The sequence below is a fragment of the Wolffia australiana genome, chromosome 15 (assembly GCF_029677425.1).
Source record: "Wolffia australiana isolate 7733 chromosome 15, ASM2967742v1".
In the NCBI taxonomy this organism is placed as follows: Eukaryota; Viridiplantae; Streptophyta; class Magnoliopsida; order Alismatales; family Araceae; genus Wolffia; species Wolffia australiana.
In genome coordinates, this window is record NC_135849.1 from 9492366 (window position 1) to 9636544 (window position 144179).

General features: G+C 40.5%; 9 protein-coding genes across 15 annotated transcripts; 5 read left to right on the forward strand and 4 right to left on the reverse strand.

Annotated features, from left to right (window-relative positions):
- Window positions 1–14384: 14384 nt before the first annotated feature.
- On the reverse strand, window positions 14385–16922 carry AQI (Peptidase M20/M25/M40 family protein). The gene is made up of 4 exons (XM_078587336.1): window positions 15986–16922; window positions 15343–15480; window positions 14667–14906; window positions 14385–14578 (listed from the first exon to the last, which is right to left on the reverse strand). Exons 1-4 carry the CDS (start codon window positions 16826–16828, stop codon window positions 14471–14473), a joined length of 1329 nt encoding a protein of 442 aa, XP_078443462.1. The 5' UTR covers window positions 16829–16922; the 3' UTR covers window positions 14385–14470.
- A 3773-nt stretch (window positions 16923–20695) lies between these two features.
- On the forward strand, window positions 20696–21684 carry LOC144712980 (tubulin-tyrosine ligase). Its single transcript, XM_078587424.1, has 2 exons — window positions 20696–21239; window positions 21333–21684. Exons 1-2 carry the CDS (start codon window positions 20860–20862, stop codon window positions 21580–21582), a joined length of 630 nt encoding a protein of 209 aa, XP_078443550.1. The 5' UTR covers window positions 20696–20859; the 3' UTR covers window positions 21583–21684.
- A 1898-nt stretch (window positions 21685–23582) lies between these two features.
- Window positions 23583–27600, forward strand: LOC144713332 (NAD(P)-binding Rossmann-fold superfamily protein). Its single transcript, XM_078587914.1, has 4 exons — window positions 23583–23829; window positions 24939–25281; window positions 26455–26923; window positions 26989–27600. The coding sequence occupies exons 1-4, from the start codon at window positions 23640–23642 to the stop codon at window positions 27424–27426; spliced, it is 1440 nt and encodes a 479-aa protein (XP_078444040.1). The 5' UTR covers window positions 23583–23639; the 3' UTR covers window positions 27427–27600.
- Window positions 27601–27636: 36 nt separating this feature from the next.
- Window positions 27637–28983, forward strand: EXPA20 (expansin A20). Its single transcript, XM_078587918.1, has 3 exons — window positions 27637–27776; window positions 27860–28163; window positions 28590–28983. Exons 1-3 carry the CDS (start codon window positions 27638–27640, stop codon window positions 28897–28899), a joined length of 753 nt encoding a protein of 250 aa, XP_078444044.1. The 5' UTR covers window position 27637; the 3' UTR covers window positions 28900–28983.
- LOC144713333 (AT hook motif DNA-binding family protein) lies at window positions 28886–31965 on the reverse strand. 3 transcript variants are annotated; one of them, XM_078587917.1, is made up of 6 exons: window positions 31863–31965; window positions 30723–31219; window positions 30260–30312; window positions 29548–29679; window positions 29313–29474; window positions 28886–29232 (listed from the first exon to the last, which is right to left on the reverse strand). In XM_078587917.1, the coding sequence occupies exons 2-6, from the start codon at window positions 31165–31167 to the stop codon at window positions 28987–28989; spliced, it is 1038 nt and encodes a 345-aa protein (XP_078444043.1). In that variant the 5' UTR covers window positions 31168–31219; window positions 31863–31965; the 3' UTR covers window positions 28886–28986. The 3 variants fall into 3 exon arrangements, with proteins under 3 accessions (XP_078444043.1, XP_078444042.1, XP_078444041.1); XM_078587916.1 differs by having other exon boundaries at window positions 30723–31184; window positions 31863–31959; XM_078587915.1 differs by lacking the exon at window positions 31863–31965 and adding an exon at window positions 31374–31630 and having other exon boundaries at window positions 30723–31184.
- An 11930-nt stretch (window positions 31966–43895) lies between these two features.
- Window positions 43896–58899, forward strand: HBT (CDC27 family protein). Of its 2 annotated transcripts, none has more exons than XM_078587234.1 (16): window positions 43896–44122; window positions 44552–44624; window positions 44989–45089; window positions 45810–45856; window positions 51605–51702; window positions 51890–52176; window positions 53234–53380; window positions 55038–55281; window positions 55654–55883; window positions 55954–56019; window positions 56475–56594; window positions 56811–56887; window positions 57397–57516; window positions 57582–57801; window positions 58390–58671; window positions 58759–58899. In XM_078587234.1, exons 1-16 carry the CDS (start codon window positions 44018–44020, stop codon window positions 58807–58809), a joined length of 2268 nt encoding a protein of 755 aa, XP_078443360.1. In that variant the 5' UTR covers window positions 43896–44017; the 3' UTR covers window positions 58810–58899. The 2 variants fall into 2 exon arrangements, with proteins under 2 accessions (XP_078443360.1, XP_078443361.1); XM_078587235.1 differs by having other exon boundaries at window positions 43897–44122; window positions 55038–55269.
- A 707-nt stretch (window positions 58900–59606) lies between these two features.
- Window positions 59607–61019, reverse strand: LOC144712652 (uncharacterized; the record flags this gene model as incomplete). Its single annotated transcript, XM_078586921.1, has 2 exons — window positions 59607–59793; window positions 60780–61019. Coding segments are annotated over 2 exons (411 nt in total), but the record flags the coding sequence as incomplete, so codon positions are not given.
- Window positions 61020–61698: 679 nt separating this feature from the next.
- LOC144712868 (cyclin-dependent kinase B2-1-like) lies at window positions 61699–63436 on the reverse strand. Its single transcript, XM_078587236.1, has 8 exons — window positions 63130–63436; window positions 62916–63057; window positions 62783–62844; window positions 62599–62710; window positions 62432–62525; window positions 62279–62348; window positions 62070–62208; window positions 61699–61992 (listed from the first exon to the last, which is right to left on the reverse strand). The coding sequence occupies exons 1-8, from the start codon at window positions 63342–63344 to the stop codon at window positions 61900–61902; spliced, it is 927 nt and encodes a 308-aa protein (XP_078443362.1). The 5' UTR covers window positions 63345–63436; the 3' UTR covers window positions 61699–61899.
- Window positions 63437–73884: 10448 nt separating this feature from the next.
- Window positions 73885–80339, forward strand: LOC144713356 (mediator of RNA polymerase II transcription subunit 15a-like). 4 transcript variants are annotated; one of them, XM_078587945.1, is made up of 12 exons: window positions 73885–74011; window positions 74688–74799; window positions 74918–75032; window positions 75234–76091; window positions 76386–76456; window positions 77006–77080; window positions 77191–78483; window positions 78555–78878; window positions 78956–79144; window positions 79274–79362; window positions 79674–79918; window positions 80008–80339. In XM_078587945.1, the coding sequence occupies exons 1-11, from the start codon at window positions 73929–73931 to the stop codon at window positions 79885–79887; spliced, it is 3423 nt and encodes a 1140-aa protein (XP_078444071.1). In that variant the 5' UTR covers window positions 73885–73928; the 3' UTR covers window positions 79888–79918; window positions 80008–80339. The 4 variants fall into 4 exon arrangements, with proteins under 4 accessions (XP_078444071.1, XP_078444074.1, XP_078444073.1 ...); XM_078587948.1 differs by having other exon boundaries at window positions 78962–79144; XM_078587947.1 differs by having other exon boundaries at window positions 76389–76456.
- Window positions 80340–144179: the final 63840 nt, after the last annotated feature.

Below are 144179 nucleotides of genomic sequence, written 5' to 3' on the forward strand. Positions count from 1 at the left end.
CTGAAATTCTAAATCGCTTGGCTTGAACGGCATGTACAAGCCCTGATTAGGATTTAGAGGAGAATTTGAGGGATTCAACTAAGCATTCAACTGCATTCCAAAGAAAAACTCTAAAAAAATTAGTTTTAATTCTTAGGAGATTAAATTACCCCCATTTCAGTTCTGAATTATCAAAGTTGCAAAAACAAACCAAACTCAAATTAAAAATTCCCTTTTAACCTCTCTAATTGACCTCTTGGATCCTTTTATTAGGATCAAAGAAGCCAATTTAGAGCTCCACATCTCTTCTATTCATCTCAACTCTTCTACCCCCCTTTCTAAATTCTAATCTAATTAGGATGACTTGATCCTCATTGAAGATCAAATTCAGTTTAATCAGAGTGAAACGACCAATACAATCACCAAATCAAATTCCTTACTAGCTTCCCTTGGACGACACTCGTACTTATCACTATACGTCTTAAGTGGAGTTCTTATAAATTTTATTGCATAAGCCAAAATCCACAACGACAAGGGCTAAAAATTGCATAGTTTTTACCCCTATTTTCGGCTTATCAGTAGGCGCCCATATCTGGCTAGCACGGGCACCTAAAATGGGTTTTCCCTTTTTATTTATACTTCTTACGAACTTTTCATAAAAGTATTTATTAAAGGTATAATAACATTTATTGACCAAGCGTATCGATTAAATAAATCAACATATATATTAGTTAATCAATGATTGATTTAACCTTTAAGTAGGTTAAGGTTTTAGCAAGTGGGGCCAAGATATATCTAGGACCCTAGCTGTTATAGAATAGTGTTCAAATTCTCTCATGTAACATTTGATTTCATCGGTTCCATTTATGTATAATTCTTCATAAGTGTGAGACTCTCGATTGACTTATCTATCAGTTAGTACTACTTAGTTAAGGGAATCATCATAAAATGCCTTCTCCAATTTCCTCACCACGGTATGGTATACCAAGTGAAGATGATCCCATTTGGACCAATCAATCACATATATATACTTCTTACTGTATCCTAGCTAAGACATATTTGAATCCCACGATTAGAGACTTTTAAGTTGTAACCGACATATCACGTATACAAATATGACATGAATCGACCTCATTGATGCTTTGCTATAATACCATTAAGGGATTCATACGAATCACTTCAGTGAACTATTTCTCTAAAGAACATCCTACGTTTGTCATTATTATCTCATCACTATTGTCCAAAAGATCATTTTTACTTATCATATAAGTAGGACAATATAGCGATATTCTATCTAAAAAACTTGATGTCCATCTTGAGTATCCATTTAATATGCATTTTTAGAATACACACTTGATGATTAGTGATCATTATAATATGATATCATCATAATTCACTAAGTTATTGAATGTTTTCAGAGACTTCATTATAAGCATCACCTAAGAATAATAACAAATGAATAATCAAAAAATGATTATAATAGTTTTGCCTTGATAAACAAAACCACAAATGTTTTCCCTCGTTATAAATTGGACCCAGTAAAGTAAAATTTCATGAGCATTGATAAGTCCAAACAATGTTATAATGAAGTCTCTAAAAAATTTCGTTGTTTTGATTTAGACTTAACCAACAATGTTTATGAAAAATTTCCACTTAAATACTCTATAATTAATATAGGGCAAGTAATGGGTTGATCCACAGAGACGCAGAAATTTAATTTCAGAATTGTTCTGAAGCTTGGAATGAAGGAAGGGATTTCAAAAGTGAGATATATAATTTCTTAGATTTGTATGGATATTTAGTCAATTTATATAAATTCCTATGATCTAAATTAAATCAGAATTACAAAGAAAAACAATTAAAATATTTAATACTTATTTTAAAAACATTAATTAACACTAGAGATATGAAATAAATATTTTTTGAATTTAATGAACACCAAAAATACTAGAAATATTAAAAACGAGAGTTAAATATTTTTTTGGAATTTTTGTAGATGTTAAAAATACTGAATATTGGTTATATTAAATTTAGGGATTTTTCTGATTTTTTTGGAATTTTTTAAATATATAAAAAAGAAAAATACCTTTCCCGGCTATCATCTGCGGTGGCAGCGGCGGAGCGGTGGCAGAGCGGCACCGACGGTGGTGGACTGGATGAGCCAGTAGTCCTTGTGTGGCCCGTATAGGGCTGGCCTCAGTGGGTCAGCCCACTAAGGTTCAGCCCAATTCAGCTAAGTCAAGCCAAATGGGCTAAGTCCTAATGGGTTTGACCCAATATGGTTAGGACTTAGTCAGTTTGACTAAGTCCTCCACTCTCCACTTTTTTTACCCTAAATGATGGAATTGAAAATTGATTTTTTCTTTTAAAATTTTAAATTAAGAGTGAATTATGGTCTATAGAGAGACTGGAATGGATTTTAGAGAGAGAGAGAAATGGTTTTAAAGAGAGAAAATGACTGAAATGAAGAGATAGAGAGAGAAAATGAAGAGAGAGTGTAGAAGAAGTTTGAGATAGAATTTGAGGGTGAAAAATGAAGGTTACTTTTTATGAAATTTTGAGAGGATGAACTAGGGATATGAATGAAGATATAAAGAGAATGAAGTGATTCTAGAGAGGGAAAGTAGGGAAAATGTATATTTAGAGTGTGAAAATGATAGATTTTAATGGTTAATAGATGGATGATGATGTAAAAATGAAAGTCTAGGTTCCTAAAACCTCAATGCAAGCCTAGTGAGCCCTCAATGCTTCCTCTCAAGTCTGGATCCTTATATTTTTCCAGGATCAGGCATTTTTCAATGCAAACAAGAGACGAGTTTGAATGAAAACTTCAAAAAACTTACATTAAGCAGGTTGAACAACCTGGATTCTGAAATATGCCTTGTCCTACTGGCCAGCCACTTTCTAGAGCATGTCCAGAATGAGGGGAAATGAGGGAGAAAAGAGTATTTATAGATTGGAAGAATTAGTAAAATACCCCTTTGGATATTTTCTATTTTATTTTCTTGTCATTTTTGCCTCTTTTTCTCCATGGGTTGAGAGTTTCCCCTTGTAATCTTCAACTTCTTTCTTTGGAAGGCTTTTGAGAGCCTAATGGACAGGTCAGGTAGTGGCCCATCTTCTTCTGATTTCTCATTTTAAGGCCCCGAACACTTCTTTTTCTCCTTTCAAGCCCCCTTTTGAGAATCACTATACTCTCAAAAATTCTCCAACTCTTGAAGAATTCGATCTTCTTATTCCAGTGAATTTCTACACATGAGAAACTATAGAATACTCATCAGTACTAAAATTGCTTGACTTCAAAGAATTCAAGGAGTTTAGTCAAAAATAACCATAATGTGCAAAAAATAGAATTTATAGCTTATGCATAAATATTTAATTGATTCAAATAATATCATGATAAATTCTGAATTAATGATACCATAATCATTTAAAATGTATCTAAATATCCATTAAGTTATGATGTTATCAAGCATATGAGGGAGTGGATATAAAATCTTATCAGACACCACTTGTCAAGAAAATGGGGCTACCAACTGGCATGCCAACATCAGAAGTAATAAGGACTGGAGCTTCCATAATTGACAGAAGACTGTTTATTAGGGACCAGTAGAACTCGATGGCACACTACAAGCAGATGTGCAATATGTTGATAATCAGCTACAACCATCATTTAGGTGCGATCCAAATAAAATAAGGGTATTTGTTGAAAATATAAATCTGCCAAATATGCCGTGAGAAATCAACTTATCATAGAATCTATCAAATCAGTTGTAAGCTCACAAGTAATCTATTAACCAAAATGTGGGTGCATGGCCAATCATTTGAAATTGGATTTTGGCTGACTTTGTGCTGCAATTTGACGAGCCATGAATCAGAAAAGTGGTTGCAACAGAACTCTATTGGGGATAGATACAAAACAAAAGTAGGCCATAGTAAGATCAAAAGCACATAAAATAGAAACACAAGCAATTCATGTATGGAGTGGCAGACGAGCACGCTCACAACTGTATATGGGTGTCAACTTCATATTGAGACCTCCTAACCATGCTCTGATAATAAACAAAGCACTATACGGGGAATGCTCTTCGTGAGGGGGAGTAGGGTTTGGAAATATGCACTTCAAATTCAGAACTCATAGACCATTGGCTTAAATACTAGTCACATGTGAATGCTCTAGAGGAGTAACTCATTAATGGACTCAAAAAAACAAAGATCACATAAGTTTCTGGTATGGGTATAGTCCCAACAAGTTTTGTTGACAGCTTGGTCCCTCGGCACGGTGGAGGTTCTGTAGCGCGTCATGAGCACCAGGCAAGAAAGAGATTGCGCGGTTGAGCAACAAAAATGAACCAAACTTACTTTTTGGCATAGAAGGGAGAACCAAACTTGTGCCGAGAAGATCTCTAGCTTATTGAGCAGTCCATCCCCTTCCCAAGAGGGCCCGCCAAGGGTTGGAGCTGTCGATGGGGGTGACAGCTGGCTTTCCGTGCGTGTCATTCACCTCGACCTTCAACTTGAACAAAGCACAATGGGCAGGACAAGAGAAAAGTTTAGGGGAATGTTAATATCCAATAGTTAGTTGTGCGAGGGTTTATTGTGTAAAAAAACATTGTCCTTAAGTTGAAATTTAGTTAAGGAGCCTTCTCTTTCTTTTAATGATCAAAAGGAATGTACCCTGATAATAACCAAACGTGATAATTGTTTGTCGGTCTTTTATTTCAAAATTTTATGTTGTTGCAAAATTACTACACAACATGTGGGGCCCACGTGCTAGCCCTCTTCTAAGGTTATTCTAGCCATTGTTAAATGACCGTTGTAATCCATCATGTATCTTGTATGGGTAGCAGAAATAGAAAAATGGGCAAAAATCTTTATTTATTCTTATTTTCACTCCATTACAACAACTTCCCATTCGTAAGATTTCCTCTCACGGCATTAGAGAAAAAACGAAGTTTTTACACAATGATTTAGCCCTAATGACGTAAGCACTCGTGTGCGGTGGTTCACCTTCTTCCTGAGTGTCGTGTTTTGCTCGAAAATCGAGGATTTCTCTTCTATTGCACAAGCATACAAGGAGTTTTATTCTTCTATGACAGCAGAAAAGCTTACACTTGGATTCTCTATTGTTCAAGTGCTTCTTGGATCCTATACTATTTGGAAGCAGATTCTCCAACTTACCAGGGAATCCTATGATGGAAATATATGTGGTCGGCAAGCCAATAACACATTCCACATCTCATTCCATGTTCATTAATACAGCATATTCATTATAATGCACTTGTGATGCTTACAATGAAGTTCATGAATACATGATCGAATTTAGTGAATTATGATGAGATCATAATATGGAGATCACTAGTCTTTAATCATGTGTTCTAAATATTCCTATTCGAAGGATACGCGAGAAGGACATCGAAGTATCCGGATAGAATAGCCCTATCTAGCCTCACTCATATGATGAGTACAGCCGGTCCCGTAGCCATTAGTGTGGAGACACTAAGGATAGATAGTGGGTGCTCTTCAGTGGAAAGAGCTCACTGAATTAATTCGTACGAATCCCTGAATGGTATCATATCGAACTGTCAATCAGGTCGATTCATGTCACGGTTGTCAAAGTGGTCCTTAGACCTGAGACACCAAAGACATCTTATGGATGGACAATTGTACTTTGACTATGGCCAACGAGTCTCTAATCATGAGATTCTAAACAGTCTTAGTTCGGGCAAATCAAGAAGTTCACGAAGATGATTGAGTGGTCAAGATGGGATCGCCCACCCCCGATATAAGAGGTGACATCTCAAGGAAGACAATGCGATGAAGTCATTGGCCAAGGCAGTGAAATATCAAAGAAGAGTTCTCTGATGATTTCTGAATGCATCAGTACTAACTCGGATGATCGATTAGGGTTTGATAGTTGACCATACCCTAAGTCGTCCAAGGAGCGTCAAGTGGATGAGGGATTATACATACACGGTAACCGATGACGAACAGATTCCATGAGTGAGTCGATACACACTCCTTTGTATCTTCTAGAACACGAGGTGTAGCTTGACCTATAGGTTGGGTTAAATCGATCTGACATTAATTAATCTATATAATGATATAGTTAATTAATTTGGAAGGCCAATAAAGGTTATTGGGCCATTGGAGTCGTTAACTAGACTGATACATGGGCCTAGAGGGTCACACACAAATGGTCTTTAGGACGTTGGAAGATATACTTAAGTTTTGGGACTTTATGAGAAATACCCACTTAATATAAATAGGGGAAGGCCCTAAAAAAAATTCACCCAGGCCAGAATTGTTCAGGGGCCTTCCCTTCTTCTCCACTCTCCCCACACCCCTCTCCATGCCTGATGCGATCAGAACAACGTAACGACAACGTTGGAGGTAGAACGGGGCTCGTCAAGGAGAAGGAGGAGATTCGACCTGTCGAGGATCACGTGGATACATATAGAGGCTGCAGATGTGAGCAGCTAGACTCGTCTTACTCCGGGATCCAAGAAATCACTGATGCGATTCGTGGAAAGGTACATTTTTTCAATGATTTTAATGATGTCGTTTGATTCGTTCAAGTCTTCTGCTGCGAATCAGTTTGAATTGTTCATCAATATCTAGGCCTCTAGAGAACCAAACATCCTACTCATATCTTACGCCTGATTGCTAGCCCGAAAGAGGAACATACAACTTCACATGTGAGATTGTTCCTTTTCTTTGGCTCCTCTCATTTGTTGAAGTGTTTTCTTTGCTATATATCCTTATATTGCTGAATCTTTATCACCTCCTTATATTGTTCCAAGCTTCATATCTGTACACTTCATCTTGTATCTGGTACATTTCTACATAAGAGTTTCCGCTTATAAACTTCTATGTTTGCTTCCCCTATGGCTAAAATGGAAGCCGACATGGGAATATTCCCCTCACTCTAATCAGCGATAAGTGGTATTTGCATCTTCCACAAACCATGCCACAATATCTATTTACCAGTCATAATATTTATCGGTCGACAAAGTACATGAGATGCAGAATTCATCCTCGTGGCTAGCTATATTATCTAACTGATGATCCTCTTATGGAAAATGATCCACAGTACCTCAAATGGCATTGTGAAGTGGATATAATCTTCACTTGGTTATTGGACTCTATGTTACAAGAAATCAGTGAATCTTCACGAACAATGAGTGTGTCAAAGAAGTATGGGATCTAGTTTTATAGATATTCTCAATGAGGGAAGATGAATCTTGGGTTTCTAATCTTGTACATCTATCTATGGCTTTACTCTAAGAAAATCACATGCATTGGAGTATGCAAATGAACCACATGCCTTGTGGAAGGAAATTGATTTTTACTGTCCACCTACAGCCAATTTAGTGGATAGATGATATGTTTTACATGATCAGGTGTATCGGTATGTAAAGGAATTGCAACCTGAATTTGAAACTGCTCAAGCTTAACTATTCAACAGTGAGCATACATTGAATATTGAAGATAAAAATAGTCATATTCGCAAAGAAGAGAGTCATCTAATCCCACCCACTATTTCTACAATTCAAATTTTGGCTTGAATAATTAAACAACTGCATCATACTAATCAAGCCATCATACCCCCTACATCAACAATATCAGAAGGATCCAAGAAGATACAACCTAATGGGGCACGTGAAGATGGTAAAGACCAGTACGATGTAGTCATTGTTGACGACATTGCCAAAGGTGATAGGTGGACAACAAAAGTGAGCTCTCAAGATTTCAAGACGAACTCAACCTCCTAAGGAATCAACTGAAGGTCACCGAAATTATCAGCTCCACATCCCTTGTTCACTCAGGTGCCTCTTTTCTGTTTTTTAATTCAAAAATTTTTTCCTCACTCACCTGCAACATGGATATTGGATTATGGTGCTATTGACCATATGACCCTCTTGAAATTCCCATTCAAAAAATATGAAATATGTCATAGCACTAAGAAGGTGCAGACTGCTTATGGAACTCTGCTTATTGTTGCTAGTATTGGGAGTATTGAGATTGAACCTCTTAATCTACTTACTAATGTCCCTCAACTCTGCGTTAGTCTTACATTTATACAACGCATAGCACTAATGTCATCCTCTAATGTAATATTTGATGGGGTACATGTATTTCTTTGTGACAAGGTGGTGGGTCTGAAGCGTGGGTTAGCTAGGATATGAGATTGTCTCTATTACTTGTGATCTTCCCAAGATGGTATGTCTTGCTTAGCATTGATGTCAATGTTAGGGAAGATGGTCACGCTTAGCTCCCCCTTGAAAAAGGAAGACCAAATTTGGATTATCCATCGTTAGTTGGGACATCTGTCTTTTCATTTTTTAAATACAATTTTCCAAATCACTTTACTTGGTAGGGTCACGATGTGGCTTTACATAAACACAATACATATCCTGCTTTTGATTCCTTTGCTACAAAGGTGTTCAAAATATTTCATGGCTTACATGGCTTACATGGGCACCATCTCCATTGTTGACTTACATGGCTTCATTTGGTTCGTAATTCTTGCAAATGATGTTAGTCGAGTCACTTGGGTTCACATAACGAAGTGTAAATCGGACATTCCAACTGTAATCCACGAATTTGTGGCTATGGTTGATGTAGAATATGATTTACTCATAAAACGATTCCGTACGAACAATGGTCATCAATTCTACCCTTAAACCCTTCTTTAAAGAGAAAGGTATAATCCACAAATCCTCATGTCCACATACATATCAAAAGAATGGTGTGGCTGAATGAAAGCTTGGGCATATCAAGGAAAAAACCAGGGCCTTGACCATTTGGAGTAACACTCTAAATTTTCTTTAGGGAGAAACTTCTACACCTTATGTTGGGTTTCGTACCTTGTTTCGTCCATGAAAAATACGTTCCCATGGATGCGGAAGCGTGTCGATCGATTCACGTTGGATCTTTAAAAGAAAACATTGAATGTGGGGAATTCGTTCCACCCTTGACTTTGTGGCTCTAAGATCGTTCTGAAGTCGTTCACGCGTCCGGCCTCTAGAAGTATCCAGGCGATCACTCGACGCTTGGATCTCCACGTCTTCTTCTTTGATTCTTCTTGAAAATCTAGAAGATCTCCTCACCATGAAGACACTCTCCCTTGGATGAGCGTAGAAGAGAATGGAGAAAGGGAAAGCTCTCAAATGAGGCTTGCACGGGTGCTTAAAATGAGACCCCTTTCCCTCTTAATATTTCACTTTAGGTTTTTCTCAAAAGCCCTACAAAGTAAAATATATCCACCAATGTCCTTATGACTTTGTGCGTGTGACCCTCTAGGCCCATGTATCATTCTAGTTAATAACTTTAGTAGCCCAATAATATTTATTGACCAACCTTATTAATTAACTATATCAACAGATAGATTAATTAAATCAGGATAGATTTAATCCAATTGATAGGTTAAGTTTTCAGTCCGTGGGGTGCCAAGCTACACCTCGTGCTCTAGACGATATTGAGTAGTCTTGAACTCTCTCAAGGAATCTTTACCATCATCGGTTACCATATACATATAATCCCTCATCCACGTAAGACTCTCGAACGACTAAGGGTATGGTTTATCTTCAAACCCTAATCCGTCATTCGATTAGTACTAATGCGTAACATGGATCATTGTAGAACGCCTTATCCAATATCCTCACTACTTTGGCCAGGGATTTTTCTACATCATCTTCCTCGAGTCAATCTCCTCTTATACCAAGGATGGATGATCTTGTCTTGACCACTCAATAATCTCCATAAGCTTCTAACTACATCTAATCTTTAACTTATTTAAATTCCATGATTAGAGGCTTGTCCGTCATAGTCCAAATGTAGTTGTCCACTCACGAAATGTCCTTGGTGTCTCAGGTCAGTGGATCACTATACAACCGTGACTTGAATCAAAATGTAGTCGTCCACTCACAAGATGTCCTTGGTGTCTCAGGTCAGTGGATCACTTATACAACCGTAACATGAATCAACCTGATTGACTTTTAGGTATAATACCATTCAAGGATTCGTACGGATCAATTCAGTGAACTCTTTCTCCAAAGAGCACCTACTATTTGTCCTTAGTATCACCACCTTAATAGCCACATGATCAAATATACTTATTGTATAAGTAGGATCACCTAGTGTTATTCTATCCGGATAATTCGATGTCCATCTCAACTATCCATTAAATAGGAATATTTGGAATACATGTTTAAAGACTAGTGATCAGTGTATTATGATCTCATCATAATTCACTGAGTCATTGTACATATTCATGGACTTCATTATAAACATCACACGGAATAATAATGAACGTAAATATTTTATTCAATGAACTTAAATAAACATGGTAGTTTGCTTGTCTTGACCGCCACATATATCCATCACCTTCCACTTATCTTATTAATTGGCTTCCTACACCATCTGAACCGAAAATCCCCCTTAGAAGCTATCAAAAAACTTTCCCCATTTCTCAACCACATCATGACTTGGAACTTTGCCTCTTTGGGTATGAATGCTATGTTCATCTATATCCCCATCAAACTAATAAATTAACCCCTTGGGCACTCTCCTACGTCTTTTGTTGGCTATTACAATACTCATAAGGCTATAAGTGTTACCATCCCCCCACATGCCGTATCTGGATCGCTAAGGATGTCACTTTCAATGAATGGAAACTTTACAATCCACATCACACCCTAGATACTACAATGCACAACTCTTATCCATTGGCGTCTTCCTCTAGACTATTATTGGAGATTCAATTTTTATTGGGCCTGGTTCTAAATTAGGAATGGAAGGACACACTTCACGGATGTGTTAGTAAGGTCTATGACCCCCATACTCAAAACATTTTGTCTAAACCCGAGTATGGTTGTCGCGTATCCTTACCTCTACTACAGTCAAATATGTTTCAACTACAGTCGAAGCTGGCCCTAACACTACCGCTTGTTTCAATCTTCTCTTAGAGGCATCTAGCATCCCCACTGACATCATCACTACTACATTTCCGTTGAGCAATATTCTCACTTGTTAGAATGCATCTCATGAGTACAAAATATTTTTTATAGATGTGCAGCTAACAAATATTTCTAGAATTGTTCACGAGCCACTTATTCAACCCCTTTGGAAGGCAGTTATGAATATTGAAATGGCAGCATTTTATGCTAAACATACCTGGGAACTAACTAATCTACCTCAGGGTGATGAACCAGAAATCAGGGATAAAAATGGTGTCTAAGACTTTTGGTTTATGCATAAATATTTATAAGTTTCCTTATGAGCACAAGGTGAGAAAGGGTTGAACCCACAATGAACAAGTACTGAATAAGTGAACTTTATCTTTGATTTCTAAATTTTAGGATTTTTATATTTAGTTTAGGAAAAAAAATCTAATAACACTAGGTAGGTCAGGATATATTAATTCTATTTAATCTAAAATATTCAATTTTTATGGAATAATTTGGAAAATTTTATAGAAATTTATAATAGAAAAATACTACTTAATTATAATTAAATACCTTCCCCAGTGCTTCCACAGTGAAGTGTGACAGTTGATGGAGATGAACGGGAGGGGAGTTGAGTAGATCAAAGAGATATCATGTTATTTGCAATGGAAACAATGGTGGATAGGAGCCAACGAAAGACATTGTGGGGGTGTGTGATAATGATTATATCATCGCTGGTGTTATGGAGATGGACGCCGATATATGCAGACAAGTGGAAAAGATGAAGGTGGTGTTTGTGAGATTGGGAACCTAGACTATCGGTGATGATAATCTAGGGAAAAGGACAAATATGTAAGTTGAAAAAAGATGAAGGTCACACTAACCTCGTTGTCACATGCAGAACAGGTTTAGCGGTGCTTTTTCTTCATGCGCCTTAATATAAATGTCACTCATTCAATCCTTCGCCATTGGAGTACAAAGATGAACCCAAACAAGATTTTAAATGATCAAGTCACTCCGTTAATCATAATAAGGATCAAAATCCAAAACTTTTTTAGATTCAAGTTAAAGGATGGATAGATGAGGGAAATTTGGGAGTAACTTGAAATTTACTGCTCAAAATTCCTTTTAGAACATTAGATTTTCTCTCTCATCCTAATTGCATGACACAAACTTCTAGAAGCAAAAAAACAATTAATTCCTAAAAATATTTAAATAAATTGAAATTTATATTTTATGAATTATAAAATTATTTTCCTTGTGAATTTAACTTTAGAAAATTCCATAAAATAGTAAAAACCCCTAAAAAATTTAAAATATCATGCTAAAAATATAATAAACCCATTGAATATTTAGATAATCTAAATGAATATTTACTGAATAGTGAAATTATTTTATTCATGAAGTTAATGTCATAAAATAATGTTAAATAGCATAAAAATAAAGAAAAGTTAGAATTTCAAGGAGAATAAACACATTAAGTGCACAAATTTACAATTAAAATTAGCATGGTCTTTGTGATTATCACATTGTAAATGCCTTATTTATTGTCGGTTGTACATTTTTAAATAGCATGCTGACTGTCAGTTAGAACATTACAAAGCACGTCTAATTTCCCAAGGTGAAACAAAAAAACATGGCATTAATTATATCTAAAACATTTGCACCTTTGGTAAAACGAACACCATACGATTCCTGAATTTTTTAGCATGAAAACAGAACTGGGACCTTTTACATTTTGATATAAAAACTGCATTCCTACATAGTCATCTCAGTGAGGAAGTTTACATGAGGCCACCACCTGGTTATGAGATACCCGAAGGAAAAGTATACTGCTTTCATAAGGTTCTCTATGGACTCAAACATTCTCTTGGTGCATGGTTTGAGTGGTTTGTCGAGGACATGAAACATTTTAAGCATCGACAATCGAATGGTGATCACACCCTTTTCTTTCAGCGATTGTCTCCATACTCTATTAATATTCCTATTGTTGGCGATAGAATTATCAATAGAAACTAATCCCAAGGGATTACTACTTTAATTCAGCAACTTAGAGATCAATTCGAGATTAAAAAAGTATAGGCTCCTCTCAAATACTTCTTAGGCATTGAGTTAAGCCATTCATCAGTTTGTATTACGCTATCTCAGCAAAAATGCATTTATGATCTTCTCAATGAAACTGGTTATCTGTTGTGCCAACCAATCTCAACCCCGATGGAAGCCAATCTAGAAATTAAATAAGACATTAATGAACCAGACAATGATTCTCTGATTTATTAGCATCTCCTTGGCAAACTAATTTATCTGGCTCAAACATGACCCGTCATTTCTTATGTTGTAAATTTTCTTAGCCAATTTATGCATCATCCTTAAATATCTGCTTTGCCAGCTTCCTTCTAGATTATTGGTTACTTGCAGAGAACCATTGGGCTTAGCCTCCTTTTTTCTTGAGGCATGTCCTGGCATCTCTAACTTTATTGACTCCTACTATGCTGGCTTGCAGGTTAATCGCAAGTCTGCAACTGGGTATTGTTATTTCCTGTGCTTCAACTTAGTCACATGGGATAGTAAGGAGTTCATTGTGTCCTTATGTAGTATTGAAGTTGAGTTCCGAGCTCTTAGTGAGGACATTTGTGAAACACTTTGGATTCGTCGCATCCTCCATGAGTTGGGTTTCTTGCCATTGCAACCTACCATCCATCATTACGACAACAAATCTACTATCAACTAGGCCCACGATTGTATTCAACACGATTGCACCAAACATGTGGATATTTAACTAAGACAAACCTGAGTCCTAAGTCATCGACATTTTATGCATCCCTACTAAGCAACAATTGGCCGATATCCCCACCAAAGCCCTTCAAAGAGACCAACATGAAGCCCTGGTGTTCAAGGTAGGAATAAAAGACATCCATTCCTCCACTTGAGGGGAGGTGTTACAGAATTACTGCACCACACGTGGGGCCCACGTGCTGCCCATCTTCTTAGGTTATTATGTTGTTAAACGGCCACTTGTTAAACGTGCTGCCCACCGTTGTAATCTAACATGTATAAAGAATGAGTATAATAAATAGAATAATGAGAAAAAACTTTTTATCTCTTCTCGTTTTCACTTCATTAGGGCAACTTCCCAATCATAAGATTTCCTCTCAAATATCATAAGACATTTAGCTGAATTTCAGTTTAGGGGTCTTCTCCTTATTTGTCAATGATAAAAAGGAATGTACCCTGATTATAGCTGTTTGAGGGGTTTTGTTTAAAAATAATAACATCATAAGACATTAAGCTGACATTTAATATAGGTACCTTCCCCAAATCTTGATGAAAGAAAACTGTGCGAGTGGATTGAGTTTGAAGTGAGGACAGCTATAACTACACTCATTACATGACACCGCTGTGAGTTCATTATCACGTGATGATAACGTGGACCGCCCCATCCCCTACTCATAAAAATCCACTTAAATCAAACACTCATGACACTAATTATTGATAGTACAAAAACTCAAAGATTTTCAGAAGAAAAAAGATCAAATCACTTCCTACAGCTCGTCTTTGATGCGGCCGTCGACCGGAAAGTGTGATCCAAGAGCTCTGATGATGGATGCATAGATTTTAATCCCTTTGAGATACTCGGCTCTGCCCAGATACTGAAGAGAAACATGGTAGATCAGTAGTATCATTTTAAGCAAGGGTTTGATGGAAACAACGAGTTCTTTTGTGGGTTTAAGTACTAACCTCGTTATGATCATGCAGGAGACTGGGGGTGTTCGCTATGGGGGAGAATCCAATCGCTGGCAGCCCAAGTTGACGGAAATAACGAGCATCCGTTGACGCTGGGAAGATCTCTGGCTTGCTAAGTTCTCCACCTGCTTCTTTCACAGCGTTTTCCAAGAGGGCCCACCAAGGGTTGGAGCTGTCGACTGGGGTGATTGCTGGCTTTCCATACATGTCATTCACCGGTACCTTCGACTTAAACTGAACACCATGGGAAGGACAAGAGAAATTCGTAAGGGCATTAAGCATCTGATATATAGATGTTTGAAGACTTTTTCTTTAAACAAACAGTATCATAACGCATCAAGCTGAAATTTTTTTTAGGCGCCTGATTCTAACCCAAAAGAACAGCTGTTTCAGGTTTTCTCTCTTAAAAAGTAGTATCAAAAGTAGTTGACCCTTCTCCCTTTTTGTTAATGATCAAAAGGAAAGTACCCTGATTACAACCCAACAGAGTAGCTGTTCGAGGGGGTTTTGTTTAAGAAAATAACATCATAAGACATTGAGCTGAAATTTATTTTATACCCCCTCTCTTTTTTTGTTAATTATAAAAAGAAATGTACCCTGATTATGACCCAACAGGGAGCAATCATAAATTTGTATCAGAGAAAGTAGAGATATCTGATGTGATTTTTACCTGAAAAGTCATGTTGCGAGAAGAAGGAGCCCACTCCTCCGCGATCCTTCTCAACAAGGCTTCCTCGTCTACGGTTGGGGGAACTCTGATATCAAGGCCTACCTCTGCTTCAGATGGCTGAAGGTTCATTACAAAACCCTGGGAAGCAAGAACAAATAACTTGTTCACGTAGTCTTAATATACAATTGAAGAAACAATATATATTATATACACTGGAACTCTTTTACAATAGACGAGAAATTCAGGGAATCAAATCCATAAGATGAGGAGCGGAGACATGGTTATACTCAAGGCCGATAATTTTTTTTAATCATTATTGGCGATGATCCATGAGAAACAATGACAAGGTTTCATGAATAATAATCCATTGGAGATTTGTTCTTGGCCAAGGACAGAAAAAACCACGAGGTGAGAAAATTGAGTGGTGGAGAGGCCAAACGAGTGGATGATGGTAAACCAAGCCTGCTTGGATTCCAGTGCGTTTGAGGAATGACGTGGAGAAAATTCCAGAAGCTTGAAGTCACCGGGGCCTAAATTTATACACGAAATTCAATAATGCAGTGAAAAACAGAGCGCAATCTGCTCATTGTGCTCATGTTCTAATGAAAAAAAAATAAACCCAAGAAAAGGTTGGTGGACAAACAGTGGGAGTGGGCGTTCCAGCTTTGAGGTGGACCATATTCACTGAAATAACCTCCCCTTCAGCCTTCTCCCCAGCCTTCAACAAGTTAAGCTGCGACGCTCTGAACCTACCAATCACCTCCAAGCTCTTGACAAGGTTCTCCATGGCACTATTATCATATAATTTAGCCCCGTGGCCTGGCGCCCCAGAAGCCTTGATCACAGTCCACCAGGGGCTCCTTTCCCCGTGAAAAACCCTGTAATTCTGCCCATCTGAAGGCAGACCTTCGTCCAGGACAAACCCAACGCCCAAATTCCGAAATTTCTCCGAATTCGAGAACACCCCTGCTCCTTCCGCACCTCCAATCTCCTCGTCTGGCACAAACGACAAGTAAATCGTCCTCTCGGGCTTGAATCCGTCGGCCACCAGCCGGCGGATCGCCTCCAGGTACTGAATTCCGACGGATTTCATGTCCTGAGAGCCGCGAGCGTAGATGCGCTCCGTCTCAGGATCAATGGAAGCGGCGAATGGCGAGAATCCCCACTTGTGAGCCTCCACGGGGACAACATCGGTGTGTGAATTCAGGAGAACGGCTGGCAGAGATTCGTCCTTTCCAGGCCATTTGAGGAGGACGAGCGGCTTTCCAGGGACGAAATTGATGGTCTCTGACTCGAGCTTGAGCTCTCCGGCCTGGGAGAGGATGAAATCAGCTGCAGCGGCGTAATCGGGGGTTGGTTGCGCGGTGTTGATCTGTAGATACTTCTGAAACCTCTCGACCGCCGCGTTGTCTTCTCTGAGCGAAGCAGAGACGACGGCGACGAAGAGGAGGAACCCCAAGCAGTACAGCCGAATACCAATCGCCATGGCTCCCCTTCCTCCCTCCTCTCGCCGCTTTCTCTTCTCCGCTTTTATTCTTCTCTTCTTTGTTCTTTTACTCTTCGCCGCTCTCGTTTTCTTCGTTTTGTTATCTTCTTATTTTTTCTACTCTTCTCCTCATTTTATTCTTCTTATTTCTATCTTCCTTTCTTGTCTTCTTCTTCTCTGCTTCTTTTATTCATTTATTTTTCATCTTCCTTCCTTTTTATTGTTCTCTTCTTCTTTTATTCATCTTATTTTCATTTTCCTTCATTTTTATTGTTCTCTTCTTCTTCTTTTTCTTCTTCTTTTTTTCATCTTCCCTTTTCCTGTTCTTTTTTTTTTTCCTTCCTCTTCTTTTATACTAGAAGAATGTTTTTTTCATGTTCTAGTTGGTTTTGTTGTGGTACTCTTATTTCTTATTATGTTAGTTAATACTCTTGAACTATCTCGTCTTGATTAGTTTTATACTTTCCAAGGTGGACATTCTTATTATGTTAGTTAATACTCTTGAACTATCTCGACTTGTAATGCCGTATTCTTTTTGGAAAAGTTCTTGCCAATTTTTCATCTTGATGTTGATTTTGATTTTGAATAGTCAACATGACAGGATTGGGACCTGACCAGGACTGAACAAGACCGGACCAGAACCAGACTGAACTTCAGGTAAGGTTTAGGTTCATGCCAAAAAAACAGACCGGACCGGGACAGTCAAACCCTAATTTAAGATGTTATTTGTGGATACCAAATTTTCCAAAAATCTGACTCTGTATTTGAAATTATTCTACCTGCTTTTTTGTATTAATAGAGAAATATATTAAGTTAATTAACCTTCATCTTCATCTGTGAATGAATAAGATTGGTTATTATTGAGTTAGTTAACATTATGAATAATAATATTAGTTTGTCGTATCATTAGGTCTATTTGAGAACATCATAACATTACTCAAGTTTTCTAGATACACTGGGATTAACCAGGCAGAATTTAGTAAAATAGAGAGCTACAAACAAACACTTTTTGAACATAACTTTTTTAAAAATGTTATCGTATAATAACTAATAATATTGACTGCGATATTGATGCAGATAGAAACAAAGAAAGAGATGGATAGAGGCAAGCATAGATATAGAGATTGATATATAACTAGATATAGATATATATAGAGATAAGCATATATATGTAGAGAGAGAGAATTAGAGATAGAGATAGAATGGATAGAGGCAAGCATAGATATAGAGATTGATATATAACTAGATATAGATATAGATAGAGATAATCATAGATATATATATACAAATAGAGATAGAGATAGATATAGAATTAAAGTTAAAGATAGGTAGATATATATAATTAGAGATAGAAATAGACAAATATAGGTATAGAACTAGAGATATAGATAGACACATATAGATATAGAATTAGAGATATAGATACAGATACAGATATAGATAAAATTCGAGATTGAATTAGATATAGAGATAGAGATAGACACACATATAGAGATAAAATTAGAGACAGGGGATAGAGATAGGGATAAAGATAGAAATAGAGATAGAGAAAGAGAAAGAGATGGAGATAGAGATAGAGATAGAGATAGCGATAGCGATAGCGATAGCAATAGCGAAAGAGAAAGTGGTAGAGATAGAGATAGAGATAGAGATAGAGATAGAGATAGAGATAGAGATAGAGATAGAGATAGAGATAGAGATAGAGATAGAGATAGAGATAGCTATAGAGATAGAGATAGAGATAGAGATAGAGATAGAGATAGAGATAGAGATAGAGATAGAGATATAGAGAGAAAGACAGAGATAGTGATAGAGATAGGGATAGTGATAGAGATATAGAGAGAGAGACAGAGATAGTGATAGTGATAGAGATAGAGATAGAGATATAGAGAGAAAGACAGAGATAGTGATAGAGATAGGGATAGTGATAGAGATATAGAGAGAGAGACAGAGATAGTGATAGAGATAGTGATAGTGATAGAGATAGAGATAGAGATAGAGATAGAAACAGAGATAGAGATAGAGGCAGAGATAGAGTTTGAGAGATACAGAGAGAGGAAGAGAAAGAGAAAGAGATAGAGATTTGAGATCCTGTTATTGAAATATGATATCCAGTACTGTCATCCGTAAGTGTCCTAACTCCTTCGGCATCCATCTCGATATCCTACACCGTCATCTGAGATCGTCTCGATTTTCTGAGGATATCAGATTAGAGCTGGAGGACGGAAACGAATGACAATTTTGAACGGACGGAACGTATCGGAATGGAATTCTGTTCCGATTTCTGCCTAGAGTGAATTTTTTTGTCATTTTTGTCATTCGTCACCGTTCCGCCGTCTGCAGGATTTCGTCATTTGTTTATTCTGTCATTCGTTTGTTGAAGTAAACGAAACGGAACTGAAGTCCCGGTGACAAAAAATGACCATCCTTGAACTCCCCCCCCCCTTGACGCACCCTTCGTCTGTCGTCTCCCCCCCCACCCCCCCCACCACCACCATTCGTTTGTAAATGCTCTCCCCCTCTTCGGCTGGCTGCTATCGCCTTGCCCCCTCTTAATCTGTCGAGTCCCTCCCCCTCTCCGCATCTCGCCCCTCTCCCTCTCTCTGTCTGTCTCTTCTCTCCCCCTCGAAGCATCTCGCATCTCTCCCTCTCTTTGTCTCTCAGCTCTCTTACTCTTCCTGGGCCTGCGGATCTTGCCGTGTTGAACACCACATTCTTGCAATGCCGGATGAATCCGTGAAGAATAAGTGAATCCGGATGAATCAGGTTGAAGGTTCTCCTGCTATAATAACCAGCCCCAATTAGAAGGGCTGGTTGTGGTGTGAGCAAGAGAGGTGCATCTTCTTCCCAGGAATCATCCGTCGGCACTGAGTCCAAAATCTTGATCGCATTTGATCGTCCTTCTTAGATTATGACATATCGTTCTAGAGATTTTTTCATGTTGCACATTGCCTCGGATTCATGATCCGATAGTGGAGCTAATTTTTCAAAAATCACACAAAATGGTCATCGAGGGATAATAGATCGCACAAGTTTCTTGACTTAATATAAGGTGGAATATTATCATTAACAAACAAAATAACCACGAGGAAAATATAGAAAAAATCAAAACTCTAAGTACCAAGTGACTCTGAGGAAAATAAAAAACCATGCAATCACTTCTCTCAACGACCAAAATATTAAGTTCAAAACAAGAAAGATTACCAAATAAGAACGAGTGGAGCTCAAATCATTGAGAAATTTTAGATCAAAACGTGGATCAAAATAGAATTAGACACATTTTCATGTTTTCTACTAAATATCACACATAGAAAAATCAAGGTGAAAAAAATAGACACATTTTTATGTTTTCTAATAAATACATTAAAATATTTATCATCCAATATAGTCATCCGTCATTTCTGTCATTCATCCGCAATCTTTGTCATCCGTCATTCGTCACGAATGACAGATGACTAATGACGAAAGACGGAAATACGACCTTTCAGTCATCCGTCATTTGCTACGGACGAAGATAGATGATGAAATTTAAATGACGAATCAGATATCCGGTACCGTCATCCGTAATCATCCAGAACCCTTCATCATCCATCTCTATATCCGTCACCGGCATCTGAAACGGTCTAGATCTTTCTGGAACACCATATATCTAAAGGCAAGGGCCGAATTCACACTTTAGCAGCTCTTTAATTAATAATTTCCCGGCTTGACAACAGCTCATAGTCAATTATCTCTTTAATGGCAATTAATTAGCGTTTCGATCCAATTAATTAGCGTCAACCGGAAGATTTCTTCATTTTGAATGGACGGAGGGGCAGAGATGTCATTACCCGGCAAAACCGCTATTAAACCCACGAACCCCGCAAATTTATAAATCTTCATCCCTCCCAAATCCCGACGATCGCTCTATCTTTTCCCCTTCTCTCATCCCTCGTTCAAAAACTTCCTCCGGCGACATGATCCGGCAGATCACGGACTGATCATCGTCTTCTTTGTCGTTCTCGATCCGTCGATCTCGATCTAGCTTTCGAATGGGAGAGAGGACGTTGCAGAAGCTGGCGCTGTGGCACACGAAGACGTTCCGGCCTATCCTCACGCACGACGATCTGGAGCCTCTCATGGCGGTGCTCGGCTTCGTCGCCCTCCCAGCCATTGAAGGAATACGCCTCTCCTGGAAGGAATACGCCTTCCACGTATCGCGGCCCCGTTCCGAGGACGACGACGAGCTCCTCCTCCGTCCCGCGCGCGTCCGCGAACAAACCGAACCGCGTCATCCGCTTCGCCGTCCCGTCCGTCCCCGCCTTCCCTTCCCGAGAATCGATGGACTGCACGTCGTCACCTACAACGCCTTCGTCGACGCCGTCGGCTTCCACATCGGAGTCGCCAAAGTCGCCGATCATTTCCACGTGAGGTGCGGGAAAAAACCCTTGGTTGTCGGCGGATTTACGGGCCTGCCACGGGGTCGGAGCTGATCGGTTTTGTTCGGTGATCGATCGGTTTGCAGGGGGATGGCTGTTCATCGCGAGCACGATCGAGTGTTCGATAAGGTGTTCCGGCGGATGAAGGATGATCGGAGGGGCGGCGATGATCAGAAGGTGGTGGTGTACAGAGAAGGGACGATCGATCGCACGGCGGTGAATGTTAACTTCGGCGGCGGAGGTAAGTCTGCCGGCGGCAGTTCCGCGGCGGCGCCGCCAATGTGTATGGTCTCGCTCAAGGAAATCTTCTCCCCGACGAACCACATCGCCGTTTAATCCGCCATTTTCTTCTTCTTTTTCTTTCTTTGTTTCTAGTCCGAGTGATGATCGTAATTTTGAAATTTTAAATGTATAAAGACTGCATGAGAGTTCCAGTTTTGTTTTATTTTGTATGCGAGGAAATAAGTTTAGAGAATTGTTGGGTCGGCGGCGAAGGGTGTAAAGGTCTTTTACTGTTTGATATTCACAGTACCATATTCATTTTTTAAATTTCTTTAGCGAATAAGACACTAAGTAACTAACTTAGTAAACCATCGTTCGAAGAGTTTTATAATGTCCCCTGCGTTGAAGCATAACTCATGATAACTAAAAATATTAAATTTAAAACTTTCAAGCACTGAAATTACTAAAATTATTTCAGCATGTGTATCTCTATGAATATATTCTCCGCATAATGGTCAGGTTCCAAAGTGAAAAAGGAGCCTCCATAATTAAACGATGGGAAAATAAATATGATGATATAAGGATTGCACGAGTAAAAAATATGACCACAAAATCAAAGCCTATTCGAATTATCATATATGTAAGAGCGTCGGATAACCGAAAATTTTATATTTAAGACTTGTCCTCTGATGCTCTGTGCATTTATAAGTTTAATCCAGTTGGAAAAGAAATAAAATAAACCTAATATATTACCATCGAGGGGACAGGATCAACATCAGTCTGGTGAATACCAGTTATAAACAGGTACATGATGTGGACAAAAAACAAACAATTTAAGATTAGAAATATAGATGAAAATACAACAAAACAATAGGCCGATCTAGGTTTCGTACACAACTCTTTTTAAAGTTAAAATCACCCCTTGGCAGAAGTTTAATTAAATGTTTGGAACAATTTGGTTATGATTTTGAATTATTCACTTTGTATGAATTCATCTAAGGTTTAGTGGGTTACTGTATTCTATAATTATTTTTTAAAGTGAACTGTATTCGTGAATAATATGCTGACATTTATTCATTTGTTATTCAAGTTTTGAACTCTTAAGGATTTAAATTCATGTATTGTCTTGAGATTAAACAGAGACAACATTTTTTTAGGATAATGGACTATCAGATACAGATACCTGATATCTACTTCCCCACTTTATAAAGGTCTTATAAATGTGACGCAGCTAGTCAACTGCAAGAGAATTCTACGCATGTCAAAGAAAAAAAAATAGTGTGATTCCGTTTTTCTGATGGGCTCAAAGGTCATTTACCAGGTGATCTTCCGAATTAGTTATTCCTTAGTCCTCAAAGGTGGAAGTCAACTACCCTAAAGTCAAGGGCTTAGTTTGGATTAAAATTCTGCACATCAAAGAAGGGACTATGGAAAAATGGCCAAAGTATGATTCCGTTTTACATGGGTCAAAGTTTTGTATCCAGAGAAGGTCAAGTCAAGTCCTCAAAAGTCAACGCCCCTATTAGGGACTTAAATTCTGCATATCAAGGAAAATTCTATTGAAAAAGGGCCAAAATTATGATTCTGTTTTAGATGGCTGTGAGTTTTACGGATTCAGAGAAGGGCAAGTCAACCACCCAAAAGTCAATGCCTCAGGTCTGATTAAAATTTGCATATCGAGAAAAAAATACTAGCAAAATGCGCCAAGTATTATTCCGTTCAAGACGGGTCTAAGTTTCGAGTATTTGGAGAAGAGCAGGTCAATTTCCACAAAAGTCAACGACCAAGGACCCAAGAAAGTATAATTCCGTTTTTAGATAGGTCCTAGTTGTCTTTGGAAAGGGGCATAAAGATAATTTTCGTAAATGTTCCGTCTCATCCCGGTCAAATTCAATGCGTGAAGGGTACCAAGGTCATTGACAAGGTGATATCCATTAGCCTAAAGTTTTAGAAAAACATAAACCATGATGACAATACCCACCCAAAGTCAACGTTCACATAATACGATTCCACTTTCAACGGGTCAAAGTTGGGATGGGTCAGCAAGAAGGGGCAAAATTGTCATTTATTGTGTCGTCTTCTAGTGTCGGCAGAGGAACTCCACTCGAAGAGGAAGGTGACTCTAAACGAGAGAGAGAGAGAGAGAGAGAGAGAGAGAGAGAGAGAGAGAGATGCATCTCAGCGAGAACGAGGGCATTGAAGGATGCAAGTTTCTGGTGACGGGAGGGCTAGGGTTCGTCGGATCCGCCCTCTGTCTCGATCTTGTTCGCCGGGGAGCTGCCGAAGTCCGTTCCCTCGACCGTCGCTCCGAATCACCTTGGTCCGCTGATCTGCTAACTTCCGGCGTCCGCTGCATTCAAGGTCGATTTAGATCTTATTTTTCTTCATCATTTCCACCTCTTGACGTTGAATCTGTTGAATTTTTAAGCTTGCAGAGCGAGGGGGTCATCCATTTAGAAATCTGTTGAGGAATTTCATTGTTGATCTTCTTCCTATCTTCATTTCGTCTGGCGACACTATTTTTTTTGATTTTCTTAGTCTTAGAGAGTGATGATATTATACAAATTGACGTCTGTAGAGAAATTCCCTTTTTTTCTGCCTTTATTTGCCCCTTTCGACACTGAGTCTGTTGATTTTTTTAACCTAGAGAGCGAGAAGATCATCCATGTCTACGTCTCTAGAGAAATTCTCAATTTTGTTTTCTCTTTCTGCCTTTATTTACTTTTTAGCCTTGAGAGTGAGAACATCATCCATCTCGGCGTCTGTGGAGAAAGCCTAATTTTTTAGACGTTTATAGCGAGATTTTCTTTTTCTTTCTGCCTTTACTTTCATCTGTCTAGACTGAATTTGTTAATTTTGTAGCCTAGAGAGCGAGAACATGATCCATGTTGACGTCTGTAGAGAAAGTCTTATTTGGATTTTCTCTGTACCTTTATTTGCTTCCGTCGACGCTGAATCTGTTGACTTTTCTGAGCCCAGAGAGCGAGAAAATCGTCCATGTATACGTCTGTAGAGAAATTCTCTCTTTTTTCTTTCTGCCTTTATTTGCTTGTTTCGACCCTCAGTCTGTTGATTTTTTTAGCCTAGAGAGTGAGAACATGATCCATGTTGACGTCTGTGGGGAAAGCCTCATTTTTTATTTTTCTTTCTGCCTTTATTTGCTTCTGTCGGCACTGAATCTGTTGATTTTTTTTGCCAAGAGAGCGAGATCATGATCCATGTCGACGTCTGTACGGAGCCTCATTTTGGAATTTTCTTTCTGCCTTTAATTGCTTCTGTCGACCCAGAATCTGCTGAGTTTTATTTTGCCTAGAGATCTGGGTGGACGTCTATAGAGAGATTCTCATTTTTAATTTTTTTCATTCTGCCTTTCTTTGCCTTGTTCGCCACTGAATCTGTTGATTTTCTCAGCCCAGAGTGTGAGAAGATCATCCATGTCGAGATATGTGAAGGATTTTTCATTGTTGCAGGTGATGTGAGCCGCAAGAAGGATGTGGAGCGTGCTATCAGCGGTGTTGACTGCGTGTTCCATCTTGCATCGTTCGGCATGTCAGGAAAGGAGATGCTCCAGCATGGCCGCACGGATGCGGTGAACATCGATGGAACCTGCAACATTCTAGAGGGATGTCATGAATTTGGTGTGAGCAGGCTCGTCTACGTGAGCACATATAATGTAGTCTTCGGCGGAAGAGAAATTGTGAACGGCAACGAGTCCCTTCCCTACTTCCCAATTGATGATCACGTTGACCCATACGGCCGGAGCAAATCACTAGCAGAGCAGCTCGTGCTGAGGAGCAGCGGTCGCCAGTCCAAGTATGTCGATTCTACTTCCTCCAAACCTTCTGAGAATTAAGTTTTATCTGCAGAAACTTGTGTTAAGATTCAAGTACCTGCCACTTTTCCCGTGCTAAAAGGTACAGCTTATAGAAAGGGCACTACCGAAAAAACTTTTCTCGGTAGGGTGCTGTGGTCAACAATCCCCCTCAAAAACTGCAGCAAGGGCTCAGTGTGTTATGCCAAGGATTTGAACCCTCCCTCAGTCTGGGCTGTGGTACATTATTAAGGTTCAAGCGCCTACCTCTGTGCTAAAAGCTACAGCTTTTTAGCAAGGGCGCTACTTTTTATCTGAAAATTTTTCTGGGATGGGTGTTATCTATAGCATTCCCCCTCAGCAACTGCCGCAAGGGTTTAATGTGTTGTGCATAGGATTCTGAACGGGAATTTGGGGTGTGATACCATATCGAGGTTCAAGTGCTTACCACTTAGCTAAAAGCTTTGGTTTTAAGCAAGGGCACTACTTATCCTCTTAAACTTTAGTTGGTAGAGTCGTCTTCAACACTTCCCCTCAATAGTTGCCACAAGGGCTTAGCGTGTTGTGGGTAGGATTCTGTCAACTTCCTAGCTGATCAATGAGGAGAATGGATCTTCTCCTTGTTGTCTTCTCCACCTGTTCTAACCCTATCTGCCAAGAGGGAGAGGACAATTCGAAAATATGACTTATTTAATGAAAGAGGAGTCAGCCAGTACTTATACTGGATTAGATCTATGAGGTCTATTCAGATCCAATCTGGTGGATCCGACCTCATATGGGTACTTGCACAGTATAGTAAATACGGGGTTTACTTACAAAAAATATATAAAAGAAAGAGAAAAGGGCCTGCTGACAGATTCAAAACGTCAAGCTGGACTGTGATACCATGTTAAGATTCAAGTGCCTACTACCACTTTCCTCAAAGTTATAGCTTTTCCTCTTCAATATTTCCATCAATATCTGCTGCTAAGGCTCGGTGTGATCTCCCTCCCTGATTCAAACTCTCAGCCTGGGCTCTGAGACCATTTTAATAGTCAAGAGCCTACCACTGTTAACTAGGGTGGTATCTGTCCCCTTAAACTTTTGTTGGCAGGGTGTTATTTTTAATATTCTTGCGCTGATTCAAGCGACTTCCACTGCTATAGCTTACGACAAGGGCGCTACTTACTGCGCAGGAAGAGGAAAGACACCACTCTTTACACCTGCGCTGTTCGTCCCGCAGCTATCTACGGCCCCGGCGAAGAGAGGCATCTCCCGAGGATCATCGGCCTCGCTAAAAGAAACCTGCTTCTCTTCAAAGTTGGGGAAGCCAACGTGAAGACCGACTGGATCTACGTCGATAACCTGATCCTTGCGCTAGTTTTAGCGAGCATGGGCCTCTTGAACGATCTTCCCGGCAGGAAAGGTCAGCCCATCGCCGCGGGCAAATCCTACTTCGTCTCCGACGGCGCTCCAATCAACACTTTCGAGTTCATCAGACCGCTGCTTCGGAGCCTGAACTATGACTTGCCCAAGAGGACTTTATCACTGCAGCAGGCGACGCGGCTCGCATACTTCTTCTCCTTCGTTTACACCGTGCTGAGGCCATGGCTGGAAAGCCGGTGGCTTCCGCAGCCGTTTCTGCTTCCCGCAGAAGTGCACAAGGCAAGCTTTCTTCTTTCATTGGCGAAATCAGCTCTTTTTTTCATCAAATTCTTTGTTTTCTCCAGGTGGGAGTGACCCATTACTTCTCGTACATGAAAGCGAGGGAGGAGCTGGGTTACGTGCCGATGGTGTCAGCGAGAGAAGGAATGGCAGCCACGATCTCGCACTGGAAGGAGAAGATAGAGGAGGAGAGCGGGCCAAGCGTATGGGCATGGATGTTCAGCATTACAGGGATGAGTCTCACGTTCTACGCGGCGTTCCTCCCTCCTTGGTGGCCTCTGGCATGGGTTAACTTCCTGGCGAACTTCTTCTTCCGGTCACTGGCGATCACCCGCCTTGTGTTCGTCGCCGCGGCTTCACTCCACGTCGGGGAGGCCATCTACGCCTGGAATCTGTCCAAGAGAGTCGACCCAGAAAACTCCGCGGCCTGGTTCTGGCAGACTTTCGCGCTGGGGTTTTCCTCTCTGCGGTTTCTGCTGAAGAAGGCGCGGAAGACCAATTAACAGGTGTATCTCTTTCTCTCTCGCTCTGTATTCTATTGCTGCCGACTTCCGGCTATGTCGGTTGTCACGGGTCCCGGCGTCGCCCATTTACTATCGGCCGGCGTTTTAAAGACTGCTCGGAAGCTAAGCTGCTTTCATTGCGGCGAGAATAAAGAGACGAGTCTGTTTTAGTCGTCTCCAACTCTTCGTGTCGGTTTGCCACGCTCAAGGTATGAGGATACTTGTCCTCTTCTTGCTCCTCTGGCGGGCATCGCCGCTGGCGGCCAGCGACTGGGAAGCGGAAGCCCACGACGGGTGGAGATCAGGAGCCGCCACCTACTCGGAAGACCCAGCTGCCGGGGAGTCTTCAGGTACTTTTCAATCTCAATCTTAGTATTCACAACATGAAAATGAATCTAGAATACGCTGTTTCTTCTTCTGGGTCGACGAGCAGGAGCTTGCGGCTATGGCGACTTGTTCGGCCGGAGCCTGGCGGCGGTGAGCGGCGCGCTCTTCCGCCGCGGCCGCGCCTGCGGCGGTTGCTTCGAGCTGAGGTGCGTGGACCATGTCCTCTGGTGCCTCCCCGGCAGCCCTTCCACCGTCGTCACGGCCGGCGACTTCTGCCCGCCCAACTACGCCCTCGCCGCCGACTCCGGCGGCTGGTGCAACTTCCCTCAAGTGCACTTTCAATTGCCCCAGCCGTCCTTCCTCGCCATTGCCGAAAGCCCCGCCAACCTAGTCCCCATCCAATACAGAAGGTGAACGAACAAACCCAATTTCTCGTATTCATTCAATGTCTCATAAACTTGTGTATTAAATCTATCTTTTTCTACAATATATGGTAACATTTTAACTATATCCTTATACAATTGATCCCAAAAAGTCATTGATGATACTATAGCCCTTCTGAATTGATTTCTATTTATATTTAATGTCATCATGCACTTCCTATTCTGCAACATCAAGTCAATTTACACCTTTCTCAGCCCTACTCCTATGAATTCATTCCCTTACTACACACCCTTATAAATCTATTGTAAAAGCTTTCTCTGCGACAGTTAACCGCTCCTCTTTTGTTGATCCCCACCGAGGTTAATGCGATTAATTGTGAAAAATGACATGTTCATGTTTTTGTTTTTTAATATATTTCTGGGGCCCGAGTTTGAGGGGTTTGGTTGGCGCAGGGTAAAGTGTGAGAGAAGCGGGGGAGTGAGGTTGACGATGAGCGGTAGCGGGAGCTTCTTCCAGATGCTGGTATGGAACGTGGGCTCGGACGGGGAGCTCGCTGCCGTCAAGGTGAAGGGCTCGAGAACCGGCTGGATCTCCATGGCCAGGAACTGGGGCCAAAACTGGCACTGCGCCGCCGACCTCTCCGGCCAGCCCCTCTCCTTTGAGCTCACCACTGCCGCCAGCCGATCCCTCACCTCCTACAACGTCGCCCCTGCGGACTGGACACCCGGCCAGACCTTCCACACCAAGAAGCAGTTCAATTAACCCTCCCTAACTAAACACCAGTCTCAACACCAACGAAACACAGCTCTCCCTATATCCTGGCAGTTGCTTCATCTTCTTTATTTAGTCTTATTTCCATATCACGGCGGGCATGGCGGGCTGCCCCCCGTTGTTGAAGGGGGCGTTGCCGCTGCCCGGGCTGGGCCGTGGCGAGCCGGTGGCGTCGCCGCCGGCCTCGCCCAGGGTGGCGCGTGGTGGCGGGCTGGCAGGCGCCCCTCCGCCGGTCGTGCTCTGGGTTGCCGGCGGCGTCTCAGGGAGAATCGCTGGCCTCGTCTCCTTTCTCCCTCCATCTGCGATGAAGCTCCCCACCACAACCTGCAAGGACCGGAGTTGACCGAGACTGGGGGAGTAGGTCAAACCAAAATAGTCCAAGTCAAAAGAGAAGGGAAGTTGACCTGGACAGGCGACGCCGCCGTCAGCTGACCCGCCACGCCGCCTCCAAGGACTCGGCCATCGGGGCCGGCGAGGGAAACGCTCATACCGCCCGTGCGGCTACGCTGGCCGCCACTCTCTGTCAGGAGAAACGACCCCGAGAGAGACAAGATCTCGAACCGCCCCTGCAAGAAGGATAATACATGGTCAACGGTGAGGTCAACGATAAGGTCAACGGGAAGGTCAACGGAGACGAACCTCGTAGGTGACGGTGCCTCCGGACATGGCGGCCTGGCGCAGGGTGACGTTGGATATCGAGCCGTTGGCAGTTAAAATGCATACCGCGCGAGGGCCGTGTTGCGAGAACGACATGATTTTTGATGCCACGTCCTGCCACATGATAACGACGACGACATTTTAAGATGAAAATCCGAAAATTTTAATCTTTTTCAAGTGCTCCGGATGCCAGATTTTCTTGAAAAAATTGGAAAGATTTTCCTGAAAAAATGTTGGTCATCCATTATCTAATTTCCAAGTTTTCATTATCTGCGCGTGAGTTTTTTTACAGCGCATTTGATGCGCAAATGTAAATAAAGACCCACCATGCGAGACAGAAAAAACAGAAAATCGTTCTGTCAATTTTTTCTACTCGAGATGTTTTCCTTTCAGAAACACTGCTCAGTCGTATCATTTTCTTTTTTCCTCGGGATGTTTTAAATCGAATGCCTCCAGCAATAAAAGGGTCAAATTTTAACGAACATAGAGCCAGTAAGCGATCGGATTCGTGTTGAATGATGAATGGTGGAAAAAAATGGATAAATTTCAGGAGAACAAATTGAAAAGAGAAAATATCAAATAACGAGGACAATTAGGACATGATTAAAATGGTTTTAAAAAACCACAGCTTTTAAAAACCAACTGCGAATCAGATTAAGGCATGGAAAACAAGAAAATGAAGAAAATGGAATACCTCCCCCGCCTTGACCGTGATGACATGAGGGGTGAATCCAATCCCCGCTGACCCTGTACTTAGACGGTTTTTTCTTATTAATCTCCAAAATAAGAAACGGTTTTTTCCAGCAGAAAAATGCAGCGTAGAACGGAAATACGACGAGAAGGAGGAAGCTTCCCGATCAGCACTCCGGAGCAAGATAGAAAATAACAAAAATTAAACCCAAATCACCCCCAAAAATAAAACCCCAAGAGAAAGAAAGAAAAAAAAAACAATCTTTTTAGGACACAAATCTTGAAAAAGAAAACCGAACCCAACCAACGCCCAATAAATCCCAAAAAAAAGAATAATTGTTCCCCTTTCAAAAAAACCGGTTTTTGTTGAAACGAAGCATGGAATACCAACCCAAAACATCGAGAAAAAACCCAGAAAAACTCAAAAAAAGAAGCTGGAAACGAGATTAAAAACCCAAAAAACTTGCCTAGAGCAGCCATCTGCTGCTTCCTGCCGGAGCCAGGGGGGCGACCTCTGGCCTTCTTCGTCGCCGGCGACGAACCAGAGAGAGGAGAGCCGGCCGTCTGCCCCGACCCAACGCCTGAAACAGGAGATAGCGCCAGCGCCATAGTCCCATCCGGGCCATACTTCCTCGGCCGCCCTCTCTTCCTCTTCATCGACGGCTCCACACTCCCCATCTGTAACCCATGAACAGGCATCGCTCCGCCGCTCTCTACAACCGCAGCCTCCCCGCCGCTTGAGAAAGTTGGGGCCACTCCTGCGACGGGCTTGTAGATCGCCGTTCCGTCGGACGTGAAAGCCAGCCTCATGTTCGGAAGCAGCGGCGGCTGCGACTGTACTGGGCTCGCCTGCAGCCCCATGGCGAAGGGCTCCCTCCCCGCCATGCCCCCCTGCTCGGATTTCACCTCCATGGCTTCAGTCCCCTCAACTGCACCCACAAAACCCACCTCAGCGACCTGCGCACTGAATCGAACATCGTGATGTTATGATGATGGCGATGATGCTATGATGATGAGAATGCGGTCACTGCGAAACCCTAGAAGCGAGGTTAGAAGGGGAGGGAAACGGTGAAAATGTCAGGAGCCGGAGGAGATCTAGCTCGAAAATCAGATGATACCCGCCCACCAGGCCTCCGATCTGCCGGCAAAAATCGTTCTTTTCGCGAAGACCCACCAGAAACCGGAGAAAATCCCCCCTCACAAGGCTGGAAATTTAAGAAATTTCCCAAATCTTCTTCCCCAAGGAAAAAAAAAATAACCCTCAGGCCTTTCGCATGAAGGTGGGTTCTTCTTCTCCGCCTACCCTAGACCCGCCCGAGAAATTCCTCCCCCCGTTTTCAGAATTTTCGCTTGGCCCTTTATTTGCCCTTCCACCCCTCCCCCAAAAGAAAAAACCGCTTCTCGCAAAGCCTGCCCGTTTATCAAATAAAACAAAACATCGCTACAGAAGAAGGGTAAATGAACCCTCCCCAAAAAAAACCCGGTTGTGAAATTGAATTCGTAAAATTTCGCCGTCTTCGAGATTAAAGGTTATCTGATAGATTCAAGATAACTTTAATGGCGGGGGGAGGGGGAAGAAGACAGGAGACGGCATTGAAGGAGAGTACCTTTACACCGCCAAACCGGAACCCTCGACGTGGGCGATGCTGTGCGATCCTTCCCGAAAAAGAGCACCTGCAACGGTCCTCTGCTGCTACAGTTTCCTCGTACCCAAAGAGAGCGAGGCGTGTGAACAGAGCCGCTTCTTAATGATTGAAAGTGGGCCTAAAGTGGGCCCTAATGGGCCCAAATGGGCTGTTAAAGGTGATTGTTCTGTTTCATTGGGCCTTCTGTGCATGCCACTTTAAATTATTCATGATGATTTTCTCAGTAGTAATCTAGGAAGATGAGAGGTCTGTGTAGGTTTTGGGGATTGGACCATACCCGTCGATGCATGCGTCGGTGCATTGTTGTTCCACATTTGTCTATAACAATTATACAAAGAACACATGTTATGCATTAATTATTGATGAAATTTGGATTTCAATGGAATAACCAGTTGAGTCCTAATTTGCATTATCTTACATTTTATTTAAGCTCATTTGAATGCAAGGACTTGGGTGCATTTAATGATAGCTTACGGAGGAGCATGAGAGAAAAGAGGAAGCCCAAGCTACAACCTGGACCAATAGACGAACTACCGGAGTTAAAGCCCAAGTCAAGCGTACTAGAATCCGAGTTGAATCTGGATGTCATTTTCAGATCTGGATCATCAAAGGATGTGAATATTGAGGTAAAAAGCAAGTCATATTGATCTTCCAATCTCTAGGGATTACATCCAAGGACTAGGAGCATTATAGTTAGGGTTGGGTAGTCTATGTCTCACTCCTGATTTTTAGTAAAGACCCAAATCTTACCAAACCTTCATTCTGGTATCGGATCAGTGTGGTCCACTCATGCATGTTGTCCCTCTCATGTCTGTATGCCCCCCCACTCTGTTGTTGCCAACAACTCTCGGCGTTGATAAAGGATACTTGTAGATAAAAATATGTAATTTTAAGGCTCTGAATAATGAAACACTATTTATAAAAAAATTCCTAGTACATGGTGATTATGTTTTTATATGTTTTGGGGACTTGAATATAATTAAGCAAGGGATATCTTTTAAAAACTATAAACAAAAGAAATCTATTTGATTCATAATTATCTTAAGATTGTGTAATATTTCAGACTATTTTGACAATTTTTAGAGTTTGAATGATGGATATTCTGTCACATTCAAACTGACCATACTTCCATGTCCTATTTAGGTTTAACAAATGAAATATTTTATTCATTATTATTCTTGTATTATGTTTATAATTAAGTCCTTGAATATTAGATTCTAAATATTCTTATTTGAAAGATACTTGAGATTGGCATGGAAATATCCATAAAGAAGAACTCAATATGATCCCAATGTTATAATAGTTATGTATGATCTAGAGACCATTAGTGTAGTGGTAGTAAGGAAAACATTAGGTTCTCTTTACGGAAGGAGTTCACAAAATTGATCCATATGAATCCCTGAGTGCTTATTTATGTCACAATCATGTATGTAGACGTTCAAACTGAGACACCAAAGGCATTGTGGATGTTACAACCTAGGAGTCCCTACTCACAACATTCAAACTTGTCTTAGCTTGGATATATCAAAAGGCACATGAAGGTGATTGGGTGGTCAATATGGGATACTCATGTCTTAGTATAAGAGCACAATGACTTGAGGAAGGAGACAATGGAAGTGTACGTTTACGGTAAACCAATCACACATCCCATATCTCATTTAACATTCAGTGATACAATATATTCACTACAATGCCCATGTGATGTTTAGAATGAAGTCCATGAATACATGACTAAGTGAAGTATTGTGATATCATAATACAAATATAACTAGTCATTAAACATTTATTTCAAATATTCCTATCCAAACCATACTTCAGCAGGACAGTGAAATATTTTAATAGTATAACACTATAAAGTCTAACTCGAATGATGTGTATTGTTGCTGACAAATCCATCAGTATGGAGACAATAGGGAAAAATTATGGGTGCTATTTATGGGAAAGAGTTCATTGAAGTTATCCGCATAGATACTTGAATTGTATTAAAGATGAGTATTTGTAATATTGATTCTCATTATAGAAAAGTTCTCTAATGCATTAGTACCAAGTCACATGATCAACTAGGGTCTGATGGTTGATCATACCTTAAGTCGCCATAGGAGTATCCTGTAGATTAGGAATTGTACGTACATTTTAACCAATGAAAATAAGGTTCCATGAGAAGTCACTATACTCTTTTTTATATTCTATATAACACAAGTTTTAGCTTGGCACCCCACAATAAAGAAACTCAACCTAATAATATGATTAAATTGATGTGTGACTAAATGATTTACACGGTATTATAGATAGCTAATTGGCTATTTAGAGTGGTCACACATAAATAATTTTGTGGGCTTAAAAATATATAATTAAGGTTTAGGGTTTTTTATGAAGCATAAATCCAACCGTATAAATTTTTTTAGGAAATCCATAAAATTTTAGTGCCAATATGTAGAAAAAATATTATCCACACTCCATTAAACCAGGACATCCTTTGGATATAATAAATATTTGAAGAAAACACTTTTTCATTGAACATTAATAAAGTGTTGAAATTTGTGATCATTTGGTTCATTGAGAAATCCATCAAAAACTTTATTAATTTTAATCATATTAAGATGCTGATGAACCCAATATTGATCCATTGGAGTATGATTTTGACTATCCATCAATAGTAAATGAATATCAAAAGTATCCTCCTCTATAAATGCATCCTCATTTTCATCTAATTCCTCTTTTTTTGAGCACATATCATTTCCATGAAGTTTTCCCATAGAAATAACATTTTGATCATCTAAAAGAAACATATAAAAACCACAAGTATCAACACAAACATTTTCATATTCATTTTTAAATCTTATTTTTCTTTGTGTGAACTCGTATCCGCTCCAGAAGATTCATCCATTTTCAAACAAAATGCATCATCAACATGGAAGTCATAGATGTCCTCACAAGAGCATTCATCACATTCAACTTGAATTTCATCAAAATCTTCCTTTGGTTCTTCAAAATTTTTTGAAGCTAGTTTAGCAAAAAATATTCCATTATTATATTTTTCATTTTCCTTATAAATATAAATTTTCAACATCACTGCATTCTTCATACAACATTTACAATAATGAATTAACGTTCTAAAAAATCCATAATTTTTAAAAAATATTATGCATTTCCACATATATCAATTATTTGAGGAATTATGTTTCTAATCATATTTTTAATCATTCTCGTTCTGAAAATGCATTGATATTTAAAATCCTCCTTGCACTCCTTTAAATAATATATCTAATGCTGATCACTTTCAAAAGAATCATCAAGGTGTGCCATCCTATTTTGAATCGATGCATAAGTATTTATTTTTATTTTAGGATATTTATGCATTTTCAAATACAGAGCTTGAATATTCGGATTTTGAGAATATTGAAAATGATGTGCATAAGAAATGTCACGATTTTTCAGAAATATAATCAGCAAAATCCATAAACATTCTATGAGATGATAGAATACCATAATGATACAACTCATGAGGATCAAATCTTTTATCATATTCAGGATCATAATATAAATAATTCATTTCACGATAGTATGGGTTCATTTATGACAAATAAAACAAAAATATAAAAAATACATCTAAAGATGATTTTCAACAATATGAGCAGCACAATCTATACTTGCCTCCGAAGACTTCTCTTGATTTGGTTGACTAAGTTCACTTTCAGAGCACGTGAGTATATGACAAGGAAAATCACTAAATAATAGGAAGTAAAACCACTAATGGTCACCTGTCCCCAGAAACAACATCAATTGATAAAATAAAAATTGGGTGTTAAATTGATATGTAAGTTAGTAACGAGAAATTGAGTAAAGCAATAATACTTTATAAACTGTACTCATAAAATAATTTGACTATTTAGTGATGAGGAAGGGTCAGCTCCATAGGGAATGGATATTAGGGTATAAATACTCTTTAAATTACGATGCAAGTGGGAGGAGAGGAGATACATAAAAAATAGGAAATTGTGGTGTACTGAATACGAGGTTATGAGAGGGTGATAAAATATATTTAAGAAGGATGATATGAATAGTAATATGATGAATAGGCCGGAGGATGTGGATAGATCCAATGGAAATGAATGCATGAGATAGAGGAAGGTATGAAGTGATGACGGATGTAAAAGATGAATAAGAAGATAAGGTGATGAAACGAGTGAATGGATGTGGATAAATGGTGGTGAAATATAATGGTGAAGAATATGTGGATATTCTCTTTCCATCCGTATGGATGCAGAGGCAGGAAAAATAAAGAGGCGTTAAAGTTTTTAGCATGAAACTCCTTGACTCTCAGTTACCGCCAATTGAATTTGGATCATTCTCAGCTCTCTAATTTCCTCTCTCCAATTTCTAAAGATTAGAAAAATAAAGAGCCATTAAATAATTCCAAACAGCTAGATATCAATTCTAAAAATGTTTGAAGTATATATTTTTTAATTTTTAAAAATGATATCTCTTTGAATAGAACGATAAAAAAATCAAGAATAATTATATTTTGATTCAAAATTATGTTGTTTTAGAATATGACATCATAAAAACCATTACAATTTTATAAAATTAAAAATTAAAAACACATTTAATCATTTTAGGCTTGATCACACACATATATAATCAATTTAATGCAAAAATGTAGGTAAATATGGCCATGTTAACCTACTAAAAATTTGTGTTGTCATGTATAAAAGAACAATCATGATAAAAAGAAACAATGCAAAGAAAGGGTACCCATCATATATCCTTATCTTATGTTAGGATCACAGAGATTTGAACTCGTAGGTGAGCTCCCCATAAACATTATTGACTCTCCACAAAACAACCAGGACATTACGTAATGGATATTACGTGGCCGTCAAGCCAATCACACTACCATGTTTATTTGCGTTCATTATTATTCCGTGTGATGTTTATAATGAAGTCCACGAATACATGCAATGATGTAATGAATTATGATGAGATCATAATACAGTGATCACTAGTCTTTAAACATGTGTTCTAAATATTCCTATTCGATGGATAGTCGAGACGGACATCGAATTATCCGGATAGAATAGCACTAGCTGATCCTACTTATACTATAAGTATAGTTGATCCTGTGGCTATTAGTGTGGCGACACTAAGGACAGCTAGTGGGTGCTCTTTGGAGAAAGAGTTCACTGAATTGATTCGTATGAATCCCTGAATGGTATCATACCTAAATGTCAATCAAGTTGATTCAATTCACGGCTATATAAGTGATCCACTGGCCTGAGACACCAAGGACATCTTGTGAATGGACAACTACATTTTCACTACGACTTATGAGCGTCTAATCATGGGATTCAAATAAGTCATAGCTAGGATGTAGTGAGAAACTCACGGAGGTGATCGAGTGGTCAAGATGGGATCATCCACCCTCCGTATAAGAGGAGATTGACTCGATAAAGACGACACAGAAAAATTCTTAGCCAGGGTAGTGAGGATATTGGAGAAGGCGTTCTCCAATGATCCTCGTTATGCATTAGTACTAATTGAATGATGGATTAGGGGTTGACGATAAACCATACCATAAGTCATTCGAGAGTCTTGCGCAGATAATGGATTATACATAAACGGTAACCAATGGCAGTAAAGGTTCCATGAGAGAGTTCAAACAATATTCGGTATCTTCTAGAACACAATGTGTAGCTTTTCACTGATGGATATATATGTGGCCGTCAAGCCAATCACACATTCCACATCTCGTTCCATATTCATTAATAGAACATATTCATTATAATGCACGTGTGATGCGTATAATGAAGTCCATGAATACGTGATCGGATTTAGTAAATTACGATGAGATCGTAATACGGAGATCACTAGTCTTTAAGCATGTATTCTAAACATTCTTATTCAAAGGATACGCGAGAAGGACATCGAAGTATCCAGATAGAATAGCACTATCTAGCCTCACTCATATGATGAGTATGGCCGGTCCCGTAGCCATTAGTGTGGAGACACTAAGGATAGATAGTGGGTGCTCTTTAGTGGAAAGAGCTCACTGAATTAATTCGTACGAATCCCTGAATGGTATCATATCGAACTGTCAATCAGGTCGATTCATGTCACGGTTGTCAAAGTGGTCCTTAGACCTGAGACACCAAAGACATCTTATGGATGGACAATTGTACTTTGACTATGGCCAACGAGTCTCTAATCATGAGATTCTAAACAGTCTTAGTTCGGGCAAATCAAGAAGTTCACGAAGATGATTGAGTGGTCAAGATGGGATCGCCCACCCTCGATATAAGAGGTGACATCTCAAGGAAGACAATGCGATGAAGTCCTTGGCCAAGGCAGTGAAATATCAAAGAAGAGTTCTCCGATGATTTCTGAATGCATCATTACTAACTCGGATGATCGATTAGGGTTTGACAGTTGACCATACCCTAAGTCGTCCAAGGAGCGTCAAGTGGATGAGGGATTATACATACACGGTAACCGATGACGAACAGATTCCATGAGTGAGTCGATACACACTCCTTTGTATCTTCTAGGACACGAGGTGTAGCTTGGCACCCCACGTGTCGGAGTCTCGACCTATCGATTGGGTTAAATCGATCCGACATTAATTAATCTATATGATGATATAGTTAATTAATTGGAAGGCCAATAAAGGTTATTGGGTCGTTGGAGTCGTTAACTAGACTGATACATGGGCCTAGAGGGTCACACGCAAATGGTCTTTTAGACTTTGGAAGATACACTTAAGTTTTGGTGGTTTTTATGAAAAATACCCACTTAGTATAAATAGGGGAAGGCCCTGAACGAAATTCACCCAGGACAGAATTGTTCAGGGGCCTTTCCCCTTCTTCTCCACTCTCCCCACACCCCCTCTCCATCCCTGATGTGATCAGGACGACGTAACGACACCGACGGAGAAAGAAAGGGGCTCGTCAACGAGAAGGAGGAGATCTGACGCACCGAGGACCGCGTGGATACGTCTAGAGGCTGCACACTTGAGCAGCTAGACTCGTCTCGCTCCCGGATCGAAGAAATCACGAATGAGATTCGTGCAAGGTACATCGTTTTAATGGTTTTTTGTCAATGCCGTTCGATTCGCAAAAGACTTCCGTTGCGCATCTTTTTGTATTGTTCATCCATCTCAAGGCCCCTAGAACCCAACAGGCACCCCACAGGCTTGAAACTTAACCTATCAATTGGGTTAAATCGATCCTTATTTAATTAATCTATATGTTGATATAGTTAATTAGTAAGGTTGGTCAATAAATGTTATTGAGCCATTAAAGTTATTAAGTACAAAGATACATGGGCCTAGAGAGTCACACACACAAGGGCATAAGGGCATTGGTGGATATATTTTAGTTTGGAGGGTTTTTGAGAAAAACCTTAAGTGAAATATGTTTTCCATGCATGAACCAAGGCACCGAACCCAACAATTCTTGCCTTTACTTGACCTAGATATTATAAGGCCTTAGATGGGCACCAAGTTTGGAATTCTTGTGTATTAACTCTTTGTTTATGATCTGGATCATGGATTTAGTTTCTTTTTATGGTTAAAGAAGTGGCTTCCTCCTCTCCTTTTCTCCCATTTTATTCAACTTAATCTGGCATTTTCAATAAAACTCCAAGAAAATGCCGGAAAAATCTATTGGACTCTAAGTTGTAAAATGGGATTAATCTTATAAATTAATAAAATATAGTAAATATAACTTAATAAATTAATGTATAATTTTCTCGCTTTAACCTTTAATGCTGTATAATTGAAGTACAACCCTAAAAATAAGCGGCAAAAATCAACTAGAAAACCACACTGTTACTGACTTAATTTGATGCTATCATCTAGGACGGTGTCTCTCTCAATATGTGTTGCTACTTAAAGTCTAGAAATCCCCGCTAGCCTTCTTTCTACCTGAAAGGTGAAAGGTAAAATTCTTCTCCTCCCAATTTTGCACAAAATAGAATAAAATGCCTAATGAAGATAAACAAACACGAACAAGTATTGGTAACACAAAAGAAATGAAAGTTAGAGCATCACAACTGAAGGGTGATTAGGACTAAAATGGTATTTGCTAAATCAAGTAATTGATAAACTTAAAAACAGGTTTCATTATTATGCCTTTAATATGTAGTTTAATTAATATTATTTGAAACCTTTACTCACAGAACGATAGCAATTTAGTGATGAGTAAGGTTAATCTCCATGGGGAATAATGATAAGGAACTGAATATTATTTAAATAGTGAGTGAAGATGTGAGGGAAATGGTGAGGTAAGAGGGTGACAATTGATACTCATATGGATTCTCTGAATATTAATTTTAAAGATATAAGATTACATATATAAGGGGTGAGTTTACGAGAGGATTATGAAGTAAATGCAATGAAAGATTTAGAAGAAGCGCGACATTTAAAACCTACAGAGAGGATGCTCGTGTATGCAAGTGAGATGGTCATCATTTGTGTTTATCCATCATGGATGACCATATTATATGCCAAAATCATTATGAACATGTATCATTTATGAAAAATATATGTCATAACCTATATCTTGATATTGATGCCAACATTTAGATATCAGTTTCTTGAGTAACTGATATCAACATTTATCTACATCTCAAGGCTTGAATGCAAATCTCGAGTATCAAATGCATACATCAGATTTTTATAACACATAAGTTATTTTTATTGTATTTTTATAGTATACATTTTCGTACATATATTGCATTTTAGGTGAATATACACATTTACCGCGACGAAAATGCCAAATGTAGGCTGGACCATCAAGGACCAAGGATAAACTCTCCATGTGTGAGTAAATATAGATTAATTTAGCCCTACATGGACCAAAAACTAGTGTACATCATGCTCAAAGCCCAAAAGAATTGGTCGCTCCCCCTACTATCCATGTGGAAACCACGAGGCATGCATATAGGTTGATTTGGAGTGTGAGACTCCAACAATGTTATTCGATATTCACTAGTCAATATATGTGTTTTTTTAATATTGGACTGGGAAATATTCATCAATTATTTGGTACTTTGTAATATCCATTTATCAAATATTATATCCAGTATCTGGTACTGCTATCAATCACTATTTATATGATACCTACTATAGTTCAAACATCCATTAAGTACCTTATATCATCATCTTAAATCTTATTGGTTTTCCAAGATATCAAATATCAAAGTGTTTGTATCAAATATAGGGATGAATATCAAAGGGCAAACACAATAGCTAGATCACATATTGGCACACATATTAAGCATAAATTATGTGCCTAGGTGTAAGGCCCCAAAGTAGGCGTCATTCCTACATAGAGGCTTGCATGCTTATTGTGAGGACATGTCCGTGTACTTGGACTCAGAATAGGGGATCAAGTCATTAAGCGTGAACACCACACACATCATTGGTCATGACAACTGACCTTGATCTTTGAAGCTAATGCCCATTAGGTGCTCGTGATCTTCAACATGAAAGCATGAGTGCATGCCATGTAGACTACGTTCGCATGCCGCGGGGTGGGAGACCTTCCTCCATGAGACTAAGGCAATGACACACAGGGCGCCGAGACAACTATGGGGTGTGTGAGACCCTTGGGGGTAGTGCTGTGGTGCGCGACACCAAGGCTTGGGGTGCCAAGTACTGCGATGCCAATGCAGGCCGAATGCGATGGTATATGCGCATGTGCTGGTGACATGTGGAGCGTCAAGGATGGGATGCACTGGTGGGTGTGCTGAGTGCCATGACCCATGGGCACAGGTGTCACCTGGCATTGGGATACGTTTGTAACGACGGCTACGACAGGCGCACGCTAGGGGCTGCTGGCCTCAAGGCATTGAGTGCCACGATAAACTCTAAATGCATCATGAAAGCATGCATCTTTTAATGCCAATTTGATATAATTTTACCTATATTATCCTCATTTTTATATGAAATTTCAATCTCATGCATTATATGAAGAAATTAGTATAAATAACACTTTATAATTTAATATGCAATATATTTTACCAATCCCACTAATTCTTATTGAAGAAATACCAAATATATTTAATGTTTTTATCCTCCTCCTCTTGATATTTTAGCTTGAATTTTGTAAGAAAGTTAAAAAAATAAAAAAAATAAAAATTTTGGCTTAAAAGTAGGGTAGGCGAGTGCAACCAGCCACAAGACGACCATAACCACACTCAAGCCGACCACATGCAAGCGAGTGTAGAGGCACACAAACCCACCAACATCCAGCCTAAGACAACCAGCACAAGCCTAACACCCACCAAGGAGCCTATCAAGAGGCCTATCACAGAGCCAACTACAAATGAGCACAAACGAATGAGAGGGAAGTCTTTATTTATTTTGACCTATAATATGGGTTGAGATTTTTATAGTCATTCATGTTTTGAACTTTTCTGATATGGGTTTATATCCCAATGTTCCTTTCATCTTCGCATCAGGCCAGACCGAGAGGCAACAAAAAGGATCACAGTCCAAAGCGACCGCGATCTTATAAAATTTTAAAAGAAATCATGACCAGGTTTTGAGCCGACTCGACACAAAGCCCATACCATTTTGGGCCATTTTTTAAGTAAACGGACAAGATTTCAGCCGTCCAGTGTTCTTAAAGAAGATCGGACGGTGAGATCTGTTTCTTATTATTTAATGTGTTTTCATTCTTTTTTAGGCCTTCTGATTGGCCATGATGACTAACGAGGACGAATGGGTCGAGTGATTGACAAATTACAAAGGGGTTATGATAAGAAACTGATGCATCATGCTGATGGGACAGGCTGATGTGGCATGGTGGGTGCACCACTTAATAGTGGACCACTACAATTTTATCGTAGCCATTGGTCTCACTCTTACACGGATCAGACGACCATGGGCAGATCCCTCCATCTCTGCCTCTAGCCATCATCTGCGGCAAGCCGGCGGTGGTCTGCAGCCAAGGGCAGGACCGCGTCAGGCGATCCGACAGCCTGGGTGGACCCCAGAACTGTCTCCCTCCATTGGTGACCATGGAAGATCCTTCCGAGGCCTTTAAAAGGGCTCCATAGCGTTCATTTTCTGGATCCTTTGGCTGAGATCCAAGATGATGAAGGATACTTCTAAGGCGATTTGAGCAATAGGGGTGTGACACCCCTTTTAATGCTCTTAGATCTAAAGACGACGCCATAGGAGGCTGAAGAAGATGACGAACTATGCCCGCACTGGAGAGGAGAAAGGGAGGAAACTTCACATTGATGTTAGGGGGCGGGTGTCGGCGTCCCCACCCCCTGATCTTCAATTCAGGGTAGAATCGACACTCTCCTTCACTCACTTCGGATGATAAACAATCAGTACTTTGTTAATTTTTGATGACTTTGCTTTATCTTACTGGTTGATTGAATTTTCTTCGAGATTGGTTACCGCAGCCTTACTGAGGCATTTTATCAAACAAGTACTCTGTATCAAAGGATTTTCCTTGATTTATCATATTTCTAAAATTTAACCTTATAACAAATATAAGAAAGTCTATATATCTAAATATAAAAATATATACGCATTCGGAATCGACCCTATTTCTCATACAAGTTGAATTAAATATAAAAATTGAATTGTTCGTCTCGGATAAATTTTCAATTGATATGTTCCTGTCAGGTAATATACTAACATATTTAGAAAAGAGATCTCAAGTGGAGCTGACTAGAAATAACTGAATATTTCAATGAAAAATCATTCTTTTTTATTATTATTAAAACCTAGTATTCTCCATCATGTTATTAATCTCCTGGTTGTTCTAACGGAGCTGCTATTGAAATGTAGCATAAAATAGAAATGCATAATGATACACCCACCAAAAAATACATGATTTAGGATTTGACCCAGATTTATAATAGATTTCCCGTCTAACATTTACCCTTTTTTAAATAAAAATCACAGAAATAAGAACTAAAGTTTCTTGGGGCTAGCCATTTTTTAAATGATATTAAACATAAAGTCCCATATCAATGTCGAACTTTTGAAAAGAGGAACTGCGGAGGAACACCGTTGCGAGTTCGAATCGAGGTGGCGCTTCTTCTCTGTGGATCTCTTTCCCTCTTCGCAATCTCCGATCGCGTGCTTGGAAGGAATGGAGTCGTTGATGACTGAGTGCGTTCAGTACAGCCTTCGTCTCTTCATGAATCGGAACGCCATGTTCCTCTGCGAGCGATTATGTGCCGAGTTTCCTTCCGAGGTGAAGTATTCCGATCTTTCTTTCTCGTTCTCTCTCCCCTTCCCCTGCTCACACCTCCTTAAAACGTCTCCGACGGGAGATTTCAAGTTATGTTTCTGGCCGGCGTATCTGATGTTAGTATTCGAGTGTAGTTTTGTAAACTTTTCGAGCGTGGAAAAGTTCCCTATCGTCGTCCCTTCATAAAAATATCCTTCTTTCGAATCGGGCTGGGACTATATTTGTCTGTGGAGGCTTGGTCTTTTGAACTATTCCCTATGTTCGTTATTCAGTTCATGGCTTTCTCCATAATTCTATTCCCATTGATTTTCTGCGAGAATCATCGCGGACACTTCTGGGAGAGATGGGTTGTGGGTGGCGCTATAGTTTTAGGCATTTTTAGTTGTGTTATGCTGTCTCACGTTGGGAGTTTTTTCTATTCGAATTTAATAGGTGAATTATCAACTTCTGGCGACTTGTTATCTGCGGAACAATCAAGCATACTGCGCCTATCATATCCTGAAGGGTAAATGAAATCCCACAATAATTTTTATGCCTTGTGAGATGAGGTCGTGACGTTCCTTACAATTGATTTTTGGGATGCTATAAATTGTTTCTTTCTCTGCTGTATTTTTACTCTGAGCATGCCAGTGACAATCTAGTAAAACCCTTGATCGTTTATTTAGTCCTCTTTATTGGGATTATGTTGCATACTCGTGTTTCCTTGTTTTTCCTACGCATTTCTTTCAGTCCTGTCCGTGTTAAAATTTTGAACTTGTCTCATGTGACATGTAATTTGAAAGAATTTCAGTCATATCTTCGAATCAAAGTATCTTGACGACCGCTCATTATGTGCCTACTGAAATATGTTTTTTTTCTTACATGAGAAGAACGAAAGATGCCTCAGTCCCGCTATCTTTTTGCAATAGCCTGTTTTGAGATGAACCTTCTTCGTGAAGCTGAAACTGCACTCTGTCCACCCAATGCAGAGGTATTATTTTCTTCTCAAACACCAAACACAAGAAATGTCCAGAAAATTGCGGTTAGCTTGTTTCATGGTTTTCTACTTTTTACGCCTCATCATTGCAGATCCCTATCATGTTGGTCACTCCTGGGATGAATAAGAATCTTGTGGTTTGCTATATTCGTTGATAACTTCAATATCATGAGCGGTTCACTGTGCCATCTGTTGTGAAACCGGTTCCGCTTACCATCATCTTGTCGATTTCTTTCATTGCAGTAGCATGGTCCATAATATCCACTCATCTAAATTAGGGAATAATAATGCATTATGGATAAAAAATGTTTAATTTGAAGATATTTATGGATATGAATTATGTGAAAAAAAATTCAAGCATGATATATTTAAGCATCCTTGGCAACAGGAATCTGTATGCAGAAAAACCGAGAAACTGAGGTTTATTCTCCAAAAATCGATTTTTTGCCATTCTTGGGTACATAAAGGTTTAATGCGTGTCCCAGTCCATGGACCACACCTCCTCTTTTTGTAGTTTCATTATCAATAGAAACTCTTTACATATTTTAACAACTTTAGTTTGCTATCAGATACTTTTGTGATAATCTATTTGCCTTATCAAAACTCATTATACAATGACTCAACGCAATTTTTTGCCTGATTTATTGTGATTTTATGAGAACCAATATGTACTTGATTTCAACTTGAATTTCCTTTTTTTCGCCTTTGCTCCAGGTTCCCAATGGAGCAGCCGGTCATTATCTTTTAGGTCTCATATACCGGTACTAATCTGCCCGATCGCTAATTTATTTCGTTTATTTTTAGCTTATAGCGCGCATTTAATTTGGCTAATTTTTTAGCTCCATGCGTTCAGTGTCTTAATCCCAATCTAAATCATCCAAGTTAGCCAATCAATTCCGTGTACCCAGAGTTATTTCAGTTGGACTGATATATTTATGTGCTGATGGGGCTACTTACAGAGGGGGAACAGGTCATCTCATCAACTTACACCAAAAAATATGACTGCTCATCTGACAAGTTACACTCAGTCCATTCGCGAATAGTTTGTTTAAATATTTTGTTAATGACATTAACGTGAATGGAATTTTATGCCTTTTTTTACTTTCTCTGGGTTCATGCTACGGTTATCAATCTCCGTATCTGTGGAATTTACAATGTAAAATCTACTGTGTAACTATATGAAGAAAATGACCGCAATATGACGAATCCTTGACAGAGGGCAAGAGGGCCTGTAGCCATTGTTGTGAAGAGTTCTGAAGACAAGAAGAAAGAACAATTCTTGATACTCAAACAAAGAGATTACAAGGGGTTTTATAGGGAGCCCTAATGGGCTAATAATAGAAAGGGCCCTTAATGGGCTAATAATAGAAAGGAGCTAATAATAGAAAGAAGAAAAGAAAAAAGGAAAGGAGACAATAATGTCAACACTCCCCCTCAAGCTGGAGCGTGGATGTTTTCCACACCCAGCTTGGAACAGAGCTCCTCAAACTGAGGGGCATGAAGCCCTTTGGTGAAGATGTCTGCAAGCTGTTCAACTGACAGAACATATGGCGTGCAGAAATTTCCCGACTCAAGCTTCTCTTTAATGAAATGTTGATCGATCTCAATGTGTTTTGTACGATCATGCTGGACGGGATCATGAGCAATGCTGATAGCCGATTTGTTGTCACAACAGCTGAACAGGGGAAGAAACCGGACACCTTAGTTCACGAAGCAGTTGGGTAATCCAAAGTGCTTCACAAAGACCATGCGCAAGGGCACGGAACTCCGCTTCAGCACTTGATCGAGAGACCACTTTCTGTTTCTTACTCCTCCAAGTAATAAGATTGCCTCCCAAGAAGGTGCAGTACCCAGAGGTCGACCGACGATCAACCACAGATCCTGCATAATCGGCATCAGTGTAGACTTCTAGACGCATACCACTGTGACGACAAAACATTAATCCACGGCCAATGGTGCCCTTCAAGAAACGGAGGAGGCGATGGGCAGCATGAAGATGACTCATTCGAGGGTTCTGCATAAACTGACTTAGAACACCCACTGTATATGCAATGTCGGGACGGGTGTGGGTGAGATAGAGCAGTTTGCCCACAAGTCTTCGATATTGTCCGGGCTCAGCCGGATCTTCATTCTCATCCGCACCAAGTCGATGACTCACATCAATCGGTATCGAAATAGGCTTGGAGTCTTCCTTTCCCAGCTCGCAAAGAAGATCCACAGTATATTTCCGCTGACAGATGAAAATCCCACTCGAAGAATAAGTCACCTCAATACCAAGAAAATATCGTAATGGGCCAAGATGACGTATGGCAAAGTCCGACGACAGATACATAGCCAGTTGAGTAATGGACTCCGTATCATCACCCGTGATGATAATGTCATCCACGTACACGAGAAGAATAGCCACTCCCCCGGACGTGGAATGACGATAGAAAAGCGTGTGATCTCCATTACACTGACGGTATCCCCGGTTCTTCATGGCCATGGTGAAACGGCCAAACCAAGCACGAGGAGATTGCTTCAAACCGTACAGCGCTTTCTTCAGGCGACAAACAACTGAACTCGGAGTAGACGGCACTAAGGAGGCATATCCAGGAGGTAAGGCCATATGGATCTCCTCAGTCAAATCACCATGAAGAAAAGCATTCTTGACATCATATTGCTGCAATATCCAGCCCCGATCGGCGGCAAGAGCCAAGAGAATCCGGACAGTGTTCATCTTGGCCACAGGGGCAAACGTTTCCTGATAATCAATGCCACAACACGTGCCTTGTGCCTTTCAATAGAGCCGTCGGAATTGTGCTTTACAGCATAAACCCAACGACTGCCAACCAAGTGCTTGCCCGGCAGTAGTGGAACCAGATTCCATGTGTCATTTAGGGCAAGTGCTTGTAGCTCCTCCTCCATTGCCCGACGCCAATGAGGAAGAGAGAGGGCTACGTCCACCGTCTTTGGAAGGGAGATAGTGTCAAAGGAGGTGAGAAGAGCGTGGTAGGATGGGGAAAGACGATGAGATGAGATGGATGCGGCTAATGGATACAATGGAGAAGGATGAGGGCAAGACACAAGTGCTAATGAAGGATTTTCAAGAGGAGTGGATGAGGAGGATGAGGGAACTTCAGGGGTAGGAGGAACACGAGGCTTGCGACGAGCAAGAGTGATACCATAGCGTTTTCTGGCGAACGCGGCGTATAGGTAAAGGGGCACAACATAGTGGGATAGAGGGATCCGATGGGGACTCTGCAGGAGGGTTCGATGAAGCAGAGGATGGATCTTTAGTAAGGACAGGTGGATTTGGGATTGGTGCAGACAGAGGATCAGAGGACAAGGTGTTCATGGGAATATCAGATGGAGGCTCTTCGAGAGGAACAGGCAAGGAAGGACTTGGGACTGGTGACGAGGGAGATGAGTTAGGAAGAATAAGAAATTCAAGGGGATCTGATTGAGGTGGTAAAGAAGGAGAAGGTGGAGAAGAAGAGGGGTAATCTGAGTGAATTCGTCAAAGGTAGCATCCTTGGTGACAATAAATCGACGAGAGGGTGGATGATAACATTGATAACCCTTTTGAGTAGAAGAATAGCCAGCGAAGACACATTGGATGGCCGAGGATCAAGCTTGTCACGACCAAGATGGTGGTTAGGAGCAAAGCAAGCGCACCCAAAGACACGAGGGTAAGATTGGTTCGGAGAGAAATGTTGGGAAGGAATGCTGGAGACAATCAATGGGAGTAGAGTAGTTAAGTATGCGAGACGGAAGACGGTTGAGAAGATGAATGGCAGTTAGGACAGCTTCAGCCCAAAATACTTTGGCACATGCATGTGAAATAAGAGGCTCGAGCCATTTAAAAATGTGTGAAATTTTAGTTCTGCAACTCCATTTTGCTGGGGGTGTAAGGACATGTGGTTTCATGGATGATGCCTTTTTCTTGGAAGAAAGTACTTAACGTGGAATTGACATAGTCTCGGGCATTGTCGGAGCGGGCGGCGAATAGAAGTGCAGAATTGAGTTTGAATGAGAGAGTAGAACTGAGGAATAACAAGGAGATCTCTGATTTATTTTTCAAGAGATAGGCCCACGTGAAGCAGTAGCGTCATCAATGAATATACATAACCACCGAGCACCGGACGTGCTATGAACAGGGGAGGTCCCCACGCGTCGGTGTGAGCGAGCAAAAGGAGTCGTCAAATGGGAAGAAGAAATAGGATCGTGAATGCGATGATGTTTAGCAATTCGACAAGCATCACAAACAAAGCGGTCCACAGAGTGGCCTTGGAAAAGTTTTGAAATAAACGATAAAGAGTAGCAAAGGATGGATGGCCGAGGCGTAGATGGAGAAGCCACAAACGCTCATGAGGCGCCGAAGGGAACTGCAGCGGCAGCAACAGCGAGGGAGACAAGGGAGATCGAACAAGATAGAGACCCTCATGCTCCTCAGCAATGGAAATTGTCCTCCCCGACACCTTATCACGATAAAAACAGGTATTAGGAGTGAATGTAAGATCTTGGTTCAGATCACGAACAAGGCGGGATAAAGAAAGAAGATGATGAGCAAGCCGTGGAACATGAAGGACTTTAGTGAGGTTCATCGAAGGAGAGACAGACACACGACCAATCCCAGCCACAGTGAGAAGATCACCGGAAGCTGTTTTAACTTTGGAGGAGCCGGAAACGGGTTCATAGGTCACAAAAGCTCGAGGATTGGGTGTCATGTGGGCAGTGGCACCAGAGTCAAGAAGCCAAGTGGATGATGATGGCAGCGGAGATGGTGAAGGAGGAGGAGAAGGAATGGTGGACATACCGCGTTAGCTAGAGAGCACGAGCCCACGACTGGAGGGTCAAGCAATCGCCGAAGACGTTCCACTTCTTCAGGTGTAAAGCCGGGAAGAGAAGCACTCGCCGAAGACGCTCCACTTGGAAGAAGACCATAGGACAGAGGCACTTGACGCTCCACAGAAGGTGCAACCGTAGCGAGATTGCTCTGTTGTGTTCGCTTCCGTTGAAGCTTAAAGCACGTCTCCTTGGAGTGACCCCGCTTTTTGCAGTAATTGCAGAAAAGGGAAGGATCACCTTTGGAGGATTCCTCAGTCCGAGTAGATGGACCACGAGACGAAGCTCCTGCTCCAGTCGATGTGGTCGTCACCGAGGAGCGCGTGGAGGAAGACGAATGTGCTACAAGTGCAGAAGCCGGGGTCTGGGACTGCTGAAAGCGAGATTCTTCAATTCTCGCGCTGCGAAGCGCATCCTTGAAGGAAAGCTCTTTCTCCCGGTGTATAAGCTGAGCCCGTACCGCTTCATATTCCGGGTTAAGTCCTATAAGGAACTGAAAAACCCGAAGTTGAAGAGTGTACTTGCGATCCACCGAGTGAGGGTCCGGAGGCATGTAGTGATCAATCTCATTCCACAGAGAAATGAGTTCTGTGCTGTACTCCATGATCGTCCTGTCTCCTTGACGCAGATTGGCGGCCCGATGCACTAGCTCATACAGTGTGGCAATATTATTTTTCTTGGAGTGGCTGTCAAGGGCCGCTTCCCACACGGCCCGGGCAGACTCAAGAGACAGAAATTCACCCTTGATACTCGGTGAAATACTATCCAAAAGCCATCGATGGACCACCCCTTCAACGTCTAGCCAGTCATAGTACTTGGAGTCTGTCTTGGAAGGCCCTTCTTCAAGTAAATGACGCATCAGTCGTCCCTTGAGAGTAATCTGGACATATTGCTGCCACTGAAGAAGGTTAAAGCCGGTGAACATCCCATCTGGAGGCATCCGAGGCAGAGAAAACGGTCCAGGTGAAGCCGCCCAATCCCCCGCCCCAAGAGGTGCCTCCGAAGCATTTGTCGTTTGACCCACACTGGGTGGCGTCGATGCTGGCGTCGATGCTGGCGTCACACCGGAAACCGATACAGGCTCCGTCATCTTGATCACAGAATGAAGTGTCGCACGAGGAGCACACGGCTGCAGGAACGCCCACGGCTATTGGCTGCGTCGCGGCTGAAGAGTCGAGGAGGAGCGCGCGACGCGACCGAGGAGAGCGCGGTCGAGAGGAAGCGACGCTGCCGAGAGAAGCACAGCCGAGGAGGGAGCGGTGCGGGAAGTGGGAAATGTGGCCGGAAAGAAGCTGCGCCGCCAGGAGCAGGTAGCCAACCGGAAGGAGAAGGAGCTCAAGATCGTGGCGAATGTAGAAACGCCAGAGATCGGAGCTACGGTCGAGCCCAGGAACCCGGATTAGGGTTAGGGTTAGGGCTCTGATACCATGAAGACAAGAAGAAAGAACAATTCTTGATACTCAAACAAAGAGATTACAAGGGGTTTTATAGGGAGCCCTAATGGGCTAATAATAGAAAGGGCCCTTAATGGGCTAATAATAGAAAGGAGCTAATAATAGAAAGAAGAAAAGAAAAAAGGAAAGGAGACAATAATGTCAACAAGTTCAAATTATCTTGCTTGGCTTTTTTGTTAATGGCTTTATAGTTTGTGTGCTAGCTTATAACGTTTTTGGGTTGCATAGGTATACAGATCGTAGAGCAAGCGCAGTTGAGCAATTCACCAAAGCCTTAGCAATAGATCCCCTTCTCTGGGTCGCTTATGAAGAACTCTGTGCTCTAGGTATGTCATTGGCTCTCTCTTGCTTTTGTCCTACTTCTTTTCTCCATTATTCTAAGTGATATATATATGTACCTTCTTTTGAATGCGGGCATGAATTTTATGAGGGTACTGATCCCCGACCAGATTACTTTTATGAAAAATTTCCGTCAAAATGAAGAAGTTGAATCTTATGTGTGGTTATTGACAGGTGAAGCAGTAGATGCAGATGAATGTTTCTCTGATTCTGTTGCTCTTCGTGCTCAGTCGCTCCATTTACCCGAAATAAAACCTCAAAACCCACCAACTGGCTCTGAGGATGCCTGTGTACCATCTACAAGGTCAACTGGCGCTGATGACGTGAGCCCGAGGCAATTGAAACTACTTCATTCTAACGTTCAGAAAGAGGTCTCTGGACATTGGCATGGAGGGGCACACTTAAATAATGGCTTGTCAAGTGCTCCACTATACAGCACTCCTTCGCCAATTACAGCACAAGTATGATAGATGTTTTCTTCCTGCTCTGTTTTCTCTATTCGGCTGTTCTTCATTCATCTTGTAACTTTGATGCTCAACAATATTTCAGAAAGTAGAAGACAGTGATCGAACTTTTTCTCATGAGAATGGAGATCTTATGCGGGGATTCATTGCTCTTCTTTTTTTTCTGCATCTTTATAAATGTTCTCATTCGTAGAATGTACTGTAAATTTCGCTGTAGCTCATAAAAGGTCAAGAAAGTTCTTCTAGTGAGGGAAAGTTTTTGATAAACTGGTGATGTTGAGTATTTTTCTGGGAAAAAAATCTAGACTATTTCCTTACAAATATGATAGTGTTCATTATTCATTTGAAATCACTATTTACCTTATGAAGGAATTTTTGGAAGATAATTACTCGACTCACATCATGGTGAAAATTAGGAAGGAAATCTGTGTTCTTAGCTTGCCGTACATTATTAAAATTCGCTTGCCAGCATGTTACATGTAGTTGATTAATCTGCTCTTCGGCTAGTTATCGTTTTCAGATTATCACGATGCTTGAGGCTATGTTTTGTAGACTTGTCTGAGTCAGCAAACTTCGGACGAATCGCCAACTTCAGGCTGTTTCAGCTTTGACCCATTTTGTTTTACATTTTGGCTAGCATCTTGATTTGGAGCCGGTACTGTCATTGCTAGACTATATGACCTTAGAGTGGAGAAGGGGCATTATTTCTATGTTTGTTACTCTCCAGATAGGACCTAGATTTTTGTTTAATGGGATATTAGAGAGAGTTCTCCACTATAAGTATTTGAGGAATTTTGGACGCAACTTTAATATCAGTTTTTCGTGTTATTTCAAAAAAAAAATCGCTTTTTCTAGTTGCGTTTTTTCATTCCATACTGTATCAAATATTGTTCGCAGAATCCTTTACCGCTGAAATCACTTTACTGTTGTATGTATCACTGAAATATTGTCCATACTGCATCAAATATCACTAAAATCACTTTACTCATAATAAAAAAGTCATTGTTACTACAAAAGCTCATGTTAACGATTTTTTTAACTTTGTCTTCTGCAGTTATCAAGAGGTGTACCGCCACCACCTTGTAGGAACGTACATCAAGGCCTTCACGCATTGGCTGGAGACAGCTCTGCAAGAGCAGCCGTCAATCCATCAGTTCAAGCTCCGCGTCGAAAATTCATGGATGAAGGAAAACTGCGAAAAGTAAGAGCTGTTCCTTAACTGGTAGTTTTTGTTTCCACAAATTTAAGGTTTTATTTTTGTTAACTCTCTTTGTGTGGGGCTAGGACTCCATTCTTCCTAATTTTATTTTTTATTTTATTTCGGTCTGTTAGTATATTACTGCTGGAAAAAGCAAAATTCTTTTACCCCTGGGCCTTGTTTCCTGATCCACATAGCCATTATCTGTATCTTCTTGGATTCCCGGGCAGGGCTGCCCCTGAACTAGTTGTGCTGGGCCGTCCATAAAGTTCATTATTGACCGACCCGTTCTGGATTTGTGATCAAATCGCATGGGATAGGTGGTCCATCCTTGGTATAGTTCCGGATTGTCCTGGACGTGGACAATGGACGGGACGGGACAGGACGAATTTTGTCCCGCACGTCCAGAGTCAGTGCAGGGACAACGGACGGGACAGATTTTTCATCTGACGGTACGAAAACCGTCCCATCCAGTCCTCTCGGGGCGATTTTTCATCCTGTCCAAGAAAAAACCGTCCCGTCCCTCGGCCCAGACAAAGAAAACCAGTTTTATTTTTTAAAATCTAATTAAAGGTCTTCTGAAACAAGGCCATCCCTCATCCTGCCCTAATTGCTTCTTCCTTCGAAACAAGGCCGACAGCAGGTTGCAGACAGCCACCCTCCACCCACTCCGACTGAAAATTGATGAAAACGCGGAGTTTTATCCGAGGAATCAGAATATATAGGACGGTTCGGTTGAAAAATATGATCTGAACTGAACTAAATTGTCTGAAAATTCGAAGGAAACGCGGAGGTTTATTGATCAATCTGAAGATTTCCGCGGTTGGGTTAAAGAGATACGGTCTGGATTGAACTGAAATGTCGGAAAATCGAAGAAATCCCAGAGGTTTATCCCATGAATCTGAAGATTTCCGCGGTTCGGTTGAAGAGATGATCTGAACTGAGCTGAGTTGTTAGAATGCAATGACGACGCGGCGAATCGTGGTTTATCCGAGGAATCTGAAGATTTCCGCGGTTCTGTTGAGCCGATTGTTTGAAATTCAATGAAAACGCGGAGAACTGAGGTTGAACCAAGGAATCTGAAAATTTTCGTCCACTATTCGTCCGTCCATCGTCCAAGTCCTCCAGACGGACGGTTTTTTCGTCCCACCGGACGAAAACCTTCCCGTCCCGTCATCCCCAGGACGAATCTTCGTCCTGTCTTTCGTCCATACCCTTGGATGAGACGGTTTTTTTGTCCTGGGACAAAAAAACCGTCCCGTCCGCGTCCCTGCACTATAATCCTTTGTTGCCGTCAGTTAATGTGGTTTTTATTTTTTCTGGTAGGAAGAAGTTTCCATTCAGCTGCTACTTATGTTATTGTTTTTCGAAGGTTTATATTGTCACTATGATGTAGGTGAATAATCTTGAACTTGCGTTCTTATTTTCTAGATTAATCTTTGGTAACACTGTCGGAGAACACTATAGTTTTCATTGAGTCAGGTTCTTTTTGCTTACGGCAAATTTGAGTTTTTTTTAAACATAGTATTTGTGATTATTTTCATGATTGTTGCCCTTTGTTTAATATTGTTACAATCCATCTTTGCTAATTTTATCAGATCAGGGTAAGTTTTATTTCTGGAAGAAGAATAGTTGACCAATAAATATCATTCAAGTGCAGGTTTCTGGAAGACTATTTTCTGACTCAGGACTGCGTCGCAGTACACGACTCTCTGGTGACGTGAGCAATTCAAATTCAACTGCTTCACAAGCAGGAGGAAATGGGATCAATCATTCTGCTGCCAAATTTCTAAGTGGAATTTCTGCTTCATCTCCAAAGATCAGCTCATTGAACTTCCGCTCTGTGACCGTTAGGAAGGGCCAATCATGGGCAACCGAAAGTCTGGATGAGGGTTTGTTTGATTGTAATTTATTAAAATTTTCTTCATTTTTTAATAACTCCAGGCAGTCAATGTGCACTTGATGCAATGATGTGCAATTTCACCATGCTATGTTGTAAGCTAGGAGTTGCCCTTTTTTTCCAGCTTGAAGTTATGAATGGGATAATTAGCAAAGACCAACCTCGATCAGAGATCTAAGCACAGAAATGCATATAGATATTGCTTTTATATCGTGCAGCTATTACTCTTACAATACTGGTAGATTATGCTATTATCTTGGTGCACTCAACTCCGTTATACTTGTAATGGAGGCCACAAAATGTATAAAGTTACATGTCTTTCGTAACAATGGTCAAATAGAATTTCAATAATTCACTAGATATCCCTAAATTGCAGGGAGAAGATCCGAAGCCCTCGATGATTCCCGTGCAGAAAGTATGGCCTTGACTTCGACTTCTCTATCAAACATAATGGAAGGAAAATGTCCTGAAAGTGAAAGAACGGACAATAACGCAGTTGGGGCCTCATCTATTGTTTCAAAGAATTTAACTGGCACTGTTGAGTTCTTAAGTCTGCTAAGGATTCTCGGGGAAGGATACCGGCTATCATGTACATACAGATGTCAGGTACATTGTGAAAAAAATAGCGCACGTATTCTTGACTGAACTTATTGTGAACCGTGTTTGTGATGGCCAGGAAGCATTGGCCATGTATCTCAAACTACCAAGTCATCACTATAATACAGGATGGGTGCTTTGCCAGGTACATGTTTTTGATTTAGGTTTATTTCTGTGATGTTTATCATTTTATCAATAACACTAGTTCCTTTTCCCTTTCAAAACTTCTGGACCTTTTTGAAACAAACCGAAAGGCATATCAGATTCAAGTACAGAACACTGTTTTTTGATTTCCTGACACCTCGTGCTACCTTTACATGGTCTTCAATCTTTAGTTTCAGGAGCCGAGCAAGTTCATATTCTAACAGTCCAACAAAAATACCTGCAGACAAGAACTTGTAACCCGTCCCATAATCTTTAAAATATAGGAACACTAGGGCACATGGTGTATGCCTAAGTTTTACAATGTTAGGATGTATTTATTCAATATTTATGCTTAAATTTTTCAATCAAGTTTAAATGCTTATTAACCTTTCAAATTAATCGTAAACTGGTGTATGTGTACTCATCTTATAGATTACGTTGGGCTTTTGATTTCAGGTGGGGAAGGCGCACTTTGAATTAGTAGACTATTTCCAAGCTGACCGTGTGTTTAGTCTGGCTCGCAGCATTTCACCCTACACATTAGAGGGAATGGACATATATTCCACGATTCTTTACGTAAGAAACATACCTCATCTGATGCTGTTTCCTATTGATCATTTTTTTTGGTCTCACATTTCGGAGGGACTGACGCGCTGTAGATATGTTGTCATAATATATATTGCCTTGTAACCCTATTTCCAGACCATGAGTTATTAGAATTTTTCATAATAGTCAAGTTTGATTAATCATGACCCTTGATATTTGTCTTTTTTCTCATCATTTTATTTTCAGCATTTGAAGGAAGAAATGAAACTGAGTTACCTTGCGCAAGAGCTCATCTCTACTGACCGTTTGTCTCCCCAAGCATGGTATCGAGCCACATCTCAGGAATTCAGACTATGCCAATTTACCTCGGCCTCATCACGCCACGGTGATAGGATTGACGCAAGACGTTGATGTCAACATTGATGACTATCTGACAATGTCTATGATGTAGTCAACATTATTGGCTGTCAACGTTGATGTCAACCGTCTAGGGTTTCCATGAACAAGACTGGGCTTGATGCCAGCCTGTCTATTTGACTCCTCCAGTTGATGTTGACAAGACGTCGATGTGACTTGGCTGATGTCATCAATCGTTCGCATTGACATTGGATGTTGTCGACATCAGAGACGAATGTCAACATCAATGTTGTCCTCACCCTCAACCGTCCATGATATCCCATCATCCTCGTTGTCAACTAGACCGGTTGATGTTGACTGTGACAACAACATTGATGTTGATGTAGATGAATCTTAGGGTAGTCGAAGATGACATTGACTATTTTGATGACGCTGATGTTGATGACGTCATTGTGACGTGGTGTGTTATTTCCAGGTGTGCCATAGGAAACTGCTACAGCTTGCAAAAGGACCACGAAACTGCGCTAAAGAACTTCCAGCGCGCTATCCACCTCAACTCTCGATTCACCTATGCACACACCCTTTGCGGCCATGAGTATGTGGCACTAATCTAAATTAAGAAAGAGGCTTTTGATTGGTGACATAACGTTGGTTGTTCAGGTACGTGGTGTTGGAGGACTTGGAAAATGGTGTAAAGTGCTATCAGAGCGCCCTCCAAGTGGACGAGAGGCACTACAACGCGTGGTATGGTCTTGGGGTCGTCTATCTCCGTCAAGAGAAGTTCGAGTTTGCTCAACACCATTTCCGAAGGGCTTTCCGCATCAACCCGCGGTCATCTGTCCTAGCATGCTATCTGGGGATGTCCATGCACTCTTTGAAGGTCTGATCTTTCTGGCTCTTTCTTCTCTTCCCGCTGGGGTTGGACGTCGACATCTGGATGACGTTAAGTTGGGATTCATTATGTTTGGATGATGATGACGTTTGACGATGACAATGGCGTCAATGGCAACATTAACATCATGCGTCCGAGACATCATCGTCACTGAGGCTGTTGATGTTGGTGTGAATTGATGCTACTGTTGATTTTGACCAAAATTTTAAAAAATGACGGTTGAGGAGGCCAGTTGACGTTAATCGTCAACGATGAATAGACAACATCACCATCGACATTGGTCGTCCAAAATCAGTCAATGGAATCCTCACCATCAATGTGGGTCGATGACATTGTTGAGGCTGTTGACGTGTGCTGAGCCCTACCGATGATTTTGCTCTTCTGGGGCTCTCTCTATTTTGCTATTTCAAATGATGAGTTGATGATGATGATGATGATGATGATTTTGTCCTCTTCATTCTGGCTGCAGACGAAGATGACTCGTCATCGTCTATCCTCGTGCATGTATTTGTTTTTGTATGCATGTGTGCATTTATGTATGTATCTTGAATTTTCATTCTTTTTTTGGCCGGGCAGAGGGATGTGGAGGCGCTGGAGTTGATGGAGAGGGCGATTAAGGCGGACCCAAAGAACCCTGTGCCAGTGTATCAGAAGGCGAACATATTGGTGAGCATGGAGAGGTACGACGAAGCATTGGGGGTGCTGGACCAGCTTAAGGAATTTGCACCCCGCGAGAGCAGTGTTTATGCGCTAATGGGCAGGATTTACAAGCGCGCCAACCAGCACGACAAGGCCATGTTCTATTATGGCCTTGCTCTCGACCTCAAGCCGCCTGCGACCGATGTTGCTGCCATTAAGGTGGGTGACAGGCTCTCTTTTCTCCTTTCTCTTCGATTTTCATAACAAAGTGTTCTTTTTTGTCTGATGTTGCGTTCTTGTTGACAGTCTGCCATTGAGAAGCTTTATCTGCCGGATGAGATGGAAGATTCTCTTTAGAACGAGATAGGCAAATGAAGGTGGGCGGATTTTCTTAGCTGTTATGTGGAGGTACTATGCTTAAATATTATGAGACAGTTTATTCTTTTCTGTTCTTCCCCTCGTCATTTTGAGATGGCGATTCTGGTAAGCCTGTCTGCTACGAAGAGTGTATGCACCAATCTGGCTGAGTCTCTTAGCGTCACTATCTCTCTCTCTCCCCCTTTTCTCTCGATCTCTCTCTTTCTCTTCCTTTCTCTCTCTCTCTCTCCCTCTCTCGCCTCTCCTTTTTTCTTCTCTCTCTCTCTCTCCCTCTCTCGCCTCTCCTTTTTTCTTCTCTCTCTCTCTCTCCCTCTCTCGCCTCTCCTTTTTTCTTCTCTCTCTCTCTTTCCCTTGGTCTCTCTTCCTATCTCTCTCTCCCTTTTTCTTCTCTCTCTTTCTCACTCTCCCTTTTTCTTTTCTTTCTCTCCCTTGCTCTTTCTTCCTATCTCTCTCTCTCTCTCTCTCCCTTTTTCTTCTCTCTCTTTCTCTCTCTCCCTTTTTCTTTTCTTTCTCTCCCTTGCTCTTTCTTCCTATCTCTCTCTCTCTCTCTCTCCCTTTTTCTTCTCTCTCCCTTGCTCTTTCTTACTAATTCTCTCTCTTCCCTTTTCTTCTCTCTCTCCCTTGCTCTTTCTTACTAATTCTCTCTCCCCCTTTTCTTCTCTCTCTCCCTTGCTCTTTCTTTCTCTCTCTCTCTCTCTCTCTCCCTTTTTCTTCTCTCTTTCTCCCTCTCCCTTTTTCTTTTCTCTCTCTTCCTTTCTCTCTCTCTCCCTCTCCCTTTTTTCTCTCTCTTCCTTACTTTCTCTCTCTCTCTCTCTCCCTCTCCCTTTCCCTTTTTCTTTTCTCTCTCTTCCTTACTCTCTCTCCCTCTTCCTCTCCCTTTTTCTTATCTCTCTCTTCCTTTCTTTCTCTCTCTCTCCCTCTCCCTCTCCCTTTTTCTTTACTGACTCTCTCTCTCTCCCTTGTTCTTTCTTCCTATCTTTCTCTCTCTCCCCCTTTTTCTTCTCTCTTTCTCCCTCTCCCTTTTTCTTTTCTCTCTCTCTCTCCCTTGTCTTTCTTCCTATCTTTCTCTCTCTCCCCCTTTTTTTCTCTCTTTCTCCCTCTCCCTTTATCTTTTCTCTCTCTCTCTCTGTCTCTCTCTCTCTCTTGCTCTTTCTTCCTATCTCTCGCTCCCCCTTTTCTTCTCTCTCTCCCTTGCTCTTTCTTCCAATCTCTCTCTCTCTCTCTCTCCCTTATTCTCTCTCTCCATTGCTCTCTCTTCCAATCTCTCTCTCCCTTATTCTCTCTCTCCATTGCTCTCTCTTCCAATCTCTCTCTCCCTTTTTCTTCTCTCTCTCTCTCTCTCTTTCCCTTGCTCTCTCTTTCTTTCTCTCTCTCTCTCTCTCCCTCTTTCCCTTGCTCTCTCTTCCTTTTCTCTCTTTCTCTCTTTTTCTTCTCTCTCTCCCTTGCTCTCGTCCTGTCTCTCTCTTCCCCTATTTCTTATCTCTCTCCCTCCCCCCTTTTTTCTCTCTCCCTTGTTCTCTCTTCCAATCTCTCTCTCTCTCTCTCTCCCTTTCTTCTCTCTCTTCCTCTCACTTTTTCTTCTCTCTCTCTCTCTCTCTTTCCCTTGCTCTCTCTTCCTTTCTCTCTCTCACTCTCTCCCTCTTTCCCTTGCTCTCTCTTCCTTTTCTCTCTTTTTCTTCTCTCCCTTGCTCTCTTCCTATCTCTCTCTTCCCCTATTTCATATCTCTCTCTCTCCCTTGTTCTCTCTTCCAATCTCTCTCTCTCTCTGTCCCTTTCTTCTCTCCCTCTCACTCTCCCTTTTTCTTCTCTCTCTTTCTTCCTTTTCTCTCTTTCTCTCTCTCTCTCTCTTTCCCATGCTCTCTTCCTATCTCACTCTTCCCCTATTTCTTATCTTTCCCTCTCTCTCTCCCTTATTCTCTCTCCCTTGTTCTCTCTTCCAATCTCTCTCTCTCCCTCTCCCGTTTTCTTCTCTCTCTCTCTCTCTCCTTTTTTTCTCTCTCTCTCTCCCTCTTTCCCTTGCTCTCTCTTCGTTTTCTCTCTTTCTCTCTTTTTCTTCTCTCTCTCTCTCTCTCCCTTGCTCTCTTCCTATCTCTCTCTCTCCCTTGTTCTCTCTTCCAATCTCTCTCTCTCTCTCTTCCCTCTCTCTCTCCCTCTCCCTTTTTCTTCTCTCTCTCTCTCCCTTTTTTTCTCTATCTCTCTCCCTCTTTCCCTTGTTCTCTCTTCCTCTCTCTCTCTCTCTCTCTTCCCTCTCTCTCTCCCTCTCCCTTTTTCTTCTCTCTCTCTCTCCCTTTTTTTCTCTATCTCTCTCCCTCTTTCCCTTGCTCTCTCTTCGTTTTCTCTCTTTCTCTCTCTTTTTCTTCTCTCTCTCTCTCTCCCTTGCTCTATTCCTATCTCTCTCTTCCCCTATTTCTTATCTCTCTCTCTTTCTCCCTTGTTCTCTCTTCCATTCTCTCTCTCTTTCTCTCCCTCTTTCCCTCGCTCTCTCTTCCTTTTCTCTCTTTTTCTTCTTCTCTCTCTCCCTTGCTCTCCTCCTCTCTCTCTCTTCCCCTATTTCTTATCTCTCTTCCCCTATTTCTCTCTCTCTCTCTCTCTCCCTTGTTCTCTCTTCCAATCTCTCTCTCTCTCTTTCCCTTGCTCTCTCTTCCTTTTTTTTTCTCTCTCCCTCCCTCTGTCTCTTGCTCTCTCTTCCTATTTCTCCCTCCAAAAACAATAAGGGGCATGCCAAGAAAACAGTGAGCATATTTTCCTCTCATTTCCCTATATCTTATTCTGTTAGAAACTGCGCAAAAAATTGCAAGAATTGGTTGCCTTGTCTTTTTTCGCTGATTCTGTCATACATGAATGCAAGAATCAAATATTCCAGGAAAATATTCCAAAAAAGGTCATCCCATTATAAATGGCTACTCAGAGCGAAAAAATCCTCCATTCTACTTAAACCGCGAAAAGTCTTTCACTATGGATGGGGTATGGAGCTGCTCCAGAAGAGCAGAACATCACACTATCTATGGACAATATAGAAAGAGAGATCTCGGCCGTGAACTTAAACGACCGAGAGCCACACACAAGTTTTCAAAGATTTGTCTTGTCCAGGTCGTCAAAATAGGGATGATCCAAGGCTTTCTTGGCAGTAATCCTCTTTGCCGGATCATACTTAAGCATCATCTGCATCATCATCAAAGTCAGGAAAATTCAGGCATTCCCATCTCTTATTTACCGAGAGAAGTATCTCAGCAACTTACAGAGAGAAGTTCTACGCCGCTGGGTTCTAGCTTGGGCACGGCAGAGGCGATGTCTTTGGGACTCCACTGCGGATATTCATGCCAGTTGGGCAACTTACTAACTCCTGGCCACGTCTCTTCGTTTGGCGTGCCTAGAAGCCTGCGACACCCAGAATTCCTTCAACACGAGAACCCATTTTGCAGAAAGAAGGAAGAAAAGAAGTACAAACCTGAAGATGTGGAGAAGTTGCTGCAGCTCAGAATCCCCAGTAAAGAGAGCTTCAGAAGTTGCCAATTCCGCTGCAATTTTCCAAACCAAGTTTCACGTTGCCAATTTCAATTATTACTTGAAATGGAAGAGAGAATGAAGAGGAGTTGCTTACCAAATATGCATCCCACAGACCAAATATCGACGGGGGTTGAGTAGTGTGTCGCACCGAGGAGCACTTCCGGCGCTCTGTACCACAGTGTCAAGATCTGATCCAACGGTCCAGCCCAGCCCAGTCAATAACCACTCAGAAATCTTGGTTCTTGATCAGAGGGTACTCACCTCGTGAGTGTATTTCTTGATGGGGATGGTGAAAGCGCGGCTGAGCCCGAGATCTGCAATCTTGAGTTGCATTGTCTTCATGTCCATCAGAAGGTTATGCGGCTTCAAGTCCCTGCAAATAGCCCAGTTAGAGATTGCTGTCTGACAAACGAGATTGAACCCTTCTTTTACCCAAAGGTTTTACCTGTGCAGGACTCCATGGCCGTGGCAGAAGGCCACGCCCTTGCAAAGCTGGTACATCAGACTCTGCACACCGAGATCTTGGATTTTACATACAGGAAGAGAAGAGGAAATGGATTAAATTATTACTTGTTTACCTTCAGAATGTGGGGAGGAATCTTAGCCCTTTGCTGGCGCAACAACTTGATGTACTTGCGGAGATCGGTGTCCATGAACTCGAACACGAGGTAAAGGATCGTCTGGCCCTCCTTGTTCTTCCCTTGCTTGAGATCGAGCAATCTGCGTGGAAATAGGTCTTACTTAGCGAGAAAGATAGAGGGAAAGATTGGTGAGACGGACGGGTGGTGATACCTGACGACGTGAGGATCGATGGAGAGCATACGGAGGAGGGAGACCTCGCGGAGAGTGGTGGGAGGAACGCCCTCGTCGTCTTCGGGAAGGCGGGTCTTCTTGAGAGCTACGATCTTCCCCGTGGCCTTCTCTCTCGCCCTGTAAACCTTGCCGTAGGTTCCCTCGCCGACTTTCTCAAGCTTCTCGTACAGATCCATTACTCTTTCTCCGCCCATCTCGCTCGCTTCTTCTCTCGTCTTCCCTTCCTCGCTCGAACTGTCGCCAAGATCAAGAACTGGCTCTGTCGGGGGGAGTTTTCTTCCTCCGCAAGCAGACCGTTTGTCATTTCAAATTTTGAATAAACGCCACCTGGCAAGAGCCTCCTCTCCGTAATCGGATCCGACCGTTGGTACCGTGAAGTATCCGAATCGAAAAAAGGATATTCGATCCTAGTTAATATTTAATTTTCCTTTTTTTATCTTTTGGAGGCTTTTTTCTTCGAAAGTAGATCTCTCCTGACCTAGAGTTTAAGGGTAAAAACTTCAACGAAGAATTAGCACACTCAAAGTTATGTGCTTTTTAGTGGAAATTATGTCCAATTAGCAATAGATTTGAACACAGATATCATCAATAGTGGGTGGCAACACTACATGCGATTAATCATGCACATTGTACTCAGTGACAAAATATTGTGGAACTAAATGACATAGAATCTGTAGAAATAACTGCAAAGTATGGTGTGACTTTAAACCAGAATCAACTTCTGATATTGAAGAATATAACCTAGAATTGTTTGGAAGCGCAGGATTATAATCGTGAAGTTAATAACATTATAATAAGATGGTATATCTTTAAGATTAATATCCATTCAAACTTTTTCACTAATATTTGTTTCTCGACTGTATTTTAATGTAAATTCATGGATCTTTGCGAAAAAGCCGCAAACTTTGGCATTATACTTAATGATAAGCCTAAATTTAGGTGTTTAAAACTGTCGTTTTGATTTAAACTTATGCAATAAAATTTATAATAGCCCTTAATCAATTAGTACCAAGTATAGAAAGTAAGGGGTTGAACAGGGAGGCGCTAAGCAATAATTTTTTATCTTATTTCAAATGAATAATTTCAGTAATGGATTAATTTTGCATTTAATAGGCCTTAATCATGTTTAATTTAATTATGTAATTAATCAAAATTTAGCAAAGGCTTAATTTTGACATTAATATTGTCAGTCAAGGCAATACAGATAGGATAATTTTGGTTCTGATGTCGATTTAATTCGGATTACCAATATTCAAATCAAGATAATTATGAAGATAATTTTTATGCACTAAAATTTGGGAATTAATAAGCAAGAAAGGGAATTTTCAAATTGGACTTGAAGATGGACAAATTTTTGGATGAAAATTTGGATTTAGGTTTTTTGTATATTGAATTGTATTTTCAAACAATCAATTTTTGAATCTAGAGAGATAAATTAGACGAATTAACCTAGAGAGAGAAAGTAGAAGAATTTGGGGAAAAATGAATTAAAGTGAAATTCAACCCTAATCCAGAGATCTAAGATACCAAATTAGATGAAAATCAATGTAGAACTAAGGATTAAAAGTCAGATCTTGAATAAAAATCAAAATGCAATGCTAATTTCATTTTAAATCAACTTCAAGGGCATGTACATTTCGCCCATGCCTTGGCATTTTAGAATCATTCAAGAAGAAGTTCAAAAACCAAATTAGAAACTTACAACTTTCAATGATGAACCAAGATCAATCGACTTCCAAAACATCACCTGTGTCTTTCCTAGCCAAATCCTTGGGGAGAGCTTTCAAAAGTGAAATTTCCCTTCTTCCGACCTCCATTTAAAAATCCACCCATCGAGATCGTAGAGGATGAAAAGACAAACCTACCCTCAAAATTTGAGCGCAAACGGACCGCTAGATCTCACGGTATCATCATTTTACTTTTGATTAATCCTAGCCATTGGATTAATTTTATCCCTCCTCCAAGAAGATAGAAATGGCATTTTCTAATTCGTCGCCCTATTTTCACCTTCCTCGGATCTCGCATTGCCATATATTTGCGCGCTGAATTGGCGCAATCATTGCTGTCAAAAGAGAGATAAAAAATATAACTTTTGTGTGGCTAAAATTGTGCCACATACGCTGCAGTTTTTGTTTTGAATAAAATAAAATAAGAAAGGTGAGCTTACCGTCTATTAGATGCACGCGTAATCGATTACCGTGTACAATCAATGCACGCAGCTAATCTATTCCACATGCATTAAATACACAGAATATTCTTGTTTTATAAATGCACGCGGAGATCAATTCTCTGCGTGCATTTATTGCACAAAAGAGCCAAATAAAATAAGAAGACTAATGTACCTTTTTCTCGTTGCCTGCACCAGGCAATAATGATTTGATCATCATGGCATCGCGCATTGCCACGCCATAATGAGCCACTAAAACGTTCATTGAAAGCATCCAATCATTCACCCGAATTTTTGGGCGAATGATGTGGATGCCACAAAATTCATTAAAAACACATTTGAAAATCTTAAATAAATCGTGAAAATATTCTTTTTATTATAAAAATCATTTATAGGTTAAATAATGGTAAACAAATTATTAAAAAATATGGAAAAAATTCCAGAAAATTAATAAAGCCTTTACCAACCTCTAGCCAAGTATTTTATGCCCTGTAAAAAAATTTCTTCAATTCAATGAGGTTCAATACCATGTAAAAATACTAAAAAAATAAGAAACAATCATATAATCGGAGTGCAAGTCATTTATGTCCATTTATGAATGATAACATGCAAATATGGCTAGTAAAACACATATATGTATGTAATATTCATCAATTTAACATTATAATTTGCAAGTTATCACCTAATTTTTTGGATTTTCATTGGCCAATTAATTTTATAAATGTTTCTTTCTATCAATTTCACTTAATTTCAATCTGCGCATACAAATAACATAAGCAGCAAAATCAATTAAAAACGCTTCAATTATATGCAAATTACTGCGTACCCTCCTCCGTGATAAGCCGAAAAATCACGTAAAATTACGTGGTCGTTGCGCTTTTTAGACTTATGCAATAAATTTATAATTCCCTTAATTACTAAATAAGAATATAGAGCAAGCAAGGGGTCGATCCGCAAGGAGGCAACAATTCAGAATTTTCAAACAATTTTTATGAATCAAGTCAAGTAATTTTGAATTTTGCAATATTTAATTCAATTAATATTAAATAATATTCTTAAAATAATCAAAATTAAGTAAAACTTAATTTTGATTTCGGTCAGATAATTCCAGATAAGAATATTATTATTATTTTAAGCTCATAAAAATATAAATTATTAATTTCCCAATTTAATAAAATTTATAATAATTTTCAGAATTAAAATTGGGAAATTAATAATCAAGAAAGTGATTTTTGAATTGGAGTTCAAAATGGTTGAATTTTCGGTTCAAATTTTATTTTTGGGTTTTTTATATATTAAATTAAATTCCTAAATAATAAAAACCGAAATCTAGAGAGAGAAACAAATCAAATTAACCTAGAGAGAGAAAGTGAAGAAATTGGGGAAAGCCCCAATTTCGACCCTAAATTAAAAATGTAATGAAGCAGAAATGTCCTAAAATGATTAAGAATTAATTATCAAAAGTCAGATCTTGAATCCAAATCAAAAAGAAGTGCTGATGCATTCAAAACATGAATCTAGGGCATGTACATTTCGCCCATGCCAAGGCGTTTTCGAATCGTTCTAGAAGATGATCAAATACAATTCAGAAACTTACAAATTTGATAAAGAGATCCAGATCTGACGACTTCCAGAATGCCTCCTGTGTCCTTCCTGGCCAATTGCTTGGGGAGAGCCTCCAAAAGTGAATTTCGCCTTTTTTTCTGACCTCTATTTAAAGATCCAACCGTCCAGATTGTAGAGGAGGAAAAGACGAACCTGCCCTCAAAATTTCAGCCCAATCGGAGTTGTAGATCTCAAGATATCGCAGTTTTAGTGAGATCAAATGTGGGCCGTTGGATCTCTTTTATTTTCTCTAAAAAATCGGAATTTCCTATTGGCTGGGCTTGATTTTCTCGCTTTCCGTGTTTCGGGACACGTGCACCCTCGTTGTCCGCGTCGGCCGCACTTTTTCGCTGCTTTTTAAGAAAACAGAAAAGGACAAAATAGTGCTTTTTTCGCTTGGTTAGAAGAGAGAGAGAGAAAAAGAAAAAAATCATTGTTTTAAATAAACGCCAATGATCGGCGTCGATTTCCGCTTTTCTCTCTCTCTCTTTTAATCACTCTATTTGACTTTTCCTATCTCTCTCCTCTCTTCTCTCCTTTCTTATTTAATTAATATATCCCTTCATTCGCCCGAATTTCGGGCGAATGACGTGGATATTCATTTTAAATGCATTTAAAATGCAAAATAAATAATCAATATATTATTTAATTAAATAAAAATCATTTCTTGCCTAAATAATGGTCAGAAAAATTCAGAAAAATTCATAAAAATATGGGAAAAATTCAGAAAAATCAGGAGATGATTTACTGACCTTAAACCAAGCAAATAAAATAATGTAAAAATATTTCTTCACTGAAACAATGTCAAATTCCATGTAAAAAATGATAAAAAATATGAAATAATAGAAAAACGACATGTTAACTGATTTCAATGTATTTTATCATGATAACATGCAAATATGACAATTAAAACACATAAATAGAATGTATAATTCAGTAATTAAGTATATTAATTTGCATGTTATCACTCCGCTAGTAGTATATGAAATTCATGATTTTTTTTTCCATTTTTGACTCCAAATTAAGTATCTCAAACTTTACAATAATTTTTTTTTCATCAAATTTAATAATATATACGAAAACTGTGGTCAAAATAAAGGGAGTCATATTCTTAAAATAGTTTCATCAGATATACCAAGTGATCATGAAGGCTATTCCTGATATTGAAAGAAAGAGAAGAAATACAAAATCATGATAAATGTATTCAAGCAATACATAGAATGATAAATTACCAAATACAAATCATAAACGTAGGCATATTAAAATTAGTTTAAAGGGAAAGTAAATACATAGTGTGTACAAGGGAACACAACCTAACATCGCCTCTTTGCATTTTGATGACATTTTGTCCAAAAATAGATGGGATGGGATAGACATTGGAGAGGTGATGTTAAGATGTTAAGTTTCAATGGAAGCTGCATATAAAATGCTTACAAAAACTTAGGTTGAAAAAAAAAGAATTAAGTATATATAACCACAAAGACTAAGAAGATAAGATAAAAATTTCATGTATGCCTTTGTTAATGGCCTTTGTCAACCCAGTCTACGTCTTTGCTGGCTGCATTATCGACTTAGTAATATGCTTTACTTAAGTTGAAGTAATCTGCCTAATCTTTTAAGACAAGAAGAAAAGTTCAAACTTTCATTTGCAAAGACAAGAATAAAAGTTAAAACTTCAAGACCTAAGTTGAAGTAATGTGTCCAAATGGGAAACAACATACAACTCCAAAACACATCCATATTATGAATATTAATTGATGACGTCTATTGTGTTCCAAAATGGGACTTCTGTGGGAGAAAGGAGAAGAAATGGAAGGCCCTTGAACAATTCTAGCCTAGGTGAATTTCATTTAGAGCTTCCCCTATTTATAATAAGTGGGTATTTTTCATAAAACCCCCCAAACTTAAATATATCTTTCAACATCAAAAGACTATTTGTGTGTGACCCTCTAGCCCCATGTATTAGTCTTGTTAATGAATCTAGTGGCACAATAACCTTTATTGACCTTCCAAATTATTTAACTATATTTTCATATAGATTAATTAGATTGGGACCAATTTAACCCAATCTATATGTTGAATCTCCAACACGTGCAGTACCAATTTACACCTCATGCTCTAGAAGAACAAGGGAGTGTATATTGACTCACTCATATAACCTGTTCATCATTGGTTACCGTGTATGGTCAATTGTCAAACCCTAATTGATCATTCGAGTTAGTACTAATGCGTTTGGAAATCATCGGAGAACTTTTCTCCAATGTTTCAGTGCCTTGGCCAATACTTCATCACATCATCTTCCTTGCACTGTCACATCTTATACCGAGGGTGGGCGATCCCATCTTGACCACTTAATCGTCTTTGTGAACTTCTTGATGCATCTGAACTAAGACTATTTGGAATCCCATGATTAGGGACACATAGGTCATAGTCAAAGTACAACTGTCCGTCCACAAGATGTCTTTGGTCTTTCAGGTCTAAGGACCACTTACACAACCATGACGTTAATCAACCTGATTGATAGTTTGGTATAATACCATTTAGGAATTCGTACTGATAAATTCAATAAAATATTTCCACTAACGGCGCCCATTATCTATCCTTAATGTATCCACACTAATGGCTACGGGAACAACCGCACTCATCACATGGGTGGGGCTAGGTAGTTCTATTCTATTTGGATACTTCAATGTCTTTCTAGAGTATCCGTTGAATATGAATATTTAGAACACATCATTAAAGGCTAGTGATCTATGTGTTACGATCTCATCATAAGTCACTAAGTACAATCATGTATTCATAGACTTCACTATGAGCATCACATGTGCACTATAATGAATATGTTATATAAATGAACATGGAACAAGATATGAAATGTGTGATTGGCTTGTCAACCACATATATTTCTATGTTCTCTCTCTCTCTCTCACACTCTGCCCTCCTCTTCTCTTCTCTCTCTCTCTCTCTCTCCCTTTCCCTCTCCCCCCCTCTCCCCTGGCCGACCCTCCTTCTCGTCCTCTCATTCTCACTCTCCCTCCATCGCCTCCTCCCTACCTCTCTCCCTCCCTTTCCCTTCCCGCCCTATTCTCCTTTGCTCCCTCCTCGTCTCGTCCTCTCATTCTCTCTCTCTCTCTCTCTCTCTCTCTCTCTCTCTCCCTCCATCGCCTCCTCCCTCCCTCTCTCCCTCCCTTTCCCTCCCCCCCCTCTTCTCCTTTGCTCCCTCCCCGTCTCCCCCTCTCTCTCTCTCTCTCTCTCTCTCTCTCCCTCCATCGCCTCCTCCCTACCTCTCTCCCTCCCTTTCCCTTCCCACCCTATTCTCCTTTGCTCCCTCCCCTTCTCGTCTTCTCTCTCTCTTCCCTTACCTTACCCCCTTCCGTCTCCCTTCCCCCACATCCTCTCTCTCTGTATCTCTCTGATAATACTACCACAAACATAATCTTCACAAAAAAACATTAATTTTCTCAAACAAACATTAATGTTCGTAAACGAAAATTAACCAAAACTAACACGAACACAAACCTGATTTTGATATGTTCATTCGTCATCCAACAGCGTGGTTTGACGCCGAACAAGGAATTTCCCATCCCTAATTTTGTCTTCTATTGTGTGAGTCATAAATGGTTTTAAGTCATGGTATTAAATTTATTTTAAAATATTTATTCTATATTATTAAATTTAATTTTATATTTAGGTCATGAATTGTCTTTTTTTTAGAAATTTAATAACAAAAAATATTTTAATTTTTATTTAATGCATTTTACTTTTTGCGATTCTATTTTGTGTTCCATTGCATGAACTAGAAACGAATGATGTCGATAATGGTATTAAATTTATTTACTGTTTATATTATTTTATCTAATTCTATTTATAATTTCTTAATTGTAATTTTTCAATATTACTAGAACTGAATATTTTATTAAATCTAATGCTTTTCTTTTTTTCATTTTGTATATAATCACAATTTCTTCGCTCTGTATTTATTACTTTTCATGGTTTATAATTTTGGTAAATTATTGATTCAGTTACAAATTTATAATTAGGTGAGGGTGGGTAGGGGAGGGGTATGGTATTAGAGATCAATTCAGAAGAGATTGGCTGGATGCCAACAAACTCTGCAAACACTAAACCCACACACATATAAACTCCCCCTGGGTGGCTTTTGGGGCATGATTGGATTGAACTACAAGCATGACCCTTGGGTCGGTAATACCCAGGATCATGTTTTTCCTAATTAAAAATGTAGCAGATATTAGTGGACAATTTGTGATAGTCTTAAAGTTAATGTGGCAGAGGCTCTCATAAATATGATAAATTCCACATCTTTTAGATCTTTCTTCATCAAGATTTCTCATCTCACCAGGCTCCATGTACGGACATGCCATCAATACTTTTTCCTGTTTTCTTTCTCGAATAATCACCTTCATGGCTCAAGTGGTGTCCCAAAGTAGATGTAGGATATGAGATGTAGATAAATTGAACTATGGTCTGCAAAATATCATTGTGCTCCTCAACAAGAATGTATTGCAAACTTGAATGTTAGGTCTTGCATTGAAGCCAAAGGAAAGGTGGGTTTGTAGAGTGTATGTGTTTCCGAACTTCATCCTTTGCCGACAAAGAGATATCTTTGTACAATCTAGAGGGTTATGGAAACTTACAAATTTTATATGTAATTGGTCCAACGACAGTTGATAAAGTTTTAAAACAATCGACATAATTATCTCTTTTTGACTTTGAAATAAACTTAGAAACATCAGATAAGGTCATTCAAAGAAAACATCACATAAAGATTAGAGTTCGTCCACAAACATGTTAATAATGTCCTCTCATACCAATATGTTTTAAAAGTATGACGCTCATTCTTCCCCATGTTATCATTCATCCATCCTAATCTCAAATATGATATGGAACGCATACAAGCCTCCCATTACATCACCACCCATTACGTGGTGGCGTGGACGCCAACGCATCGACACTGGACGTGCCGCCACCATCAACCGAAGTCAACATCTCCGTTACGGACACACTGCCACAGTCAATCGACGTCAACTCCTCCACCACGGACACGCCACAACCGTCTCCACGCACGTCTCCACGCACGCACGCTCCTTCAAGCATCATGACACGTCACCAACGACAGATCAACAACTGCCCCTTGGCGTGACACAAAGCACATCTCACGTCTTTAATTTCTCGTCTTTAAGTTGTATTTTCTCTTTCCTCCAAGGCCTATATGTATAGGCCATTGTTTCAAGAAACAGTTAGGCATTCATTATTCAAGAATCGAGTTTCTGTTTAACTCTTCTTAGAGGACTGCCCAAGCCTCCCTATCCCTTCTTCAACCCTAGCGCCGCCGCCGTAGTCGCCGCATTGCGTCGCCGGCCTTCCCCCTCTCTTCCCCTCCCGCCCCCTCACTCTCTCTCTCTCTCTCTCTCTCCCTCCCAGGGTTGCCGCCCAGGCCACCCAGGGAGGCCGCCCAAGACCGCCCAAGGCAGCCGCCCAGGGCTGCCGCCCCAGTCCGCCCAGGGCTGCCGCCCCAGTCCGCCCAGGGCTGCCGCCCCAGTCCGCCCAGGGCTGCCGCCCAAGGCCGCCCAAGGCAGCCACCACAGGCCACCCAGGGCAGCCCGCCCAAGGCCGCCGCCCAGGCCGCCCAAGGCAGCCACCCCAGGCCGCCCAGGGCAGCCCGCCCTAGGCTGTCCAAGGCGCCACCCCAGTCCGCCTAGGGGCGCCACCCAAGGGCGCCCACGGCAGCCACCTCCGACCGCTCAGGACAGTGTCCGCGCCTGCTTACTCCGTCCGTGCCCATTCGTCCATCGCCCTCCGCCACAGTTGTACAACGCCCGGAACGCCCAGTATTCTCGTCCAATGGGCCGCTCAACGCCCGGATTCGCCCAGACTTGTCACGATCAGAATTCCCCGCGGCCTCTTCACGCACTACAGTGCCGAGATACGCCTGAACTCTTTGGTGTCGAAGTGTTCTCCGTCCAGTATTCCACGAGAAGTCTCCACCGTCATCAGATTTGTTTTGATTTGGATTTTCCTACAATTCTCTTCGAGAGTTTCTATCGAGATGTGAATTCGGGTATTGATTTTGGTGCTTCGGCATCGTCGCGGTGGGTGAAGACAGTACTCCCGTCCTCGACGAGGATCGGAGCTGCACCACTAGTATTTCATCGGTTTTAAACTCCGAATTCGATCGTGTGGATTTCTGTGGTCTGTTTTATCCCTCCTTCACCCGATCCATTCATTGCCTTCCATCCGTCCTTATCATGTCTCCATCCCTCCAGTCGTCCATTTCCTAGTCGTCCTACATCATTACGGTTATGTAACTGACCCAGTTTCTACACGTTCATGAAACCATAGAAATATGAATGATGCCTTAATCCCAAAGCTTATAAAACCATAGATATGACATGCCCATGACCATGAAGGCCTATAAGATAATGGCTGTGGTCCCTGGATTAAGCAGAACGTGAGACCCTTCAGCCCCCATTTGCATTTGAGGAATCAGTTTCCATTGCTACGATCCAGAAGATTCACTCCAGTCCATCAAACAAGATGGACTCCAGTGCACATGTCAGTTGACTATAAATTCTATTATCTCTAAAAGAGAGGAGCCTTAATGGCAGACTATGTGACCAAAGACGGACCTAAAGCTGTTCCTTCCACTCCATCTTATTCTGTCATGTTCATCCTTCCCCACGCCTTATAGAGTCATATGCTATATTGTTCATGGCCATGGTGATAGATAGACGATAGATGACAATAATATTAAATAGGCATAAAGGCGGCCCAGGCCCAACAAGGGAAGTATCTGATGGTGGTTTCAGGGAATAAGTATGTTTTGAGTCGATTTGATACAAAAATACAATCAAATTAGGGGAATAATTAATTTTTCTACGCGTACGTCGTAACTGCTTATATGTGTTATAACGCAATGGTGGCGGGTGTTCATCCCATGGAAGGGAGCGGCGGAAGTTGGAGGCCGGCGCAGAGAGACAGCTCTGCCATGTCGACGATCGATACCGCTTCGTCCGGAGACTGGAGAACGCAGCTTCAACCCGATACCCGAACGCGAGTCTTCAACAAAATGTGAGCCGTCTTTCTTTCTTTCATTCTTTCATTCATTCTTTCTTTCTTTTCTTTCTTTTTTTCTATCAATCCCTTTTCCCAATCGATCTTTCTATCATCACCGTTTTAATGAGCCTTCGGCGTTTTTCTTTGGTGCTATCACTTGATCGTGATGTGGTACGCGTTGATCCTCTGATGGATTGGCGGCCGCGTTACTCTTTGTAGATTGTGGGCGCTTCAACAGACCTCTGAGCCTTTTTTCGACGGATCGATTTTTGGACTTTACGAGGGTTAGTATCTGTTTAATATAGACAGATCAGAACCGAATCATCAATAAATGATTTAAAGTGACCCGCCTGCTGCTATTTGTTAACTTTTTTTCAGCCGGTTTGTTTTGCTGAAAACATTTTGTTGATCAGACTTAAAACCCTGGAGTCTCGGCAAGGGAAACAAGGCACTAGCTCTTTTAATCAGAATATTAATATGGCGATATCACTCTGTTTATTATCTCCAATTTCGTTGCCATGCATGATGCGGGCGCGTTACGAATGTTGTGGCTTTTTGATTTACTATGGTCAAGAGATGTGAATTACTTATATAGATTTAGTCACAAGCGACTGGTTCCCACTTGAGTTTTATCCTCCTCCTCTGGTGAGACACACTTTTGAGATTACTGGGCCTCGTCTGTTGCTTTCAGAATGGATACTCTGCAAAGACACCTCCCCATCTATGGACCAGAAAACCTAGAAGAATTCAGGATAATGGCCATGCGATTTGAGGAGAAAATATTTGCTGCTGCCATCAGTCAGGTTGTTTAAGGATATTTTTTAGCATTGACATTGAATTAATATTAAAGAGCACCTACGATACTTGAGTAAGCTCTGATACTCATGTGGAATCCCCATGTCGTAAAAACTTCCTTTTCAGGCTGATTACCTCAGGAGGATATCACTGAAGATGCGTTCGATGGAATCGAAGACCCAGAACACAGGCAATACAAATCAAAAGCCATCGAATTCCTCCAACCCAAATGCAACAGATGGTACACAAGCGGAATAATTCTCTTAAAACGAGTTTAAAATCTCATTTCTTTTTCTATTTTTGTTAATTTTATGAAGTTGTTTGGCTTTGAGTCAATGTAGCTTGCCATCCAACATATTCTCAAAATGATGGCTTTATTATGAGAATTTCTAATGTCTCCAAAAGGATAATAGGAGATAATATTTTTTTTTGTTGTCAACAGGCTCACACGTTCTACAGCAACAGGTACAAAATATGGGCCAATCACTGCAAATGCCACTGCCAAATCAAACTCAGACGTGCCAGCAATTTTTATCCCTGTTGTCCGCATCTCAAATGTCTAGTCTGCAATCAGGTCAAACTCCTCTTCAACAAAGTCAACGTTCGGTGATGCATCATCAAAGCCAAGCAAATGTACTGCAACAGTCTTCTTCAGGTCTTATGCAGCACACAGTTCTCATTCAACAGCAGCCACAAACAGCGCCTGCACTTTCTCAGGCTTCCTATCTCCAGCAGCAGCGACAACAACAACAGCAGCAACAACTTCTTAGTAACCAGTCCAATACATCCCGTTTGCGGCAAGCTCAACTTCTTAACCAACAAAACAGTATCTCTGAAATGCCGCAGGAAAGAAGGTTGAGTGTTCAGCAGGGAAATCTTATGCCCATGCAGCAGCCACAGAAGATGCTCAGCCAACAGGGCATGTCATTACACCAGCAGGTTGTCCCACATCTGCAACAACAGTCAACGATGATGGGATCACAATCTAACATTGCGAATATTCATCAGCAGCATCACACAATGCACGTCATGCCGCCACAGAAAACTGCCTTGCAGCAACAGCAAGCAGCTCAGCAGACTGGTCAATCGATGGTTCAATCACAAGCTCTACAACAGCATATGCCTCAGATGCAAGGACAGTCCGTGCAACTTCAGCAGCAGGGAAATTCCTTGCAAAGGGAAATGCAGCAGATGCAGCAAAAATTACAGGGTCCAAATGCTGTTCTGCAGCAGCATAATACATTTGAAAGACAAAAACCCATGTATCAATCTCAAAGAGGTCTTCCAGAAGCGTCCCCAAGTAAGTCAGTGTCTCCATTTTCCTTTTTTTTACGGATTTAGGTGATGATTTTTTTGTTGTGCCCAGGAACGGTAATCATAGTGTACATTCCTATTTAAGGTGCACACTTTTTATTCCTGTTTGTGATCATTCATGAAAAATTCCTCCGCTTTGCAGACCGGGTTTGTTTGGGGTAGGCATAGATGTTATATCGAATTGTCTTTCTGTAGATACTTTACTGTTCTCAACAATTTCTGCCGTGATGTATCTTTAAAATATGCTTCTTATTTTTTGGTTATTTTAATCCTTTTATAGCAGATTCAATTGAATCCACGTCACAAACAAACCAACCTGGCCCAGATTGGTTGGACGAGACGTATCAAAAGGTGAATTTTCTTATCTTAATTTCCTGCTAGATAGCATTGTAATAAATGGAGGTATATCATACTCTGGTTGAAATCGAGATCACAACCTTAAGCTTTATTTGACCTTGAATTTTACATACAATTTATTGTCCGCACAAAGTAATTCCATCTGAGTTTGTTTTCTTTTTCATATCTTGTAACTATTATCATTAAAAACCAGCACGAAAAAATGTATGTCTGGTATATGCTCCTTATTTTTCTCCCTTCCGTCTATTCATCTGGAGACGTCCCTAGGACTTATCCTTATTGTACCAACAGGCCCCCATAGTCCGCTCTGTTTAATTATGCTACTCTCCCATGATTAAGTTATTGAAGTATTGCATTCTTTATATCCCATTGAATTTTTGTTGCTGCGAAGTGTCGAAGAAGATGAACTGTGATGAACATTTGGGCATTTTGGTGTATATTAGATCTCAAAACATTCTTTTTCTTTTTTTACCTAATTTTTGAAATCAATCTGTTAGCCTCATGCTCTGATTTAGTGTCTTATCTATTCCTTTCGAATCTAAGATCCAAAGCATGAGGGAGCTGTACTATGCGGATATTAATGAGCTGCATCAGAGGATGGCCCAGAGAATACAGCAGGTTTTCTCCCTTGGATTTTGTATTTTTTTTCCCTGTAAACCTTCTATTTCTTCTATCTCATGTATTTTTTGAATCAAAATTGGTAATCATTGATTGTCTTACCCAAACAGAGCGAATCCTTAATTCTAGCGGGGAAGCAGTCTGAGCAGCTGGAGAACTTCAAAAAGAGAAAGGAGCAGTTATACCAGTATCTAACCTTATTTCGACTTCCCAGGAGCAATATACCACCGCATCTCAAGGACAACTTACTGAACCTTGAGAAGCAAATGTTCAACATTATCACCTCCGACAGAAGAACCATCGGCCAGCAGGTCCAAGTCCAGCAACAATTCTCACATCCCAGTGGAAACAGTCAACCCATGCCAGTACAGCCATCATCTCTGGCTCCTCTCCAGCAACTTGATGCCCATGTTCAATCAATGCTGTCTTCTGGGGTTTCAACCATGCAGAACATGACCATGCCAATGCCAACTTCCACACCTCAAAATATAATGAATGTCCTTCAGTCTGGGCCAACTGCTTTAGATTTGGCCCAATCTGTTGGCTTGAGCTCCATGCAAGATGGGACAATGTGGGGCATGGGATCATTCCAGCAAACGACTTTTGGGTCATACACTCAGCCTACAATGCACCAAATGGGTCAGCCCAATACCATGAACCATCTTCAGCAACATGTAAAACAGGAGCAGCACCCGTACCAGCAGCTCATGCAGTCCCAGCAAATGAAACAACAGATGCAGCAGCGGCGCCAGATGCAGCAGCAGCAGCAGAAACCATTGCAAACACATTATCTTCAGTACCAGCAGCCGAAGCAGCCACCTCCGTCATCTCAGATGCTGCAGCTCCATCACATGAACGAGATGGTTAATATGAAGTCCAGGCAGGCTGCCGCCATGAAACCAGGTCTCTTTCAGCCGCATTCCTCCAGAGGGACACGCCAGGCCTACCATCAGCAGCTCCAGCCAGGGCCCGCCTCATCTTCATACCCCGTCTCTTCTCCTCAGAGTCTTCATGCCCTGTCTCCTCTGATTTCTCAGTATTCCTCCCCTCAAGTTGATCAATCTCTGTTACCCTCTATACCCAAAGCGGCAAGCCCTTTGCAATCCTCAAACTCTCCCTTTATCTATCCCTCACTGTCCACGCCATTGGTTCCGTCGCCTTTGCTTGTAGACCATGACAAGCAGATGTCCAGCTTCCCATTGACTGGGTCGAATGTTGCTCTCCAGCAGGTGACTGCTGCTCCGCTGCAGGTTCAGTTATTGACCTTTAGCACGCCTGGTATCTCAGCATCACCCTTGCTTGCCAATTACGTCAGTGCCTATGGCAGCCAAGCTAATGTCGTTGTCGTGGCATCTACCAAGTCAAAGGCAACTGAAAAACCCATTGATCGATTGGTCAAAGCGGTTAGTTTCTTTCTCGTTTAATGAGCGTTCTATTTTTATCGTTTATTTATTTTTTATTTTTGAATTTTCAGGTGCAGTCGCTGTCGCAAACAGATCTGAGTTCATCTCTGAGTGATATTGGGTCTGTGCTGAGCATGTCTGATCGGATGGCTGGGTCAGCACCCGGAAATGGTTCGCGGGCTGCCATCGGAGAAGATCTCGTTGCAATAACCAAGTGCCGCCTGCAAGCCAGGAGCTTTATGATGTCTCAAGAAGTTTCAGGCAACTCCAAGAGGATGAAACGGCATGCCAATGCCATGCCGTTGATTGCTGCGTCATCAGTCGCAAGTGCCAAAAATGAGGAGGCCGAATTAGACTCAACGGCCTCTTCCAAAAGGAAGAAACTCAAATCTGAGGTAATAGAAACTCTAATCTCAGTAAAAATGCTCATGGTTATGTATTGGCATTAATTTAGCAATATGGGTGTTGCAAGATGCAGGCAAGGGGGACACTGTTAGATGAGATCAGGGAGATAAATCGGCAGTTAATCGACTCTGTGGTGGAAATCACTGACGAAGGCACAGACCCAGCTGCATTTGGCGATGGGATGGTGGTCAAGTGCTCTTACCGAGCCGTCGCACTCAGCCCCATGTTAAAATCACACTTGGCATCCTCACATATGGTGAGAGAAATAAACCCCATGGAGAACATTGTGAATTCTGAATGGGCTTTTGTTCTCTCCATCTGCCCTCTCTAATCCACGTCTCGTGAATATTGTGATTGACGAAGGTTTTGCTTGCTCTTCTTGCAGTTTCCCATGTCTCCATTGCGGTTACTTGTTCCCTCCACCTACCCTCTCTCATCTCCTGTTCTCCTCGACAAGATGTTAATTGACTTCAGGTAACACAAACCTCTCTCTTCCCTTCTCCCACTCCATCCATCTCTCTCTCTCACTCTCTTTCTCTCAAAAATTCTCTCCCTACCTCTCTCCCTCTCCATCCTCTCATTATCTCTCTCTACCTCTCCCTATCGCTCCCCATTTTCTTTCTCTACCCCTCTCTTCTCTGTCTCCATCCTTCTCTCTCTACATCTATCTATCTCCATCTCTCTTTATAAATCAGTGTATCTGTATCTCTATCTCTATTTGTCTCAATAAATCTCTCTCTTTGTTGTTCATCCTTTCTCAATCTAAGATGGTACTAAACGGACAGTAAGGAGGATTCGGGAGATCTATCTGCCAAGGCGAGGTCAAGGTTTAGCATGTCCCTTCGGTGCTTGGCACAGCCCATGTCATTGAAAGAGATGGCAAGCACTTGGGAGATGTGCGCCCAGAGGGTGGTGGAGGACTGTGCCTGCAAGCTTGGCGGCGGCACCTTCACCTTCACCTCCACCTACGGCACCTGGGAGAATTGCGTCGGTGCCTGACTGCATTTTCTTACATCAATGGCCTCAACTGGTACCCCTTCTAATCTTTTGTTATATTTCAATTATACTATTGTATATGCATAACTATTTATGCATTGTGTTAATTGACACTATATGCAGGCCTTGGCTTTTCCACTTGCTCCAATAATTTTGTCTATCAAAGAGGAAGATTTGATCCTCCGCTCTTCATGAGAGAATAGCTTTTCATCTAAATAGAATGTATTTGTGTGTGTACACAGTCCATTGATGCACTTGAATTGTAAAGGTAGTAGGTGGTTCTTAGGGAAGCGACGAGATAAGTTTAGGTAGGCCAACCCTTTTTGCCTAAAACATTATGGGGAGCATATTTCGTCGTACTTGATGTCGGAAAGAAAACAGTTGACATGGTTTCTAAGAGTTTATCATCACATTTAGATTGCATGGAAGCAATGCCGTGTTGCATTTCCTTTGGCAAGGGATAAATAGTGAAATATATTTGGCTCTACTTTGTTGAGCACAAAATGTGGAGCAATTTTTTAAGTAGATCTGCATATGTAGGCCTATCCTCTTAGAATCACATAATTCTATGGCATTTTTTCTTGGACATCACAATTGCAAAAAATTGGGTTGATTAAAAAAATTGATGGACACACAAATAATAATAATTATTCCTACTATTAATTTTTTGGTGTATAAAGCTTCGAAAAATGCCATACTTAATTTTAGAATTGTGATGAAGTCTTAGCTTAAGAAATAGAGCGATAATGTTAAGATATCATCTAAATATAAGAACATTATTTCATAAAATGAATATCTTTTTTGATGAAGAGAAAGTATTTATGTATATGAGAAAATTAGGTATTACTATTTCTCATATCGTTGTATTAATGATATGGTAGTTGGTCCAAATAATATTTGAGAAGCCTTCTCTGATATTTCAATGCCTTGGCCAAGAACTTAATTGCATCGTCTTTCTTCAGTTGTCTTCTCTTATACATGAAGTAGATAATCTGATCTTTGACTATTCAGTCATATTCCTGAACATTTTGATGCACCCAAACTAAAACTCTTTAGAGTCCCATGGTTACAGAATCATCGGTGATGATCAAAGTGCAATTATTTGTCCACGAACTTTCCTTTAGTGTCTCAAGTCTAAGGACCACGTATACAACTATGACATGAATCTGATGGACATATATGAGTGAGTTAAGCGGGTCACACATTCCACATCTCATTTCATGTTCAATAATAGATCATATTCATTATAATGCATGTGTGATACTTATAATGAATTCTATAAATATATGATTGGACTTGTTAATTATGATAATATCGTAATACGGAGTTCGCTAGCCTTTAAGCATGTGTTTTAAATATTTCTATTCAAAGGATACTCGAGAAGGACATCGAAGTATCTAGATAGAAAAATAATATCTAACCTCACGGATAGGATAAGTGTGGCCGTTATCGTAGCCATTAGTGTAGAAAAATAATGATAGATAGTGGGTGTTCTTTAGTGTAAAGAGTTCACTGAATTGATCTGTACGAATCTCTGAATGATATTATACCAAATTGTCAATTATGTTGATTTCACATGACGATTGTGTAAGTGGTCATTAGACCTGAGACGCAATGATGTATTGTGGATGGATAGTTGTACTTTGACTATGGTATACGAGTCTGTGATCATGTGATTTTAAATAATCTTATTTCGGGTTCATCAAGAAGTTCACGAAGACGATTGAGTGGTCAAGGTGGGATCGTTCACCCTTGGTATATGAGGTGATATCTCAAGGAAGGTGATGTGATGAAGTCCTTTAGAAAGGTAGTGAAATATCAGAGAAGAGTTCTTTGATGATTTCCAAACACAGCAGTACTAACTCGGATGATCGATTAGGGTTTGAGAGTTGATCATACCCTAAGTCATCCTAGGAGCATCAAGTGGATGAGGGGCTATATGAACAAAGTAACCGACGTCGAACAAGTTCCATGAGTGAGTCAATATACACTCCATATCTTCTAGAGCAAGAGGTGTAGCTTAGTGCCCCACATGTTGGAAACTCAACCTATCGATCAAGTTAAATCGATCCGACATTAATTAATCTATATGATGATATAGTTAATTAAAGTTATTGGAGTGCTAGAGTCATTAACTAGACTTATAAATGGGCCTAGAAGGTCACACACAAATGGTCTTTGGACGTCAAAAGAAATACTTAAGTTGTGAGAGTTTTGATGAAAAATAGCCACTTAGTATAAATAAGGAAAGACCTTGAAAAAAAATTCACTTAGGTCAGAACTGTGCAAGGGCCTTCCCTTTCTTCTCCCTTCTCCCCACACCTCATTTCAACTTCCGATGCGAATGTGACATCGTAACAATGACGACGGAGGGTGAACAGAGTTTACAAGGGTGAAGGAGGAGATTTGACATATTGAGCATCACATGGGTACATCTTGAGGCTGGTGATGAGGAAAATTGCGTAGTTATTTTTAATTGACATTGTATTTTTAATTTGCGTACAATCAAATAAATTTGAAAGAAGATATAAACTTTCTCAAATGTATAGTTAGAGTAAGGTCGTCTCCACAAGGACTGGCCTTTTGAGATGTATTCAATAATTGAGTTGTTATTTAATAAGATATAGTAATAATACTAAAGATAATGAATATAAGAAGAGATAACTAATTAGAAAGTAGAGGAAATATTAGTTTAATAAGATAACTGGAGAAGAGAGAATATCATATATTATATGTATACATATTTTACAGATACCAGAAATAATAAAGTAACGAGAGAGGTTAGGTATTGTAGTTAAGGATTATGGTAATGTAGTTAGTAAAGAAGTATAGAGTACTTAATAAGAGTAATTAGTAATAAGAGGATAGAAGAAAGATGAGGAGTTAGATAGATGGGTATATATATATACTAAGAGAGAACAAGAGGGGTTAGAGAAGTACATATATACATTATCTTATTATCTTATTACTAATGAATATATGGAGAGGAGTACTTAATAATAAGAGTAATTAAGAAGCATTTATAGTAATATAACATGACCTATGGGTATAGAATACTCCTTATATAGGTTTAATATTTATTATAGAATTACTATAGGTAACTTTTTTATGTTTTTATATGATTTATATATATATATATATATTTCTTTATAGTCGATTTAATGAAATATAGTGTGATTTAGTCTAGCACCCAAGAGATGTTCGACCAAAGGCCCGAAAAGAGGTCGAAAACTGATGAGAGATATGAGTCATTGATTTTTTATGATATTTATGTAGTTTATAGAATTTATAGAATAAAATTGGGTTATACGAGGCAGTTCTGTCGAACGCCCGTAAGGTGTTTGACAAAATGCCTGACAGAAGGCGTGAATGAATATGTATTTCAATTATTATAATATTGAGAGGAAAATTGCATTTAAATCATGAAAATCAACTAATGCAGTTCAGATGTTTGAGAAAACGCCCGACAGAAGTCGTGGTGATAATTTTAATCAAAATCTCAATTTCTAACTAGATTTAACTAAACCTAATACATTTAGAGTATAATTCAACCATAGAGATTCATAAGAATACCTGAATCGCCCTGATTCGAACACGTAGATGGCGGCATCGATCGCCTCTGCCAAACTTCAAGTTAGGAGATCCCTCGTTCTTCTCCCCTGTCTGGGTGCAAATATAGGGACTCTTTGACTTCTCCCAGAGCCTCCTGGAGCTTCTCGAGCAGGTCGGAGGTTATCACAACCCTTGTGCTGCTCTTGTCGTCGCCAAACAGGTCTCCCATTGATCTTGGATCTCATTCAGAAGAAAACTAATTTGGGGGCCTTTGGGCCTTCGTTAAGAGCTTGGGACGGACCTCTAGGGCCATCTAATGGATGGGGACAACCTTGGGGTTCCTCCTGGGCCGTTGGAGGACCCGAAGAGTGACAATCTCTATCTCCCAAATTAGCTACCCCCCCACGCACGGCTGCAAACGGCCTTCGGTCAGCAGCGTCTATGGCTAGGGGCAAAGTTGGACCGAACTGCCCTTGGCCATTTGATCAGGCTCATCTGGGTCCAACGAATGCAATTAAGTTGTTTTCATGGGCCCAAATTAAACAATGTACCCCCGCTCCTGCCCCCTTAGTGCCCCCTTAGCTTCCCATGTCACATTCCTTCCTTCGGATTCGTTTGCTGTGGGGCCTCGCATCTGCATCAGCCAATAGGAAACCTGGAAAAAGAAAGAAAATATATTAAATGAAATGGAATAGATCCCATCATCTGATCTTATTTTAAGAGATTCAGATGGATGAGATCATATCCGCCTATTTAAAATAGCCTGAAATAGACAGGCTTCAGGCCGGTTGGCTCGTAGCCCGGTCTTAGTTTGTACCTTTAGATCGCAGCTCGATGGGCTGCGATCACATTTTTGCTTATTGACCTAGCCCATTACAAGAGTAACATATATTGTGGGATTTTAATACCATACACTAGAAAAATTAAGAATAAGCGGTGCTATAAATATTTTTGCATTTATCCAATATTGAAATAAAAACATATACCTCTCTTGACTGCACGATCTCATATGTCTCTGTGGGCCTGAGTAGACACAATGTCTCTTGTGTGGTCGGCTGGGCATGCCTGCGGGCGCTACCCCTTGCCGGTTGCGGGTGGGCTTGAGTGCTAGCGCTCGTCTGCCTATTCTTGGCTTGGGCTTTGATGCGCCAGGCGGCCCTAGCTGGCCCAATAAGTCAACCATTGTTTTATAGATATTCTTTTTTATTTCTTTCTTCTTAAAAAATTCTTTCTTTTATTTCTTTCTTCATTTTTGACTTCTTTGCAGCAATAACATAGAATAACATAATAGATAGAGCATTAACAATTAATAATGCCTTAAATATATTTTTATTAAGAAATACTTGAAGTTGTAGAACATGTAAAAATGACATTGAAAATACATATATTTAGTGCATGAAATACAAAGTTCTTATAAAGTTGGAGATAATACACATGAAATGATTCCAAAATGACTTTAAAATGTTTATGATTCCATGACACATTGTTGGTTTATCGGCAGACATGAACGAGGTATTAGGCTTGCTCAGGGCAGAATGGGCCCTGTTGTGCCTGCACAAGGCCTACCTAGGGCAGAATGGGCCCCATGAATGCGAGAAGTGGGGGGGGGGTGGCTAGGCGGGTTTGGTGGAAGCGGGCTCTTGCAGCTCAATGGCGGCCTAGTGCCAATCAGATCAATCTCCACTTCCCTTCTTCCACCTTCTCCCCACACCTCATCTCCACTTGCGACGCGCTCGAGATTGTGTAACAAAGATGCAAAGGGTGAACGGAGTTTGCAAGGGTGAAGGAAGAGATTTGATGTGCCCTTGATTGCATGGATGTGCCCTTGATTGCGTGGATTTGATCTAGCGGCTGCACGTTTGAGCAACTTAACTCATCTTGCTCTTGGACCCAAGAGATTACATATGCAATCTGTGCATTGGTGATTTGTTTAATGATTTTAATGATGTTGTTATGATTATGTGTTTTTATTTTCCTGTGGATCATTTTGAATTTTTCATCCAGATCAAGGCATCTACAACCCAAAAGAATCAACCTGATCGACTGTATGATATAATACCATTCAGGGATTTGTATGGACCAATTTAGTGAACCCATTCAACTACATAACACCCACTATCTCTGCCTAGTGTCTCCACTATAATGGCTACGGGACCATCCATCATCATATTATGAATGAGGAGATAGTGCTATTCTATCCGATATGTTTCCATCAACACTCTCATTAGATGATAAGGTATATACCTTTTCATTATTTATTGGTCATTGATTGATTTTCAAGTGCATAGGAGATAGAAAATGAGATAAGGGGCTAGGATGGCCCATTTTCAAATCATTTTATGTCAAGTTTAAAAAATTAAATCTGTCTGAAATTTGAGAGCACCTTTGTATTTTCACCTTATTTCCATTAATTTGGAGAGTTGTCATAGGGAATGTCAGGAAATGGAGAAAACTCTGCTCTAGGAGTACTCAACATGCGCAAGACTTAACCCAAGTCTTATTGACAAAGAAGTATTAAGATGCTTTAGAAGTCAAAATTCTTAAGTTCTTAGATTTCATTGGCAAGTTTTTCTTCCATTCTTGATTCACTTCTTGTCTGTTGCCAAAATTCCGAGCATGGGCAAAATATTCATGCTTTTGGAGAGGTCAATTAGTGAGACCATCATTATAAATGAAGAGTGTACATAAAAAGCAATCAAAAAAGGTAGTTGTCTCTCATTGATAGGTGATAACATGATACATACATGGTTACTTTCATATATTTTAGATGATTTTGGTGTTATAAATTATGATTCTATCATGTTATTATTTGAATTAAATGAATATTTACGCATAAGCTTTAAATTATAAATTTTGCACATTCTGGTTATTTTTGAATAAATTGCTTGACTTCTTTGAATTCAAGTAGTTTGATTACTAATGAGTATTTTATAGTTCCAAATCTGCAGAAATTTACAGGAATGAGAAGATACAATTCTTCAAAAGTTGGAGACTTCTTGAGAGTTTAGTGATTCTCAACAGGGGATTGAAAGGAGCAAAGAGTATTGTGGGCCTTCAAAGGAGAAATCTGAAGGAGATGGGCCACGACCTAGCCTGTCCATTGGGATCTCAAGAGCCTTACAAAGAAATAATCTAAATATTACAAGGCGAAGCTCTCAACCCATGTAGAAAAAGAGGCAAAATGGCAAGAAAAGAGAATACAAAATGCTCAAAGGAGTATTTTAGTGATTCTTCCAATCTATGAATACTCTTTTTCTCCCTCATTTCCCCTCATTTGGGACATGCTCTAGAAAGTGGCTGGCTAGGAGGACAATAAAATTTTCAAAATCCAGGTTGTTCAACCTGTTTGATGTAAGTTTATGAAGTTTTCTCTTAATCTCACTGTTGTTGGCATTAGACAACACCTGATCCTGGAAAAATATAAGGTTCCAGACTTTAGAGGAAGCATTGAGGGTTCAATAGACTTGCATTGAGGCTTTATGATGGCGCACCTCATCAAGGATGACCGACGACTTCGTCGGCGCCGCCGACACCGTCGTCGAAGGTCGGGTGAAATTGCTCGATTATCACGTTCTGTTTTCCCATCTCGTCGTTGTGTTTTCATCTCGTTGGCGACGTATCCCATACGTTTGTCATCGTCGTCATGGGGAGGGGCCCCTAGTCTTCGCCTCCCCCTTGTTTCTTTTATGTTTTCCCTTTTTGTTTGACTTTGTAATGGGGGAGCCCATTTGTATAAGGGCCCCTCTTAATGGACTTATTTTCCCCCTTGCGGACCCATTTAGGGGGCCCATTTGACCTCTCCCCCATATAAGGGAAGAGGGGGCGTCCTAAACAGGCAGACCAGGAGAAATAGAAGAATTGTGTTGTTTTCATTTTGGTCTCCCTCCCTCAATTAGAGAAGAAATGAGAGGGAGGAGGAATTGTAGGAGAGAGAATCAGAGTAGAAGTGCTAGATCGAGAGGCGCCGCCCAAGGTTGCCTCCTCGTTCAGGCCGCAGATCCAGACTCGTGAGGCGAGATCAGGCCACCAGATCCAAGCCAAGACCCCTCCCCCAGGCTCATCCAGCGGACCCTCTTTGTTGCACGCTGGAGCAAGGCATTCCTGCGTTGTGCGCCTCTCGGCAGTCAAGACTCCAGGCTCTAGGCCAAGACTCCGCGTTGTGTGCCCTCGGCGACGTAACATCCCCAGGCCCAGACTCCGGGTTCTCTCCAGAGCCTCTCTGGATCTCCCGTCCCCAGGAGTGACACCCTCCTGTCGCCATCAACGCTATCTATGTACCGTGCCTTGGGCCGCCCCAACAGAATGGCTCGAGTGATCTCTGTGCACCAAGGGGGAGTCGGGACACTCCTCTGGACTTCCGCAATGGTTTGCGGCGGGCTGCCAGGCTGACTAGTCAACCCAGCCAACAACCACGCTCTTGAGGGGTGCCGAGAAGATCTATCGAGCTCGCGCCCGTGACTCGATCGCTCCTCCCCCCTTTCTGTGGCCACTCGTGATCATTGACCAGCCCTTGGCGCTCCACGACATGTTCAGCAGTGGCCCTCTCCATAACTGTGTCATTTGTGTGAGCCCGTGGGACCTGCTCGTCCCCCCACAGAATTCTCATTCCGGGGTGGGATTACGGTCACCCGGACACCTCCTGATCAGGACCTGCGCCAAGCAATGCCTTGCACTTGCCACGGACGACGATTCAGATGCCAGCCAATCCTTGCGCACCATCTGCTCGATCAATTGATTTGATTAAGCTCGCTTTCGCTACCAGGTCGCACCGCGCCAATCTGCTATGGACACGCCCTCTGCATCGAGACACGGGGTTTGAGCTGAGCAGCCCGCCCCCTTCAGCCACTCTCTCGCCTCCCCGACTCCTCCGATCTTTACATAGAGCTTCGACAGCACCGGTGCTCGTCAAACCACTGTGATCTCTTTGGCGACTCTCTGCCACACCCGCTTCGACCGCCGCCGACATTGACAAAATCCTGCACCACGAGCCACGATGACGAGGTATGCCGTCCTCTCCCGTCGCTCATTTATTTACCTTTTCCAATATACTTTCGTCCCGACTCCACCGCGCTCGGGCTAGGTAGGTGAGAGAGACAAATTGCGAGAAAACTACAAAAGACTTTGAGTGTCTTACCGGTACAGACGAGACCGTCCATTATGTGTGAGCCCTACGGGTTGATTCCGTTCGCCCGCAGATGCGTTCGTCGCTCTGACGAAGTTCGAGAGGCCACCGTCATCATCACCCGGCGACCCTGCCCTAGCTTGGAGCTTGGCACCTCCCTCGAGTTGGAGCCTGCACGTATGACACGTTGAGCATTCATACTTGCATCATAGTTACATCGACCCATTAGAGTTACCCGTCGGACAACGACGCTATCGACGTTCGATACCATCATCCCTTATCGGTACCGAGCCATCATACTCGGTGCCGACTGGACGACATCCTCGACGAAATCCGATATCACTTTAGGAACCTAGATTCTATCCATCTACCGTTCAAGTCCATTTTCTCACACTAAACACATATTCGCTATTTTCTCTCTTTAGAATCAACTATGTCTCTTCCTAAACCTTCGTTCATATCCCGAGTTTATTCCTAAAGATTTCGTATAAATTCTCCTTCATTTGCACCTTTAAATTCCATCACAAACTCCTCCTATACACTCTCTTCATTTTCTCTATCTATCTCTTCATTTGAGTCATTTTCTCTCTCTCTCTAAACATGTTTCTCTCTCTCTCTCTCACTCTTAAACACATTTACTTATCTCTCTCTTAAATCTCTCTATAGACTGCTTCATCTTTCCACTTGTCCCTAGAAAAATTTGCATTAAAAAATTCATTTTTGATCCTTGGTATTTTTAACTTTCCTCCTTTCCACTGCCCCTATTGATAAGCCTAAAATTGCATGTAAATATAACGTTGATTTGATGTTTAGACTTATACAATAAAATTTATAAATACCCTTAATCACTAAATATAAAATATAGAGCAAGCAAGGGGTCGAACCACAGGGAGGCAGCAAGTAAGAATTTTTATCAAATTTCAATGAATTAATTCAAAGAAGAATTAATTATGCACTTAATAAATCTTAATTATGCTTAATAGTGTTTTTAACTAATCAAAATCAAGTAAAACTTAATTTTGATTTTAAATATTTCGGTCAGAAAGCTCAAGATAGAAGTATTTCAATTATAAGATCAGATTCATTCGGATTATTAATTTCCCAATTAATATAAAATTTTAAGACACTTTTTATGAATTAAAATTGGGAATTAAATAATCAAGAAAGGGATTTTGAAATTGGACTTCAAGATGGATGAATTTTCAAATAAAATTTTATTTTTATGCTTTTTATATATTAAGTTAAATTCCTAAACAATAAAAATCGAAATCTAGAGAGAGAAACTAGACAAATTAACCTAGAGAGAGAAAATGAAGAATTTAGGGAAAAGATGAAATCCGACCCTAAATTAAAAATCTAATGATGCAGAAATGTTCTAAATTGATGTAGAATTAAAGATCAATAATAAGATATTGAATCATAATTAAAATGCATTGCTAATTTCATTCAAAACTAACTTCTAGGCATGTACATTTCGCCCATGCCTTGGCGTTTTAGAATCGTTCAAGAAGAAGATTGAAATAGAAATCAGAACATTACAACTTTGAGTGCAGAATCAATAATTGTCGACTTCCAAAGCATCCCTTGTGTTCTTCCTGGCCAAGTCCTTGGAGAGAGCTTCAAAAAGTCATTTTTGCCCATTTTTAGACCTCCATTTAAAGATCCAACCGTCTGGATTGTGGAGGGAGAAAAGATGAACCTACCCTCAAAATTTTAGTGAGGATTAATCTTGGCCGTTGGATGTATTTATCTCTCCTCCAAGAAGGTAGGAAAATGGCATTTTTCTATTGGTCGGAATATTTTTTCTCGTTTTCTGCCTTCTCGGATCGCGCTCTGACACGTCGTTGTGCGCGTCGGCCGCCCATAATCATTGGAGAGTATTCTTCTTTTTAAACGACCAGGAATAAGCCACGTCTCCCTTCTCTTTGTTTTCCCGTTGAGCCGCAATTTTTGACCTGCGTCATTTTTAAAATAATAATAAAAAATGTGGTAAGCTTACCGGGCGTCGATTTCTTAGAAAACAAATGTCGATTAGCGCGTGCATTAAATGCACGCGCTAACAAATTTTTTTTAAAAATTAATATAAACCGTGCACGTGCGTGTCGGTTGCCTTTTTAATAAAAATCATTCGCTCATTATGGCATCGCGATTCGCAATGCCATAATGACCCAAGAACGCTCTCTCTCTCTCTCTTATTATTTTAAATAATTATCATCTACTCATTCGCCCGAATTTTGGGCGAATGACGTTGATGCCCCTTGATATATATATAAATATATTATAAAATGCCAAATAAATTAAATATGTATTATTTAAATATATAAGAATCATTTCTTGGCTATATAATGGTATAAAAATTATATAAAAATATGGAAAAATTCCATAAAAATTAGGAAAGCCCTTAACAACCTTTAGCCAAGTATTTAAGGCCTTGTAAGAAATATTTCTTCACTGAAACGAGGTTAAATTCCATATTAAAAATGATAAAAAATCAGAAATAATAGTAAAATAAAAGTATAAGTGATTTATCTTCATTTTTATATGATAACATGCAAATATAGTCATTAAAACACATAAATCTAATGTAAAATTAATTAATTAATCATGTTAATTTGCAAGTTATCACCTATGTGGTGGAGTGCACTGCAGGACAATGCGTGTGTGCCAACGACCGCATGTGTACATCAGTTATGTACGTGCGCTGCCGTTGCATCCGCCGGGCACAGTGTCGCTCCTCTAGTGGACTTTGCTGATTTTCTGCCAGGCGGGGAAGAGGTCTATCGGTTCAAACCTCTTTGAGGCAGGTCCAACGTGGTCCAATTGGGTGCTGGAAAAGGTAGTATTTTTATTTATGTGCCATTTAAAATTATATAAAATATGAAAAATCAGGAAAATTAGGAAAAATTATTTTATTGATTTAAAAATAAAAGCCAAATCAGGAAAAGTCTATAAAATATATATAATAAAATTCTAGTGATTTCATCATTAAAAAAATTCTAAAAAATCTCCAAATCTCATTTTTAATATTTCAAGCGGACTCAGGTGTAAATTAAAAATTGATTTACGGTGTTAAGAATAAAATTTAAAAGTAGTGTTAAATATTTTTAGCATTTTCCTTGTATTTTTGCTTTAATTTAGACCATTAAATAAAAATTCATAAAATTGCAGAAATAACATCTCTCATGTTTAAATGCATTTTCTCTATTTTTAGCTTCAGAATAAATTTGAAATTAAATATCTGCCTCTCTGTGGATTGACCCTTTACGTGGCCTATATTACTTATGAGTATTTAAGTGGAAAATTTCATAATTATTGTTAGTTAAGTATGAATTGAGCAATGGCAGTAAAACCCAAAATATGGAATCATTAGTAGGATGAATTTTTAACCATAGAATTCTTGATATTTACTTATTATTTTCCATTATTGTTATTCTGATCTTCAAGATCTATCTCTCCAAGTGAGGGTAAAGATCTGGAAGGTCTAACTCTCTCATTTGATCTCATTTGATCTCTTCAACGCTTTGACCTTTCGAGGATCAAAACCTAGGGTATCCTCATCAATTTAATTTCCCCTCATGAGACCTCGATCTTTGGGAGAAGGTCTAGGTCAGCCTGAATCTCTAATCTAGGGTCACATCCTCTTCCTTATAAGCCTTATTCTTTTGTGTTGAAACTATATGTATCTCACGATGTAGCTTGACATCCCCCTGATGGCAACTCAATCTGTCAATTGTATTAAATTGATATTTTATTATTTCATCATTATATTGATAACAATAATGCATAATATTTTTAATAAAGATAATTAGGTTATTGGATTAATTAACTAAGTTAATACATGGGACTAAATGGCCATATACACAAAGTATTTGGATGTCAAAAAATATTGAAACGTTTAAATGTTCAGACACAAAGTATAAATAAGAGAGATCCTTAAAAAGATTCCCCGGAGCATTTTTTAGGTTCCCAACCTTTTTCTCCAATGAACCATAAATTAGGGTTAAATCATTTGTTAAAATATGTATTTTAATTATACAACTATATTTTCAACTTTCCTTGTGAGCTAAGGGCAACCACGTGTCCAATCCACAAGGAGCAAGTATTGAATGATTTCTATTTTTTTTATTTTAGGAATCAATTATAATTTAATAAAATCAAACTAGTAAAAAGTAAGTTCTTTAAATTATTCTAAAATTATTAAGTAACTTTGTAAATTTATAATTCAGAACACTAGTTAGTTCCTATTCTAATAATTAGTCATCATTGTTGGAGCATTAGGTGACTGTTGATGGTTATGGACACGGAATTGGAGTGGAAAAAATTGAAGAGATATTTTGCAGGTTGTTATGATAATGATGGAGAATACATGCTGACGAGAATACATGTGATACCGATTTTACTGCTACTGGTGTAATGGAGATGGATGATGATTTGTGTTGATGAGCGACCGAGTTGGAGGTGGTGTGCATGATAGAGGAAATCTAGGACAAAGGCTAAAGACATGTCTGAAAAAGTTAAAGATCACATTAACCTCATTGTCAAATGCCCAATGGGCTGAGTGGTGATTTTTACTTACATGTCTTGATCTGAATGCCACTTCGTCAATACTTTACTCCTGGAGTGAAAGAATGGACCCAAACAAGATGTTGAACTAGCAAATCACCACCTTAGGAACAAAATACAAGGCAACTTTTTTCACAAGGATGGGGGGTTCTATTTATATATTCAAGATAAGAGATGCTTAGAAGAAGGAAAGATGTAACTAACCTCAAAATTTCAGCCTAAAGCTTCGTGTAGATCATTAGATATCATCATTTCACTTTAGAGCAATATGAAGCATTTTAATTTCTCTCTCATCAATTTGCATGGTGGATTACATCACTTTAAGAAAGAGGCAAAGTCAACCAATGAAATAAAAATATTTGAAAAATTCAAATATGTATTTTCTAACTTATAAAAATAATGTTTTAATGAAATTAATATCATCAAATTGCTTAAAATTACTAGAAAATCTAGAAAAATTAGACATCATTTTCAATTATAATGAACTCCATATAATATGATAGTAAATCTAAATAAATACTTTATGACTTTAAAATTATTTTTAGTGAATTATTGTAATAAATTTATGTTAAAAACCATAAAATCAAGAAAAATAGTAACTTTATTCTAGAAGTGCAACAATCTATTTCAAACATTAGTAACATGAATTCACAGTCATTTCAATGAAAATAAGAACTCAAAATGCATCAAATGATTATAAAAAATAGCATAATATTATGATTACCATTCTCCCTTTTCTTCTTGGGTGGCCTACCCTCTTGATGCGATAAGATCAAATAAAAGACAATGGTGGATCAATAATGGGGCTTGTCAAGATGGAGATTCACCGAGTCGATACTTGCGTTGATACATCTAGATGCGAGATATTTTAACATCTCAACATGAGTCCCACAAAGATCCAATAAGTCATCAGCATGCTCCGTACAAAGCTTATTCAGTTATCATGTTTCCAATTTAAAGATTTTTTTACCTTTCTGTTTTGTCCTCCAATGTGTGAGTCGTAGATGGTTCTAAGTCATGGTATTAAATTTATTTTATATTATTAAAATTTATTTAATATTTAGTTCATGAATTTTATTTTTTCTTATTACTCTGACCAACACATATATATATATATTTATTTAATGCTTTCTTTCTTTTATGATTTGATTTTGTCTTTCATGGCATGAATTATAAATAGATCATTTTGATCATGGTATTAAATTTCTTTATTATTTATAGTAATACGTCTAATTCTATTTTCAGTTCCTCAAATTGTAATTTTTATATATTACTAGAAATGAATATATTTTACATTTTGTGTGTAATCACAATTTCTTCGATGCATTTTTTTAAGTTTGTGGTTTATTATTTCATTAATATCATGATTTAATCAAAACATTATATTTGGGTGAGGGTGGGTAGGGAGGGGTGAGAAAATAATAGACTAATGTAGAAGAGATTGGACACACACCCAAAAGCTCTTGCAAACACTGAAGGCTTACATATATAAACATTCCCCCAGGTCGCTTCGAGGGCACAATTTGATAGATATACAAGCAAGACCCAGCATCATGTTTTCAAAATAAAAAAATGTAGCAGAGATTCTTAAAGTTAAAGATGCGGAGGTTCACATAAATATTATCTATTCCACATCTTCTAGATCTTTCTTGATCATAGTTTCTCATATCACTATGTTCCATGTACAGACATGCCATCAATGTTTTTTCCTGTTTTCTATTTCTTTAATAATCACCTTCATTGGTCAAGTGGTGTCTCAAAGTAGATGTAGAATATGCCATGTCAATCAATTGAACTATGGTCTACATAATATCATTTCTGCTCCTTAACAAGAATGTATTGCGAACGTGAATGTTAGGTCTGATATCTGTACACTGTACAACAAGAATGTTTGTATAGTGTTGTGTTTATGAGCTTTGCCCTTTGCCAACTAAGAGATATCTTTCGAGAGTCAAGAGGAGGATTATGGAAACTTTCAAATTTTATATGTAATTGGTCCAATGGCAGCTGATAAAGTTTTTGTTGATATGATTATTATCGCTTCTGTATTTTTCTCTCTCTTGTTAGCCCATTAAGGGCCCTATCGCTAGTCAGCCCATTAGGGCTTCCTATAAAACCCTGTAATCTCTTTCATTTCTTTATCAAGAAGTAGTGTTTTCTTGTTCACATGGTATAAGAGCCATAACCCTAACCCTAATCTGGGTTTCCTGGGCTTGACCTTGCGCTCCGATCTCTGGCGATTCTCACGTCCCCCTGATCTCGCGCTCCGGTCCATCGCTGTTCGCCGTATCCTGCATCTGGGGTCACGTGCAGCAGTTCGCCGCGCGCCATCTTCCGTCGCTCGCCGCAAGCAGCCGCCCGCCGTGAGCAGCCGCCCGCCGCAAGCAGCCGCCACCGCGTGCGCAGCCGCCGCGCGCAGCAGCCAGCCACGCGCAGCGCTGCGTAGCGCATCGATCAGCCGCGCCATGTATCTGCCTCGCCGGCGCATCATCCACCGCGCCGTGTATTCGCCTCGGTCGAGCCATGAGCTCTTGCCGATCCCACTGCTCGGTGCAGCACCTTCTGACCGTGGTCTACTCGATTGAGTCTCCAGATCCTACAATGATGAATCCGGTTGCTGCTGATTCGCGAAGCCCAGACCTCACTGTTACGCCAGGACTCAACGCCGGTATTGACGCCACATGCATCTGCGGTGCCTCTTGAGTCCGAATTGGTCGCCCTCCCTGGACCATTCTCTATGCCTAGGATGCCTCGGATGGCATGTTTACTGGATTTAATCTTCTGCAATGGCGCCATGACGTCCAGATCACTTTAAAGGGCGTCTCATGCGCCATCTTCTAGAAGACGGACCTCCCGGACCGATCTCAAGTATTATGACTGGCTGGACATTGAGGGGGTGGTTCATCGCTGGCTCTTGGACAGTATTTCACCCAATGTTAAGGGTGAATTCCGGTCTCTAGAGTCGGCTCGGGCGGTCTGGGGATCGGCACTCCAGGGCCACTCCAAGAAGCACAACATTGCGACTGCATTTAATTGGTGCATCGGGCCGCCAACCTGCGTCAAGTGGACCGGTCTATCATGGAGTACAGTACGGAGCTCATTTCGTTGTGGAATGAGATTGACCACTACATGCCGCCAGACCCTCATTCGGTGGACCGCAAATATACTCTTCAACTTCGGGTTTTCTAGTTTCTTATGGGACTGAACCCGGAATATGAAGCGGTACGGGCTCAGCTTATACATCGGGAGACTGGTCTTACCTTCAAGGATGCACTCCGCAGTGTGAGGGTTGAAGAATCTCGCCAGCAGACCCAGAACTCGGCCGCACTTGTAGCACAGTCCTCTTCGTCTGCGCGCCATCGACGCATTTACACCACCCGACACTTTGCCGCGTAGTCCGACTGCTCGGACCGAGGAGTCTCCTAAGGGTGATCCTTCGCTCTTTTGCAACTATTGCAAGAAGCGAGGTCACTCCAAAGAGACGTGCTACAAGCTTCAACGGAAACACATGCAACAGAGCAATCTTGCTACTGTCGCACCGTCTGTGAGTCACGTGCCTACTCCGGGTCAAGTACCGCTGCCGTATGGTCTTCTCCCGACAAGTGCCTCGCCTGCCAGTTTTACTCCGGAGGAAGTGGAACGTCTACGCCGATTGCTTGATCCTATAGTCGTGGGCTCATGCTCCTTGGCCCACGCAGGTATGTCCACCGTTCTTCCTACATCTCCATTCCCTTCCGGAAACCCTTCTTCATCTTCCGCTTGGCTTCTTGATTCCGGTGCTACCGCTCACATGACACCTAATCCCCGAGCCTTTGTGACTTATGAACCCGTCTCTGGATCTTCCAAAGTCAAGACTGCTTCCGGAGATCTTCTCACCGTGGCAGGAATTGGTCGTGTGGCCCTCTCCTCTTCAATAACTCTACCTAAAGTCCTTCATGTTCCCCGTCTTACCCATCATCTTCTCTCCTTATCTCGCCTTGTTCGCGATTTGAACCAAGATCTTACATTCTCTTCTACTTCATGTTTTTATCGTGATAAGGTGTCGGGGAAGCAGATTTCCATTGCTGAGGAGCATGAGGGGCTCTTTCTTCTTCGGCCTCCTTCGACCTCTCTTGCTGTTGCTTTTTCCCTTTCGGCCTCTCACGAGCGTTTGTGGCTTCTCCATCGACGTCTCGGCCATCCTTCCTTTGTCACTCTTTATCGTCTATTTCCCAAACTCTTTCAAGGTCATTCTGTGGACCGGTTTGTTTGTGACGCTTGTCGAATGGCAAAACATCATCGTACTACGTATCCTCTCTCGTCCTCTCATTCATCGACTCCCTTCTCTCTTATTCACACCGACGTGTGGGGACCATCCCCAGTTCATAGCACTTCCGGCACTCGGTGGTTATGCATTTTCATTGATGACGCTACTCGATTCACTTGGGCGTATTTCTTAAAGAATAAATTGGAGATATCTCGTGTTATTCCCCAATTCTATTCTCTTATTCAAACCCAATTTTCTACATCCATTAGTCGCTTCCACTCCGACAATGCTAAAGACTACGTCAACTCCACGTTGAGCACCTTCTTCCAAGAAAAAGGCGTTATCCATGAAACATCCTGCCCATATACCCCCCAACAAAATGGTGTTGCAGAAAGAAAATTCCGTCACATCTTTGACATGACCCGGAGCCTTCTCTTCCACATGCATGTGCCTAAATATTTCTGGGGTGAAGCCGTCTCCACTGCAATCCATCTTCTCAATCGCCTCCCATCTCGAGTGCTTGACTATTCCACTCCAATTAATCGTCTTCAGCATTCTTTTCCAAACCTCTCTCTCCGAACCAATCTCACCCCTCGTGTTTTCGGATGTGTCCGTTATGCGCCTAACCATCAACTTGGTCGTGATAAGCTCGACCCTCGTGCCCTCAAGTGTGTGTTCGTTGGATACTCTTCCACCCAAAAAGGTTATATCTGTTATCATCCACTCTCTCGTCGTTTTATCGTCACCAAGGATGCCACCTTTGATGAACTTCTTCCATATTACTCTCCTTCTCCTCCAATTCTACCACCTTCTTCACCTCAACCCGATCCACTTGAATTTCTCATTCTTCCTCCACCCTCTACCTCGTCACTAGTCCCTAGCCCTTCCTCGTTTACTCCTCCAACCGCGTCTCCTCTTGTGGTTCCTATAGAGACCGTGTTCCCCAGTTCTCCACCAGCCCCCGTGTCCGAACCTTCTATGGAGATTCCTCCTGCTCCTACTGTTGATTTCTCCACTCCTGCCGAACCTTCTTCGGTCCCACCGCTTCCTATACGCCGCTGCCCGCCTGAAAAGCGTTACGGTATCACCCTTGCTCGTCGCAAGCCTCGGGTTGCCCCTTCTCCAGTCGTCCCTCCTCCCTCCTCCTCCACACCTCCAGAAAACTCCTCATTAGCCATGTTGTCTTCCCCTCTTCCTTCTCCCCTCTATCCCTTAGAAGCCTCTACCTCCTCTCATCGTCTATCCTCATCCTATCATGCCCTTCTTACCTCCCTTGATGCCATCTCCCTTCCGAAGACGGTGGACATTGCCCTCTCATTTCCGCATTGGCGTCAGGCTATGGAGGAGGAGCTCCACGCCCTTACTCTAAATGAGACATGGGATCTTGTTCCACTACCGCCGGGCAAGCATTTGGTGGGTAGTCGTTGGGTTTATGCTGTGAAGCACAATTCCGACGGCTCTATTGAGAGACACAAAGCACGTGTTGTGGCGCAAGGGTTCACACAGAAGCATGGCATTGATTATCAGGAAACGTTTGCTACTATCGCCAAGATGAATACTGTGCGGATTCTCTTGGCTCTTGCTGCAGATCGTAGCTGGCTTTTGCAGCAATATGATGTTAAAAATGCTTTTCTGCATGGTGATTTGACTGAGGAGATCTACATGGCACTACCTCCTGGCTATACTTCCTTAGTGCGGTCGACTCCAAAGTCAGTTGTCTGTCACCGGAAGAAAGCTTTATATGGCTTGAAGCAATCTCCTCGTGCGTGGTTTGGCCGTTTCACAATGGCCATGAAGCACCGGGGCTACCGCCAGTGTAATGGAGATCATACCCTCTTCTACCGCCATTCCACGTCAGGGGGAGCCGCTATTCTTCTTGTGTACATGGATGACATTATTATCACGGGTGATGATACGGAGACCATTACTCAGCTGGCTATGTATCTCTCGTCCGAGTTTGCTATTTGCCACCTTGGCCCGTTGAGTTATTTTCTTGGCATCGAGGTGGCCTATTCTTCAGGCGGGATCTTCATTTGTCAGAGAAAATATACGGTGGATCTTCTCTGTGAGCTTGGAAAGGAGGACTCCAAGCCTATTTCGACACCGATTGATGCGAATCATCGACTTGGTGCCGATGCGGATGATGAGCTTGTTGAGCCTGGACCATATAGAAGACTTGTGGGCAAACTGATTTATCTCACCCACACTCGTCCGGACATTGCATATTCAGTGGGTGTTCTGAGTCAGTTTATGCAGACTCCTCGCAGGAGCCATCTCTATGCTGCTCATCGTCTCCTCCGTTTTCTGAAGGGCACCATTGGCCGTGGACTATTCTTTCGTCGCCATACAGGCCTGCGTCTTGAAGTCTACACCGACGCCGATTATGCCGGTTCTGTGGTTGATCGTCGGTCCACATCTGGGTATTGCACCTTCTTGGGCGGCAATCTGATTACTTGGAGGAGCAAGAAGCAGAAGGTGGTCTCCCGATCGAGTGCTGAAGCGGAGTTCCGTGCCCTTGCGCATGGTCTGTGTGAAGCACTTTGGATTACCCAGCTTCTTCGTGAGCTACGGTGTTCAGTTATCTCCCCTGTCCTGCTGTTCTGCGACAACAAATCGGCGATTAGCATTGCTCATGACCCCGTTCATCATGATTGTACACAGCACATTGAGATCGATCACCATTTCATCAAAGAGAAGCTTGAATTGGGAGATTTTTGCACGCCATATGTTCCGTCCGCTGAACAACTTGCAGATATCTTCACCAAAGGGCTTCATGCCCCTAGGTTTGAGGAGCTCTGTTCCAAGCTGGGTGTGGAAAACATCCACGCTCCAGCTTGAGGGGGAGTGTTGATATGATTATTATCGTTTCTGTATTTTTCTCTCTCTTGTTAGCCCATTAAGGGCCCTATCGCTAGTCAGCCCATTAGGGCTTCCTATAAAACCCTGTAATCTCTTTCATTTCTTTATCAAGAAGTAGTGTTTTCTTTGTCACAGTTTTAAAGCAGTTGACATAATGTCCTTTCAACTTTGAAATAAGCTTAGAAACATCAGATAAGATCATTAGAAAAACATCACCTAAAGATTAGTGTTCATTTACAAACATGTTAAGAATATCCACAAATATGTACTTATTTGAAAAGTATGCCATTCATTCCACCCCTTGTTATCAGTCATCTGTCCTAATCTCATATCGAGAATGGAACGCATACACGCCTCCCATTCCATTCCATCACATCCCTTCACCCCAAACTTCCTTTGGATTTAAGACCATCCTTAGTCCACTCAGTTATCCCTTAAGTGCAACCACTCGTATAAGAGCATAACGCCTTGCTCTCAAACTAGCTTTTGCTCTTGATGGGAAGCTCCTAGTTATCTATACACTGATATGGGATGTAGGATTCTTGAGGAGAGAGGAGCCTGAATGACAGAATATGTGACCAATGATGGATCGAAAGTTGTTCCATTTAGTTTGTCTTATTCTTTCATCTTCATCCTTGCACACACCTTATTCCATCTGGTCCGTCTTATCTGGTCCATCTTGGCCAAGATGGGATCGTCCACCCTCGGCATGAGAAGTGAAATATGGAAGAAGAGTTCTCTAATGATTTCTGAACACATCAGTACTAACTCAGATGATCGATTAGGGTTTGACAATTGACCATACCCTGAGACGGGTTAGGAGCATCAAGTGGATGAGTGACTATACATCCATAGTAAGTCGATACACTGCCTTTTGTATCTGATATAGCATGATGTGCAGCTTAACACCCCACATGTTGGAGACTCAACCTATCGATTAAGTTAAATTGATAAAATGTCAATTAATCTATATGAAGATATATCTAATTAAGTTTTAAACCCAGTAAAAGTTATTGGATTGTTAGGATCGTTAACTAGACTGATACATGGGCCTAGAGGGTCACACGTAAATGTTATTTTGGACGTCATAAGATGTACTTAAGTTTTGGAGTTTTTTATGAAAAATACCCACTAAGTATAAATAAGGGAAGGCCCTGAATGAAATTTACCCAGGCCATAATTTTCCAAGGGCCTTCCCCTTCTTTTCCCTTCTCCTTACATCTCTCCACTCACGATGGAATCGGGACGGTGTAATGATGATCACGGAGAGTGAAAGAAGTTCACAAGGGTAAGGAGGAGATTTGACGTGCCAAGGATCATGTGGGTACGTCTAGAGGCTCAACAGTCGAGCAATTTGACTACTCTTGCTCCGCGATCCAAAAGATCACGGATGCCATCCTTCACATACTCTTCATTTTGTCAATGTCATTATAATTCTGTTATGAGTCTTTCGCTGCATGCAATCCCCATATTTATCCAGATCAAGGCCTCTAGAACCCAACACAACTGTCTCCTTTCGTCTTACTCTACCGTCCCATATTATTACTAACACGATACTCACATCGTTACAAACAGCATTCTGATCACTATTGTCACACATTCACTATTGTGTAAACTATACATAACCCTTCTAATCTTCGTGACTTCTCCTACTTGAGAGGGTCCTTACTCTAACATCTGTTTCCTATGTTGATGACCACTATTCGTCCAAAGGTAGTTAAATTATTTATGGGTATTGGTTTATAAATACTATTGATTAAACTTAATTTCACAATGGCGTAATTTTAACCTTAAAATTTAGGTTTATTGATTGGTGTCGTTGCAGGGGAACGATTTTACTTGGAAAATTTATGATCTCATTTGGTGGGCTTTTTTTGTTCTAGTCTGTTATTTTAGGTTAAAGTTATATAATTGAATTTGTGTTACATCCGATAAGACATGCATCTTTACTTTCTAGTTGTGTTATTTATTCTTGAGAGCAAGCAATTTCAATAAATTCTAAGTGAACTGACCGATAGAAATGCAAATCATAACCTAAGAATTGAAGTCGAACGGGGAGAAACATCATAGAGATAGGGATAGAGATAGAGATAGAGATAGCTATAAAGATAGAGCTAGATATAAAAAAAGAGATACAGATAGAGATAGAGATAGCAATAGAGAGAGAGATAGAGATAGAGATAGAGATAGAGATAGAGATAAAGATAGAGATAGAGATAGAGATAAAGATAGAGATAAAGATAGAGATAGAGATAGAGATAGAGATAGAGATAGAGATAGAGATAGAGATAGAGATAGAGATAGAGATAGAGATAGAGATAGAGATAGAGATAGAGATAGAGATAGAGATAGAGATAGAGATAGAGAGAGAGATAGAGATAGAGAGAGAGAGATAGAGATAGAGAGAGAGAGAGAGAGAGAGAGAGAGAGAGAGAGAGAGATAGAGATAGAGATAGAGATAGCAATAGAGATAGAGATAGAGATAGAGATAGCGATAGAGATAGAGATAGCAATAGAGATAGAGATATAGATAGAGATAGAGATAGAGATAGAGATAGAGATAGAGATAGAGATAGAGATAGTGATAGAGATAGAGATAGAGATAGAGATAGAGATAGAGATAGAGATAGAGATAGAGATAGAGATAGAGATAGAGATAGAGGTAAGATAGGGATAGCCATTGAGAAAGAGATAGAGATAAAAACAGAGATAGAGAACATAGAGATACTAACGAGGATATAGAGGATTATATAATTAATGAGAACGTAGGACCAATAAATATGCGACAAAGATTAAATGAATGTTCTACCCATCTAGGGTATCAACCACTTAGTGGAATCAACCCTCCAATTGATGAAATGTCAAATTTTAAGATAGATCATCATATGATACAATCTCTTCCCAATATTCATGGTTTTTCCCATGATGAACCTATAAGCATTTAGTAGAATTCACTCTGATTTGTCAATCCTTTCATTTCTGTAATGTCGCTAATGATGAGCCAAAATTTTACGTATTTTAATCATGTGGTCGTTATGATTTGAGTATCAGTAAATTAATTTATGTAACCTCACTTAGTATAGCAATCAAGAAGGGTCAATCCTTGGGGAGTCTAGATAATGAGTTTAGTTGATTTCAATGGCGATCGGAGAGAATTATCTTTGAGTATAAGAATGAGATCTTAAGTGAGAGATGGAGAATTATCGAAGTTAAGAGGATGGCAGAGAATTTAAAGATGGGTTTAATATATTAATAGATATATTTGGAGGTTTATGATGTTCTTTTCCAAAATGAGTTTTATGTTCGGAATAAGAGGTCAACGAGAGATGAAATAGAGATGCAATGTGAGATAATTTTCATGTGTTTGTGTATTGAAATGATGAAATCAAACTAAAATAAAATAAAATAAAAACTAGAATATGGAATGGAAGTAAATACAAGCTTAGAATAACCAAAATCATAGCACAAACCCCATCCGCATGTGCCAATCCTAGGTCGGGTGATACTAGACTTGCTCTGGTAGTTTGCTTGCTTGAATCTTGATTCCACAACAGTCCCAAACATCAAAAAAATCATAGGAATGAGCCATGAACTTCCTCTGGTTCCTTCTGGTAACCTGACACAAAGAAGAGAACAACAAATGTGAAGGGAAAGAAAATATAGGGTTTTATAGGGTCTACTTAGGGTTTAGAGGGGTATTTTGGTCATTTTATTTTTTAAAAATAATTTACACAAAAAACCAAGCTCAAACCATATGAACTGGAACAGAATGATGTATGGAAACTTTATTTTAATATGAGTTGAATATAAAAAGATTTAAACATTTTAAGTTTGGCGTTTGATCGATTCTTGATCAAATGTTCCACCGATAATGAGACGTGTCACGCCCTGATTGGGCATGATAGTGTCCCTTTTCTTGAAAGTAAATGGTGGCTGAAATCTAGCCCGTTTGATCACGATGATTGAGATTGGATGGTACAGGATGATCGATACTGAAATATTCCTGAAGTTAAACTAAGGGGGTGTGAATTATTGCGGCTGTCAGATCAGGATGATCACGTTTGGATGGCTTGGGCTCTAACGCTTGTCAGGAATCAGAGAGAGAGAGAGAGGAAATAGAAGAGAGACTTAAAACTTCCTGTTCACTCATGCCTGATCATGACCGAAGGGTCTCTCGTCTGACTTGCCTCAAATGTGGAGATAGAAAAGGTGGGATCTCTCTCTCTCTCTCTCTCTCTCTCTCTCTCTCTCTTTTAAATGGTTCAATAGGTCCTTGGTCCAGCAAATCCAAAAGTAAAAATTGGCACCTGAAGAACGGAATAGGAAATCGTGACACTTGCCCACCTGTGAACCTTTTGTTCAACATGGGAAAAGCTGAGACATTTGCATCGTTATAATATGGAGCTCCATCTAATTTTAAAAATATGCTTAAAGTGGCCTTCACACTCTCTCATATGCACACATGTCTGCGCCAAAGGTGCACAAATTTTCAGACCATATTGGCCACCGGCAAGTCTCATGAACTTGTTTCGCTTTTGTGGCAGACCTAATGCCCTTGTGGCGTGCTTGTGCCACGTGGCACCCAATTATGCAATAAGGGAGTAAAATTGCAAAAAACCTCCAAGTAAATATACTTATTCATTTGTCCCTCATTTTAGATCATTTTAACCCCAAAATTTCTCCAATGGATCAAGAATTTGATTATCCTTCCTTCTAAGCTAACAAACCTCAGTTATCATGTTTATAATTAGGGTTTAACTCACAATGTCCCGGGGTCAATTCCCTATGGAGAGGGCATTGACCAGTTGACTTCTTAAATTTTTGGGTCATCCTAAACAGAGTTGGATGAGCCTTTAAATGCCTACAAAACTGATTGGTTATGCTCTGAAGTCAATGGCGTGTCCGATCCATTCTTGAAGTTGTCAATGTGTACATACTGGGATAAATTTCCTATCCTTTGAATTTAGATTCTCATTGAAAGTGTGAGAACGAATCATTTGATTTCAAAGAAGTCAAATGGGGTTAGGTGATAGGAATAAACACACAAATATGCATAAAATGATGCTTGTAGTAATTAAACTCTTAATTCACATAAATGTGGTATGTTATGTTAAGATCTGCATGAATGCATGTATTTTTAATAAATTAGCATCTTAAATAGCATTTTAATGCATGTATGCAATGAAAAATTCATGCTTATAAACTAAAAGGGTAACTAAAATGAGATTACTTTCATTCGGCCTTTGTAATAAAGCTTGTGCATAGTTTACTCCTTTATCCATTAGCTCTAATAGTAGGAAGGAAATGGAAATTTATTTCCCAAAAAAAAGTGTATTCCATTAGAAAAACTGAGATATAGGAGAGCCATATGAGAATTCAACCAAGGATCCCATGAGTCCTTGGTAGAAGCAAGGAGAAATTAAAGAACTAGCACAGAAATTGTCCAAACATTTTATGCAGGGTTATGAGATCAATATTAGAACAATGCAATATACTTTCATGCACAAATACTTAGATGAAGCTATGGAAATTTAAGAAACACTTGCAGATAATGATGCCTATTATGCCCCCCTCAACCGACACTGAAGAAACCCATGTGCTAGTAGAGGTGGAATGATTGAGGTAAGTGCAGTTAAACTATATTTATGTATTGACCAATTAGCTAAAGAAGTTTCTAGTTTAATTAGTAGATTAGATAAGATGAGCACGCATGAGGCCCCTCGACTATCACAAATTGACATGTCGTTATGCCATCATGGCTCTAGTGCCGAATGTGTTGAGGTTGATTGTATCTTAGATGAACAGGTTATGACTATTGATAGGCCAAAAATGAATAGACCTATGGCTCAATGTTCTTGGAATCCTAGGGATAACACATAAAATTGACCTAACATGCAAAGGACTTCTTATCCATCTAATCCATCATCATTTTTGCTACAACAAAGACAGAATTTCTAGACATGGGCTTCACAGAATCCTTTTAAACCCAACACTAACCCTCTTCTTATGATTAGTTGTACTGTAATGTACATGAAATACAAGATAAGATGGATAAAATGCAAGCTCAAATGTTAGGGATGATGGAAGAGGTCAAGAAAGAGATGGAGCGGATGCAAGAAGAGCAAGTGGTGAGGACAGACTATAATAAAAAAGATAAATTGGATGACAATGGTTCCCACAACTACGACCAAGGTCGATTCCCAACTCAACCCAAAATTAATCCTAGAAATTTACATTTCATTGATAGTCATATCTCTATTGATGGCTACTTAAAATAGTATTGAATACAAAGATCAATTTTAAGTATTTCAACAAGAATAGTTTTATGTCAAAAATTTTAATTCTGAGATACAGATTCATAAATATAACTATGACTTCCCTTCATTAATACCTCCTTGTTTGTGGTCATTCTTTCTTCTGTCCGCTTCTCCTCCATGTTTTTCTTTGGATGAAATTCTTGATTCACGTTTGACCTTTGATGCTTAAAACTCTAATATCCTTTGCAATACTGCACCAAGTGCAATGATTCCACCTGGAATGGTTTTGTAACACAATTTTTCACAACTGTTAGCCCACACAAAGTATTTAGAAATAAATCAGATAAATCTCGAGAGATCAATCTTTCAATGTCACTTAGTATAGTTTGGGATCATCCCAAATGTGGATGATGGACGCAAGGGGACAATTTTGTCCCAATTGACCTCTGGAGTCAGTACATGGATGAAGGATGGGATGGATTTTTTGTTTGAAGGTACAAAGACTGTCTTGTCCAGACCTTCGGGTGTGATTTTTCATCCCGTCTGGGAAAAAAGCCATCTCATCCTCATGTCAGACAAAAAACCAGTTTTAAAATTTAATTAGAGGTCTTTCGAAACAAGGCCATCCCTTGTCCCACCCTAATTGCTTCTTCCTTCGAAACAAGACCGACAGCAGGTTGCGGACAGCCACACTCCTCCACCCCCTGCGGTTCTATCACGGGAGGTCCTGCTCGTTGGCATTCACTACCTCAACGTCCTCTGCGCCCGTCCTCATGGTTGGAGATTGCTTCCCTGATGGACGCCTCAAAGATGGTCAAGGTATGTCCGATTCTATTGTGATTCTCACATTTAAAATGATGAGATGAAATGTGCATTTCTATGTCATATGGATGTATTTCATCAGCTGTCATCCATGTGTTGGATCTACAGCCTTATTTTTTGCCTACTGAGAAGAATGCCATAAGGATTGCCATTTCTTATGAAAATATTCCACTAGATAAGATTCAAAATATGGCATTGGACAAGCAATCGTATTAATATCATGGGCAGTTGTATGAATTAGTAATGGCATGTGTATCTATACTTCAGTGGGATACAATCCTCTGACATTGATCCCTTTTGATAGTATTGTAAAAACATTTTCTTGGATTTTTTTCTGCTAGTTTTGATCAATATGTTGGTAATCTATAAAGTATTTATATACCATACTTTTATATTCTGCTGATTATGGTCTACTGTGATGGCATGCTTCAGTGACAGGTTTGATCAGGTTATACTCCACAAAACATTTTCCAAGATGATGGAATATCATTAACATTTAATGACATTGTACTCAACGTACATCATACCCTAAATTCATATGCATAAGGAGTGCTCAAAATCATGATTATGATATGTGATCCCATTTTTATTTATGAAGCTATATTTTGACAAGTTTTATATTTTATGAAGCTATATTTGAATAAATTTTAATCTAGATGCTGCTCTCTTTAACCTAGTGCGATGGATGATGTACAAATTATTATTTCATGAGGACATATTCCACTATCTTTGATCCACTAAGATAGAATGTCAGAACTACTTTGTATTAATATACCACTTTCGCTTTGATCCAACAAAAGTAATGCACGAAGACCTATTTTTATGTTGTCATAGACATCTAGCTTTAATGCATTGTAGTAAGATGTCATAATCATTAAGTGGGAAAAAATGACATTGAAATTAAGTCAGGGAAAAGGATGAATGGTAAGTTATACATGGAATACAATTTCAAAGCCTCTGTTTTATCAATTTAAAAGACTGAATAGAAAATTTAGATAAATTGATGATCAATATTAATCCAATCAATATCGTAATGACTTTCTTCGTCAGCCTCTATCTCCATGAATCTATCATTCCTGCTGATGCATTATCTGTCTTTCACCATGTCTCTTTTTTCTAACTTTTCGGCCTCCCATCTGTGTACTTCTACTTCATTCTCCCCCCCCACTGCTAACGATTCTCTTTTGCTCATTAATCAGAATAAGGGAGACACAATAGGTTGATCGCTGCTTATTTGATTCTTTACTCCTCAATATCTCATACTCTCGGTATCTCACTCTTTGTTTTTATTAATATCTCAATTCTATTTAGAAGATGTTGAAAAAAATTACACAGAAGCAACAATTAAAACGTAGAAAGAAATTTTTTTTTTTTAAAAAGTAAACTCTTTTCCTTTGATTTGACTCCCCCTAGAAAATTGAAATAAAAAATCCTTACATTGCTTATCTAAGTTTTTTTAATGTCGAATTTTTTGTTCTCACACTCTATCTCTCTCCACATCCCAGAATGTTTTGTTCTTGCACACACACGCACACAGACGCACACTCTCTCTCTCAATCTCCCCTTTATTATTCCATAGAGATTGATTAATTGAATCCATATTTTAATAGAGATGTAAGTATCCAAAGGCTGGACACTTGACCATCTGTACATGACTTCCTCAAGGGACCAACATTTTAACTTATTAATAACTACAATTATGCCCACTGCAAATTTTAAACTCCTTTTGCATTTGTCATATCTAGATATTCCTATCATATTTCCTTTCACATATGTTGGGACATTTTCACATATCTAATTTTACTTTAATGTTCTTGGATTTTTGAGAAATCCACGCGTCATCATTGAGCACATTAGTTATGCCACTACTGAGCAGGTTGAAATATAACTAGAGCGTAGGCATCTGATCTCGTACGTCTTTGTGGTGCACCTAGAAGAGATACAATGTGTTAATTACAGATATCTCAATTTTTTGTATGTGTCAGGTGATTAATGTGCAAGAGTCAATCAGAATTTTTCTTAGATCCTTCGTTCTATAGATAGTTAAATCGGTCAAAAACTTTTGCTTGATTATCAATGGTCATCACTAAATAGGATTGAGAATATAGAGAAAAAGAAATGGGTTTTTTCCACCCATCTACCTTGTCATATGAACTACTGTAATGGATCCATCAGTCCATTCTACTCAATGGACTAGGATCCGATCAGTCCATGGAGTAAATATGATTGATGGATGGTTTGAACCAATTGATTTAATATTCTTTCACACGGATAATTTTAATACAACATCATTATTTTCTTCTGATAATTAATTTTGTGAGCTTAGAGTTTGAAAAACAATTATTTAAATCTCCATCATTTTTTTAAAATTTGAATGTGATTTTAATATTTCATCGAAATTGCGTGTCACACACATTGTAGGAATGATTCCATGTTAAGAATTAATTTGGTAGAGTAATGGAATTCACATCCGCTTCTACTCCAAAATCGACAGCAAGGGATATGCTGTCAGGGGCTGCGAAGTACCTCAGAGTAGAGGTTAATGGCAATGTCTCATCTCGAAGCAGAAGACACAATCAGTCTATAATTTTAGATTGATTTGTTGAAGTTGGCCCAGATGAAAACTAGTTTACGCTTTGTCAAGCGCAGAACCCCATCCATAAGGTCATCATTAGGAGGAATAAAGATAAGAGCACAAACATCTTTAGGAGACATCTAGAGAAAGCCCACTGTAAATTTCACGATGACATCAGGGGAGGCTTGATGAGGCAGAGAACAATTCTCTAGTATGAATTACTCTCACACAAGTTGTACTTATGCGGCCTCAACATAGAGCAGACGAACGAGGGATTTGTTAGGTTCATTTGCGACAGCGATCTTCCTTGGCGACTTGTCAAGAAGAAATCATTCCAAAGACGATAGTTCTATGGGACACAAGTGGTTGTGATGCATGACGACGTCAGCGACATTATCCAAAGGGGGTATCGAGGTGATGCTGAGATACCGGGTGATAGCAAACATAATCGAAGATGTCGTCTATCGGATATGGACCTATGGAGATGTGACTAAGTGATGTGAAGACTCCTAGGCGGATGTACGTGCAGGCCTCGACTTGTGGGGTTCGCCAAGCTCTGTGCTCTAGGGCAGGTGACCGATGGTGGTGATAGTGACCTCTACAACACCGCACAGACTGAATCCGTGGGTGCTCTCATGTAACAGACGAGCTTGGCCCGTACTCAGGGAAAACGCTCGGTAGATTCTCTCATGTCCGTTACCCTCTCACCTATTCTATTCCGAGCACAGTGGAGTGCAATAAAAAGATATACGACAAAAGATAAATTAACATGAGGAGCTAGTGGGCAAGGTACCTCTTTGATCAGTGTAGTAGCCGGTGTGGGTTGATTGGACAGAGTTGTGCCGGGTACTGGCACGTCGTCGCTCGACTGGCGGCAAAGATGCAGCTCAGGATTTGTGGCGCAGGAGCATAGGCAGAAGGGGCTGTGGCACGGAGCATGGGAAGCGACTGTGACGCAAGCGACGATGGCACACGCAGTAGTAGTGATGTCGAGGGCGCGAGCGGTGGCGTGGAGGCGGCGCGGTAGCAGCGCAGGCGACGAAGCAGCGGTGGCACAGACGGTAGGGCGACATCGGTGTGGGTGGTGGAGCGACAGTGGCGCAGATGGTGGTGCGACGTGGCAGTGGTGCAAACGGTGGTGCGATGTGGCAGTGGCATGAGTGGCGGCGGCGTAGTGGTTACGACGCGATCGACGATATGATGGCATTGTGGTCGATGGCGACAATGACACTGGCATGAGCACTGGCTCGAAAAGCGGTGGCATGGCGGTACGAGCGGCAATGGTGCGGGTGGTGGACCAGCGGTGATGCAGGCGACGACGCGGGTGATGATGCCGGTGATGACATCGACGATAGCGGCGCAAGCTGCGGCTCGAGTGACAGCGGTGTCAGGCGATGGCAGGGGTGGCTTCGTGATGGCAGTGGCAACGGCGATGGCTGGTGGCATTTTTAGCGGCAAGGACAATGTCCAGCTGCAACGTTGACTTTGGGCAGCGACGACGACATGTGGCCGCAACAATGGCAGAGATGGACGATGTCGCGAGTGACACCGATCGCATTCGATGGCAACCTCGGCCTTGGGTGCTGGCAGCAGCCTCAATGGTGGTGTCAACGGTGATGTCTGCCTTGGGGGGCTGCCGTGGCCTCAGCGGTAGTGTCAGCGGTGACAGCCCAGGGCATCGCAAGCGACAATGGCCGTGTCCAGCAGTGGCGTCGAGGGCGCGCAAATTGACTTTGGTGGCGGCAGCGGATCACATGGGGGCCTTAGGCACGTATGGTGGTGTTATGGAGCGAGCATGGAGTGCACAATGGCCATTGGCATTTCCCCTTCCGGCTCACTCGTTTTCTCCTTTTTTTTTTCTTTTTTTCCCCTCATGATCAGGAATCTTTCCCAAAAATTAACCTGACTTTTTCTTAGTCTATACTAAGGACTTGGGGCACCCCCTCCATCCCTCAAATAGGGATGGTGATGGGCCCTTAAGAGAGGTCCACAAGAGGGGGCCCATAAAGCACAGAGACCCCCTTAAAAGAGCAAAATAAACACAAAAAATAGTAATTTGAAAAGAAAAAAGGGACAGTCGGCATGGATATCGCCCAAAATTAAGAGCGCAGGTGTACCTTCGCCTTTGCCTTGGCGTGCCTACTTGGCTGGCGCCAACTGACAACTATCGATGATGATGGTGCACATTTTGGTGACATCTTCTATGGCGTGGGGTCTCTTGCTCCATCAGGTTGGGGACGACCCTGATCTGGATTCGGTCAAAGTGACGTCTGAAAAGATGTAATGAGAAGTTGAAGGGAAATTGGTGGAGATGTTGCTAACGTCTCCAATATCTCTCTTACCATGGATGCTTGGACATCCCAAATAACCTCGCCCTTTTAGGTGTCACTGCCCACTGGATTGACACTAACTAGACGCTATGTGAGCTTCTTCTTGCTTTCTGACACATCAAGGGATCCCATTGCGTCACCAACGTGGCGAGGATCGTCGTGGAAGTTGCATATGAAAATTGCACGTAGTCAAAGCCTTGTGCCATCACCACGGAAAATGATGAGTGATGAAAATATATGTGGCCGGCAAGCCAATCACACATTCCACATCTCGTTCCATATTCATTAATACAACATATTCATTATAATGCATGTGTGATGCTTATAATGAAGTCCATGAATACATGATTGGACTTAGTGAATTATGATGAGATTGTAAGATGGAGATCACTAGTCTTTAAGCATGTGTTCTAAATATTGCCATTCAAAGGACATGCGAGAAGGACATCAAAGTATTTAGATAGAATATCACTATCTAGTCTCACTCATGTGATGAGTATGGCCGGTCCTGTAGCCATTAATGTGGAGAGACTAAGGATAGATAGTGGGTGCCCTTTAGTATAAAGAGTTCAATGAATTGATCCATATAAATCTCTGAATGAATTTATACCTAATTGTCAATCAGGTTAATTTCACGTGACGATTGTGTAAGTGGTCCTTTGACCTGAGACACCAAAGACGTATTGTGGATGAACTATGGCACTTTGACTGTGGCCAAAGAGTCTCTAATCATGGGATTTTAAACAGTTTTAATTTGGGTACATCAAGAAGTGAACCAAAATGATTGAGTAGTCAAGATGGGATCGTCCACCCTCAATATAAGGGGTGACAACTCAAGGAAGACATTGGGATGAAGTCCTTGACCAGGTAGTGAAATATTGGAGAAGGGTTCTCGAATGACTTCTGAATGCATCTGTACAAACTCGGATGACCGATTAGGGTTTGACAGTTGACCACACCCTAAGTCGTCCAAGGATTATTCAGTTTTTGAGGAATTATACGTACGCGATAACCAATGAAGAATATCCTCCATGAGTGAGTCGATTCACACTCCTTTGTATCTTCTAGAACACGAGATGTAGCTTTGGACCACACGTGTTGGAGACTCGACCTATCGATTGGGTTAAATTGATCCAAAATTAATTAATCTATATGTTGATATAGTTAATTGATTTGGAAGGCCAATAAAGGTTATAGGGCTGCTTGAGTTATTAACTAGATTGATACATGGGCGTAGAGGGTCACATGCAAATGGTATTTTGGAAGTCATAAGATATACTTAAGTTTTGGGGCTTTATGAAAAATACCTACTTAGTATAAATAGGGGAAGGCCCTGAAAAAAATTCACCCATGCTAGAATTGTTCAGGTGGCCTTCCCCTTCTTCTCTCTTCTCCCCTCACACCCTCTCCATGCTTGATGCGATGGGGATGACGAAACGATGATGATGGAGGTAGAATGGGGCTCGTCAACGAGAAGGAGGAGATTCAACTTGCCGAGGATCGCATGGATACGTCTAGAGGCTGCACACTTGAGCAATTTGACTTGTTTAGCTCTGGGATCCAAAAAAGCATAGATGTGATCCGTGCAAAGGTACTTCGTTTAATGGTTTTAATGATGCTGTTCAATTTCGTTCAAATGTTCCAGTGCGGAATGTTTTGATTTCTTCATCCATGTCAAGGCCTCTAGAATCTAACACGTCTAACAACAGAATGATGCTGACCTCCATTGTGGATCAACTAAAGACCGTAAACCCACAATTCACTATGGACTGACAGGTACCATGTGTTACCCATGTACTCAACCTCATAGTCTAGGCCGGACTCAAGATCATTCGTAATCTAGCGGCACGGGGGAGTAATGCACTACGCGTCTCGGACTCAAGATCATTCATAATCTAGAGGCACGGGGTAGTAATGCACTATGCATCTGAGATTTTTGCCCAGATGCAACTCTGGAGACTGATGAACCAATCGAACAAAAGTATAGTGGCGCAGATACAATTCTCAGATTTTTGCACATGTTGACAAAAGTTGATGGTGACAGTTGCACCTTTGGGACTAGTTGTTTCACGTGTGAGAGCCATCGATAATGCCATTCAAGGATGCACTGAACGTATGGAGAAATATGTTGATATATGCTTAATGATTGAACTCCCGGATTGAAACAAAATAAAGGTTGACTGCCCAACGCGCTGGAACTCCATTTTTACTATGTTAGAGCACGCTATTGCCAAGAGAGAGGTACCAGACTATATGGCTATGAGGTTCCTTACAACGTCGACTAAGGATTACAGCCTCTGTCAAGTGATCTGGAAGTTCATGAATGAATATTTGGGCATCCTTGGTCCACTGTGCCAGGGTTTTATCTCAGTGTGTTCGACAAAGAACTTGCCAATCACTGAGGTAATGTCATTGGTTGCAGAGCTTAAGACTCAACTTGAGTAGGCTATGTACAATACAGGGGCAACATTGGATTCTGAGTGGAGGGATGCATTGTGATCGGCGTGTCATGCTATACATAACAAGTTGATGCAATATGCAATGATACTTTGGGGAATCATATGTTCGCTACAACATCAACATTGGATCCATTTTTCAATTTAGAGGTTGTGCATACATCATGTTTCCAAGATATGCTTTCCTATCTTGGCGGTCTTTTAGACTATGCATCTCTTTAAAAAGCAACTGAATGTGACTCATAGCAAGGAGAACTCTTTAAAAGGCATCCGCCACATTATGTTTCCTCTGAGTGGTAGTATATGCATTCATGCAATCGTTAGTGACCACGCTCCATGTCTAGACAAGAGCTGGATAAGTATCTATACATCCCATTGATAAGTCCGAAATGAGTCATGTAATTATACATTTTTTAATGGCATTTTGGGATCAGTTTATGTGTATTTTACCCTATTTTATGAAATATTACATGTCATGCACTAAATAGAGCAAATGATAAAAATTATGCATTTTAATGTCATTTTATGCATATTATACAATTTAATTATTTTTAGTTGAAACATGCATTTATACCTATTTAATTTTCTCATGTTCTATTTAGTATCTTGTCTATGAAATTCCATTAGTAAAATCTGCATGTGAAGAAAGAAATAGGGAAATATTGATGAGAAAAAAAATAAAAAAAGGAGGGTTTATTGGGCTGGCTAAGGAGCAGACCAAGCGCCGCGACTCAAGCCAACGGCCAGGTCAACGAGGGGAAAACACTCATGCCGGCCCAGCTGCCAGAGAAGCCCACCGCACATGGCAGCCCACATAGAATGACACCCATAGAGCCCAGCGCAGACCCACAGTTCGCACATGAGAGGTATGCATTTCAATTTGATTCAACTATTCATAACTGGCGCAAATTATATAGTAAATCTTATTTTTGAAATTTTTGATATGGGATTCAGATTCCTAGTCTATTTCCGAACCGCTGTCGGCTGGGCTTTGAGTAATCTATTGATCGCGGTCCAATGGGATGCGATCTTATAGAAAACAAAGTAAAAAAATGAGACAGGGCTTTGAGCCAACCCGGCCCGAAGCCCGTGTCTTCTCGGGATCTCATTAAACAGCGAGATATGATCTCAGCCGTTCAAGCTTCTTAAAGAAGATTGAACGGTGAGATCCATCTCTCTCGTTTTAACTGTTATTTCTCTTTTTAGGCTGATATGGATGTGGGGCCCTACGGAGAATGAATCATAGACGGGGAAAGCGACGTGGACTGCTTAAAAGGATGTTGATGAAGTGCTGACATGGCGACGATTGGTGTACACCATAAAAGGGGTCCATGGCTGCAATTTAATCGCAGCCGTTGGAAGTTTATGAGAAAGATCCGATGGCCAGGGGCATTTTTGTCCACCCTCGGCCTTGGCCGTCGATGCCTGTGGTCGGAGGCCATTTTTGGCGAGTGAGGGGGGGGACCAACGATGATCCTACAGCCCGAGAGGATCCCCGGGGCCATCCTCCTTCATCTGACGGCCTAAGGGACCTCTCCCAAGCCATTAAAAGGGGTCGAGAGCCCCTAATTTTAATGATCTCTCGTCGCAGGAACAGAAATGGAGGCGGAGGTCCCTTCTGAGTTTGGAAGCACGATGGCGCGTAGTGATAGCGCTGGTAAGTGCAGAAGGCTTGGGAAGGCTCTGGAGAAGATCCACGCATACTAGTTTTGTGCCAGCAAGGGAGAGAAGAAAGGGGGAAATTGCATACCGACGCTAGGCGGCGGCGATCGGTGCCGCCATCCCCATTCTTCGATTCAGGGCAGATACGACAACTCTAAACTCTCATTGGTTGACATATCGTACTTTGATACTTCAAACGTTATTCAAGCTCGTTTAATCAGCAATCTAGTTCAGTTCAGTTCAATCACGATTCATCAGCAAGATACGATTTGAGCATAGTATCGAACACTTGGCGTGTTTGATACTTTGTTTTCTGTTTCGTCTAAGTTCTTTTTCAAAAACCATATATATATATATATTGACAGGCTTATTGCAGGTAGTCCATCAAGCACCTACAGGGCGTTCGATAGTACTATGCGATTCTTTCGGGAATTTCGTCGGACACCTCAGGGGCATTCAACAGAAGACCCTTCTTACCTTCAATTTTCTCTATAAACCTATATAAAATACGTATAAAAATCATAGTCGAAGTAATTAATATATATATATCTCTCTTTCTTCGAGTCCCTAGGGGCATTTGGTTGAACACCTCTCGGGTGTTCGACTAAATCGTCCCATCACTTCTTGAAATCAACTATAAATATAAATATAAACTATATGAAAATCATATAATATTATAACACCCTATATTTCATTAAATCGGTTACAAAAAAATGCATTATATATATATATATATATATATATATATATATAACCTCTAAAATACCTATAGTAATTCTATACTAAATAGTTCACCCATATCAGTAGTATTCTGTAAGCATAGGCTATCTTATTACTTCTTAACTACTACGAGTAACCATTTTTTCCCTCTTAATATCTCTATACACCTATCTAACTACTTCCTATATAATATTAGATATCCTCTTCCTATCTGCATTCTTAATATATATAAGTATATACTTCTCTTGCATATCTATCTGTATTAAGTAATCTTTCCCTATCTATCTAGCTTCTCCTTCTTGCTCTTACTCTTATCAAACTACTTATTCTTATTAAGTTCTTATCTATCCTTTTACTAACCATATTATTATCCTTCTTAAATATAATATCTAACCTCTTCAATTCTTCATTAGTCTTGGTATCGCTAGTACATATATAGAATCTTAGATATTTTCTCCTCTAGTTATCTCATTAAACTAATATCCTCCACTCTACTCATTAATTAGTTATCTCTTCTTATTCCCATTATCTTTTGTATTATAATCACATTTTACTAACTAATAACTCTCTTATTGAGTACATACCTTACAACCAGTCCCTGTGGAGACAACCTTACTCTCATGTATACATCTTTGAGTAAGTTTCTTTTTTTACAAATTTATTTGATTGAAGGAAAATTAAATTTAAAATGACAATTAGATTTAACACCGCAATTTGCCTTCATCACCCATCCAGCGAGGAGGAGGATAATCCGCTGAGCTGGTGGAAGGATGGATGGACGCGATACTTTCTGAACTTGACCAAAATTGCGTGCCAATTTCTTGTAGTAGGCCCGACCAGCACACCAGTGGAGCGGCTTTTCTCAGTTGGCCAAGGCATTACCACATATCGAAGATCACGTCTAGATGCAAAGAGCATTGAGATGTTGATTATGCTTCGGGCATTGTCTCGTCCTATAGACCAGTACTCTTCAGACTCCGAGGATGACTCTAACAACGATGACAAGTTGTGTGTTGGCGTGCTATGTTCTATCAGTTTCTGTCATGTGTGTAATCATGAATTTTTCTTAACTCTCTTTATTCCATGTAACAGAGTAAGGGGAGAACAACAGGAAGGCAGTCAACGGGATTACGTTGCTGCTACGTTCTAACGTTCAGTGTAAGTCGAGCTAGTTCACCATTTTATACATAATATGGTTTGTTCAACACACCCTTTTCTTTGGATTCTAATGATATAAATAATACCAAAGGAAGGTTTAATGACGGAATATTTTTCCCAGGAAAAGGATTTTGATGTTGGGAACGACCACTAGTATTTGGTTTTTAGTTGATCACAACATCTTGCATATTTATGAAAGTTTTCTCTTAAAACCTACCCTAGAAACTGACTTTTTCCACACTGCCACATTTATGAATCACAACCCTCCAAATAACACACACGGAAATGAATCTAAAGCCTTGCTGATTTTTTTTCGCATTCCCTCATCTGTGAATTTCAATGCTCTAAAAATTATCAAAGGAAATTAATGTTTTATGTGTCTGGGGTAGGAGTATGATGTTTAAGGATGAAAATTTTCTGTTGGGTTTTAGATGATTGCAGACTTCCACTTATTTATGACAAATTTATTTGTTTAATTCCTACCCATGAAAATGAATTTTTGTGGACTTCCTAATCTCAAAAATCTCTCTCAATGAATTTCATCCCTTTCAAACACCCTACAACAGATGCATGATTGTCTGGAGGATATCAATAATGCTTCAAAATTTTGTGCTAGTAAAAAAACAAATTGTTTCCAGATCATCACAATTTCCTATCAGAAGTCTATATGTATGCTGGTCAGATCAGAGTTTCTCAAACGCTGGAGAAAAGTATGCTTGGTTTGGCATATATTTGTACGATTTGTGTAAAACACGTATACATTTTTGTATAATTTTGAGTAAAACTGGTCATTCATTTTTCTTACAAGAGTAATTAATATGTGGGTAATAAGTGAATATGTTTTCTCCCTCACAACATATTGAGACCAATTGAAACACACATTCTCTCTCCTTTTTTATCTCACTAGATATTTTTTCTGTGTTCCAATATTTTTTTAGTGGGTGATGTTTGCCCCGCCTTTTACGTATACATTTAACCAATGCTAGTACAGTTATTTTCATGTTCGTTTGTCTCATTTTTTCTATAATTTTCTGTTTATGGTTTAAATTTTCATGATTTTACTGTAACCCAACTCCATATCCATATTATCACAAGGTAGAGTCCATATGTCTTTAGATTTCTGTTTATTCCATGTTTGTTTCATTTAAATGGATGAGGTTATCTAGGTATTGATAAATTTTGGGAGGTGATATCTCAACTGAAACTTTGATTACATTGAGATTGATTTTGATGGATGTTGAATAATGACAGCAAGCGATTGGTATTCTTTGAGTTTTTTGTTTTTATTTTAGACATTGACCTTCCCCAATATCCAATTTGGGTCACCAATCCAGCATATCAGAAGTCACATAATTCCATGAAAGTGATGGTATCCTACACTCCAGCAACCCTGAAAAGAAAACTTCTTTGTTACTAGTAGTATGTAGATGACTATACATGCAACAGTACCTCCATATAAACTAAACTGTACCAATAATCAAAGTAACAAAGGATAAATGGGATATAAAAAATCTGATTTTACCCTAATTATCTTTGATTTATTTAAACATGGAAATACTATAATAAGATATTAATGGCATGTATAGAAATAAATTATATTCTTACTCATGAGGGATTAAATATTTATTTTTCCCCGTTTTCTTGGAAATCCTTTGAAATTTTTGGCATTTAGTCAAGGAATTAAATAAATTTAATTATCTGCTTTTCCCTAATTATCTCTTACAATATTCATTTTACGCATTGAGGTTTGAGTTACTATTCAAAAGTGATAATGGCATCTCTACAAAAAAATTAAGTGTAATTTAAATGTGGGGATTCATTAATGAGTTTTGTACATTTTTTCTACAAATCTATTGAATTCTTTTACAATTCGAATTTGGTCGCATTTCTCTGAAATTTATTGAATTTTTAGGGAAGTTAATCAAAGGATACATGGGATATATTGCGTTCTTCTCTTCAAATCTACATTTTTTTTGGACTTTTATTGATTTTTTTGTGAATTTAACCGTAGGGTAAATGCGATATGTTGCATTTTTCTCAGGAACTGTACATTTCTTTGGAATTTTATTGCATTCTTTGGAATTTAATGAAAGAATAATTGGATATAAAAATATGATTTTACCCATATTATCTGTTAAATTATTTATTTCAGAAAATTAATTCAATCATGGAAATTAAGTTTTCTAGAAATAATTTAACCATGGAAATTCATTTTAAGCAATTAACTTAAGCATGACATTTTTATTATCCACTATTCATTCGTCCATCGTCCGAGACGTGTCAACGGATATTGTTTTTGTCCTACAGGACAAATATCATCTCGTCGAGTCGTCCTGGGATGAATTTTCAACCCGCGTTTTGTCCATTCCCGTAGACGGGTTACTGTTTTTATCATGGGATGAAAAGACTATCCGTCCGCATCCTTGCACTATATTCCTTAGTTTACCACTCGATTTCTCTGTGTCCAACTTTAAACCCCTGTAACTCTTCCCATACTAAACCAAATGATGCAATTGAAATTTTCTTGGTTTCTTATGGATGTTAGGAACAATTCCTTTGAACAAAAGCTTTAAATCAGTATAAAAAATATGATAAAATTATAAACTTATTTTTGGGTCCTAGAGGCCTTGACATGGATGAATAAACCATAATATTCCTCAGTGGAGGCCTCAAAGGGAATCAAAACAACATCATTAAAACTATTGAAATGAAGTACCTTTGCACGGATCTCATCCGTGATTTCTTAAATTCCAAAGCAAGAAGAATCGAGCTTCTCAAGTGTGCAGCCTCTAGACTTATCCATGCGATCCTTGGCCCGTCGAATCTCCTTCTCCTTGACAAGCTCCATTCCACCTCCACCGTCGTTGTTACGTCGTTACGTTCGCATCAGGCGTGGAGAGGGGAGAAGAAGGGAAGGGCTCTAAAGAATTCTGGCCAGGGTGAATTTCATTCAGGGCCATCCCCTATTTATACTAAGTAGGTGTTTTTCATAAAGCCCCAAACATTAAGTGTTTAATGACGTCCAAAAGACCATTTGTGTGTGACCCTCTAGGCCCATGTATCAGTCTATTTAATGACTCCAGCGGCCTAATAACCTTTATTGGCCTTAAAAATTAATTAACTATATCAACATATAGATTAATTAATGTCGGATCGATTTAACCCAATCGCTAGGTCGATTCTCCAACCCGTGGGGTGCCAAGCTACACCTTGTACTCTAGAAGATACAAAGGAGTGTATATCGACTCACTTATAGAAACTGTTCATCATCGGTTACCGTGTATGTATAATCCCTCATCCACTTTATGCTCCTTCGACAACTTAGGGTATGGTCAACTGTCAAACCCTAATCAGTCATCCGAGTCAATACTGATGCATTCGGAAGTCATTAGAGAACTCTACTCTGATATTTCACTACTTGGGCCAAGGACTTCATCGCATTGTCTTCCTTGAGTTGTCACCTCTTATACCGAGGGTGGACGATCCCATCTTGACTTCTCAATCATCTTCGTGAATTTCTTGATGTTCCCAAACTAAGACCATATAAAATCCCATGATTAGAGACTCGTTGGCCATAGTCAAAGTGCCATCATCCATCTACAAGACGTCTTTGGTGTCTCAGGTCAAAGGAACACTTACACAATCGTCACGTGAAATCAACCTGATTGCCAATTAGGTATAATATCATTCAGAGATTTGTATGGATCAATTCAGTGAACTCTTTACATTAAAGAGCACCTATTGTCTATCCTTAGTCTCTCCACATTAATGGCTACAGGACCGGCCATACTCATCACATGAGTGAGACTAGATAGTGATATTCTATCTAAATACTTTGATGTCCTTCTCGCATGTCCTTTGAATGGCAATATTTAGAACACATGCTTAAAGACTAGTGATCTCCATCTTACAATCTCATCATAATTCACTAAGTCCAATCATGTATTCATGGACTTCATTATAAGCATCACACATGCATTATAATGAATATGTTGTATTAATGAATATGGAACGAGATGTGGAATGTGTGATTGGCTTGCCGGCCACATATATTTTCATCACTCATCATAGGGTCGATGATGTGCAAGTTCAAATCCCAGCCTTCTTTTCTTCAAATCTTGAAACATCCTGCACCAAAAACCATGATTTCAAGTTTTATGGACTTGGATTGATGTTATCAACAAATGATCTCTTCAAAGAATGCTCAAAAACTGCTTGAAAGTTACTCCAGAAATTAAGACACTTATTTAGCTTTTGGACTGCGATTTTCAAAGGGCAACGAGAGTGGAGTTTGAAATTATGCCTTATAACTGTACATATGGATTTAGAAATATGAATGAGCATAATGGTAATGTTTCAAAATTCCGACAGCCATATGCATTGATTATGGTTAAAGCAACATAAAATAATTATCATTTAATTTTGATTTTTGTATTTATAATTTTGCCATCAGTTCAAAACACCTTTCAAGAGTTAAGGGCAAAAGCAAGCCGTAATGTTAACAATTTGAGTTTGAAAAATAATATGAAACTTTTAGGTATGTTTACCACATTATTTCAATAATGATATCGGCATTCGATAATAATATCTTCATGTAATTCATTTTCATTAAATCATCACTAAATTCATTATTAAATACTCAAAGGTAGAAATAGGATTTTCGATAAGCAATCAACAAATCAAATGAATAAAAACTCACACAAATACCATAAAAGTGTTAAAAACTATGTTTATATTAATGTCTTAAAAAAGAACAAGTCCTAAATACATGATTTGACATGATTAGCTTATGGTCAAACTAAGTAACCTTTTAATATATCTAAGGCTCCTAATTTATCTTCACATAAAATCAGTCATTTACTTGAGTGAGGGCCTGTTCTGCTTAGATCACAACCCATATTTAGGAATGCATCACTTTGAACATTCATCAAACACATTAAGGCATTGAGCGAAAAACATAGTTATCCCAGAGCTGCTGTAATCAAGTGTGAGATAGGGGGAATAGTTCTCTCCAAATATTTACTTGATTCAGGAGCAAGTGATAACATTTTACTTAAAGCCTTATATGATTAGTCTACAGATTGAGAACCATTGTTTCTAGAACTTTAATTAGAGGATGGGTCTATTAGGCAACCCTACAGATTGTTTGACGACATAGTAGGAAAAATAGAACACAGTTATTTTTTTTTTGTAGATTTTATAGTGGCTAATATTTGTACTATTGATTCAAAAATTGATGTGAAATCCTTGCCATCTACCTTGAAATACACATTTCTAGGGGAGAACAATGATTTTCCTGTTATTATATCATTATCACTATCATTGCATCAAGAAAGTAAATTCCCAAGCATGTCTAGATATTATAAATTTTCTATTGGTTGGTGCATTTATGATATTAAGGAGGTATGCATCTACATCTGTTCATTGAACCTTTATGGAAGAGAATGATAAGCCAATGGATGGACCCAAAATTTGTCATGAAATCATACAAATTTTAAAATCATTTTGTGATCATTTCATGTGTATTGTCTCCAAATTTATAAGAATCTTGCATTTCATGCGCTAAATAGAGAAAGTGATAAAAAATATTGTAATGTCATTTTTATATTACATACTCAATGATTTCTTAGTAAAAATATGTTTACAACATTTTCTAATGTTCTATTTAGTATGTTATCTTTGAAATTGCAGGGGTGAAGTCAATATTAAAGTTGAAGAAAGAAATAGAGAAAATTATTAAATAAGAAGAAAAAAGATTGGTAAAAGAATAATGAAAAAATAAAAATAAAAAAAATAAAAAATTGGGTGAGCCACGGCCGACCAGGCGCATCAACGCTCAAGCCAGCCACATGCAGGCAAGCGCAGGGCGCCTGATAACATGCAAATTAGAGCTAATAAAATGCTAATTCCATCGTATTTGTGGGCTTTTAATGTTTACATACATTAATTTTTAGTGCATGTTATCATGAGTTTATGTTAAAACAAGGTTTTTCTTATTTTTAAGAGAAACAATACTTTTGATACATAATTAGGTCGATTAACACATTTTAAATGTTTTAAAATTGAATTTTATACGAACCTAAATGTTTTTAATTGACCTATTTCTATAAATAAAAAGAAATCAATAATAAAAAATATTTGAGAAAATAATAATGCATTTTTTATGCATTAATAATTGTTTTTACACTTTATTTCATTTTTTTAAATAAATATTGTTTTTAAATGAAACTGGCCATTATTGGGCCAGTTGAAGCCTAATTGTTTTTTAAGTTGCGCAGGACATGCACGAGGAATGCGCTGGCCAATCTGAAGCCGAGTTAGCATCGTTGGTGGGTGACACACATGTACACAACATCGTGTGTGTCGTGCCCCACGCGTGGTGAATGTGGACCCATCACGTGCGACTTAACTCCCTGCGTGTGACAGAGCGAGTATAAGCTTGTGCAAAGCATTGCATGGACCAATAGAGTTTCAGATCTAACTCTGACCGTTAAGCTTCGTCCGTACAAGTCACATGTACGCAGCACAATGCGGATGAAGCTTGATGCGATCTAGTGGCACGTGGTCCAATCTCTCCCTCTTTTTCACCTGGGTACAAAGCAAATAAAAGATGGATTATACCAGAATTGGAAAAATATGTTTTTCTGATTTCTGACTTTTAAAGGATCGGGAGATCAATTTGAGGGTTGTTCTTGATTTTGAAGCTTGAGGAGAGATTGCCTGGCTCCCTTGAAGACTCAAGAACGTCCTGGAGTGAATTTGTAGCTCATTTTGGAAGCAAATCCATCAATCCGACGCCGTGTTTTTCCCCAAATTTGAGACTCAATCCTCAGAAAAGTTCGTAGTTCATTGCGCAGAATTCCTTCAAGTCGATTCCAAGTTCATTCCTGGTTATCCTAGGCTCAATTCGAATTCAATTCACACTTAATTTTGCTTTCAATTTTATCAATTTCATAATTTTGTTTAATTTCAAGATTTTTTCTTAAATTGTGATTTATATTCATATAATTCTCGAATTTCCTTTGTTTTCCAATCTTTTAATATTCATTAGTTAAGGTTGAATCATGTTGAATTGAATTGAATCTTTAATCAACTTAATTTAGTTCCTAATTTCCTTAATTACCCAATCTTAATCATGATTTTCTAATTTAGGGCATTTTCACGATTTCTGGATAAAATTTGGATTTTTGAACCAAAATTCGATCAAAATTGAAGATCACCACTGCCTCCTCAGGGATCGACCCCTTACTTGAGCACTAAGGGATAAAACAAATTTTATTGGTTAAGTTCGAAAACCATAAAATAAAGACATTAAACACACATTTTTTGAGCTTATCGACGCCCATGCCCGTGCGAAGCTAGTGAGGAGCTTGCTGCCTGGCACGCAAGTCCAACTAGCCCAGCCAAACAAAGAACAAGCAAAGGTCCATTCAGGCCCATAGAGAAGTTGGCGGTCTTTAAGAGAGATACGGTGTTTTTATTTAATAAAAGAGAGTTTGCGACATTTATATAGCATTGTTGTTTTAAAAAAACTTTAATATGGAATCAAAAATTTCTTAATCTCTTTGACTTGCATCGGGCCTGGCCGATTAGAAAAAATGTGATTATGGCCAAACGTTCAGCAATCTTAAGAAAACAAGAACAAATTCAGACTGGGCTTTATACCACATTGGCCAGAAGCCCGTGTCTCTTTGGGCATATTTTGAAACAAGATATGATCTCGTCTGTCCGATCTTCTTAAAGAAAATCAGAGGGTGAGATCTATACCGTCGTATTTAATAGGTTTTTGTTTCTATCTAGTAGGTATTTTATTGGCTATCACTGCTGATGTAGTTGCGGGACCCTCCTCAGGACGAATCAGAGGAAAGTGCCTGATGAGGCACTGATGGGACAGCTGACGAGGATGGTGGCATGGCAGCAGATAGTTCACCATCTTAATTTGGGTCCACGACAGCAATTTAATCGCAGCTGTTGACCCATTTGAGATTTTATCAAAGGGTGGGGGCCAATATTGTCCTCTTCGGCCCCCCAATAGGTTTTTGTTTCTATCTAGTAGGGATTTTATTGGCTATCACTGATGATGTAGTTGCAGGACCCTCCTCAGGACAAATAAGAGGAAAGTGCCTGACAAGGCATTGATGGGACAGCTGACGAGGATGGTGGCATGGCAACAGATAGTTCACCATCTTAATTTGGGTCCACGACAGCAATTTAATTGCAGCCGTTGACCCATTTGAGATTTTATCAAAGGGTTGGGGGCAATATTGTCCTCTTCGGCCCCCCAATAGGTTTTTGTTTCTATCTTGTAGGGATTTTGTTGGCTATCACTGATGATGTAGTTGCGGGACCCTCCTCAGGACGAATCAGAGGAAAGTGCCTGACAAGGCACTGAAGGGACAGCTGACGAGGATGGTGGCATGGCAGCAGATAGTTCATCATCTTAATTTGGGTCCACGACAGCAATTTAATCACAGCCATTGACCCATTTGAGATTTTATCAAAGGGTGGGGGCCAATATTGTCCTCTTCGGCCCCTCAACCGTCGTCCCCATCAAGGCCCTCGTTGGAGGCCATTTTTGGATGGCAAGGGGGGACAACAGAGGGTCCAATGGCGTGGGAGGACCCCAAGGGCTGTCCCCCTCTATCTCAAGGCCTGGGAGGTCCCTCTTATGCTATTAAAAGGGGCCTGATGGCCTACAATTTGACGTCTTTTCTCACTGGAACTCTGAGTTTTTTTTTGAAATAAAAATCAGAGGGGAAGATCCTCCTTTTTTTTCATCCTCTTTCGCTTCTCTCTTTCGACGACACTGACAGTGCGGCAACCTTAAGAGAGAATGTGGAGATAAGTGTTAGATGCAGAAGAATTTGGGAAGTACTTACCTGAAGGACGACATGGCTATAGCAAGTTCAGGGGTTGTCGACGACCACGAGAAGCTGCCAAAATCTGGTAAGTAATCAACTACCCAATTATTTGTTTCTGAAAAAACCTGGGTAGATCTAGTTATCTTGCAAATTTTGCATCGCAGGTTCTCAATGGCGTGTCATCGAACATTTCATGTGTTCGATGATTATTTTTTGATTTTTCTAAGTTCCATCTTATCATCCTTATCAAATTTCTAATCCCTTAATTGATTTCTTTCGGGCATTCTGTCGAACACCCAAGGGCCGTTCACTAGAATTGCCGCTTCTACCCAGATTTTCTTCTATTATACATATATGTAACATAGAAAAATCATATAAAAACTATATGAACTATATGAATATAAAAAACTATATAAACTAAATATAAATTCGGATTCAAAAAAATTTGGTCAAACATCTCTAGGGTGTTCCACTAAATCACCCTTTATTTCTTGAAATCGATTATAAAAATACATATAAAAATATAAATACATTTTAAAACATCTAAAAGTACCTATAGTAATTCCATAATAAATATTGAACCTATATAAGGGGTATTCTGCCACTATAGGCAGCCTTATATTAATATAAATACTAAGTAATTACTTTATAATATTCCCCTTTCCCTTTCTTAATATCTTTATATTGATCCAACAACTTACTTAATCATATTATAGTTAGATAATAACTTAATACTCTCTCTTTATATCTATTCCTAGTATATATATAAAAATATTTGTGTAAGCCCTCTTGTTCTCTCTTAGTAGAGATATACCAACCTATCTAACTCCTCTTCGTTCTTCTCTAGATCTCTTATTAAACAAATATTCCCTCTACTTACTAATTACTTATCTCTTCTTACATGTACTATCTCTGTTATTTTTACTATTAATTACTCACAACTCCATTATTGAATGCATCCCTAAAGGTCAGTCCCTGTGGAGACGATCTCACTCTACATTATAAAAAACTGAGTAAGATCAAACATAAAAAAATATTTTCTTGAAGTGAAAATAGTACAATGACAAAATTAACACCCCAATTTCCCTTTGTTAAATTTGCGCTGTCGGGGGGATTGGTGTCCCTTGGAGCAGATTTTCACTGTTGAGTTGGATTTCTTTTCATATAGTTTTGTTTTCATTTTATAAAAATATTATATTTTCTTACTTACCCAAAACAGAAAAAAGTGAAATACAATTGAACTTGAATTCATTTACTTGCTTGGATTCAATTACTTAATTGATTACTATCGTGAGCAAGCGATATTGAAATTCGATTTTTTGCTGGAAAGGAGTTGGAAAATATCAAGGTAAAATTTTATTCGACTTTGATATATTATCCTATTTCTTTTAATTTTTGATGATCAGTATATGCGGCTTGAGAATTAATGAACAATGTTTATTGATATACTTCCTTGGTGATATTATGATGCTTCTTTGACTGAAGTTTAATTTCCTCCCATGTTCAGGTTATACTTTTTTAATTCTAATACTTGTCTATAGAGGTGGATTAGGCAATGCTAGATAGTGAATTTCTCGCTCTGGATAATCATGTTTACCCTTGTTCACTCACTATGATGAGTAAGTTGACCTACATCATTGTAATGGAGGCGTCTTACACAATGCAGTTATCTATGGAGTTTGTATAGAAGCTTACAGTATGGCCTGTGATAAACCGAAAATAGGGGTGAAAATTACGCAAATTTTTAGCCCTTGTCGTTGTGAATTTTTGGCTTATGCAATAAAATTTATAAAACTCTAGTTAATATGTATAGTGATAAATATGAGTGTCGTCCAAGGGAGGCAAGTAGGAATTTCAATTTGATTTAATTTTTGGTGTTTTAGATCCTAATTAGAGTGAATTTGATCTTCAATGAGGATCAAGTCACCCTAATTAGGTGAGAATTTAGAGAGGGGGGTAGGAGAGATGGGAAGATTAGAAGAATTAAGAGCTCTAAATTTCCTTATTTGATCCTAATTAAAGGATCCAAGAAATCATTTAGAGAGGTTGAAAGAGGGTTCTTAAAATGAGTTGGGTTGATTTTTCAGATTGATAATTCAGAACTAAAATGGGGTAAATTGAGACTTCTAAAAATTAAAACTAAATTTTTTATAATTTTCTTTTGTAATGCAATTGAATGCCCAGGTAAAATTCCTCAATTTCTCCTCTCAATCCTAATCAGGGCTTGTACATGCCGCTCAAGCCAAGCGATTTAGAAGTTCAGACTAGAATGGAGATGAAGAAACAAACAACTTAACCTATTTCATTCAAAATGCACAAAAGTTTGAATACAATGAAAGAAAAAAATACCAAAACTGTTGATCCAGGCTGGGACTCCTCTCTGTCTTGCAGCTATGATGAAGCACCCTCCAGAATGAGCTCCCCCTCTCGAAATTTAGCTTTTATACTTAGGTTATAGGGTAAAAATCACCATTTTACCCCCGTTTAGTACTTAATATTTATCTATCAATGTAGGCTAGATCTGAATGATCTAACCATACAGATAGAAAGAGGGGATCAAGACGAACAAATCCATAAAAAAATCATCTCAATCGGACTTCAGGATCAAAAGTTATTAATAAATCAATTTTAAACCAATTTAATCCATTAGATTTAAAATTGATTTATTTATTAGTTTCGTTTTTAAACACGCAATGACGTGTCGCTCTCTCATTGGCTGGCGCATTTTGAATCCTCCTTTTTGCAGAAAAGTCCTTAAAAAGCCTGGAATTGCTTTTGGACGCCGCCCAAAAGTAATTGCGTATATGCCCCTGGCGCACTCTCTCTCCTCCGATTTCTCCTAAAACATTAAAAATATATATTAAAAATTGCAATAAAACCCTGAATGATTTTAAATAGGATCTTTACGCCTGCCGTGGCGACCGAGAGCTGTTTTCAGGGTCTTTTTGCAACGAAACGTTGCAAAAAGGCCCCGAAAAGTCTAGAAATTGCATAAATACATTTTTTCTCTTATAAATATGCCCTTTTTTCATAGAATAAATGCATTTCTTCTTGAAATAAATCCCAGAAAATTCCTAAAAATTCGTAAAAAATTCTAGAAAATTCCCTGATTAATTCCCATGTTGATAAATGTCGAAATAAACTTTTGAATGTGCCATTTTCATCCAAAAATAATTATTTCGAGCTTCAATAAATCCTTAAAAATTCATATAATTAACAGAAAATTAGGGAAAAATCAGAAATTACTTGGAAGCATTATTTTTGTGTAAATATATGATAACAACCCAAATTTAAGCCTTTTAAATGCATAAATGATGCTAATAACATGAAATAAAGACCGAAATTAGGGTGTTATCAGCCTGGAATTATCAAATCCTAGGTTGAGTATGCCCTGAAGAATATCCTAGGTCAATGCCTTATAGGCATGACACTGGCACTCATGCATCTTTTAATGGAGGCACAAACTTTAGGGTAGAGCCTTTCATGATTGATCTCTTACCAGTTTTCCATGGATATCCTATGGAAAGACCTTATGATCATATTTCATATTTCCTCTATGCATGTGACAATGATCACTTTTTTCATATCCCACTTGAGATGGTTAGGATAAGATTATTTCCCTTCTCCATCAAGGGTTCAGCTCATGAGTGGTTTATGGGAATAGCTAGGGACTCGTATACGTGGGATGAGGTAGAGTATGAATTGAAAATGAAATACGGAGGTAATGAAATAAAAGGCTTTCATTGCTTATACCCTGAGGATGCTTATGAGAATTTATACCATGGACATAGTACATTAATCTCCATCTATTTGAGGAAATTCAACACTATACTTATGGATGCCATAATTCACCTGATGGAGAGAGTTTTCCTTTCCCCGAGCAGGAAAAGAGCTCAGAACAATATCATTCTGATCTTAGTGACAAACCTGCACATCCCATGGATTCGCATCATTTGTCCACTACAAAGCAATCCATGAGAGATATGATGATGAAGATGATGGAGCAACTAGAGCTAACAAAAAATAACTATCAAAACATGATGAAAAGACTAGATATATAAAAATCTCATCGACGAAGGGATGATAGATTAAGAAAAAGTGATATGCATGGTACATAGTACATACATTGAGTCAACATTGTGATGATAATCTTGAATCTTCCATATGCATGGAGGAGTATGAGGAGAACTTAGGAGATCATTACCTGGTCTCTAAGAACCACGAGGATGAGATTAAGGATTGGGCTGATGAGTCTATGTACCCATCTACATTCCTTATTTTTGCAGATCATGAAAGTGATAATCTCACTACTACTCTTGATTTCTATGAAGAAAGTGAGGAACAAAAGCATCAAGAAGATCATCAAAAGAAGATAAAAGAAGATGGTGATGAAATGGAAGATAATGAAGCAATCATTACGCACCCATGTCCACTTGAATATGAGGAGCACAATGCATTTGGATCCCCTTCATTACAAGAAGTTAAGCCAAAACATGTGAATCTGATTTCATACTATTTTAGGAAGTTGACTTGGAGTCTATTCAATGATATTTTTAGTGGTCAAATACCACTTGACTCTTCATACTTAGTTAAGGTCTTTTCATGGGGTGAAGACCTTGACAAATTCAACTTTAAAATACAAATATATTCACATGGGTATAGAATTTCTTTTGTATTCTTCTTTGAAGTCTGGCTGAAGATTATAAATTCAGTGCTTACTGGGAGATAACCCAGTCTTCTCATTGAATTCTATTTTCTTAGTTAGGTTTTATCCCTTTCCTATATAGATCTTACTCTCTTCTAATAAGTGAATAAGAGTTGCAGGATGATATGGACACAATTGAGTTGCAACGGTGGGCTTCAGATAATGATTTGTCGTAACCTTGTAGATTCTTATGCACTCTTATATATGGGCATACACTAAATAGGGGGAAATTTTAGAGCCAATTGTAACTGAATATGTATTTCATTGTAGCACATATGTATTTAATTGTATCACTTCATGTCTTAGGAAATTTATAGAATGCATGATCATGGAGAATATAGGAACATATTTCCAAAGATCAGAAATGTCATAATAAATTGTAAATAGGGTAGCCTAAGTGATGAAGGTTCATGGTGGAATAGTGGTCAAGCCCAAGGATTTTAGGGGTTTAGATATTTCCCTAGGGTGAGTTAAGAACACCAGTGTTCTATTCAGACATCTCATGATCCTAGACTATTATTTATCCTTTCTCTACAGCACATAGAACTCATTCATGACATCTTAAGCTCTCGTCACTGAAACCTTTCACGAAAATATTTACAATAGGGAGTAGAATTGATGCCAATCTTCAATAGCTACTAATATTGACAGAGTGAAGCTCCATGAGTTATTGGTGGATAGAAAACCTCATCGAGGGGATAAGGTGTCTGTCTGGCAACACATGGGTTGGATAAAATGATTCAGTCATTCAAAATAAGGCAGAGCCATAAATCTAAATTAAGGCAATAGCCATTTGAATAAGGCAAAACCCATTGTGTACACCAAGTGCACAGATTTCAAAAAAAATCCTACTACCCATGTGTTATAGCTGCTGTATCTGCAGCTATAATGTAGAGGATTGACACCTTTTCTATACCTTGCACAATCCATAGCAGTCGAAGGGGGATAATGCCTTGAATTTGAGTTGAAGTAAACTTACTTATTAACCTATGCAATATGTTAACTTATAGGTAAAAAAAGTACTCAGATGTCTGTTTAGGATAATGAAGTGTATACTTAGAGGAAGTAACGATGAAGCATTTGAACTTCCAAGACACCGGACTACATTTCACACAAATCTTAAACTCACTTTTGGTGAATTTATTTCTCAAGTGCTCCCCCACATTTACTTAAACGTTAATATAGTATTGTGGCATCCTGATAAGCCAAAAATAGGGGTAAATTTTTATGCAATTTTAAACCGTTATCGTTGTCAATTTTAGCTTATACAATAAAATTTATAAAAACTCTACATAAGATGTGTAGTGATAAGTACGAGTGTCGTCCAAGGGAAGCTAGTAAGGAATCCAATTGATGTTCTTCTTAAATAATTTGAACCTAATTGGGGTTAATTTATTCTTCAACAGAGATTAAATCACCCTAACTAGATGAGAAATTTGGAAAGGGGGGTAGAAGAGATGAGAGGAGTAGATGAAATAAGGGGCTCTAAGTTGAATTAATGGATCTAATTGAAAGGATGTTGAAATAAGAGGGATCACCCTAAATGATCCATACAGATATAAAAACGGGATCAAGACGAGCAAATCCATAAAAAAATCATCTCAATCAGACTTCAGGATCAAAAGTTATTAATAAATGAATTTTAAACCAATTTAAGCCATTGGATTTTATTTTTATTTTTGAGCAAAACACACGGTGCTGGGTATGGCCAACCCTGGGGTGGTGCCCATAGACCGATCCATCCGTGCCCTGGACGCCACCCAGGGGGATTTTATTTATAAAGTGAAGTGTTTATCAATGTTTATAGGCATGGAGCAAGATTAAATATCCCAATTACACTCTGATCCCACTCGTCCACACCCATGTGCAGAAAAGGAAAAGATACATAAGTGATACCTGGCAGGTGCTCGGAGAAGTGCTTGCGTTGACGTCTCACCGAAGCCCCCCAATGACGATGGTGTAGTAGTGTTGGAGTTATCCTCGCCTACAATGGAGTACGTGGCCCCTATGAAGCACGTGGCGAGGGTCCATTCGAGGAGGGCATAGTCCACCCCGCTAGCTTGAGATGATGCGGCTTTGAATTAGGCGGAAGTGTGAGCGCTTCCACCTCGAGTGCTCCACACAATCCACCAATCTTGCGGGCATACCGACGAGAGTATGCGACGCGTGTGGATGGTTGGCAAACCGAGACGGTCGAGGCAATAGCAGCCCCTAACTGTTAGAGGGAGCGCTTGCCAAGAAAGAAAAAGAGAAGAAGGGGTTTGTGTGTGTACCGCGTGGTTGGCGAGGGCATCTTCTGTCTGGTTGCCTTCTTCAGGTGATGATGAACGCTGGTTGTGCTAGGTCGGCACCGTACGATGTCCTGCCAAACACAGTGTAGTCTCCACTGGGAGCATGTACCTGCACATAGCATGTCAACAAACACTTGTGAGTCTGATTCTACAACGATATTGTGAAGGTTACGTTCCTCATAGAGGAGTAAACCATCCTGTATCGCCGTAGCTTCGGCTAATGTGTTAGTTTGTACACCATAGAAAGAGGAAAAAGCGAAAAGAATACTCCCTGTATGATCTCAAGAGGATACCCCCTCCCCTTGCTGGACCCGGGTTCCCTTTTGAGCACCATCCACATTCAGTTTAAGGATGTCGATTGGCTGTGGGAGCCAATAGATAACCCGTAGTTGGGTGCAGATGGAAGCAAGGGTCACCGAAATGCCCCAGGAGCGGAGGAGGTCTCGTGCAAGTGGTGAGCTGCACGCGCTAGGGGGGGTGAGATGATGGGTGCGTCTAAGCCACATCTTGACTCGGCGTATGATATCCATAGCTCGCATGGGTGTACCTGCAAAAAGAGAAGAATTTCGCCCCTTCCATATCTCCCATAGTAAGTAAGCTATGGTGATGTGTAGGATGAGGCTCTGTTTGGAGCATGTTGGCGAGAGGAAGAGCTTGCCAAAACACTCTAACGAAGTTAGTGGACTATGAGAGAGTGGGCGCCAAAGGTGTGTAATTTGGCGCCAACAGTCCAAGGCTATCTCACTATGGAAGAACAGATGTTCCATAGTTTCAATATGGGGGGATGCTGGACAACAGTGGCAGCGGGAACTGATAGAATGACCAATACGGATTAGTCGGTCATCTGACAGGAGGCTACGATGTAAAAGTCTCCAAAGGAAAAAGGAGACACGAGTTAGGATCGCTGGGTGCCAGATGTGACTTCCCCAGTGCTGGTTGGGGGCTTTCTCACGGAAATGCTCCCAAGAAGAACTACATGAGTACGCTCCATCGAGTGTGACCGTCCAAATGGCACGATTAGGGTTGGACCCGATTAGAGTACTTAAGATCTGGGATAACGTGTGAGGGGGAGGCCATGCTGCTCCCATAGGTGTTGCGTGTTGTCCATAAGCAGCTGGGCCACTGTGAGTCGCACTCTATGTGGTATGAAGTGGGGGTGGCTGGCGAACGACGCATCAGCGTGCCAAGTATCAAACCAGGCGCTGATCTCACCACGGCTAATATGCCAGCGTGTGACTGTGGCCATCTCAAGGCAGTGTCGCTGCCATGTCCGCCATCTCCGATGGCCTCGGATATCCATCTCTCGTCAAGTCCACTCGCCATATTTGGCGGAGATAAAACTTCCCAATGGGGATTGTGTGGTGCGCCGCCGCGCCGCGCCGCCCGCCGCCGTGCCGCTCTACCGCGCCACCTCCCCGCCGTGCTGCCACTCTGCTCGCGCCCTCGCTGAGCTGTCCGTCCCGCATCGCCCCGCGCCGCCCCACGCGCACCCTGCCATCTCCGTTTGATGGTTTTCGTGTGAACGCTCAACGACCAAACTTTACGAACTGCTCCGGCACCTTTCGCTGCACGTTGAGCCGCCGTGACATCTCCGGCGCCCGTCATCCAACCCGCTCCGACATCGGCCGTCAACGAACCACCGCATTACGAGCCCGTCGTCGAGGTACACTGTACTCTTCGACGCTCGTTTATTTACTCCTTGAAGTGTACTTTCGTTTCGACTCCACCGCGCTCGGGCTGGGTAGGTGAGCGTGGTAAAACGAGAGAAAACTACGTCTTTGAGTGTCTTACCGGTGCGGACGAGTACGTCCGTTACGTGCGAGCCCAACGGATTGAGTCGGTTTGGGTGTAGACGCCTTTGTCACTCCGACGAGGTTTGAGAGGCCCCCGTCGCCATCACTCGGCGACTCCCGTCCAAGCTTGGAGCTCGGCACCTCCTTCGAGTCAGAGCTTGCACGTACAACACGTAGGGCATTCATCCACATAGTTACATACCCATTAGGGTATCGTCGGACGACAACACCGATGTCTCCCGATACGTTATCACTTATCGTCACCGAGCCATCATACTCGGTGATGACGGGACACCGTTCTTAACGTACGTCCTGCATCATATTGGTATCAGAGCCAATTGTGGAAGCTCACCGACGCACGAAGAGGCTGACGAAAATCGTCGTCCTTCGAGTCCACCACCGATGGAGATGACCCTCTTGCCATAGTCGTTGCTGCTAACAATGCCGGCGGGCAAAGCTGCCAGGGAATTTAACCTGCCGCATGCTTGGGGCCGCCGCAAGAGACGCCGCCGCCTCATCCGATGCCGCCGTTGCCATGCTGCTAAGCGCAGCCGCTGATAGCTACAAAGGCAGACACTACCGCACGAGGCTATCACTCCACCTAGGCCTCTTCGAGTCCGCCAAAAGGTATTCCGTCTTCCACAAACTCGATAGAGTCGAGTTCTCCAAGAGGGGGAGAATTGATGGCGAAGCCCTCAAGCTATCTACGCCTATTTTTTATCCTTAGGTTTAGTTAACTTTTTCATTTTTAGGTTAGAATTTTCCTTTAATTTTCCTCATGGGTCCTATATAAGGAACCCCTATGTACTAGAACGAGAGACTTTCTTCCCTTTGAGAAAAACATATTTTTGGAGACATAGAAAGAGAGAGGTCTGAGAGACCTAAAAGAAGGCGGCTTTGCCGCCGCCGCCGCCCGCGCGCGCGCCGCCTGCATGCCCGCATGCCCGCCGCGCGTGCCCAGCGCGCCGCGCGTCGCGCGCGCGCCGCGCGCGCGTGCGCGCGCGCGCCGCGTGCCGCGCGCCACCAGCACGTGCCCGCGCCGCCAGCGCGCGTGCCTGCGCGTCGCCAGCGCGTGCCCGCGCCGCCAGCGCATGCCCGTGCTGCCAGCGCGTGCCCCGCGCGCGCTGCGCATGCCCGTGCTGCCAGCTCGTGTCCCACGCAGCCGTCGGCGCCGCCTGCGTCGCTGTGCGTCACCGGCGCAGCCTGCGCGACCAGCGCGTTACTGCGCCGCCGCGCGCCGGTGCGACCTGTCGCTGCCGCGCGCCGAGCTGCCGCACCACTGAGCCGCCGCGCTCAACCGCGGCGCCCGCGCCACCACTACTCAGGCGCGCGCCGCGCCCCACGCCGCTGCGATGCCCAGCCGCTCGCTCGCCACGCCGCTTCACGCCGCGAACCAATTGCGACACGCCTCGCCGTGCTGCCGTCGCTGCGCCTTAGCCGTGCCCAGCTGCCGCGCCGCGCACGCGCCGCCAGGCGACTGCGCCACCGCGCGCCCAGGCTCAGCCGGCCGGTCCAATGGGCAATTCGGCCTGATGGGCTGGCGCCTGCCGGCCAGGCCCATCAGGCCCAGCCGTCCAAACCGTGCCCCAAGGCGCCACAAATCCGCGTCCCGAGGCGCCGTTTACCCTTAGCCGCCCATGCGTGCTTCCAAAGGCTGCCAAGTCAGCCCTAGCCCTTCCTGGGCCACTACTATTGGGCCGCCGCCAGCCCATATGGCCTGTTGCGGCCCACCATACAGGGCCATGGCCCATGAACCATGGCCCAACGCCGCGGCCCAGCCCGCGGCCAGCCTACGGCCCAGACCGAGTCACCCGCGACCCAAGCCACGGCTCTGCCATGGCTCAACCCGCGACCCTAGCCGCGGCCCAGCCTACAGTCCAGACTGCGACCCAGCACGCGGCCCAGACCGCAGCCCAACCATGGCCCAGCCGTGGCCCACTACGCCCGCCGCCGCCGCCGCCTCCGGCCGTCGCCGCCGCCTCTGGCTGCCGCCACCGCCACCTCGGCCACCGCCGCCGCCTCGGCTGCCGCTGTCACCGCTGCCGTCATCGCCGCCGCCGTCACCGCTGCTGTCGTCACCGGCCGCCACCGCCTCCGATCACCACCGCCGCCTCAGCCGCCGCCGCCACCGCCGCCGTCGCCGTCGCCGTCGCTGTTCGACGCTCTGACGCTTCAGCGCCGCCGCCGCTCAACGACGCCGCCGCTGCCGCCGTCGCGCCGCTGCCGCTTGACGCCGCCGCCGCCCGATGCCGCTGCCACCGCCGCTGCCACTCGACGTCGATGTCCCCGCCACTGCCGCCTCCGCTGCTCACCGCCACCGCCACCGCCGTCGCTGCTGCCGCTGCCGCCGCTGGCCGCCGCCGTCGCCACTGTCACTACTCTGTTCGCCGCCATTCTCGCCATCCGGCTGGTTGAACCGCCCCGCCCACCGGTAATCGGGCCCACCAGCGCCTTGACGACTATCCATGGAGCGTCGACCACGTGAAGATAGAGACACCCTTCGGCCCCAACGAATTGAGGACCTCGTGCAGGACCATCCCTGGACACCCCACCTAGAGCGGGACTTGTCGTCCAAGATCACTGTCCTCAGAGAAGGACGAACAAACCACGACTTCGACCGCAGGACGTAGACGACGTCTTGTCCGTCCTGCATCAATATGTCTCTAATAGGGTCGTATAATTAGGGCGGGCCCTGTGCTGAATTGAGGTGTGAAAGAAATGTGTGTTTCTATCACCTTCTCACAGCCATTGGACATACAATTTCTGGAGATAAAAAATCTCCTGACGCCGCATAGCGTCGTCAAGCTGCTCCTTAAGCCGAAGCTGCCGCTCTCCCACTTAGTCCATCCAAACATCTTGCAACTGGCGCTCGACAACAGCTAGTTCTGTCTTGATTGCTTCAACTAGTGTGTGTACGTCTACAAAGACATGTAGATTCCACCATTTCAGGTGGAATTTGAGATTCCTCAGTTCTCCATAGGTGATGTCGAGTCGTTCCATGCCAATGGCTGCGGACAAAACGATGAAAGTCATTGTGTTCTAACCACATGGCTCGGAAGCGTAATGGAGGACGACGGACTCGATTACTTGAGTCTTGGAGAAGGAGGATCGGTGAGTGGTCCGAGTAATATCTTGGTAGGATCGCAATCGTGATGTTGCACTACATCAGTGTAGTGCTATTTGTGAAACAACGGTCGATCCGTTCATACATACATGCATCTGCTTGACGTTCATTACACCAAGTCCACTTCTCTCCAATGATAGGAGGCTCCATTAGTGATGTCTGGTGAATAAAGTCATTGAATGCTTGTATAGATCACGACCTAGGGGGATGACCTCCCTCGCGTTCTCTAAGTGCCCATATGTAGTTGAAGTCCCCAGCTAGAAACCAAGGGAGATCAACAAGTCATGAGTGAGAATGGATGTGTAAGGCGAGTTCCTCCTAGAGAGACTCCCGCACGATGTGTCTATGTGAGGCGTAGACTACGGTAAGCATGTAAGGCTTCGGGGAGTACAGCACATCAAAAGTGGCGTACTAGGTCCCTTCGACCACCAGTTCTAGCGAATAATCCCGCTTCCAAAAAAGCCAGAGCTTATTTGATGGATAAGCCATTGGATTTAAATTCATTTTTTTATTCATTTGTTTTTTTAACACGCCATGACGTGTCGTCCTCTCATTGACGGGTGCATTTTGAATTCTCCTATTTTGCGGAAAAGTCCTTTAGAAAGCTTGGAATTGCTGCTGAACGTCGCCCAAAATTAATTGTGTATATGCCCCTTGCGCATTCTCTCTCTTCTGATTTATCATAAAAACCATTAAAAAATGGTAAATAATTGCAATAAAACCCTGTAATTGTTTAAATAATAGATTTACGCCTGCATACACGACCGAGAGCTGTTTTTGAGTCCATAATTGCAACTGAAATTTATGAAAACCCCTAGAAGAGTAGAAATTGCTTTAAAACTCATTTTCTTATTATAAATATACCCTTTTCATCTTTAAAAATTCATTTCTCACTTAAATAAATCTCAAACAATCCATTTAAATCCTAAATAAATTCTAAAAAATTTCAAGAAATTCTATAAAATTCAGTATTTCATCCCCATAATAATTAAGCTCAAAATTAAAATTTAAACCTGCCATTTTCATTTAAAAATAATTATTTCAAGCTCAAATAAAACTCAGAAATTCATAAAATTAACAGAAAATTAGGGAAAAATCAGAAATCATTCGAAAACATTAAATTTATGTAAATATATGATAACAACCCCATTTTAAGCTCTTTAAATGCATAAAATTGTGCTAATAGCATGAAATAAAGACCAAATTTAGGGTGTTATCACATCCCTATGTATACCCTTGCTAAAGGCCTAGCAATGTTTAAGTAAGGCGGTATTAAATGTTTGTTGTTATTATTTTTGCTTCAATCAAATAAAATGTTTAATTTGTAATCTTACTCTAAATTGTATACTGTTGAGTAAGGTCGTATCCACAGGGATTGTTTCTTAGAGGTGTAATTAACTGATGTGTTGTGAGAATATAGAGAAAGGATCTAATACGATAATATTAATAGGTAACTATATGAATGATGAATATTATTAAGTTTATCTATGGATTTGTAAAGATAATTCCCCCTCTATATTTTAATTAGACTTCAAATTTTATATAGAAGTATTCGACGTTGATTAAAAATTTTAGGATTTTTTTGGAATTTTTACACGTCACTTATTAGGAGAAATTTGCGAGTCATACCTTGAAAACAAGGTGTTTGATAAAATGCCTAGAAGAAGAAAATAGATTTCTATGTATTTTCATAAAGATCAAAATCAAATTCAATGTATTTTTATCTAGGAGTATGTAGAATAGGAAGTATAACTTTCTATATTTTGTTTTATGTTTTATATATTTTTACTTGGTTGAAAATTATTTAAAATTACTTGTTAAGAATTTGTGCCAAAAACAAGCACATTATGTGTTTGAAGAAATACTCGAATGAGAAAAAATGCATTCTATAAGATTTTTGGTTTATTATTTTATTATTGTTATTTGATCAAGATAAGGTTTAGGTGAATGAAATTCGTGACTTACCAGACTATGCCGTCGAGTGGATGATTGTCGTGGGCTTCAGATCTCCATGCTCTCCAGCATCGTCTTTCTGGTTTGGCTAACAAATTCTTCTTACTCTTCCACTCTTCTCCCTTACTAATCTCCCTTTAGGTCACAGCTCTGTCACTGTCGTTTGCTGAGAGACCCAAGTGAAACAAGAAGAAGATGGAGGATCTTCTCCTCTATCATTTTTTTATTTCATAAACTAGATATGAATGGGGCAGCGAAAATATCTTTTTTGGTGTCCTGCAGCTCCTTTTATAGGTCATAAATGGTCTAAAGACCTTCCTGATCGATATAGGACCTTTCCGCTGCCGTCATTGATGACGAATAGGAGGAAATCCACCTTCTCATTAACTATAATAACATCTCCGGCGACAGAGACGACGCTGAGAGGAAGAAGAAGTCAAGAATGCCCTAGACCATTAGCTTTATGCCTTGAGGGTTTTATGGCTATGATTTAGTCATGGCCGTGGATCCTCTTCAGTTCTGGTTTTTTATTCAAAATTATGTGTATACGGTGGTCCACGGGCTCATTTGCTCCTCCTTTTATTTGCCTGAACCGGCCCGTAGTTTTATGATGTTCATATTAATACCAAAATGAATAAAATTTGAATCAAAATAAACAGAGGACTTACCTTGGGCGCGCTCATATTTGGGACTAACGTGTACCTCTTGGGCTTCTTTGAGGGCTGTGGCCTTGATTGCAGATGCACGTTTCGCCTGTAGTTGCGGCCTTGTCTGCACTCCGTGGGGGCGCAAAAACACTATTTTTTATTTTTTGATAGATACATTTTTTAATTTATTATTTCCTTTCTACTTTATTAATGAATATTTTTTAGTCATATCAATAGTTTTTATTTTTATTTATACATATTAATTTTTTAGTCACATCAATACTTTTTATTTTTATATATACATATAAATATTTTTTATTCATATCAATATTTTTTATTTTTATATACATATTAGTATTTTTTAGTCACGCAAAATTTCATTTAAAACAGGAAACTTTACAGAATGAGTAAATAATTGCATGAATGAAATTTAACATAAAAATGCATGTTAATTTCATTATATGACTTCATAAATGTGATTTGCAAGCATGATTTGAGGTACACCACCTACTAAAGAGTGAAAAAGAATATTAAATTTTATCGTAAAAGAGGTAACTAGAAAAAAAATTTCCTAATTGTTGGAAGCGGGATTTATTTATTCAATTTTGCATAGTTGATAAATTAGTATGGTGTATGTTGTTCCTAAGAATATATGGATAAAATTGACCAAGAATGAGAAAGGGGAAGAGATCCAGACTATATTGCCAACTAGCTGGAGGATATGGATTGATTATTGGAAGCTAAATGCGGTGACGAAGGAATATCACTATCCCTTACCCTTTATTGGTCAAATCTTAGAAAAGTTAGCGGGTGAAAATTATTTTTATTTTCTTGATGGAGTTTTAGAATATAATGAAATTGAAATTCACCCAAAATACCAAGAGAGAACCACTTTTACATGCCCCTTTGGAACAATTGCATTTACGAGAATGCCGTTTGGATTATGTAATGCTCCTGATACATTTGAACAATGTATGGCTGCCTTTTTTTCAGACTTAGTAGGCGATTTCTTAGAGATTTTTATGGATGATTTCTATGTTTTTTGTCAAGATTTTGATGCATACTTAGCTAACTTGGAAAAAGGTATTGCAGATATGCCTGGAGAAAAAGCTAGCGATCAGTTTGGAACAATCCCATTTCATGGTTCAAGTGGGAATAGTTTTGGGGCATCTAGTCAGTAATAGTGGACTCAAAATTTACAAGGCCAAACTGAAAGTTATCCAGAGCCTTCCACTTTCCACCAACACCAAGTAAGTTAGAGGACTTTGCTAAACAAGATTCATTAAACTGAAAGTTACCCAGGCTTCTAAACAAGATTCATTAAAGACTTTGCTAAATTGTCTACGCCGTCGACCAATTAATTAGTTAAGGATGCAAGTTTTGAAATTAACGATGCAGGGAAGCATGCTTTCATGCAGATCAAAGAGACTCTAGTACAGGCAAAAGTTCTAAAAGCACTGGACCGGAGTCTCCCTTTTAGCTAATGAGTGAAAATTCAGACGTTGGGGTGGGTGCAGTTCTTCATCAACAAATCGAAAAGAAGTCGTAGGTCATCTATTACGCTAGGAAAGCCTTAGTAGATGCCAATGTACATTACTCTACAATCTAAAAGGAATTGCTAGCTATTGTTTTTGCCTTAGATAAATTTATTTCTTATTTACTAGGTAGTAAAATAGTTGTCTTTTTTGATCATGCTGCCATGAGGTATTTGATGAATAAGAGAGAAGCAAAACCTAGGTTAATTAAATTTCTGAAATTACATTTTTCCCTCTCTGTGGATCGACCCCTTACTTGCCCTATATTAATTATAGAGTATTTGAGTAGAAATTTTTATAAATATTGTAGGTTAAGTCTGAATAAAAAAATGACATAAAACCTTTAAATTAATCTGACGCTATCCCTGGCAGTGGCCCCAGGTTAATTTAGGCATGCAACTGAAAATGTGATAGGTAATTATGCATGAATGGATCATATTTTTGATTTTTTTAATAGTTTTAATGGCATTATTTTTGAATGCATGCATCCCATATAATCAACCCCACCTTGAGAAGTCGTCCAAATCATGATGCCAAAGGCATGAGTAAAGAAGTTAGGCTCTTGTTGCAAATCAAATTCATCTCTTGATGGTATAAAACATGAATCTAGACACTTTTGGTCAGTTTCTAAGTGGTTAGGATATCTTTTAGGGTGAGGAGCAAACATGAAAATCAAAGGGTGGAAGTACTTTCACTGTGGAAATGAGGGATGAGTGAATTGATCGGATCACACTCTTTTGTCAAGGATGTGCATCTTGAATAATTTCATCTTGAAAGAGAGATAGTCATTTCTTCAAGTCTTAAGCACAGAATCACTTCCCTTTAACTACCTAAAGCGAATTTGAGAACCATGTGTACTAACCTTGTTTCATCACCTACAACACATCTTTCCCCAATTATATATTTCTGAGCTTTGATTTTACCCTTTCAATTGTCTTCCATGTATCTTGGATTATACCCAACTCCCAAAATTTTCTTCTCCTCTTCCCCTTCGTGATACCATCTATTGATGATATGTTTATACTTCAATCCTCTTTGTTTCTTCTACATGTTCTCATCTTCTT

What these genes read in the sequence shown, in the direction of transcription:
- LOC144713333 (XM_078587917.1), bottom strand. Translation starts at nt 31,167, where the DNA reads ATGGAGGTGAAATCCGAGCAGGGGGGCATGGCGGGGAGGGAGCCCTTC. An exon ending in GCAGCAGATGGCTGCTCTAG is followed by an intron (nt 30,313 to 30,722) that starts GCAAGTTTTTTG and finishes GTCTAAGTACAG; the next exon opens with GGTCAGCGGGGATTGGATTC. An exon ending in CGGCGGCGTCGCCTGTCCAG is followed by an intron (nt 29,233 to 29,312) that starts GTCAACTTCCCT and finishes CGGTCCTTGCAG; the next exon opens with GTTGTGGTGGGGAGCTTCAT.
- EXPA20 (XM_078587918.1), top strand. Translation starts at nt 27,638, where the DNA reads ATGAGGATACTTGTCCTCTTCTTGCTCCTCTGGCGGGCATCGCCGCTG. An exon ending in AGCTGCCGGGGAGTCTTCAG is followed by an intron (nt 27,777 to 27,859) that starts GTACTTTTCAAT and finishes GTCGACGAGCAG; the next exon opens with GAGCTTGCGGCTATGGCGAC. An exon ending in GTCCCCATCCAATACAGAAG is followed by an intron (nt 28,164 to 28,589) that starts GTGAACGAACAA and finishes TGGTTGGCGCAG; the next exon opens with GGTAAAGTGTGAGAGAAGCG.
- HBT (XM_078587234.1), top strand. Translation starts at nt 44,018, where the DNA reads ATGGAGTCGTTGATGACTGAGTGCGTTCAGTACAGCCTTCGTCTCTTC. An exon ending in CTTCGCCAATTACAGCACAA is followed by an intron (nt 52,177 to 53,233) that starts GTATGATAGATG and finishes TGTCTTCTGCAG; the next exon opens with TTATCAAGAGGTGTACCGCC. An exon ending in TGTCCATGCACTCTTTGAAG is followed by an intron (nt 57,802 to 58,389) that starts GTCTGATCTTTC and finishes TTGGCCGGGCAG; the next exon opens with AGGGATGTGGAGGCGCTGGA.
- LOC144713332 (XM_078587914.1), top strand. Translation starts at nt 23,640, where the DNA reads ATGCATCTCAGCGAGAACGAGGGCATTGAAGGATGCAAGTTTCTGGTG. An exon ending in AGCAGCGGTCGCCAGTCCAA is followed by an intron (nt 25,282 to 26,454) that starts GTATGTCGATTC and finishes CTTACTGCGCAG; the next exon opens with GAAGAGGAAAGACACCACTC. An exon ending in TTCCCGCAGAAGTGCACAAG is followed by an intron (nt 26,924 to 26,988) that starts GCAAGCTTTCTT and finishes TGTTTTCTCCAG; the next exon opens with GTGGGAGTGACCCATTACTT.
- LOC144713356 (XM_078587945.1), top strand. Translation starts at nt 73,929, where the DNA reads ATGTCGACGATCGATACCGCTTCGTCCGGAGACTGGAGAACGCAGCTT. An exon ending in TGGCCCAGAGAATACAGCAG is followed by an intron (nt 77,081 to 77,190) that starts GTTTTCTCCCTT and finishes TTACCCAAACAG; the next exon opens with AGCGAATCCTTAATTCTAGC. An exon ending in GGAAGAAACTCAAATCTGAG is followed by an intron (nt 78,879 to 78,955) that starts GTAATAGAAACT and finishes GGGTGTTGCAAG; the next exon opens with ATGCAGGCAAGGGGGACACT.
- LOC144712868 (XM_078587236.1), bottom strand. Translation starts at nt 63,344, where the DNA reads ATGGGCGGAGAAAGAGTAATGGATCTGTACGAGAAGCTTGAGAAAGTC. An exon ending in GGCCATGGAGTCCTGCACAG is followed by an intron (nt 62,711 to 62,782) that starts GTAAAACCTTTG and finishes GGCTATTTGCAG; the next exon opens with GGACTTGAAGCCGCATAACC. An exon ending in GTCTGTGGGATGCATATTTG is followed by an intron (nt 62,349 to 62,431) that starts GTAAGCAACTCC and finishes GGAAAATTGCAG; the next exon opens with CGGAATTGGCAACTTCTGAA.
- AQI (XM_078587336.1), bottom strand. Translation starts at nt 16,828, where the DNA reads ATGGCGATTGGTATTCGGCTGTACTGCTTGGGGTTCCTCCTCTTCGTC. An exon ending in CTGGAACGCCCACTCCCACT is followed by an intron (nt 15,481 to 15,985) that starts GTTTGTCCACCA and finishes CTTGCTTCCCAG; the next exon opens with GGTTTTGTAATGAACCTTCA. An exon ending in TCCTGCATGATCATAACGAG is followed by an intron (nt 14,579 to 14,666) that starts GTTAGTACTTAA and finishes GTTTCTCTTCAG; the next exon opens with TATCTGGGCAGAGCCGAGTA.
- LOC144712980 (XM_078587424.1), top strand. Translation starts at nt 20,860, where the DNA reads ATGGGAGAGAGGACGTTGCAGAAGCTGGCGCTGTGGCACACGAAGACG. An exon ending in GCCGATCATTTCCACGTGAG is followed by an intron (nt 21,240 to 21,332) that starts GTGCGGGAAAAA and finishes ATCGGTTTGCAG; the next exon opens with GGGGATGGCTGTTCATCGCG.